The sequence below is a fragment of the Perognathus longimembris genome, chromosome 13 (assembly GCF_023159225.1).
Source record: "Perognathus longimembris pacificus isolate PPM17 chromosome 13, ASM2315922v1, whole genome shotgun sequence".
Classification (NCBI taxonomy): domain Eukaryota; kingdom Metazoa; phylum Chordata; class Mammalia; order Rodentia; family Heteromyidae; genus Perognathus; species Perognathus longimembris.
In genome coordinates this window covers 1,449,859-1,594,037 of record NC_063173.1, presented here as the reverse complement: position 1 = coordinate 1,594,037, position 144,179 = coordinate 1,449,859, and the positions used below count along the sequence as shown (strand labels likewise).

The 144,179-nt window shown below is 45.5% G+C and overlaps 2 protein-coding genes across 17 annotated transcripts; one reads left to right on the top strand and one right to left on the bottom strand.

Moving 5' to 3' along the window:
• Positions 1 to 45,847: 45,847 nt before the first annotated feature.
• On the bottom strand, positions 45,848 to 125,661 carry Emsy (EMSY transcriptional repressor, BRCA2 interacting). Of its 16 annotated transcripts, none has more exons than XM_048359485.1 (22): positions 125,507 to 125,661; positions 123,967 to 124,072; positions 117,372 to 117,471; positions 115,835 to 115,909; positions 114,504 to 114,545; positions 111,069 to 111,244; positions 109,318 to 109,470; positions 106,421 to 106,680; positions 98,658 to 98,934; positions 90,021 to 90,272; positions 86,291 to 86,440; positions 82,734 to 82,904; positions 75,620 to 75,885; positions 72,872 to 73,045; positions 69,489 to 69,687; positions 63,327 to 63,491; positions 61,606 to 61,761; positions 60,055 to 60,096; positions 56,363 to 56,514; positions 53,646 to 54,215; positions 52,072 to 52,569; positions 45,848 to 47,546 (listed from the first exon to the last, which is right to left on the bottom strand). In XM_048359485.1, the coding sequence occupies exons 2-22, from the start codon at positions 124,034 to 124,036 to the stop codon at positions 47,352 to 47,354; spliced, it is 4,143 nt and encodes a 1,380-aa protein (XP_048215442.1). In that variant the 5' UTR covers positions 124,037 to 124,072; positions 125,507 to 125,661; the 3' UTR covers positions 45,848 to 47,351. The 16 variants fall into 16 exon arrangements, with proteins under 16 accessions (XP_048215442.1, XP_048215443.1, XP_048215446.1 ...); XM_048359486.1 differs by having other exon boundaries at positions 109,318 to 109,467; XM_048359489.1 differs by having other exon boundaries at positions 75,749 to 75,885; positions 125,507 to 125,659.
• On the top strand, positions 124,464 to 126,189 carry LOC125361905 (collagen alpha-1(I) chain-like). The gene is made up of 3 exons (XM_048360520.1): positions 124,464 to 124,487; positions 124,937 to 125,383; positions 125,551 to 126,189. The coding sequence occupies exons 1-3, from the start codon at positions 124,464 to 124,466 to the stop codon at positions 126,187 to 126,189; spliced, it is 1,110 nt and encodes a 369-aa protein (XP_048216477.1).
• Positions 126,190 to 144,179: the final 17,990 nt, after the last annotated feature.

Here is a 144,179-nt window from a genome sequence, read left to right as displayed (position 1 = left end):
CCTCACGCACGTGACCCTCCCTAGAAGGCCCTGCCCGGCACCTGTAACCCAGGACACTGGCACACCTGGGGGCAGCGGGAGGGTTCCCAGGCCCTGAGGTCACTTCTGCATCTGCGGCAGCCACCCCTCCTCCCTGCCCTCCCCTAGAGGGCCTCCCCTCCCCTAGAGAACCTCCCCTCCCCTAGAGGACCTCCCCTCCCCTAGAGAACCTCCCCTCCCCTAGAGGACCTCCCCTCCCCTAGAGGGCCTCCCCTCCCCTAGAGGACCTCCCCTCCCCTAGAGGACCTCCCCTCCCCTAGAGGACCTCCCCTCCCCTAGAGGACCTCCCCTCCCTGGAGAGCCTCCCCTCCCCTAGAGGACCTCCCCTCCCCTAGAGAACCTCCCCCTCCCCTCCCCTAGAGGGCCTCCCCTCCCCTAGAGAACCTCCCCTCCCCTAGAGGGCCTCCCCTCCCCTAGAGAACCTCCCCTCCCCTAGAGGGCCTCCCCTCCCCTAGAGAACCTCCCCCTCCCCTCCCCTAGAGAACCTCCCCTCCCCTAGAGGGCCTCCCCTCCCCTAGAGAACCTCCCCTCCCCTAGAGGGCCTCCCCTCCCCTAGAGGACCTCCCCTCCCCTAGAGAACCTCCCCTCCCCTAGAGAACCTCCCCTCCCTAGAGGGCCTCCCCTCCCCTAGAGAACCTCCCCTCCCTATAGAACCTCCCCTCCCCTAGAGAACCGCTCCCCCCCCTCCCCCCACCCCCCCCCCCCCCCCCGGCCACAAGTTCTCTCTCTGCACACCGGCATCTGGTGCAGGCTGGCAGTTTGGGGCTCATAAACTCTCCTCTGCCTGAACGACCGCGTGGAGGTCTAAAGGGACGCCAGCTCTCTGCGGCTGCCTCCTGCTGACAAAGGGGCATCGACACGGGGGGGGGGGGGTGGAAGGTGGTGGGGTTGCCTGGCCCAGGACAGGCAGCCGTGGCTTGGTGGTGAATGTGTGCGTGTGTCCTTGGACGAAGTCTGGAAGAAGCCTTACGAGGCAGGGGATGAACAATAGGAAAAGCGGCCATCCGTTCCGGGCAGAAAAGAAAAAAAAAAATGGGATGACTTGGCTACTTCCTGTCTCCTGGGTTCCAGGAAGTCTTGGAGTTGGCGGAACATGTCCTTAACTACTCCTGACTAACACTTAGCAGCTGGGTAGGGCAGATTAGGACGGACTGGTGAAGAATAACCAGTCAGAAGCTGGGGCTGGATGGGAATATTTAAGAGACTGCTAGGAAGCCTTGGTAATTTCCTGTAACTGGACCATGGATGTCTGGATTACAGATGTCTGGACTATGCAGCAGGGATGGGAGACCCACTATCAATAGAAAGGGCAGGTAACGAGGGCACGCATGAAAGTTAGAAGAAAGGCAGGTATAGACCTCAGCTAGGCCTGCTTGTGGATTGTTTTGCCCTCCTGGCTCCGGTTCATTTTGAAAGGGCAAGCACAAAGTGACTCCATTTAGGCTCTGACATCAGCCCTCTTATCTGCACAGTGTTTCCCAACTGCCTCTGGGTGGACTCCGCGTCGCCAGGACTAGCTCTGGCCTGGCGGGCCTAGGGCGTCTCCTCACTGGGATGAGGTCCCACTTGGCATTTTCGTTCATTTCGTTCATTTCGTTCGCATGTCCCTTGTTGGAGGGGGAGGTGATTGACAGATCAAGTGAGAATCGATGCCAACAGACCCTTTTTATTTCCAACCGAAGCAACAAGGAGATCAATAAAAAGTGTGTGTGTGTGCGTGTGTGCGTGTATGTGTGTTGTCCGTTGTGGGCCTTGAACTCAGGGCCTGGGCGCTGTCCCTGAGCCTCTTTGTGCTCACGGCTGGCTCTCTGCCGCAGCGCCACTTCCAGGTTTTTTTGAGTGGTTAATTGGAGGTAAGAGTCTCATGGGGACTTTTCTGCCCAAGCTGACTTTGAACTGCCATCCTCAGAAATCAGCCTTTTGAGTAGCTAGGATTATAGGCCACCAGCGCCTGGCTAATAGAAATAGTTTTTAAGCAGGGCTTACTTGGAACTTATTAAGAATACAAGTTAAATCTGACAGAATTCCAAGTGTCATCTGTCCCTCTATGAGTCTGACAGTAAAGGCCACCGAGGATCGAATCTATAATAACAAAACTCAGTAGTGGTCATGATGAGAGTTCCGAAATGGCAGCTGATTGAACAATTTAGTTAATTTTTAACTGAATATAGTACTTTAAGATACTAATTGAGATTGAAACCATTGTCGGTGCTATATCCAAGACAGCTTACATACTTGGGAAACAGTCATGAGACAGTGAAAAATAGCACTTGAGTCCAGAGGTACTCATTTGAAAGACCTTGGCCTAAACAAACACTTACGTGAACTTTGGTTTAATTGTGTAAAACTTACCACGCTTAATGTTACACAAGCAATTGATGTAAGGGAATAACCCTTAGATACATTTGTAAAGACTCAAAGCTGATGTGCTTCTTTGAGGGCTGAGTTTGAAACTGCCCATTCTTTTCTTTTGGCCTGTGGAGCCAGTTAAGTCTTAGTTACCTTAAAACTGCAGGTGGTTTGGGTTTATATAGCCAGTCCTGGGGCTTGAACTCAGGGCCTGGGCACTGTTCCTGAGCTTCTTTTTTCTGTTTATGTGGTGCTGAGGAATTGAACCTAGGGCTTCATGCCTGCTAGGCAAGCACTCTACCTCCAAGCCATTTCCAGCCCATGGTTGGAGTTTAAACTGCCTGTTTTTTGTTTGTTTGTTTGTGTTTTGGCCTGTGGAGCCAGTTCAGTACTTGCAAGCGAAACAAAAAATAATAATAATTTTGGGAAATATCTATGCACTTTGGTTTGGTTGTTTAAACCTGCTCACACACACACACATACACACACTTGTGCACAAAAGTTGTAAGTCACACTTAGGTTTTAAAAATGAATATCGGCCCTTTTCTGGAACTCCAGTGACAAGAGATACTTTTGCCCATGGCATCGTAGAACCCTACGGTCAGTGCTAGGAAAACAGACACAGCACCAAAGAAAACACAACACAAAACGCAAGATGCAAAACTTTTGCCAACAGACAGAGTTTAACAGACTCTCCATGCTTAAACAAACCCTGATCAACCAGGACAGAGACCTTCCAAACACTTGGGTAAAGCTTGGAGGGAGAGAGGGGGTCGCGTGAACACCCGCCATGCGGCCAAGATGATGAACTTCTGCACTAGTCGTGATGGCAAGAAAACTGGGCAGAGCTTTGTAAGTAAGCAAGCAAGCAGACCAGCAGAGAAAGAGGAAGGGGCTCGCTCTGACAGCGCGGGTGCTCTCCGAGAGACAGACAGGGGAAGCCACCTTCCTAGAGAAGACGGCTGGGAGGCTGCGTCCCCCTCCCTCGGTGTCCGCCGCACGGGCCCGGCAGGCACAGGGCTGAAGACGGACAGAGTTCGTGTAGGGACAGAGCAAAGGACGAGCAAGGAGAGCAAACAAGCCGGGCCACGTCCCTGATCCTTTACCACTGTGCTGGCAGAAATCGCCCAGATCTCCGAGAGTAAGGCATTGTGGCTTTATGGAGTCCTTGAGGAGAAAAGGAGACATGCCCAGGGAGTGTCTCGGCTCGGGAGAGATGGATGGGACCACCCCGGAATAAGAAACAGGAGCGGGGAGCCTGGCGAGTGGAAAGAAAGGGGCAGCGGTCGCAGGCTTCCCATCTCCCCGTAGTCTCTTAGAGGGAGAGTAAAATCCTCACGTCATGTGTCCCCGGAGAACTGACTGGCCAGAGGGGCCCAGGGGATCCTTCTGGTGGCGTCCTGCCCAGAGAGAGAGAGAGAGAGAGGCAGGGACAGAGATGAGCAGAGAGCCCTTAGGGAGACGTCACTCACAGGACACAAACGGGATGGGGTGGTTGTGGGTGGCCTGAGATGGTAAAGGCGAGAGGTCCAACATAGGGTCCCTTCCTTTGGCAGTTGAAGTTCGAGGAGGGGCAGCCAGGGGGAGGATTGGAAGGGAGAGAGGGGAGAGGGCCCAGCCACTCCTGACACGGCCCTCCCCCCTCCCACACCACACGTAAGGACGGGAGGAAAGAGACGGCCATGTGGTGGTTCAGGCAGAAGAGGGTTTATTGTGAGACCCAAACTGCCGGCAGGCACCAGGTGTGGGGGTGCGCGGGCTGCACCAGGTGTGCGTGTGCAGACAGAGACTCTGCGGCGGAGAGAGGTTACACGGGAGGCTGAGGCGGCACGACTGGACCGGGTGAGGAGGCGACCTTGAACCCCCTGCCCAGGTGCACAGCTCCCTGGGCTGCGGGGCTGGGCGAGGACTTGCGGGAGGTCACGTTTTTCCCGGGTGGACCCCGCAGTTTGCGTTTGTAACCCTAGGCACAGGAGGTGGAGATCAGGTTCAAGGCTGGGCAAAAAAGGATTGAGGCTCCATGTCAATAGAGTCCAGACCAAAGCCGGCACAGTGGCACGTGCCCGCTATCCCGCGACTGCAGGAAGCATAAACAGGATGGGCAGGGCAGAAAGTGAGGCCCTGTCTCAAAAGTAACCAAGGCAGCAGGTCCTGAGTTCAAACCTTGAAACTGGGGGGGGGGGGGCAACGTGTCAGCCAATTGGTAGGGGGGAGGGGGAGTAACCAGAGCAAAAAGGACCGAGGTGTCAGCCAATTGGTAGAGGACCTGCCTAACAAGCATGAGGCCCTGAGTTCAAATCTCAGCTACCACCAAAATAAACCAACACCAAAAAAGAACACCTGCAAATTAAAAAAAAAAAATCTTTCAAGGATGCTATAGAAACACCTGGAAGATGTTCATTCCCACCTGTGTTAACTGAATCACAAGGACCGTTTTCAGTTCTTCCTATAACTTTGTTGCTGAAGTTTTATTTAATTGATACCCATCAGTCATTACTGGGAACTTAGGAGAAAGTGTTACTTTTAAAATATTTCTGATAAATGTGTTCAAAACACACTGAACTCTTTTTACCTCAAAAAACTGAACATAGGGCTGGGAATATGGCCTAGTGGCAAGAGTGCCTGCCTCCTACACTTGAAGCTCTGGGTTCGATTCCCCAGCACCACATATATGGAAAACGGCCAGAAGCGGCGCTGTGGCTCAGGTGGCAGAGTGCTAGCCTTGAGCGGGAAGAAGCCAGGGACAGTGCTCAGGCCCTGAGTCCAAGGCCCAGGACTGGCCAAAAAAAAAAACAACAACAACTGAAAATAGGTTATAAGTTATAGCGCTCTGTTTTCCAAAGTTCTGATTGCCAGGGGTGATACAAACAGTAACAAATTTATCCCAAAATATCAGCCTGCATAATTCTTCCTTTACGGAGTAGACTTCCCTGCAAAAGTAGAACTTTGCTTTTAAAGCTATGCCTGTGCTGGCCACCGGTGGTTCCCGCCCGTAATTCTAGCTCCTGGGGATTCTGAGAGCTGGAGGACCAAGGTTCTAAGCCGGCCTAAGCAGGAAAGTCTGCAAGGCCCTATCTCTACTTAACCAGCAAAACAGAAAAGGACTTTTGACTCTAACTAACTCCAATTAGCCACAAAAAGCTGGCTTGCGTGGTGGAGTGCCCGCCAGGAGCAAGAAAGCCAAGCAAGTGCGGGCTCAAGGCTGAGCCCCGAGATCCCAGGCGCACACACAAAGCGATGCCGTGGCTGGGGCTGCATCTGCGAGGTAGCATCCCCGCTCAGCCCCGAGAGCCCCAGGAAACGGTGTCCTTTGCCGGGAGCTGGTGGCTCCTGCCTGCTGCCCTGGCTGCTTGGGGGGCTGAGGTCTTCGGATGGTGGTCTGAAGCCGGCCTGGAAGAGAGTCCCTGAGATGGCCGTCTCGAGGCGTCTCACCCCGCCCCGTGGGGCGGGACAGGATGCCCCCACCCCGCCGTGCACGGCCGGCGGGAACTGCTTCCCCTCCCAGGGCCCCTATATTTAGCCCTGCGCGGTGACCCCGCGGCCCTGTCCCCTCCGTGGTGGGGGGATGGCTCAGGCCGCGTCCTGCTTGGGCCGCCCGTTTTCCCAGGCCCCCAGCATTCCTGCCGGAGGCCGCTGGGTGGGCCAGGGAGTCCGCAGCTCCGGCCCCCAGTGGCAGCCACCTGTGTGTGGGGGGGGGCCCAGCCCAGCCTGGGACCCGGGGGGGGGGGGCCTGGGAGAAAGCCCTCCAGAAATCCCAGGCTGCCGGGAGGGAGAAATCCCAGGCTGCCGGGAGGGAGTCTTGGGCCCTCTCTCCTCATCCCCCCCACCCGCCCCACCTCCACCCACCCGCCCCACCCCCTCCACCCGCCCCACCTCCATCCACCCGGTCTGGACAGCCGCCTCACAGCTACCTCCCGCCCCCCTCAGAGCAGCGATCTGGGCCTAAGGCTGGCCGCCCCGTTCGTTGCTTTACCTGTGGGGACCCCACCGGGGTGACGGCCTGTCACCCACGTCCTGGCCTCCAGGCCGTCCCAGTGTCCGAGGCTCAGGACACACCGTCGGGCCACAGCCCGGCCCCGCCGGCCCGCCTGGGCCTTGCCCTTCCAGCCTTAGGTGGGTTTCGAACCCCCGGACTGAGCACAGTCAGGGCGGCCGCCCCAGCCAGGCCGCAGGGGGACAGGAGAGGGGGTGCGGCGGCGGAGGGGGGGCACAAAGTAAGAGGCCTCAGGGGCGGGCAGGCCGCCCCGCACTTTCCACGTGTATTCATTCTACCCAGCGACAGCAATGTTTCTACTGCGATCCAGCGCGCACACGCACACACAGAGCAGGGGTGAACGACATGCATGCGCATCCTTGCACACACACGCACCCGTGACCCTCACTCTGCTTTACGCGGGTGCCGACCTCCCGAGGCTCACGCGCGGAGCCAGCTCGGGCAGGAAGCCCATCCAGCTCTCCTCCCCAGCCGGAGCCGAGCGGCCGTGCAAGCCGCCAGCAGCCGCCGCGGGGGAAACAGTCCAGGACCAGCACACACACGCACACACACGCACACACACGCACACACACACGTGCACACACCACACACGTACACGCACACACACGCACACACACGCACGCACACACGTGCACACACCACACACGTACACGCACACACACACGCACACACACGCACGCACACACGTGCACACACCACACACGTACACGCACACACACACGCACACACACGCACGCACACACGTGCACACACCACACACGTACACGCACACACACACGCACACACACGCACGCACACACGTGCACACACCACACACGTACACGCACACACACACGCACACACACGCACGCACACACGTGCACACACCACACACGTACACGCACACACACACGCACACACACGCACGCACACACGTCACACACGTACACGCACACACACGCACACACACGCACGCACACACGTGCACACACCACACACGCACACACACGCACGCACACACGTGCACACACCACACACGTACACGCACACACACGCACCACACACGCACACCACACACACGCACACACGCACATGCACACACCACACACACGCACACACCACACACATGCACACCGCACACACACCACACACCACACACGTACACGCACACACATGCACACAGATGCACACACACGCACACACACGCATGCACACCCCCCACACACCACACACATGCACACATGCACACACCACACACGCACACCCCCCCACACGCACACCCCACACGTGCACACACGTACACGCACACCACACGCACGCACATGCACATACCACACACCACACACGTGCACACACCACACACGTACATGCACACACATGCACACAGATGCACACACGCACACACACGCATGCACACCCCACACGCGCACACCCCACACATGCACACATATGCACACACGCACACCCCCCACACACCACACATGTGCACACGCACACACCATACACGTACACACATGCACACATGCACACACACGCATGCACACACATGCACACACCACATGCACACCACACATGCACACCACACACACGCACACACATGCACGCACCACACACGCACACACATGCACACACACGCACACATGAATGCACACATGTGCACACACCATACACACGCACACACACGTACACACACGCACACACGTATACCACACACATACACACATGTACACACATGTGCACACACATGCACACAGGGCTGCACACATACACACACCACACGTGCACACACACACGCACACATGTACACACACCACACACATAGAATTGACATGCACTCTACACGCCTTTCTGGTAGGTTCTAGGCTTCTGGAAGCTGCGCAGCGGGACTCGCCGGCTCATGAATGGGGGGGGGGGGAGTCGGACAGTGGCTGCTAAGATCTTGGTGTGAGCGGAGGGACGCGGGAGAGACGGGGGGGGGGGGGGGGACTGCAAGTTCTGCTTGGGACGCGTTAAAGATGGCGTCCAGGGAGCGGTGGACACCAACACGGGGCAGGGAGGCCAGGCCCGGAGCTGCGCGCGGAGGACGCCAGGGGCTGTGGCCGGGGACTGCGACTGCGGGGGGGGGGGGGGGGTGAGGGGGTGCGGGGGTCGCGGGGGGCGGGGGGCCGGGGGTCCCGCCTGCGCGGGGGAGGGGGGAGACTTAAACCCGCCCCATCACTCGCTCAGGGAGGATCTCGTCCCGTCTCCACCCACGGTCACACTGCAAACCAACCATGCCGACGCCCCCTCGCGCTCCCGCCCCCCCCACGACTCCCCTCCCTCCTGTGTGGCCGTGTGCCGGGAGTGAGGCTTGAACTCGCGGCCGCGCTCCCCGGGCCTTTCACTCCCACTCGCCCCTCCCGCGTGGCCGCTGGGATCCAGCTGCGACCGTCAGCGCTCAGCCCCCCCCTCCCCCCCCCCTCCCCCCCGCGTCCGGGGTCGCAGCCGGGACCCGCCCGCCCGAGGGCTCACCGCCACGAAGGACGCCGCGGGGTGTGGAGCCCGGCCCATCTTGATTCCGCCCATGAGCGCACAGCCTGGATTCGCACTCAGGCCCCGGGCCCGCGTCTCACACTGGTGACCTCGGGAAGTCACAGGAAGGATGGAAACTTCCAGCCTGCGACCCGGGCCCCGCCCCCCCTCCCGCAGCCTGTGACCCTGTGACCCTGTGACCCGGGCCCCGCCCCCCCCCCCCCCCCCGCAGCCTGTGACCCTGTGACCCTGTGACCCGGGCCCTGCCCCCCCTCCCGCAGCCTGTGACCCTGTGACCCTGTGACCCGGGCCCCGCTCCCCCTCCCGCAGCCTGCAACCCTGTGACCCTGTGACCCGGCCCCGCTCCCCGTCCCGCAGCCTGCGACCCTGCGACCCGGGCCCGCTCCCCCTCCCGCAGCCTGCGACCCTGTGACCCTGTGACCCGGGCCCCGCTCCCCCTCCCGCAGCCTGCGACCCTGTGACCCTGTGACCCGGGCCCGCTCCCCCTCCCGCATCCTGCGACCCTGTGACCCGGGCCCCGCTCCCCCTCCCGCAGCCTGCGACCCTGTGACCCGGGCCCGCCCCCCCTCCCGCAGCCTGCGACCCTGTGACCCGGGCCCGCTCCCCCTCCCGCAGCCTGCGACCCTGTGACCCTGTGACCCGGGCCCCCGCCCCCCCCTCCCGCAGCCTGTGACCCTGTGACCCGGGCCCGCTCCCCCTCCCCCTCCCGCAGCCTGTGACCCTGCGACCCGGGCCCGCCCCCCCTCCCGCAGCCTGCGACCCTGTGACCCGGGCCCGCTCCCCCTCCCGCAGCCTGCGACCCTGTGACCCTGTGACCCGGGCCCCGCTCCCCCTCCCGCAGCCTGTGACCCTGTGACCCTGTGACCCGGGCCCCGCTCCCCCTCCCGCAGCCTGCGACCCTGTGACCCGGGCCCGCTCCCCCTCCCGCAGCCTGCGACCCTGCGACCCGGGCCCGCCCCCCCTCCCGCAGCCTGCGACCCTGTGACCCGGGCCCGCTCCCCCTCCCGCAGCCTGCGACCCTGTGACCCTGTGACCCGGGCCCCGCCCCCCCTCCCGCAGCCTGTGACCCTGTGACCCGGGCCCGCTCCCCCCTCCCCCTCCCGCAGCCTGCGACCCTGTGACCCGGGCCCCGCTCCCCCTCCCGCAGCCTGTGACCCTGTGACCCGGGCCCCGCTCCCCCTCCTGCAGCCTGCGACCCTGTGACCCGGGCCCCGCTCCCCCTCCCGCATCCTGTGACCCTGTGACCCTGCGACCCGGGCCCGCCCCCCCTCCCGCAGCCTGCGACCCTGTGACCCGGGCCCGCTCCCCCTCCCGCAGCCTGCGACCCTGTGACCCTGTGACCCGGGCCCCGCCCCCCCTCCCGCAGCCTGTGACCCTGTGACCCGGGCCCGCTCCCCCTCCCCCTCCCGCAGCCTGCGACCCTGTGACCCGGGCCCCGCTCCCCCTCCCGCAGCCTGTGACCCTGTGACCCGGGCCCCGCTCCCCCTCCTGCAGCCTGCGACCCTGTGACCCGGGCCCCGCTCCCCCTCCCGCATCCTGTGACCCTGTGACCCTGTGACCCGGGCCCCGCTCCCCCTCCCCCTCCCGCAGCCTGTGACCCTGTGACCCGGGCCCGCTCCCCCTCCCTCAGCCTGTGACCCTGTGACCCGGGCCCGCTCCCCCTCCCGCAGCCTGTGACCCTGTGACCCGGGCCCCGCTCCCCCTCCTGCAGCCTGCGACCCTGTGACCCGGGCCCCGCTCCCCCTCCCGCAGCCTGCGACCCTGTGACCCGGGCCCCGCTCCCCCTCCTGCAGCCTGCGACCCTGTGACCCGGGCCCGCTCCCCCTCCCGCAGCCTGTGACCCTGTGACCCTGTGACCCGGGCCCCGCTCCCCCTCCCGCAGCCTGTGACCCTGTGACCCTGTGACCCGGGCCCCGCTCCCCCTCCCACAGCCTGCGACCCTGTGACCCGGGCCCCGCTCCCCCTCCCGCAGCCTGTGACCCTGTGACCCGGGCCCCGCTCCCCCTCCCGCAGCCTGTGACCCTGTGACCCTGTGACCCGGGCCCCGCTCCCCCTCCCGCAGCCTGTGACCCTGTGACCCGGGCCCCGCTCCCCTCCCGCAGCCTGTGACCCTGTGACCCGGGCCCCGCTCCCCCTCCCGCAGCCTGTGACCCTGTGACCCGGGCCCGCCCCCCCCTCCCGCAGCCTGTGACCTTGTGACCCTGTGACCCAGGCCCGCTCCCCCTCCCGCAGCCTGTGACCCTGTGACCCCGCCCCGCCCCACCTCCCGCAGCCTGCGACCCTGTGACCCTGTGACCCAGGCCCGCTCCCCCTCCCGCAGCCTGTGACCCTGTGACCCCGCCCCGCTCCCCCTCCCGCAGCCTGTGACCCTGTGACCCTGTGACCCAGGCCCGCTCCCCCTCCCGCAGCCTGCGACCCTGTGACCCGGGCCCGCTCCCCCTCCAGCAGCCTGTGACCCTGTGACCCTGTGACCCGGGCCCCGCTCCCCCCTCCCGCAGCCTGTGACCCTGTGACCCTGTGACCCGGGCCCCGCTCCCCCTCCCGCAGCCTGCGACCCTGTGACCCGGGCCCCGCTCCCCCTCCTGCAGCCTGCGACCCTGTGACCCGGGCCCGCTCCCCCTCCCGCAGCCTGTGACTCTGTGACCCTGTGACCCGGGCCCCGCTCCCCCTCCCGCAGCCTGTGACCCTGTGACCCTGTGACCCGGCCCCGCTCCCCCTCCCGCATCCTGCGACCCTGTGACCCGGGCCCCGCTCCCCCTCCCCCTCCCGCAGCCTGCGACCCTGTGACCCGGGCCCCGCTCCCCCTCCCGCAGCCTGCGACCCTGTGACCCTGTGACCCGGGCCCCGCTCCCCCTCCCGCAGCCTGTGACCCTGTGACCCTGTGACCCGGCCCGGCTCCCCCTCCCGCAGCCTGCGACCCTGTGACCCTGTGACCCGGCCCCGCTCCCCCTCCCGCAGCCTGTGACCCTGCGACCCGGGCCCGCTCCCCCTCCCGCAGCCTGTGACCCTGTGACCCGGCCCCGCTCCCCCTCCCGCAGCCTGCGACCCTGTGACCCTGTGACCCGCCCCGCTCCCCCTCCCGCAGCCTGTGACCCTGTGACCCGGCCCCGCTCCCCCTCCCGCAGCCTGTGACCCTGTGACCCTGTGACCCGGGCCCCGCTCCCCCTCCCGCAGCCTGTGACCCTGTGACCCTGTGACCCGGCCCCGCTCCCCCTCCCGCATCCTGCGACCCTGTGACCCGGGCCCCGCTCCCCCTCCCCCTCCCGCAGCCTGCGACCCTGTGACCCGGGCCCCGCTCCCCCTCCCGCAGCCTGTGACCCTGTGACCCTGTGACCCGGCCCGGCTCCCCCTCCCGCAGCCTGCGACCCTGTGACCCTGTGACCCGGCCCCGCTCCCCCTCCCGCAGCCTGTGACCCTGCGACCCGGGCCCGCTCCCCCTCCCGCAGCCTGTGACCCTGTGACCCGGCCCCCGCTCCCCCTCCCGCAGCCTGCGACCCTGTGACCCTGTGACCCCGCCCCGCTCCCCTCCCGCAGCCTGCGACCCTGTGACCCTGTGACCCGGCCCCGCTCCCCCTCCCGCAGCCTGCGACCCTGTGACCCTGTGACCCGGGCCCCGCTCCCCTCCCGCAGCCTGCGACCCTGTGACCCTGTGACCCGGCCCCGCTCCCCCTCCCGCAGCCTGTGACCCTGCGACCCGGGCCCGCTCCCCCTCCCGCAGCCTGTGACCCTGCGACCCGGGCCCGGCTCCCCCTCCCGCAGCCTGTGACCCTGTGACCCGGGCCCCGCTCCCCCTCCCGCAGCCTGTGACCCTGTGACCCGGGCCCGCCCCCCCTCCCGCAGCCTGTGACCCTGTGACCCGGGCCCGCTCCCCCTCCCGCAGCCTGTGACCCTGTGACCCTGTGACCCGGCCCCGCTCCCCCTCCCGCAGCCTGCGACCCTGTGACCCGGGCCCCGCTCCCCCTCCCGCAGCCTGTGACCCTGTGACCCGGGCCCCGCTCCCCCTCCCGCAGCCTGTGACCCTGTGACCCGGGCCCCGCTCCCCCTCCCGCAGCCTGTGACCCTGTGACCCGGGCCCCGCTCCCCCTCCCGCAGCCTGTGACCCTGTGACCCTGTGACCCGGGCCCCGCTCCCCCTCCCGCAGCCTGTGACCCTGTGACCCGGGCCCCGCTCCCCCTCCCGCAGCCTGTGACCCTGTGACCCGGGCCCCGCTCCCCCTCCCGCAGCCTGTGACCCTGTGACCCGGGCCCGCCCCCCCTCCCGCAGCCTGTGACCTTGTGACCCTGTGACCCAGGCCCGCTCCCCCTCCCGCAGCCTGTGACCCTGTGACCCCGCCCCGCCCCCCCTCCCGCAGCCTGCGACCCTGTGACCCTGTGACCCAGGCCCGCTCCCCCTCCCGCAGCCTGTGACCCTGTGACCCCGCCCCGCTCCCCCTCCCGCAGCCTGTGACCCTGTGACCCTGTGACCCAGGCCCGCTCCCCCTCCCGCAGCCTGTGACCCTGTGACCCGGCCCCGCTCCCCTTCCCGCAGCCTGCGACCCTGTGACCCGGCCCCGCTCCCCCTCCCGCAGCCTGTGACCCTGTGACCCGGGCCCCGCTCCCCCTCCCGCAGCCTGTGACCCTGTGACCCGGGCCCCGCTCCCCCTCCCGCAGCCTGCGACCCCTGTGACCCGGCCCCGCTCCCCCCTCCCGCAGCCTGCGACCCTGTGACCCGCCCCGCTCCCCCTCCCGCAGCCTGTGACCCTGTGACCCTGTGACCCAGGCCCGCTCCCCCTCCCGCAGCCTGTGACCCTGTGACCCGGCCCCGCTCCCCTTCCCGCAGCCTGCGACCCTGTGACCCGGCCCCGCTCCCCCTCCCGCAGCCTGTGACCCTGTGACCCGGGCCCCGCTCCCCCTCCCGCAGCCTGTGACCCTGTGACCCGGCCCCGCTCCCCCTCCCGCAGCCTGTGACCCTGTGACCCGGGCCCCGCTCCCCCTCCCGCAGCCTGCGACCCTGTGACCCGGCCCCGCTCCCCCTCCGCAGCCTGTGACCCTGTGACCCGGGCCCCGCTCCCCCTCCCGCAGCCTGCGACCCTGTGACCCGGCCCCGCTCCCCCTCCCGCAGCCTGTGACCCTGTGACCCGGGCCCCGCTCCCCCTCCCGCAGCCTGTGACCCTGTGACCCGGGCCCGCTCCCCCTCCCGCAGCCTGGCCCCGGTCCTGGGCCCCGAGCTCGGGGCAGAGCGGAGGGTTTGGCTCCCGAGCCTGGAAGCACAGCGGATGTGGTCTTGGCTGGGGGGCCCGCTGGGTCCCCTCCAGGGCCCTCACCCTCTCGCCCAAGGGGCTTAGTTTCTTGAGGCCTCGGCCGCCATCTGGTCCCCATGTGCGGCGTGGGGATCTGGCCTGGGTTCTGGAAGACTCCGTCCTAGCCCAGCATAATTGCTCCCAGAGGTGGGCAGGAGGGCGAGGAGGAGAGAGAGCGAGGGGGGGGGGGGAGTGTAGCCCAGAGCTGCTGCTGGGCTTTGGGGAGAGGAGGGGCAAGACAGGGAGAGCCCTGAGGCCAAAGGGGACACGTCGGGGACACGTCCCCACGGAGCAGGGCAGCCAGGCCAGGGAGACAAGGCCGGGATGGCGGCTGAAGTCACTGCGGGAAGCGGAGTCACACAGCATGGTGTCCACCGGAAGCCGACGGGGACAGAGGGACCGCTGGGAGGAGACCGAGGCAGCCGGAGAGACCCCGTCCATGGGAGACCCCGTCCATGGGGAGACCCCGTCCATGGAGAGACCCCGTCCATGGGGAGAGCCCCATGGAGAAACCCCGTCCATGGAGAGACCCCGTCTATGGAGAGACCCCGTCCATGGGGAGACCCTGTCTATGGAGAGACCCCGTCCATGGGGAGACCCCGTCTATGGAGAGACCCCGTCCATGGAGAGACCCCCATGGAAAGACCCCGTCCATGGAGAGACCCGGTCCATGGGGAGACCCCGTCCATGGGGAGACCCCGTCCATGGAGAGACCCCATCCATGGGGAGACCCCCATGGAGAGACCCCGTCCATGGAGAGACCCCCATGGAGAGACCCCGTCCATGGAGAGACCCCCATGGAAAGACCCCGTCCATGGAGAGACCCGGTCCATGGGGAGACCCCGTCCATGGGGAGACCCCGTCCATGGAGAGACCCCATCCATGGGGAGACCCCCATGGAGAGACCCCCGTCCATGGAGAGACCCTGTCTATGGAGAGACCCCGTCCATGGGGAGACCCCGTCTATGGAGAGACCCCGTCCATGGAGAGACCCCCATGGAAAGACCCCGTCCATGGAGAGGCCCTATGGAGAGACCCCGTCCATGGAGAGACCCCGTCCATGGGGAGACCCCGTCCATGGAGAGGCCCCGTCCATGGGGAGACCCCGTCCATGGAGAGGCCCCGTCCATGGAGAGGCCCCGTCCATGGAGAGACCCCCGTCCATGGAGAGGCCCCGTCCATGGAGAGACCCCGTCCATGGAGAGACCCTGTGGAGAGACCCCGTCCATGGAGAGACCCCCAGGGAGAGACCCCGTCCATGGAGAGACCCCGTCCATGGAGAGACCCCCATGGAGAGACCCCGTCCACGGGGAGGCCCCGTCCACGGGGAGACCCCGTCCATGGAGAGACCCCGTCCATGGGGAGGCCCGTCCATGGGGAGACCCCGTCCATGGAGAGACCCCGTCCATGGGGAGACCCCGTCCATGGAGAGACCCCGTCCATGGAGAGGACCCCGTCCATGGGGAGACCCCGTCCATGGGGAGACCCCGTCCATGGAGAGACCCCCATGTGGAGACCCCGTCCATGGGGAGACCCCGTCCATGGAGAGACCCCCATGGAGAGACCCCGTCCATGGGGAGACCCCGTCCATGGAGAGACCCCGTCCATGGAGAGACCCCGTCCATGGAGAGCCCTGTCCATGGAGAGACCCCCATGGAGAGACCCCGTCCATGGGGAGACCCCGTCCATGGAGAGACCCCGTCCATGGGGAGACCCCGTCCATGGGGAGACCCCGTCCATGGAGAGACCCCCATGGAGAGACCCCGTCCATGGGGAGGCCCCGTCCATGGAGAGACCCCGTCCATGGGGAGACCCCGTCCATGGGGAGACCCCGTCCATGAGAGACCCCCATGGAGAGACCCCGTCCATGGAGAGACCCCCATGGAGAGACCCCCGTCCATGGAGAGACCCCCATGGAGAGACCCCGTCCATGGGGAGACCCCGTCCATGGAGAGACCCCCGTCCATGGGGAGACCCCGTCCATGGAGAGACCCCCATGGAGAGACCCCGTCCATGGGGAGACCCCGTCCATGGGGAGGCCCCGTCCATGGAGAGACCCCATCTATGGGGAGACTCCCGAGGGAAGAGCGCAGCCACGGAGAACACGGAGAGGGGGTGGGGGCCACAGGGATGGGCAGGGGAACAGAGGACGGGGAGCCTCGGAACGAGAGGGTGAGCGTGTGGGAGCCCCCAGAGCCCCGCCGGCCCCTCGCCAGCAGCGGGCTCGGCTGTGTGTCCCGGCCGGGGCAGAGCAGCGCTGCACGGCACAGGCTGCCCGCAGCCGCCCCCCCCCCCCATCACCACACATCCGGCCCCAGCCCCTCCTTCCCTCCCCCTTCCTCCTTCCTCATTCTCTTCCTCCCTCCCTCCCTTCCTCGTCCTCTTCCTTCCTCCCCTCCTCCGCCCCTTTGTCCCTTCCCATTCGGAGTGCTTCCTGTGTGCTAGGTACTCCCGAGGGCGATCTTCCAGGGCCTCTGAGTAGGCGGGCTTTGCCCACGACAGGGACACAAGGCCCAGGGCCAGGGGTGGAGGGTGAGTGCCCGCGTACCATCCCAGCGGCCCCAGCTCTGGCCACGTGCTCTCCCAGCCCTGCTTTGGGAGCTCCCTGTCATTGACTCGGCACACAGAGCCAGCTTGGGCGCTGCGGCCTGGGGGGGGGGGGGGGGGTCAGAATCCTCTCCAGTTGCTTGTATTGGAACCCCTAGCCCGGAGTGATGGGTGTGCGCGTGCAGAGGGCTTCAAGAGCTGAGCAGATTCCATCAGCACCCTGACAGAGGAGCCCGGAGGAGTCCTGCCCAGCGTCTGCCTAGCCAGCATGAGGCAGTGAGTTCAAATCCCAGTACAGAAGGAAGGGAGGGAGGGAGGGAGGAAGGAGGAAGGGAGGAAGGAAGGGAGGGAGGGAGGGAGGGAGGAAGGAAGGAAGGAAGGAAGGAAGGAAGGAAGGAAGGAAGGAAGGAAAGAAGGGAGGGAGGAAGGAAGGGGGGAGAGGAGGGGAGAGGGAGGGGGAGAGGAGGGGGAGAGGGAGGGGAGGGAAGGAGGGAAGGGGAAGGGGAGGGAGGGAGGAAGGGGAGGGAAGGGAGAAGAGGAGGAGACGCAGCAGGGAGTCACCAGCCCTTGCCTTGTGTAGGGGCATGGTGAGAGAGTTCTGTCTATGAAGAAGGGACCCCCTCTCTCTCGACACCAAAGCCGCCAGGACCTGGCCTAGGACTGACCGTCTCCGTGTAGGAGCTAGAAGTTTACGTGGCTCGCTAGCCACCCAGATAGACTAAGGGCAGGAGAAGAATGGACCGTTCCCCAGGGCAGGGCCCCGGGAGGCCGGCGCGCGGAGGGCGGGGCGGCGGGGGGGCCTGGTCCCCTTGCTGCTCTGCCTCAGTGGGCCCGGGAGGCCCGGAGGCCGGCGAGGGAGGCCGCGGATGCGCTCCGCGGGCAGGCCTGGGGGGCTGGGGGGCCAGGCTCTGTGCCCTTCCCGGGACCCCCGCGTGTCCCTCGGCCGAGGGCCCGGAAGGACGGGCGGGCCTCACGCTGCGTGGAACAGCGGGGCGGCGGGGCCTGCGGCGGGGCGCCACAGCTCTGGCTGGCGTTGGCGGGGCTCACCCCGACCTCCCGTGGGGCGGCGGCCTGGGTGCCCGGCTGCGCCCCCTCAGCAGCCAGTCCCCCCGCCGGGTGCCCAGGTCGTCTTCACTCGGTGCTCACCACGGCTGCGTGTCACGCGGTCCATGCTCTCAAGGGGACTCTGCGGGGCGAGGGGGGGGGCTGCCCCCAGGGTGCCCAGCCGGGCCGGCCCGGACGCCCGCTGAGGGGCCCAGCTCTCTCCCGGAGGGCTCCCCAAACCCCACGGGTCCAGGCCGGGCCTGTGCGGCGAAGGCCGGAGCCCCACACCGGCTCCCCCCCCCACCCCCCCGCCCCACGATGGCCACCCCCCCCCCCCCGGGCTCTGCGGCCGTGACCGCGGCTCCGGGCACCACGCGGGCCACTCCGGGTGGGCACACAAGGCCGCCATCTGGCCAGGTGCTGCCCTCCCCACCCCCCGCCATCTCCCACCTCCGCCGCACCCCACGGGGATCGAAGGTGCTTCGGTCTGGGGTCTCCCCCACGCTAGACACGGGTAAAACCTGACAGTGAGCAGCGTCCACAGGAAGTCTGGTTCTCCCCTTTACTCCTGCCCCCCCACCCGGCACCCTGGAATCTCCACAAGGGACCCAGAAAGTCCTCAACCCCTCCACTCCAGCCGTCACTGGCCCGCCCCTCTGTGGCTCCACTGGGGATCCTCCACGCGTGGGGTGACCTCCTCCCCCGTGGGGGCCACCTGTCCAGAACCTTCCTGGAGCGGCGGCGGCGGCAGAGCAGCCAGAAGGCGTCGGGGTTCGAAGCCAGCCCCGCCAGACCCGGGCAGGAGACCCTCTCTCCAGCGAGCCGGCAAAAAAAGCACACGCACACGCACACACACTCCACCTCGCCGCCTCGGCTCTTCATCTACAGAAAAGCCACGGTGGCTTTTCCGCAGTCCACCGCGAGCAGGTGCCGCGGTGGCTGTGATCATCTCTCCCCGGCCTGTGCTGCCTGGCCGTGTTCGGTGGCTTCTCCCTCGGGGCGGGGGGGGGGGGGTCGCTGGCGCTGGGCTGGCGGATGCGTGACCCTGATCTTCACTTCCCTCTTCTCAGGGTGACCCCGGGTCTGTCTCCACCCCAGGACTCATCCTCATGACTTCATCTTAGTTTGTCTCTGGGAGGCTCTGGGTCCTGTGCTGGGGAATCGGGGATGAGGATTTCCCGTGTGAGCCCCAGTGGGTGAGGGGGGGCCCAGGACCCACACCAATTACTGTCTAGGCTGAGCCCCCCTGCTGTGATCCCAGGGCCCACTGGGGAGGACACGGAAGCACTGAGTCCCGTCCGTGAGGGGTGTACGTGCGCGTGTGCGTGTGTGCGCGCGCGTGCGTGCGTGTTAGTCCTGGGGCTTACCCTCAGGGCCTGAGTGTTGTCCTTGGGCGTTTGTGCTCCAGGCCAGTGTTCTGCCACTGAAGCCACAGCTCTGCTGCCCGCTCTGTGGTAGTTAACTGCAGGAAAGTCTTACAGACTTTGCTGCCCAGGCTGGCTGCAAACTGCCACCCTCAGATCTCAGCCTCGTGAGTAGCTAGGAGTGAGCGCCCGGCCCCACAAGGGACTTGAGCAAACGCCGGCGTCTGCGCCCTAACCCAGCGGCCCTGCTTCATTTGGTCTAGATCCTAGGACATTTTAAAATTTTTATTCATTGTCAAAGTGATGTTCCGAGGGGTTGCGGCTTCATACGTAAGGAAGCAACTTGTTACCCCCTCCCTCATTTTCCTTCCCCTTCCCCCTCCTCGCTTCCTTCCCCACTCAGAGGACATTTTGCAACCCCCCTGGCAGGTGTGCTTTGCAGGCAGGCCCTGCACTGGCGGGAAGTCTGCAGAGTGGGCCTTTGCTCTCTCGTCAGCCCCAAGCGTGGTGGGCAGAGCTGATGGTCCCGAATCCAGGCGGATAATGGAACAAGGCAGCTTTGCTCCAGGGTCCCAAGGAAGAGCCTGCGTATCGGGGCTGGAACTGGGCAGGGAGGCCCCCTCCCAGGCAGATGAGATGTGGAAATTTCCCAGTCTCCTTGCCTGGGAATTATATCCAGGAAATCCCAAATGCATCGCTCGTCACAGACAGAGAAAGGATGGAAGTTTCCAGGCCTGTGGTCCCAAGATAGAATCCGGCAGAGGAAGCCAGGGCATTGGTGACTCGCGCCGATAAACCTGGCTAGTTGGGAGGCCGAGCTGTAAAGATCACCCCGGGAAGCCAGCCCAGACAGACAGACGCACCCTGACAGACTCCCATCTCCCACTGAGCAGCAAGGCGAGCAGGGGCCAGAGCGCAGCTGAGGCTCAAGTGGCAGAGCATCCGCCCGGAGACAGGAAAACAAGCTGAGGGGGAAATGTGAGGTAGGGTTCAAGGCCCACTACACACACACACGCACGCACACACGCACGCACGCACGCACACGCACACCATGGGAGGGTTTTGTCTGTGGTGGTGGCCCCTGTCCTACAGAGAACCAAATTCCAGCCTCTGGCCTTCCAGCAGGGCGATAGGCTGTAACTTTCCTCCTCCCCTCCCCCTCCCCTCCTCCCCCCTCCCTCCTCCCTTCTTCTTCTTGTTCGGTTGGTCATGGGGCTTGAACTCAAGGCTCTTGCGCTCAAGGCCAGCGCTCTGCCACTTGGGGCCACGGCTCCGCTTCTGTAACTCAGCCTTTGCTTCCACATCTGGAAAATGGGGCTTGCAGATCTAACACAATGCCGGTGTGTGTGTGTGTGTGTGTGCGTGCGTGCGTGTGTGCGTGTGTGTGTGTCCTGGCCACCGTCCTTCACTTCATTCTCCACCTTGCCGTCCACAAGATGAGCCTGATCCTTCCTCCCAGCGCCTCCCACAGCCCCGTGGCCGTAGGTGGCCCTGGCCGGGCAGGCCGCTTGCGGCCTGGGATCTGGCGGGAGGGGCTCGGGCCGGACGGGGGGGGGGGTTCAGAGCCCCATTCACGCGCAGCCAGCAGCAGGTGCTTTCTGGGAGGCGCCCTGGGTGGAGATGAGCATCGCCGGGGGCCTGGAGCGCCACGGTCCATGCGGGCCCCACGCTGGGCACCGTTCAGTACCTGGCACAGACAGTGCCGTGAACCCAGTGTGTGAATGAATGAAGGCGTGAATGAGTGAATGCCTGAGAGCCGGCCAGACCACCGCCCTCGGAACCTTGAACTCAGCAGGTAAGGCGGCGATCGTGTCCACCCAGCGGAAGGCCCTAGAAGCGTCTAGCGTCCTCCTGCGGAGTCCCAGAGACCCAGCCTGGCGCCGCCGGGACGGGTGGCTGATGGTGGAGGAGAGGGGTCGGGACCCCGTGAGAGCAAGTTCCCCATGCGCAAGTCCTCTGAACGGCGGGGTGGCCCGCGCCGGGGTCCCCTGGTTCCGGGCCGGCCGGGGCTCAAGGCGCCGCTGTTCTGATCCTGCCTTCGTCGTCGTCGCCGTCACCGTCCGCCTCCCCGGCTCGTCCGCTGAACTCCTTGAGAGACGGGACCCACGCCAACCCGGAGCCACAGAGCCCCCCGCCCGCTCAGGACGCTCTCGTCGCTCGGTCGCACCCCGTCCCCTGGCCGGGCCCCGGGACGGGCGCAGGCTCAGGGCCTGGCAGCTCATCGGACTGCAGAAGAGCCGCAGCAGCAGGTTCTGGAAGCCCCGGGCAGGGAGGGGGGCGTGGGGGCGGGGGGGGGGAGTGCTGGGGATCCCCCTGGAGTGGATTTATTCACTCGCTGCACAAGGACGTGTGTGGTCCACAGCTCTCCGGAGCAGTCAGTCCTTCCAGACCGCACGCACTGGTCCCGGGGAAGGTTCCAGAGCGGGAGGCAGAGCTGTGGCCAGCCAGGAGAGCGCCCCTCCACGGCTGCGCCTGGAGCCGGGGCGGGAGCCTGAGGCCGGGCCTCAGAGGCCGCCTGGCCTTCGCTGGGGGAGCTGGGGGCCTCCGGGGCTCATCGGACGTCCAGGGGACCCCTGGAAAGGGTCAGGCGTCCTGGGGTGCGGGGCTGTGGGTCCTGAAGCCCCACAACGCAGCTGGCCGCAGGCCACGGGGCGCGGGGCCTTCCTGCCCAGCCCCGCAGCGCCCGGAGGAAGCCACTGTCATCGTGAGCAGAGGAAAAACAGGAAACGTCTTCTGTGACCCGGGCACGGGCCGAGTTCCGCTCCCATCTAGTTTCTAGGAAACACGCGTGTGGCCTCAGGCTAGGCTGGGGTTTCTCAGCCCAGCCTTCATGGAAATGCTGTGCTTTTCTCAGGAAAACCCGCGTCCTGTAGGGTGGAGGAGAAACAGCCACACCCCCTCTGAGCAAGGCCCGGCTCTCTGCTTAGCACCCCTCCAATGCACTCCCAGCAGGCCTCCCCGAAACCTCAAGGCCGACGGTGGCTCCCCTCCCAAGCCTCACTACACAGTAAGAAACTTGGGATCATTTGCTCATCACAGTAACAAGATGACTGTCAAAACAAGAAGGAGAATTAACTTAAGAACTTAGGAAAATTCAAGTAAAAAGATAGACTACATCGGGTAATATTAGCTAAGCAAAATCTGACATAGTTAACACCAGACAAAGCTGACTTGAAAAGAGAAACATTATAAAGGTTTTGTAAAGTGGGCCACAGAAATTTAATGAAGTTGGACACAAAGGCTCACATCTATGATCCTAGCTGTTCTAGAGGCAGATTCCAAAGATGATGGTTTGAGGTCAGCCCTGGCAAAAAGTTCATGTGACCCATCTCAGCTAATTTTTTTTTTTTTAAAGCTGGGCACAGGGGGTCACGCCTGTCATCCCAGCTCTGTGGGAAGCACAAATAGAAGGCGCATGGTCCAGCCCGGCCCAGGCGTAAGTGTAAAACCCTATTCAAATAATAATGACAGCACTAAGGGGTAGGAGCGTGGATCAAGTAGTAGGGCACTTGCCTGACAAGTGCAAAGCCCTGCGTGAAACCCCAGTACTACCTTAAAAAATTCAATTGGGGCTGGGGATATGCCTGCCTGCCTCAGATACACGAGGCCCTAGGTTCGATTCCCCAGCACCACATATACAGAAAACAGCCAGAAGTGGTGCTGTGGCTCAAGTGGCAGAGTGCTAGCCTTGAGCGGGAAGAAGCCAGGGACAGTGCTCAGGCCCTGAGTCCAAGGCCCAGGACTGGCAAAAAAAAAAAAAAAAAATTCAATTAACCAGGGCTGGGAATGTGGCTTCGTGGTAGAGTGCTTGCCTGGCATGCATGAAGCCCTGGGTTCAATTCCTCAGCACCACATACACAGAAAAAGCTGGAAGTGGCGCCGTGACTCAAGTGGTAGGATACTGGCCTCGAGCAAAAGAAGCTCAGGGACAGCACCCAGGCCCTGAGTTCAAGCCCTAGAACTGGCCATAAAGAAAAAAAATATGTAGTTAACCAGGAAGAAATAAAACTGTTTAATTGGTATCCGACAAATAATGAACACACACTCAGTATTTGACAAATCAAGTAAACAAAAAAAAATCATCACTAATACTTTAGCAATCTCAATAAGAAGTGATTTAGTAAATGGGCAGATAAGTGGAATACTAAATTCTTGGAGAGCATATCCAATTTTAAAACACATGTCAATGAACCTCCTTTGCACACTGATAATGAACTAAGCTATAGAACAAATCTCAACTCAGTTTCATACACAATTTAGTTCTCTGACAAAAGAAGCCAGCATTAGAAAAGCAATCTGTAAATGAATTGCTTTTGATTGGCACAGTAAGAGGAAAGACCCAAAGAATTACTTCAAAACCTATTCTAAAAAATCAGTAGATAAAATTCAGTACTTATCCATAACTAAAAATAAAATTCTTAGCAAGTAATATAAAGTAACTTTCTAAATTAGATACTTAACCCCTCCCCCCGATAAAAACCTGTAGCAAACATCTTATTAAAATCTGAAATTTGAAATATTCCTTCTCCCCTTGCCCCCTTGAAACAAAGTCTTCTTGTATAGATAAGGCTGGTCTTGAATTTGTAATACTCCTGCTTAGCCTCCTTGTAATTCTGGGATTACAGAAATACATCACCATATCAGATTAAAAACAATCTTTTCAAAACCAGGATTAAGGCAAGTATGACTGGTACTGCCATTTCTATCCAACATCACATTAAAAGCTACAGGAAAAAAATGAGAAGTAACACTTTGTGAACTGGAAAAAAAATCAGTTTTTCACAGATTATATGGTTTTCTACATAGAAAAGCAAGATAATCTGCAGTCAAATAATTAGAACTAATAAAAGAATTTAAGATATTTTCTCTGGTATGAAATCAATATATGAAAATGATTGTAAGGGGCTGGAGGAATTGCTCAAATGGCACAGCACCTGTCTAGTAATAAAAGGTTCTGAGCTCAGTCTCCAGTACTGGCAAAAAACATCACTACCACCACCACCACCAACAACAACGAAAAACCACTGGAAAGTGGTAGCACTATCACTTTTTCAGCTTAAAAAATGCTCTATCAATAAAAATACATAAGCCTTGGAATAAATATAACTAAAGATATATAAGATCATAAGCAAAACTTCATTGAAAGATACTAAAGAAAACCTAAATAAACAGGAATGTATACCATGTTCATGAATAGGAAGCTCTTAAATTCAAAGATGTTATTTCTCCCCAAATTGACATATGGAGTCAATGCAATCCCAGGTGAAATCCCCAAAGAACTTCTAATTGTAAGAAAAACTAAGTGTGGGTTTGTTCCATCAGGAAGAGTGAATGTTCAAAAACAAGCTCCCATTGGCCAAAAATGGAACAATTTGGGCATCAATAGAAATAATGGCAAATAGATTGGCAGACATAAAAATTAGCAAGCTCATAATAATACTTAACAAAAAAAAAACATACTGGTCACCTCTGGAGAAGTCTAGAAAAGGAATTCATTATTATGAAACCGATGAGTCACAGGAAAGACTCATTCATCCTGATATGCTATTTAAACTAAATTGCAAGGAAATAAGCTAGTGTAGTAGGTGGAAGGAAGTTGTTGTTTTCTTTAATAAAGGAACTGTAGCTAATAAATAAAGAATAATAGAATTAGAACATCACCATTTTGCATTTCCTTAGAGAATCTCTGATCTCAAGATAGGAGTAGGAAAAGTACAAAATCAGCCTGGAACATCTTCTATGACAAAAGTAAAGATATACTCAAACGATGATGGAAATTTCTTAGAAGGATCCAGAAGCCAACTTGAAGGGACTGCCACTGATGGAGCTGGAGATGTTTCCAGAATCAAAATGATTAAGGCCAGGAGTCATTGGCTCACACCTGTAATCCTCGCTACTCAGGAAGCTAAGATCTAAGGATCAAGGTTTGAAGCCAGTCTAGGCACAAAAAAGTCTGGGAGACGCTTATCTCCAGTTAACTACCAAAAAGCCAGAAGTGGAGCAGTGGCTCAAGTGGTAGAGCACCAGCCTCCAGCAAAAAATCTCAGGGACAGCACCCAGGTCCTTAGTTAAAGCCTTAGGTCCGGGAAAAAAAAAAAAGATATTAAGAGTAAGAAATGGTAATCCAGTGGACAAAATAGAAAAGTATATTAATATATTGGAATTCATATATTGATGATGAATGAGATTGTCACATCATGTCAAAGCATCTATCTCTTAACCACCAAGGGCAAGACTGGTCCTCCTTAGTAAGCAATCATCATTGCTTATTAATCATTATTAGTAAGCAAATGAGTAAAGTCACACACAAGATAAGACTTGATGAAAACAGCGAGGTGCTGGTAGCTTCTGCCTATAACCCTATCCGCTCAGGAGGCAGAGATGGGGAAGTCTGTGGTTTGAAGCCAGTGTGGCAATACTTTTTTTTTTTTTTTTGGCCAGTCCTGGGCCTTGGACTCAGGGCCTGAGCACTGTCCCTGGCTTCTTCCCGCTCAAGGCTAGCACTCTGCCACTTGAGCCACAGCGCCACTTCTGGCCGTTTTCTGTATATGTGGTGCTGGGGAATCGAACCTAGGGCCTCATGCATCCGAGGCAGGCACTCTTGCCACTAGGCTATATGCCCAGCCCCTGTGGCAATACTTTTAATATTGTATCTCAACTAATACAAAGCTAGGAGGGTGACGTGTGCCTGTCATCATGGGAAATGTAAATGAGAGGATTGTGGTTCAGGCATAAAGACAAACTCTATCCCCCAAATAACTAAAGCAAAAAAGACTAAGTGGGCTGGGAATGTGGCCTAGTGGTAGAGTGCTCGCCTCGCATGCATGAAGCCCTGGGTTCAATTCCTCAGCACCACATAGATAGAAAAAGCCGGAGGTGGTGCTGTGGCTCAAGTGGCAGAGTGCTAGCCTTGAGCAAAATGAAGCCAGGGACAGTGCTCAGGCCCTGAGTTCAAGCCCAGGACTGGCAAAAAAAAAAAAAAAGATACAACCAAGGAAACTTGGAATATTGGCTGTTTGACTACATTAGAAAACCATTCATGGGGGAGGGAGGGGATAACATTGCTCAAAAAGAAATGTACTCCTGACCTTACCTATACCCCTGTGTATATCATCTTTACAATAAAATCTTAAAAAATTTAAAAAGGAAAATAATGGAAGGAGAAAAGCTAGTGAAAACATAGCATTTTACACAAATTTAAAAAAAGAACCATTTATGTTTAGGATGTGTATTTTAAAAATAAGATGGTTCTGTTTTTCCAATCTGAAAATGTTTTTAAGACCTATTCTTAAGTGAAAAGTTAATGTTAGGACAGTATATAAAGAATGATCCCATCATCACTTACACATAAATGCACTGTGCATGTGTTGGTGGATGCTCTGGAATTTTTTCACAAGAATATGTACCAATTAAACTCTCACATTCTCTAATACAAATATTTAAGGAAATTATTCAAATTAGAAATGAACTCGTTGGTGCAGTGCTTGCCTAGTCTGTAAGGACCTGGAGTTCAATCTACCCGCTATTTGTTTGTTTTGTTTTGTTTTTGGCCAGTCCTGGGCCTTGGACTCAGGGCCTGAGCACTGTCCCTGGCTTCTCTTCTGCTCAAGGCTAGCACTCTGCCACTTGAGCCACAGCGCCCCTTCTGGCCTTTTCTGTCTATGTGGTGCTGGGGAATCGAACCCAGGGCTTCATGCATGCTAGGCGAGCTCTCTACCACTAGGCCACCTTCCCAGCCCCCAGTCTATCTATCTTTATATTAATAGCTATATAGAAAGACTACACCTATCAAGTTGCTCTCCTTTCATTCTTTTTTTCCTTCCTCTTTCCTTCTTTCTTTTGTTCTTTCTATCCTTTCTTTCTCTCTCTGCTGTTCCCTAGCTTTTTTTGCTCAAGCCCAGTGCTCTGCCCCGGAGCCACAGCTCTAGCTTTTCTGGTGCTTAATTAAAAACAAGTCTCGCGGACTGTGCCGCCTGGGCTGGCTTCCAACTGTGACCCTCGGACCTCGGCCTCCTGAGTGGCTGGGGTGACCGGCCTGGGCCCCCCGCGTCCAGGCGGGACCGGCCTGGGCCCCCCGCGTCCAGGCGGGACCGGCCTGAGCCCCCCGCGTCCAGGCGGGACCGGCCTGAGCCCCCCGCGTCCACGCTGTGCCGGGCAGCAAAGCCCCGACCCCAAGAAAGGGGGGGGATCAAAATGGGCCTTCTCGTTGGTGGCCAGGCGTGCTCTCATTCCTGACCCCCCCCCCTCGAGTCTGGTCCCGCTGACGTGTGCGCGTGCGTGTGTATGTGTGTGCGCGTGCGCGCGCGTGTGCGTGTGCGTGCGTCTGGAAAGCTGCCTGGAGCCCGTCCACGCTTCCGGTGGGGGTGGGGGGGAGACTCCGGCCACCCGGGCTTGACCTTCGCCCTCTGGTCTTTCTCCCTTCCAGGACCCGGATTTCTTCCGAGATCCAACGCCGGCGCAGCGACCTCCGCACGTTCCCCGACGCCGGGGCCTCACCTCCCAAAGCGAGGCCCGGACGGCCCGGCTCACCCCAGGCCACCCGCCGCCGCGGCGAACGCGCTGCCCCGCCCCGGGACCGCCCCGCGTCCCAGGCTTCCGCGGGGTCTGCGGGCCGAGCGCGCTCCCTCGTGGCATCGGGAGCTCCTGTGGGCCCGCGACGGCGGCTCCCGGGAAGCCGTGCCGTCCCCGCACGCGCCGGCCGCCCAAGGCCGGGGTCAGCTCCGGAAACCACCCCGCGGCCACGTGCTTTCCACGCCCCAGCCCTCTCAGAGCCCCGGCCGCTGGGGCGCCTGGGAAGGGCAGGCTGCCTTGTGGTTGGAGCACGGTCCTTTGCCCTGATTGGTAGAGATCGCGATCCTTCATTTGCATGCGGGGCCGTGATGGGTGCAAAGCGCCCGGCCACGCCCCCTCCGGCTATATAAGCAGGCTGCTCTGCGCGGTTCCGGAAGGCCCGTGCCGCGGGCCTGGTGCCGCGAGGCGCAGCCCGTGACGCGTTTCTTTGGAACGGGTTTTCCGGGCCGGCTTTTGAGCTTCACCTTCCGTAGAGTGGGCTGAGGCGATGCTGTGGAGAGGAAAGCAGGAAGCGGGAGCAGCTGCCGCCTCGTCCCGTCGGGAGAGGGAGGGGAGCGGTGGTCGGGGGGGCTGGCGTCCCCGGGCGTGGTCCGGGGCGGCAGGAAGGACAGAGGCCGCGCCGAGGAAGCTGTGGAGGTGTGGGGAGGAGACCTTGGTCCCAGACCCTAGACGAGCTCCGATGGCCGGCCGGGCCCGCAGCACCCGCGGCCGGGCCGAGCCCCCAGCACCCGCGGCCGGGCCGGGCCCCCAGCACCCGCGGCCGGGCCCTCAGCACCCGCGGCCGGGCCGAGCCCCCAGCACCCGCGGCCGGGCCGGGCCCCCAGCACCCGCGGCCGGGCCGGGCCCCCGGCTCCACACGCAGAGTTGGGCGGTTGGCAGGACCCGTGGTTCTAAGCCGGTGACAATCCCGCGAGCTGCGGCCGACTGAGGCCGCCCTGGGCCTCGGCGGCAGAGCAGCCCGGGAGCCTGCGGCCCCCCGGAGCCCCTTCCCCGCCCCCCCCCCCGTCAGGAGGCGGGAGTCAGCCAGAGCTCCGGGGAGGGCGGGCGCCGGGGCCGCGCGGCCCCTCCCGAGAGCCGCACGGAGTCGGCCCCCCAAGACCTCAGAGACGGCGGGGACCCCTCGCCCTCCCACCCGGCTCCCAAGCCCTGCCAAAGGCCCACACATGTTGGGCCCAGCCTCCCGAGGCCCCCAGAAAGAAGCCGAGCGCCCGCTGTGGGCTGCGGGGGGGGGGGGGGGGCGAGGCCGGCCGCACCCCAGGAGTCGGCTGCAGGCCGTCACGCAGCGCCACCTCCTCCCGGGGACGTCAGCGTGCTCCGAGGGCGGTGCTCCTCCCCTGTGCTCCGCGGGCGGGGGTCCTCCCCCGTGCTCCGCGGGCCGTGCTCCTCCCCCGTGTTCCTCCCCTGTGCTCCGCGGGCCGTGCTCCTCCCCTGTGCTCCTCCCCCGTGCTCCGCGGGCCGTGCTCCTCCCCTGCATGTCAGCGTGCTCCGCGGGCCGTGCTCCTCCCCTGCATGTCAGCGTGCTCCGCGGGCCGTGCTCCTCCCCTGTGCTCCGCGGGCCGTGCTCCTCCCCTGCATGTCAGCGTGCTCCGCGGGCCGTGCTCCTCCCCCGTGCTCCGCGGGCGGTGCTCCTCCCCTGCATGTCAGCGTGCTCCGCAGGCCGTGCTCCTCCCCTGCATGTCAGCGTGCTCCGCGGGCCGTGCTCCTCCCCTGCATGTCAGCGTGCTCCGCGGGCCGTGCTCCTCCCCTGTGCTCCTCCCCTGTGCTCTGCGGGCGGTGCTCCTCCCCCGTGCTCCTCCCCTATGCTCCGCAGGCGGTGCTCCTCCCCGGTGCTCCTCCCCTGTGCTCCGCGGGCTGTGCTCCTCCCGGGTGCTCCTCCCCTGTGCTCTGCGGGCGGTGTTCCTCTCCTGTGCTCCGCGGGCGGTGCTCCTCCCCTATGCTCCGCAGGTGGTGCTCCTCCCGGATGCTCCTCCCCTGTGCTCCTCCCCCGTGCTCCGAGGGCGGTGCTCCTCCCCCGTGCTCCGCAGGCAGTGATCCTCCCGGGTGCTCCTCCCCTGTGCTCCTCCCCTGTGCTCCGAGGGCGGTGCTCCTCCCCTGTGCTCCGCGGGCGGTGCTCCTCCCCTGTGCTCTGCGGGCGGTGCTCCTCCCCCGTGCTCCTCCCCTATGCTCCGCAGGCGGTGCTCCTCCCCGGTGCTCCTCCCCGAGCCGGGTGGGCGCCGTGTTCCGCGCGCGCCCGCTGCACAGTGGGACCTTGATGGACGCCGCCGCTTCCTTGCTCACGCGCACGCCGCCTCTCCTCACACCCCAGTGGCACCCACGGAGGTCACTGCACCAGGGAGGGAGGGAGGGAGGGAGGGGCAGGACGCCTGGCCGGCCAGGCCTCGGAGGGGAGGCGCCGCCCTGCCACCCCCAGCCCGGCCCGCCCCGTCCGTGCCAGCGGGTGCAGTGCGGTGACCCCTCCTGGGCGCGCGGCGGGAGATCAGCAGGCTGGCGGCTTCCGAAAGGGGCGACGGGGATCCTGGCGCGGAGGCCGGGCCTGACCAGCAGCGGGGGGACGGGGCCCCCGCAGACCCTGAAGCCTGGACACCGCTGGGGGGGGACGGGGCCTCTGCAGACCCTGAGGCCTGACCAGCAGCGGGGGGACGGGGCCCCCGCAGACCCTGAGGCCTGACCAGCAGCGGGGGGACGGGGCCCCTGCGGACCCTGAGGCCTGACCAGCAGCGGGGGGACGGGGCCCCCGCAGACCCTGAAGCCTGGACGCTAGGGGGGGGGGGACGGGGCCCCTGCAGACCCTGAGGCCTGACCAGCAGCGGGGGGGACGGGGCCCCTGCAGACCCTGAGGCCTGACCAGCAGCGGGGGGACGGGGCCCCTGCGGACCCTGAGGCCTGACCAGCAGCGGGGGGACGGGGCCCCCGCAGACCCTGAAGCCTGGACGCTAGGGGGGGGGGGACGGGGCCCCTGCAGACCCTGAGGCCTGACCAGCAGCGGGGGGACGGGGCCCCTGCAGACCCTGAGGCCTGGACGCTGGGGGGGGGGACGGGGCCCCTGCAGACCCTGAGGCCTGGACACGGGGGGGGGGGGACGGGGCCTCTGCAGACCCTGAGGCCTGGACGCTGGGGGGGGGACGGGGCCCCTGCAGACCCTGAGGCCTGGACGCTGGGCGGGGGGGACGGGGCCTCTGCAGACCCTGAGCCCTGGACGCTGGGGGGGGACGGGGCCCCTGCAGACCCTGAGGCCTGGACGCCGCTGGAGGGGGACGGGGCCCCTGCAGACCCTGAGGCCTGGACGCTGGGGGGGGGGACGGGGCCCCTGCAGACCCTGAGGCCTGGACGCTGGGGGGGGGGGGACGGGGCCCCTGCAGACCCTGAGGCCTGGACGCTGGGGGGGGGGACGGGGCCCCTGCAGACCCTGAGGCCTGGACACTGGGAGGGGGGGACGGGGCCCCTGCAGACCCTGAGGCCTGGACACTGCAGGGGGGGGGGACGGGGCCTCTGCAGACCCTGAGGCCTGGACACTGCAGGGGGGGACGGGGCCCCTGCAGACCCTGAGGCCTGGACGCCGCTGGGGGGGGGGGACGGGGCCCCTGCAGACCCTGAGGCCTGGACACTGGGAGGGGGGGACGGGGCCCCTGCAGACCCTGAGGCCTGGACACTGCAGGGGGGGGGGACGGGGCCTCTGCAGACCCTGAGGCCTGGACACTGCAGGGGGGGACGGGGCCCCTGCAGACCCTGAGGCCTGGACGCTGGGGGGGGGATGGGGCCTCTGCAGACCCTGAGGCCTGGACACTGCAGGGGGGGGACGGGGCCTCTGCAGACCCTGAGGCCTGGACACTGCAGGGGGGGGGACGGGGCCTCTGCAGACCCTGAGGCCTGGACGCTGGGGGGGGACGGGGCCCCTGCAGACCCTGAGGCCTGGACGCTGGGGGGGGGACGGGGCCTCTGCAGACCCTGAGGCCTGGACACTGCAGGGGGGGGGGACGGGGCCTCTGCAGACCCTGAGGCCTGGACGCTGGGGGGGGGGGACGGGGCCCCTGCAGACCCTGAGGCCTGGACGCTGGGGGGGGACGGGGCCCCTGCAGACCCTGAGGCCTGGACGCTGGGGGGGGGGACGGGGCCTCTGCAGACCCTGAGGCCTGGACGCTGGGTGGGGGGGACGGGGCCCCTGCAGACCCTGAGGCCTGGACGCTGGGGGGGGGACGGGGCCTCTGCAGACCCTGAGGCCTGGACGCTGGGGGGGGGACGGGGCCCCTGCAGAGCCCTGAGCGGAAGCCTTTGCTTCGTTTTCCAGAAAGCCCGAGATGGCAGCCAGCCTGGGGACCGGGACTCAGGCCCCCCATCCCAGGGTCCCTGCACCACCCGAGGCCCCCTGCCCCCCCCGCGGGAAGCCCCCCGAGGCCACCTGCCGCCCCCCGCGGGAAGCCCCCCGAGGCCCCCTGCCCCCCCCCGCGGGAAGCCCCCCGAGGCCACCTGCCCCCCCCCCCGCGGGAAGCCTCCCGAGGCCACCTGCCCCCCCCCGCGGGAAGCCCCCCGAGGCCACCTGCCGCCCCCCGCGGGAAGCCCCCCGAGGCCCCCTGCCCCCCCCCGCGGGAAGCCCCCCAGGCCACCTGCCCCCCCCGCGGGAAGCCCCCCCGCCCCCCCCCGCGGGAAGCCTCCCCGCCCCCCCCCCCCGCGGGAAGCCCCCCTCCACCGCGCGCGCAGCACGGGGCCCCAGCCAGGGCGCCTGGCGTCTGGTGGGTTGTACCAAGGGGAGGCGCAGTCTCTCGTTGCCTCAGTTTCCCTCATGGCTCCGTGCGGTGGGCCAGAGTAGTGCAGTCAGTGGCACTGATTTTCTCACAGCTGAGGGGGGGAGGGGGGGGGACGGGCCCCCAAGAGCTGCCCCTGCTCTGCAGATGGGGAAACTGAGGTTGGCCTGCGGCTGGCCGACCCCGCGGCCTCTCCCTGCTCTGAGACGCCGCCTCCCCCCATCCGTCAGCGGCCGTCAGGCGGGAGGGGCCTCGTCTGCCGCGAGGGCCTGGGGTCCGCATTCCCGGGCTGGGACGGGCGGGCGGGCTCGGGGCGCGGGGCCGGGCCGTCCGGGGCCTCGCCCCCTGGCTGGCGGGGCTGGGGGCGTGGCACCCGCAGGCTGGGCGGGGGCCGGGGGCGTGGCACCTGCACGCAGGCTGGGCGGGGCCGGGGGCGTGGCACCTGCACGCAGGCTGGGCGGGGGCCGGGGGCGTGGCACCTGCACGCAGGCTGGGCGGGGCCGGGGGCGTGGCACCCGCGGGCTGGGCGGGGCTGGGGGCGTGGCACCCGCAGGCTGGGCGGGGCCGGGGCGTGGCACCCGCAGGCTGGGCGGGGCCGGGGAGGGGCACCCGCAGGCTGGCCGGGGCCGGGGGCGGGGCACCCGCAGGCTGGGCGGGGCTGGGGGCGGGGCACCCGCAGGCTGGGCGGGGCCGGGGGCGGGGCACCCGCGGGCTGGGCGGGGCCGGGGCGTGGCACCCGCAGGCTGGGCGGGGCCGGGGGCGTGGCACCCGCACGCAGGCTGGGCGGGGCCGGGGCGTGGCACCCGCAGGCTGGGCGGGGCCGGGGGCGTGGCACCCGCAGGCTGGGCGGGGCCGGGGGCGTGGCACCCGCGGGCTGGGCGGGGCCGGGGGCGTGGCACCCGCGGGCTGGGCGGGGCCGGGGGCGTGGCACCCGCGGGCTGGGCGGGGCCGGGGGCGTGGCACCCGCAGGCTGGGCGGGGTCCTCTCGGAGCGCCGGCCCGGGGCCCTCAGCGTCCGGTCTCCAGGTGACTCTGTGTCCAAAAGCAAACAGATGCAGCCGCTCGAGCGGTCCGCCGTCCCCTTCGCTCCCGGGGAGGAGAGTGAGCCCGGGGCTTCCCTCCGGGCTTCGACGGCGCCGGCCCCGACCTGGGGTCCCCTTTCCTCCCCGCTCCCCGCGGGCGGCGTGGCCAGGCGAGGAGGGGCGCGTGGGGCCCGTGTCGCCGCCCGGGTCGCCGTCCAGTCGCGGCTGTGCCTCTCCGGTGGGAGGGAGGAGGCCGGCCACGCAGGCTCGAGCCTGTGCGCCCCCGGGAGGCTGAACCCCGAAGGCTGTGGGGCGAAGCTGCACCGGGAGGGAAAGTCCTGGGGCCGCCCACCTCCAGCGACGGTGCTGAGGGACGCGGACCAGAGCCCGAGCTCGAGCCCTAGGACGTGAGTGCGCACACTCGCGTGCACACATGCACACACACACACGCACACAACACATTGAAAAGAATGAAAGCGAGCTGTAAAGAAAACCATTTGCAACACACACCTCAGGAAAGAACACATGCTCGGGGTGAAGAAAAGGAGTTCCAAGAAACGAAAACAAAAAGATAAACAGCAAATAGGAAAACGGGGGGAAAACCTGAATTAAAAACCTTTTATTTTAAAATTTTTAATGGACAATAAAAATATAAAAATAAACTCAGCCTTAATAACTTGAAATTTATATCACAAAATCATTTGTCATCAAAGGAAATGCAAATTGAATATTGAGATTCCACTGCTTGCTTTTTAGACTCTTAATCAAAAACCCAAAAACAAGACAATGGCAAATTCTGATGAGAATGTGGAGGAAAAGGAACTTTCACTCACTGCTGGTAGAATGCTGCTATGGAAGACCGTCAGCAAATCCATATGAACATCTTTTCTATACTATCCAGCCATCACAACCTGAAAATCTGGTATACAAATGCTTATAACTTGTATGTGATTAGCTAAGCGCACAGTGTGCAGTGATTAAGGTCAATTTATTATAGATGATAGACAGCTACAAAATACACAGGAACACCTACATTAGTGTTTAATGAATTAATTGAGACTATAGACTAGCAAGTTGATAAATGGAATTAACCATCACACTAAGGGCTAATGGAATACAATGTAATGATAAAAAGAGCAAGCTATTAATTCCTAGAAGAATTATGTATCTAAACTGAAGTCCATAAATAAGGAAGAACATTTGCTAAGTGAAATAAACTAGAACAAAGAGGACAGATATGTGATTATATATAATATATAGCATATATATGTGTGATTATATAATCACACACATATACACATAGACAGACATGTTATATATAATATACTGTATATTATGCATAATATGTAATGTTTTATATAATGTATATAATATACAGTATGCACATATTATACACATGTATACAAATTTATATATAATCACATAATATATGTGTATAATCACATAAGAATATATAATCACACACATAGATGACATTCCAGATAAAGAAAAATGACAGGGCTACAAAAAGCTCGGTAGTTGACAACTTTGGGGGCATGGGAGTTGACCAGCACCAGGAGCCACAGGGGAATGTTCAGTGAGCGAACTGCCCTGTACAGTTCTGACAATTGTCCAAACCCATCAACATTCACCACACACAAGGGGAACTTCCATGCATGCAAAGTTGGAAGGTCAACCAAGTGGAAGGTGACCCAACCAAAACATCAAGGGCTCCCAGGATGCTGCGCGTGACAAAAGAAACTGTGTTCCAGATGTTGTGGGGTGGGGACGCTGGAAGGGGCAGAGGGGAAAGCCGCAGGTCTAAGCAACTTCAAAACACAGCGCTTTGATGGGAGGTGGGAGGCCAAAGACCACAGGCGAAAGGCAAACTGTCTAGCTGGCAAAGCGCTCTCACAGTAGCTTCAATTCTGAAGCACTCTAGAAGCTTCTGCCCTGAGGCTGAAGAAAAGGACGTGGTGGATGAAGGGAGTGTAGGAAGAGAACTTACCCCAAACAAAGGGGAAGGCAAGAATTGCCAGTGGTATCTCGATTACAGCCAAAGGCATCAGCTATATGAATTTTTTTTTTTTTTTTGCCCTTCCTGGGCCTTGGACTCAGGGTCTGAGCACTGTCCCTGGCTTCTTCTTGCTCAAGGCTAGCACTCTGCCACCTGAGCCACAGCGCCACTTCTGGTTCTTTCTATATATGTGGTGCTGGGGAATCGAACCCAGGGCTTCACGTATACGAGGCAAGCCCTCTACCAGTAGGCCATATTCCCAGCCCCTATATGAATTTTTATATATAATTTTACTGTTATTACTAATGTGTTTTACAGAGGGGTTATCATTCTGTAAGTCAGTAATGAGTACAGTGTCACTCCTTCCTTTGCATTCCCTCAGTTTCCCCTTCCCACAAGGTGCATAGTTCATTTCTCACATAGTGTATATTGACTACCATGACTGCGTTGGTTCACCTTTCCTCCCTCCATTTCTGTGCTACCCCTGTTGTCCCCTCTAAAAAGACATACCCCAAATCAAAACCAAAGACCACCACCAACAATAACAACAAACCAACCAACCCACGTTTCCATTTTCTGGAATTCATTGTGATAAATAGCATTTCAGATGTTCAGAGGAGTTACACCTTTGAGTTCTTCCCCAGGAATAGCCTTTAGTCTGACTGTTCAGCTACATGAATATAATACAGATAAAGAAATAACTATAAATATATGTGTACTCATGGATAAGCATATGCTCATATACTTCTAACACTTTCCTAGAAGCAGTGACACACCAGCATTTAGATCTTGGTTTCTAATACCTTTTTCTAATAAACAGAACCGAGGCTATCTGGAGACATGGCTTTAGAGCAGAGACAGAAACACACACGCATACACGCACACATACACGCATGCGCACATGCACATATACACACAATTAACACAGAAAATGAAGAAGAGTTTTACCAATAAAGAAATGAGGGCAGGAGAAAAGACAAAGGAGAGGAGCCAATCTGAACACTGCCAATGCTCAAGGCGGAAACAATTCCAGCAACAAGATGATAACATAACATTATAACTCAAAGTATAAAAAAAAAGTAAAGGGCTAGGGACGTAAGGCCCTAGATTCAGTCTCTAGTACTGGACAAAATCTCTATATATAGTTGCGGACACATAAAAAACATAGATAAATGATGGAATACAGCAAAAAATGAGACAAGACCAATTTGTCCTACAGAGTAATTCCAAATTTGTTGTGCAGGTATTCTTTCCACTCCAGAAGAGCAGACTCTCCTGCCTTGTGTGGAGTGTGCTTCCAAATGTGTGTGCTAGTCTCCCCTAAAATCCATAACCCACGTCAAACGACAAGGAAAACACCAGACATCCATCCAAAATGGGGAGAACTTTCAGAATATCTGAATGATACTCGGTCACGCTGTTCAGGCTGTGAACTATGAAGAAGAAACCGCCGCAGACAGAGAAAACGAAGGCGGTGTGAGGATTAAGGAGAAGGTGCGAGCCTGGATGGGCTCCAGGAAGGGGAAAAAAGAGTGGGAAAACCGGTACAAAACCCAGAGCAAGCATGTCCTCTAACTGACACGACTACACAAACACTCGGGGTGCCAGACGCCAGCCAAGGAGGAGACCGGCTGAGCAGGTACAGAAATGTACTGTTCTCTAAATGTAAAACTACTCTAAATTTTTTTTCTTTTTTTGGCCAGTCCTGGGGCTTGGACTCAGGGCCTGAGCACTGTCCCTGGCTTTTTTTTGCTCAAGGCTAGCACTCTGCCACTTGAGCCACAGCGCCACTTCTGGCCATTTTCTGTATATGTGGTGCTGGGGAATCGAACCCAGGGCTTCATGTATACGAGGCGAGCACTTTACCACTAGGCCATATCCCCAGCCCCTCTAAAGCTTTTTTGAAAATATGATTTTCTATTATCTTGCAAGAAGAAATTAATACAAAATGATCAACTGCTGGCCAAGATGGGAGCACGCATTGCTAGGGGTTGTGCAGCAGCAAGGGATGTCCTAGGCCTTAACGGGGGGTGGTGACACAGGTAGTTATTTGCAATTACTCTTCAAACTGTACACACACTGTCCTCTCTCTGTAATGCATTTACGAGTTTAAGACTTGAGAAGAGTGACGTGTCCCTTCCCACTGCACACCCCTGTGCGAAGCAGCCGGCCTCCCGCTCCTCCGGCCTAACTGCTGGCGAGGCAAGGCTGCGGCGGCTCCATCATTCGCGCCCTCTCCTGGCTCTGCGCCTCGCGGCACCGGGATGCTCCGTGCTTCCACTGCACTGCCCTCCGCGCTCCCCGCCGGCCCGGCTGGCCACGTGCCAGGCGCTGTGCTAGGAGCAGTGGATATCGTAGGGAAGGTGACTCATTTCTAAACAAGTTTATAGCACTTTCATGTGCGAATTGACCGACTATACACAAGGCTTCGGAGTCACCTTTTTACTTCTTCATTGTGTCCTTTCTCTTTGGTGCTAGCCCTGTGGCTTGAACTCGGGACCTAAGCACTGTCCTTGAGATTTTTTCTTTTTTTGGTCGAGGCTGGCACCCTACCACTTGATCCACAGCTCTACTTCCGGCTTCTTGGGTAGTTAATTGGAGATAAGTTTCACAAACGTTATTCCCCAGGCTGACTTTGGACCATGATCCTCAGACTTCAGCCTCCTGAGTAGCTAGGATGACAGGAGTCGGATACTGGTATCCAGCCATAGTGGCCTCTGGTGTATAAAGGTTTCTAAGCTTAGATGAAGCTCGACTTAATAAATGTTTTCTTTTGGGCTATAGTTTTGATTTTTGTGTAATTCAATGTCACAAAAGATTTATACCTATGGTTTAAGAGCTTCATAGTTTCAGCAGGTATAAATAGGCTGTTGATCCACTCTTAATTTTTGTGTGTAGTATAGTAGTCCAAATTCAGTCTTTTGCAGGTGGATATACAGTTAACATCATTTGTTAGGAGCAATTAATTTTATATACCTGATCTTGCATCCTACAAACTTGTATGGCAGTTCTTGACATTTTTTTTGTAGTTTCCAATGGAATTGTACTTGTCATTTGTAAAAACGAGTTTTACTTTTGAAAAAAAATCGAAACATGATTTCTCTTACCTTACTGAATCAGGTAGAACCTCTAGTCAAGTGTTGACTAAAAATGACACAAGCAAACAACCTTTATTTGATGCCTCTGAGTCAGAGTTCCTAAAAACTAGATCCCAGTCGTCTTCCACCCAAGATCACAAGGAAATCTCTAGCAATGGAAGACTTGGCAACGCGAATGAAAATCTCTAGCAATGGAAGACTTGGCGACGCGAATGTGCTCCGTGATTCAGCAGCAGAGCAGCATCCACGATCTTGTTAAAAATGCAGAACTTCAGCCGGCACAGGCAGTTCACACCCATAATCCTACCTTCTCAGGAGACTGAGATGGAAGGTCTCAGTTCAAAGCCAGACTGGGAGACATCACCACCAATTAACCAGCAAAATGCATCAGCGGTGAGCAAGCCCTGGTTCTGGCACAAAAAGAAAAGTGTAAAACGTAGAACTGAATGCAAATCTGCTGGAGCAGAATGTGGATTGTAACAGGACGCCCGGGTGTCTTGAAGGCACAGGCAGCGGGGGCCACCCCTCTCGTTCAGCAGCAGCTCAGCGGCCCCCACCTTAGGTTTGGGGCTGTAGTCCCGCTGTGCTCCAGGGATAGACTGAGCCTTCCTCCAGGGGCAGCCCTGGCCCCCCTCTGCCATCTCTAGGCTGCGCTCTCATTGCTGAGCTGAAAAATGATTCAAATAATGTTCTCTATAATGATTACTAAGAAGTGAAAGAGTGATGGCTGGGAAAGTATGGGAAGTCATTCTTCAATTTACCATCCCAAATGGTTAAAAACAACAACAATGTCCCGTTGCTTCATGTATTTGAACTGTAGTAATCCGGAAAAGTCGTCAATTGAACATGAGTCATTCGCTGGAGCTTCTGAATAAGATTTGAAAATCACCACCCATGGTTTTCCTGTTCTTTGAAGTGACAGAACAAATGACAGCCAGAGATGGGCACTGTCCCCTGGGCCAGAATGGATGGTACACAAACGACTCACAACAATAACATCCTCCTCTACAAACAACGTGAAATGAGGATGTTATTTCTGCAATTTGCTGGTGCTTTTCAGTTAGTAAGCAAGGTGGGTTTCTGTGCTTTTTTTTTTCTTTGAACCTGTGTAGAGGTCAAAACCAAGATGGCTTGTGAATTTTTGTACAGTTGACCAATAAACGTGTGATGCCGCCTGTCATCGTAGCTACTCGGGTGGCTGAGATCTGAGGATCAGGGTTCAAAGCCAGCCTGGGCAGAAAAGTCCATGAGACCCTTATCTCCAATTAACCACCAAAAAAGGTGGAATGGAATTGTGGTTCAAAGGGCAGAGCACTAGCGCTGAGCAAAGAGCTCAAGGACAGTGCCCATGCCCTGAATTCAAGCCCCAGGACCAGTACCAATAAATAAGCAAGCCTGTGAAGCTTTCTACATGCAACTCCTGTTTTAAGAAAGAGGATGAATGCAACTCTTAAAGCCAAACCTTCATGCGGCGAAAATGAGATGAGCCAACAGGAAGACACAGACGAGAAGGAATAACGGGGAGTCTGCAGTGTCTCAAGAAGTGACTTTGGAGATGAAGGTAGAGAAGAACTGTGAACCATTAGAGGTAAAGAAAGTGGATGAGGATGAGCCAGCCAGGCTCCTCCTGCCCCCAGCAAGATGATGATACATTGCTCTACAAGAAAATTTCAAGGGCTGGGGATATGGCCTAGTGGTAGAGTGCTCGCCTCGTATACATGAAGCCCTGGGTTCGATTCCCCAGCACCACATATATAGAAAATGGCCAGAAGTGGCGCTGTGGCTCAAGTGGCAGAGTGCTAGCCTTGAGCAAGAAGAAGCCAGGGACAGTGCTCAGGCCCTGAGTCCGAGGCCCAGGACTGGCAAAAAAAAAAAAAATCAAGACAAACCATCCTTTGGATCATGCTAGCAGCTTTGTGTAACTGCACAGATTCAGGTATCACTTTGTTAGCAGATTGGCAGTAGCTGCTCTGAGTCCATTGCTCACCAACTACCCCATACTCCACCTTTGAGTGTTCTACCCTGTCCTTTTCATATTATTATTAAGAAAACCTGGCTTTCCTAGCCTTTTTGAAGACATAATGTGACTATAGACAGGGCTGGCCCGGTGCCATACCCCACTGGACGCTATCATATCTTCATCCACACAGTAAATGTCTACTCTACTCTTCCAGTCTTGAAAAGAGCTTGAACATTTTTTAAACACTGTCCCTTCTCAGTATGGATAGACGCCTTGGACAGATGGCAGCAAGCAGGGCAGCTAGAAGAAAAGGAGTTACCGTTCAAAGCCAACTCAGGCCGAAATGGAGCTGTGACTCAAGTGTTATTCCGAGCACTAGCCTAGAGCAAAAAAGACTCAGGGACAGGACAGCACTCAGGACCTGAGTTCAAGCCCCAGGAATGAAACGAGAGAGAGAGAGAGAGAGAGAGAGAGACAGACAGACAGACAGACAGACACAGAGACACAGAGAGACAACAGTCTGGACAACATAGTGAGACCACATTTAAAGAAAGGAAAGAGAAAGAAAGAAAGAAAAAGGACAGGAAAGAAGGAAGAAAGGGAGAAAGGAAGAGAGAGGGCAAGAAAGAAGGGAAGGAAGAAAGGAAGGGAAAGAGAAACAGAAGGGAAGGAAAGAAAAACCTTAACCTCTTGACCCCTTGGCCACACTGGCTTTCCCAGCTTCACTACAGTGAATCATCTCTATTCTTGGATGCCAATTCTTTCTTCTCAATTCTCCTAACGATTCCCCCTCCCCCATTCTATCAATCGCTACGGAAACTATCTGTGCCCAAGACACTATGTCTAGCTTCCCCTCCCACCCTCCTGGGTCACGACTGCTTTATTTCTGGTCCATCTGTCTATTAGATTGGAATTCAGTATGTACCAAACGGAGCCCTTGGTATTCCTCCGCCAAATGAAGCCATCCCACCGTCTTTGCCACTGCACTGAATGGCCATTCCACCCTTCCTGCGTGCTCGCGACAGAAGTCTTGGTGTTGAGTGCGATGTCAGCAAGACAGCAGAGTAGCCAGCGAGTGCCCGGCTCCCGTTCCCCACAAAATCACCGAAGATAAGCTGCAACTTAGAATTCAAGCCCAAGGTTGACAGCAACGACCACATACGGAATCAAGTCTAAAAAGGTCACTTCAAAACCATACAGGGGACACCAAGAACTGGAGGCACAGGGACTTCAGAGTTAGTTTAAAGGGTACAGCGTTTCAGTGTGGCTTGATGTACATCTGGAGATGTACAGTGGTAATGGTTGCCACCGAATTACACTTACATAAAATAGTTAAAATGGTAACTTTCTGCTATGTGTATTCTACAATGAAAAAGGATGCTTTATGACATTTTTATTAGCCTTTGCTCTACTCCCTGACTCAGTGGCAGTCTCGAAGATGTTAGCTATATTCCCACTACGGGACCCTAGACCCTTGTTATGGAAGGAGCAGAGCGGACTTTCTTCGTAAGCTACTGTGTACACTGGCTCTAACCTGTCTCAGGGCTAGCTGAAGACTGATGATGAGAGACACTCTTCTCGTTTTGCCTAAACATCTACTTATCTAGGCCAGAAAAACAGCAGACAGTATTCTGAAACATTGTAGAACAACCTGTAGATGATGGAGGCAAGATATTTTGGCTAAGACACAAAATACACCTTTTCTTTCTTACCAAGGAAGAACAGCTGGGGAGAGAATTTTCTGAGAAATTCAAGGTACTCAAAAACATCTTTACACATTCATACACACATGCATAGGGGGGTACTGAGAAAGCCCTATCTAGAAATACCTCAAACTTGTACTTCATATTTATTAGAGGCTCAGGAGAAGTCTAAGACTGAATTAAGCCAAACAGAGGCAATGTGCAAAGAATAGGAGAGGAATTCTGGTTTGCTTGTCTACTTCTTTGTTTAGCTCCTTAAATTCAGGAAAATTTATCAAGCACCAGTTAAATACAAGGTAAGAAACAGAGATTTCAAAAGTATACATGTAAAACAATACAATCTGTGAAAAGAAATAGAAAAATTCCTAAGAAAAATGGATTACTATGATTCTTCAACAACTGATCAACCAACCAGACAACTGGACACTCAGAAATACCTAAAGAGAGTTTTAGAGACAGTAGAGTGGGCATGCTGTCCACCACAGTCTTACTTTCGATCCAAAGATGTAACAGCTTATAAGTGAAAGACTGGAAAAGATATCACATATTTTAACCAAAAGGAAGTTAGGATGGCTACTAAACAAAGTAAGACTTTAATAAGACAGAAATTGTTTCAAGAGACAAACAAGAACACTATATTCTGCTAAGTGGAATAATTCCTTAAGAAGATACAATTCTAAGTGTATATGTAGCAAATGACTGTGTGCTATATGGACACCAAAATATCTGAGTCAAATGTTGACAGAATCAAAAGGAGAAGATGTCCCATGATACTGGGCATGTCGGGACTTCAATAGCTACTTTCAGTTTGGGATAGAAGGCCTAGGTAGAACTTGAAAAGCCTCATAAACCAATTAGGTCACACACATCATAAACATATAGAACATTCTACACTACAACAGAATACCAGGACCCAAACAAACCCCTGCTGTCTGAGCCCTTTAGATCTTGTCCAGATTCACACAACAGTCAAACCCAGGCTTGTCTGGTTATAAAAACAGAAAGCCCGCTAAGCGCTCAGGTAGCATGCTCTGAAGCGTGGAAGGGGGCAGGGTGAGCCACTCCCATCTGACTGCACTGCTTCGCTTCTTTTTCAATATATAGGTCAACAAGTCTTACTCAGTAGCTTATGAACCTGCAGGCAGAGTCAGACTGTTTTTGTACAATCTTTTCTGGGAAAAGTCTCGCTTATGATGAAGCCTTCTCAGTCTACTTCTTCTTATATGGTATTTGTGACACATAATTGCACTAAGGGGGAAAAAAAAAGCAGCAGCACTGTGTGAATGCATTTAGGTCTGATGACCGGTCATGATAAACAATCCCATGCCAAAACTTTCTGTTCTTCAAAAGACAGACATATGGGTCGACATGCCCTTTTCATTTTATCTCCAAGTCCTGTACATCTCGTAACTTCTCTGGGCCCTAGTTTTCCACTTAAAAAGAATTATAATTACTAGAGTTAAAAAAAACAACCTATCACTACCAAAGCTGAACACCTAATTGTGTCTGGCGTTTTTACACGCTCATCCCAGCAGCCCTATGGGGTTAGAGATGCTTTGTGTTATGGGGAAACTAGCTTGGAGAAGGAACACCTTGTTCAAGTTCACATGAATAATAAAGAGGAACCCAGGATTCAAATCCAAACTACCTGACCACCGCCTCCACAGTACTCTTATCCCTAGATGGTTACTGTGAGAACTTTATTCTTAAAACAAAGAGCAAGTCTTTAACTATAAAACTACACAGTTTAAGAAGGTTGAGTTGAAGCTGTGGCTCAAATAAGTGCCGGCCTAGCATGCACAAGTCCTTGAGTTCAAACCTCAGCACTGGAAAAAGTTAAGCAATGTTCTTACAGAGGAAGAATTAGAACCTAATGAAAGATTTTGATGGCGAAGAATTAATTAGCAGAAACTAGATCACTTTCCTAAGTCTTCCTATACTTCAAGAATTCTCAGTTTAAGAAAAAAGAAAACGTGGGCAAAGAGCCTGAACAGACATTCTCCAAAGATACACAATAGCTAAGCTGCTCATCACCAGAATCACAACGTAGTTACCACTCTACAAAGTAGGACGACTAAAACTAAGAAGATGTGAAGACGCTGAGAAATCAGACACCTCCCCACCCCCGTACTGCTGGTAGGAATGGAAAACAGGCCGTGAGTGGAAAAGTCTTGGCAGTTCCTCAGAAAGGTTGATCAGCTCCACTCTCACCCAGCAACTCTACTAAGTGTACATTCATGAGGATTGAAAATACAAGTAAAATCTCTCCTCAGCAACATTATTCAGAATAGCCAAAGAGTGCAACAGTGCCCCTGCCTATCAACTGATGGAGTAACAACTGTGATTACGCTGGTGGTAGAATGATCACAGGGAACACCGAGGCATGCCACAATGCAGATGTCTTGTGAAGGAAGGTAGTGAGTGTGGCCACTGAGTGTAGGATTCTATTTATGGGAAATGTCCCAAATAGGCAAATGAGAAAGCACACTAGGAGCCACCTGGGGCCGGAGTGCTGCCGACGGTGGTGATTCAGGGGTAGTTCCTTTGGGGGTTGATAAAAAGGTTCTAAAACTGCTGATGGTAATGGGTTGTCTAAACTGTGAAAATACAAAAACCCACTGAACTCTTTAAATGAGTATGTACATGCTATACGAGTACCTCAAAACATCTTATCTAAAAAATAAAACACAACATGAACAATATCTGCAATACTAGGTACTTACTAAAGTTTACTATAAGCCAAATGGATTTTTCTTATTAATAGCAGTTGTTAGAATTTAATAGTTTTGTAGAATAACATCACAATCTCTGAATCTCAATCACCGAGATAAACTTAAGTTACTTTAAATTTGTGGCCCTAAATGTGAAATATTAATAGATACAAGGCTGTTTCAGAAAGAAAATGTCTGGAGAGTGATCCATACATGTTAATCACAGTTAACCCACTGACTAAAGACACCTAAGAACCATTCTTATTTTCCTCTTCATTCATCACTCACATCAGGTTCATTAGCAGCAGGAAGCCCTACTATAAGCTCCAGAAGGATCGGTGCTTAGACGGTACCTGGTACATAGGAAAGGCCTAATGAGTATTTGTTTAATAGTAAATTCCCACGCTACTAGGAATTAGAACCTCCAAAAAGAATAAAAATTTAAATCTCACTTGTTAATCTGTTTGTATAAAATCCATAAGATACAGATAACAGATCTTATTATCTATCTATCTATTGTATCTATAGCTTAAATGTAGATTATAGCAGCTTCATTTGCCATTCCAGTTGTTAAAACATAGTAAGGCTAAATTCTCAAAGGGACACAATTATATGCTATGCTGTTAGAACATGTGGAACATAACTTTATTCAAGTTTGCTCTTTATCTGATCCATGAATATCTAAAAGATACTTTATTGTATAAAAACTTACATCTGTAAATAATGGATCGACTGTAACAGAGGGCTCGACCTGGAATACACGGACAGGCTTCGGGGCCCAAACTCCTAAAATTGTATGCAAAACCTAACATGTATATTGGCATTTGTATATTTTTGGTGAGAGAGTATTCATAGTTCACTCCGATTTCCGAGAGAAATTAAAAATTACTTAACTAGAAACAGAGTCACAAAGCTTTTTTGAAAACATCAGTTTGTACAATAAATGATATCCAACAGCTCCACCTATGGGTGCGTCACCACCACTCAGCAGCAACACTGACAACCAGCGGAGCCATCTTCCGCATGCCTGTGCGGGGGGTCAGCGTCCCTCCAGTGAGAACGCACGACTCACCGCAACCCCCCAGCTTCTCTCCCCAGGAGGAGATGCAAAAGCTACGAGTCTGTTGAGGAATTCTACTTACAGTACTTCAGCACCAAAAAATTGGGCAGTTATGCTGATATAGGTATAGACAGTTCCAACATTTGTCAGTCTTAAAATGCTTATTTATAGTGAAATCTATATAAAACCGTTAAAAACTTTCTATTTACATCTTTTAAAAATGGGAAGTATAGTTTCCTTTGCCACAACTTGTCAAACTGACTCCAACTCGCCCACCCCTTGTTCCTCACTTTGTCAGACAGCAATCATAAGACCAAAACATACTGCTTAAACAGCATCCTAAAAAAGTAAAATGCTTAAAAAGCATTTAGAACTGCTAGTAAACTTTTTATACATTTCAAAGGGGCTCAAACAAAAACGTATGTTATTTTCAACGTCTCAGCCCAACATGAATGTGCAATTTCAACATTAAACAAAATGAATGAGTAATTCATTTTCCTTATATAACTTCACTGAATATTTCCTTTGGGCCAGAAAATGTTTCTTTTCCTTTGCTTCTCAATGAAACATTTTCTAGTACATTTTCTCAAAGTGGGAGTGGGAAAGGTAGAAAGAGTAGGGCAATCCTGGTTGGCAAGAAATGTATCAGAAGGAATACAGCCTGCTTTGAAATGTTTACATTAAATAAATACAAGGCAAGTGTGCTGCCTAGCACACAAAAGAACAACACAATAAATTAGCATACAATCCAGAATGTACAAACCACCCCAAAAGCACTTTTCACTGGTTAGGGATCTGATTTCTACCATCCAGCAAGGATTCTTTAATGCTAGTATTTTCCTAGATATTTATAAACTATGAACTGAGCAAATGTAAAATGTTAACCAATTCAACACTCCCAAGGATTTCCAAAAAACATACAAGGTTTTCAAAAAATTATTCCTTGACACATCATTTCAAAATACAAACTATTCACATTTTCCTTCTTCTTATGTAGTATTTTGATGGCATTTTGCTCAGTGGAAATGAGCTGACAAACATTCACAGGAAAAGTCTTTCCACAGCAAAACCAAACATTCCTATTGGCCTATGGTCCAACCGAGAAAGAATACCAGGTCAAGTTTCGGTAGATGTGCATCTTTTTCTTTTCTTTCTTTTTTCTAAAAATTTTCTAAAAGGTACATTCCCCAGTGAATTTTAGCGTGTTTAAAACGTTGCTCCCGCAACAATATCTTGTTGAAACACTGCAGTTTCAAGGTCCACAGCCTAAGTATGGGCAAAGTGCTTTTTTATAGACATCAAAATACAAGTGTCCCTGGACACTGGTAACCCAGCAGGTTTTAAAGTGCATGGCCGCGTCCCAACGCTAGGGCTGTTCCGCAGAGCTCTGCGAGGGGCTGTGCTCAGGTCCATCCTCGGTGCCACTGTCTACATCCTGCTCCATGGCTGTCTCATCCTCATCCAGCTGCTGACTGGTGAAGTTGTTCAGCTCAAGAAGCCCACTGGGCTCCACAACCACGTTGGAGCTGGAGTGGCAAGGAATAGCGTACTGAGGAATGGCCTGGAAGAGAGGATATGGGAGAGAATCTTTACGGTAAGAAAAGATAACAGAAGGATTTCCCCAGAAAGGGCATAAAAAAGAAAACAAACTTCTACTATAGTCATACTATACGGCAGGCCCTTGGCTACAGGCTTCCCATAGGATATTCTGCTACGACCGTGTGACAGCCCTATAGGAAAAGATGACAACTTTGCAAATGAGGGAACCGGGAGGGTGGCACTTACTCAACGTCACACAGCCGACGGGGTTAACACTAGGATTCGCACCCAGGTCCTCTACACCTCAAAGTGACCTTTGTACTGCTTTACCCAACTTTTTTTTTCAAATAAGAAGCCTAAAGTCTATTGCCAAACTCAGGACACAGACTTTAAAAAATACTTTCATTTAATCCCTACACATAGTCAAATTATGTCAAATTTTGCTCTGTATTATATACAAGATTATTAATTTTTAAACACTACAATATATTTTAAGCTTTTTTTGGCTGGTCCTGGGGCATGAACTCTTTAGGCTTAGGTGCTGTCCCTGACCTCTTTTTGCTCAAGACTTAGCACTCCACCACTTGAATCACAGTGCCACTTTGGGGTTTTTCTGTGATTAATTGGAGATAAGAGTCTTATGGACGTTCCTGCCCAGGCTGGCTTCAAACCACAATCCTTAGATCTCAGCCTCCTGAGTAGCTAGGACTACAGGCGTGAGACACTGGTGCCTGGCTTAAGCTCCTTTAGTAGTACAAAGGGGAGGTAATTTGGGTCACAGGATAATCATTTTTATTAAAAATGAGAGTAATTAAAGTATTCAAGTATAAGAGAGGCTAAAGTTTGCCTTTTAAAGTCAGTAAATGAACACTTTTAAAGAGTTACCAGTTCATGTCACGCCCTGTTTACAATTCTACAGTTGTCTTCTTCTGAACTTACTGTAATAATCAGATTCTTTTCCATGGCTCCAGCCTATGACAAACACACTTTACCCTACTAAGGGCTTCTGCACTAGTGGTCCCTTCTTTCTCTAATTCTTTTCCTCTAAAACCTTCCAAGGTCAGCCTGATCTGTCATTAGCATCTCTGCTCAAATACTTAAGAATCACGGACTTAGAAAAGCCTTCTTGGACCACCAAACCTTAAATGGGTTGGCCACCCACACCTCTTCTATTCTGCTGTGTTTTCTTCATTGCATTTACCATCTGTTTATTAAATTGCTCCTTATCCTTGGACTATGAGCTCCCCTGCGAGACCATAGGCAAAGCACAGATCTTGGTTATCTTATTCGCGGTTAGATGCCCAGAACTTTGACTGTAGATTGGCACATATTACATGTTCAATAAATGTGACAAAGGAGTAACTGCTTTTGTTGGCCAGTCCTAGGACTGGACTCAAGGCTTCTCAGGTGCTTTAACAGCTGAGCCACATCTCTGCCCTTTGGGCTCTGGTTACCTTTCAGATTGGGTCTCTCACCCTCCCACCATCTATGCCACCTGTATAACTAGAACTACAGGAAGGAGCTACCATGCGCGGCCAGTAATTTTAAACATTAAAAATCCCAGGCAAAACTGAATATTAGCACTTTGCTATAAATAAAACTGACCTGAATAATCTTTTACTGGGGAGAGGAAGACCTAAATTTCATTTTAACATTATAGAGAAAATTATGCAAGATGCCTAGGCATTAGTTATAGGGTGATGGAATTTTATTTTTCCCCTTCCATATAGTTGATCATTGTGAAAAAAGTATTAAACGGAGGCACAAAGACCTAGGTTTTAGTTCAGCTGTGGCTCTGATGTGCTGGGTGCCTCTCTAAGTACATTTCCACTTGTATAAATCTTAGCCTTGCACAGAATATAATACTTGGAAAACAGTATGCTCTAAAGATCTCTGCAGTTAAAAAGGTCGTTATAACACACACACACACACACACACACACACACACACCACACTTATTCTCCTGTCCTCAGTACTAAGACATGATTGTCAATAAAGAACAATGCTTTTCACTGAAAGTATCATCAAAGACACCAAATTCTATATTCAAGGAATCAAATTATAGACTTCCTTCACTCATTTCCATAGGTATTACTGAATCAATCAAATCAATACTTGAGGTCCAAGCTAAGCGTAATCAAACCTGAAAATATCTTAATATATTCATGATGAAAGTAACATGAGGTATCTTTATGAAGTACTGATATGTATCAATTACTTAGTCACATGCCATGTATGTTTTCCTATTTTCCCATTTAATTCTCTCATGAGATGGGTCTTATTGTCTCCATTTCTCAAGTGAAGAAACTGATATATAGAAGTTAGTTCAGCTGCAACTGTGCTCTGCTCTGACATAATGAGTACTGGTAAGAATCAAATTTGGGAACTTTGGTTTCAAATGCTTGGTCCTTAATCACTGCCACACAAACATGCTAAAAGTTAGGTGAGAATTCTGTCAAGAAGCCACATTAGGGGCTGGGGATATGGCCTAGTGGCAAGAGTGCTGGCCTCGTATACATGAGGCCCTGGGTTCAATTCCCCAGCACCACATATACAGAAAATGGCCAGAAGTGGCGCTGTGGCTCAAGTGGCAGAGTGCTAGCCTTGAGCAAAAAGAAGCCAGGGACAGTGCTCAGGCCCTGAGTCCAAGGCCCAGGACTGGAAAAAAAAAAAAGAAGAAAAAGAAGCCACATTAGCTGTCACCCTTGGTATGACAAAAATTACATTTTTACTCCCATTAATAAGGTGCAAAAAAGAAGTTCCAGGGGCTGGGAATATGGCCTAGTGGCAAGAGTGCTTGGCCTGTATACATGAAGCCCTGGGTTCGATTCCCCAGCACCACATATACAGAAAATGGCCACAAGTGGTGCTGTGGCTCAAGTGGCAGAGTGCTAGCCTTGAGCAAAAAGAAGCCAGGGACAGTGCTCAGTCCCTGAGTCCAAGGCCCGGGACTGGCAAAAAAAAAAAAAAAAAAAAAAAAAAAAAATGTTCCAAGTAAGTTACCCCAAATGACTGTCAATTTAATGAGTAGGGGCCAGTCTAAACCCCTTATAGCCAGAGCAAATTTTCATAAAACAATTGTTCGCATCTGCCGGACCATCACTAGGAGCTAGCTTCTGTGCTAGGTGTCAATCCTACATAAAGTAGGCACTACTAATTTGGTGAGGAAACTAAGGAAGAGCAAGGTTAAGTAAGTAGTCTTGCTCAAAGTGGTAATGGTAAAGCCAGGAAATCATTCGTTTCCCATTCTACTTCTTCAGGAAAAAAAATTTACCTATCACAACAAAAACTTTTGTTAAGAATTACATAATCGGTTGGGGATATGGCCTAGTGGCAAGAGCGCTTGCCTCGTATACATGAAGCCCTGGGTTCGATTCCCCAGCACCACATATACAGAAAATGGCCAGAAGTGGCGCTGAGGCTCAAGTGGCAGAGTGCTCGCCTTGAGCAAAAAGAAGCCAGGGACAGTGCTCAGGCCCTGAGTCCAAGGCCCAGGACTGGCAAAAAAAAAAAAAAAAAAAAAAGAATTACATATCCACTAAATTCATTTTTAATAGAGAAAAACATTTGAATAACTCAATGGCTTTTTCTTGCCTTATTTTTTTTTACTAAGTCCCTACACTTAATTATATATTTAAGTGTGCCTCAATTGGCTTAACTTGGCACCACAGCACAGAGAACGTTTACTACAAGAACTTCCAAGTTACATAATAATGAATCTATGGTAAATCCTTACATGTTAAGGTAAATCTTCAAATTCTCGATTAATTGAAAAGTGCTGCCTTAATAAACCTTCCAACTATGAAAAACCAAAATAATATGTGATTCCTAAGGGTCAGTCTAGACTCCATACATCTTCAACTTTAATGTATTATGCAAGATTACAAATAGCTTTTATAGATGGAAAATAATGTAAAGATCAGTTAGATACATTGTGAAGGATAGTTCCATTGAGTTAACTGACCTGTATGACAGTAACCATAACAAGATTATTACAATACCCACACAATGACTGAAATAAAAAACAAAGTTTAGGGTTAATCCCTAATTAGCCGTAAGAGTATTTAAGAAAATTCCTGTACAATATATTTCTCCAGACATCTTAGTTAATTGAAGTTTGTTGTAAGAACTACACATTTAGACCAAGCACCAGAACTTTTTCAAGGATACAGTACCTGAAATTAACTTAAAGAGAAGTATAATCCAGTTACACTTCAGAATTTTTGGAACAGATTTAGAACCCCAAAATGTGACTTGCTAAGTCAACACAGTGGCAAAGATGGCTTGTAACTTACAAAATGAAACTTACTCAAGTGCTTGGGCCCCTCATTGCCTCTACAGTATGCGGTGGGATAATAACCACACATGTTCTAATTCTTGCCCAGAAAGTAAATCTATCAGTATATTTGTAATAGGTATTAAACCATGTCAAGGATAATCTCTGGTTTGGTTTGGTTTTGTGCTATCTTGGTTGTGACAACCCCAAATGCACACAACCCACAAGCGCCCATCTGCCCAACATTTCTAATTTCCCCTCCAGTTCTTACCTGGATGATAATTTCTGCTGGGCTCTCTTCAGCTTTCTTTTGGCCTACATTCTGAACACGCATGAACTGGCCTGTCGTAGGCACTCCCGGTGCATCCATTTTCCTGGTTGTTAGGGGAGGGCCAACAGCAGGTGGACTTGAACAGGACTCTCTACATTTCTGTTGCTGGGGAGTGGAATTCGCCATCCCTGCCACCACGTGGGTGGAGGGTAATGATCCTGCTTCACCAGTGAGCATGCTAGTGGTAAGAGCCTTCTTTGGGGGATCCACTACCATATGCTCTACATTTGTGTCAATCTGAGCTTCCATCAAAGACATTTTCAAAATGTCTGACACTGCTGTCTTCTCAGAGGCCTGAATGGGAGACAGGCTTGTAACTGGTGATGTCAGCTTAGGCACAGAACTGCCACCAGTTATCTTTGTGACTGTGGGGGCCTGGCGCCCCTCAAAAGTTATCTTTGTAACAGAGGGTCCTTGAGTTATAACTGGTTGCTCCACCTGAAAATAAATTGGGGTTGGGTGTGTTACAGCTACATCTCTTGAAAAAAACTAATCAAACACCCCAGACAATATGGCAAAAGAAACATTTGTGCGGAACACTAGGAAGACATTGTGAAGCTTAATGTTTTAGTAAGAGGGCTGGATGGGAAGGATCTCCTTACTTTTAAGGAACTAAGGAAAAGGGGAGGGCTTGAAAGAACCTTTGTTCGGCCAGCCAAACCTTATCACATAAAAGGAAAAAAAAAAAAAAGCCACAAACAGTACAAGAAATGTATCCAATGCCTAATGTATGAAACTGTAACCTCTCTGTAATTCAGTTTGATAATTAAAAAAAATATATATATATACATATATATATAAAAAGCCACAGCAGCCTAGTTTTCCTACTGGATTTATATCCCTAAAGAGTACGCCTTCTATCTGGCTCAAACCATTTCAGATGATCAGGTTTTAAAAATAAAAAGAAGTAGAATATTTCCCCTAATATTTTGCTCCCCAAAAGATTTATACAAACATATTCTCTCTCTATATGTACTTATAATATACAATACAGATATATTTATATATATAATTCCAGAGCCAGTAATTTTTGCTAATAAAAATTTTGACTATCTACAGATATTTTTCTAGATAATCTAGATGATAAACTTATAAACCAGATGGCGATGAGGTAAACTCTTACAAAGAAGATCCTTAAAAGACTACAATATGCTTAGCATTATTCCCTCAGAAATAAAACAGTTTTCAGGCATGGAGATAAGTAATACCTAAAAGTAAAAATACTTTGGGGCTATCACTTCCATGCACTGTTGGTCAATGCTGAAGTGATTAAAAACCTGCTTGGCAAATCGAGTTCTGCGTGCTAGCTTCGGTTTCTCCTTTTCCTATAGTGGCGTGTGCATTTCCTCCCTAACATCGACCTTGTGGTGGGACACTGTTAACACGAGCACAATGAGGCTTTGGGGCTTCCTCTAGCCAGGAGAAAGTGTTCCTGGCACCAAAGGGTTGTGAGGTTCTCATTTTTTTCCGTGAACAGAGAAGTTTACTTTTGCATGCTATCAATATTCTGTTACCTGGCTTGCCGGCTGTTTCTCTGACGAGGCAGGGAGCGGGAGTGACATTTGGCTCTGGGGAGTTTGGGGTTGCACGTAGATTTTTGGTTGGTTCGGAGCCTGCTGCAGTTTGGGGAGCTGCTGGGTGGTTTTCACTGCAAGCACCTGCACTACAGTTTGCGGGGGCTGTGCCATTAAGGTCGGAAGCTGCCTGTCTCTGGCCACCCCAGGCTGCTGTGTGTGCTGGGCATCTGGCTTGGGCTGCGCTTGGTCTTGCTGGAGAGGGGTGAGTTTCTGATGCCTGATGGAAAGCTGGGGCATTTGTGGGAGCTTGTGCTGGAGCTGGTCTGCCTGCAAGTGGATGGTCTGCTTCTGTTTAGTCTGGAAGCACTGTAGAGTTTTCACTTGCAGCTGAGTCTGTTCCAGCTGAGGCTGGCTAAGTTTCTGCTGTTTAGGTGACTGTGACTGAGTCAGGGCAGATCGGTAAAACAGACCTGTCTGAGGGTCTAAAGTGTCCATCTCTTCAACCTCACCCTCCTCAGTTGCAAGTTCTTCGCTGTGTTTGGTAAAAGCAGTGTGACTGCTTAATGCCTAAGTAAAAAGAAGGCAGAAAGTGAGAACAGAATAAGAAAAACATCTCCACTGTTAACATTTCCCTTAAACTGGAAAACTTAAGAGATTCATACAGAAATTTTCAGAACAGTCTAACTATAAACAGACCAAGAAGTCCCAAGATGTTTTTACATCACAGGCTTGAAATTTGACATAAGGACTTTAAAATCTGGCCTACTCACTACCACAGGAAAAGTCCTAGAGGCCTACAACTTACATATTAGAAAAATAATAAGGTAACCTTACAAGCACAGCCCTCAAAGAGGAGATCTATTTCCCAGCTCAGCAAATAGCTCTGCAACCTGTCCACAAGAGATGCTCATCCCTCTAAAGAGAAGGTACAGCAGCCAAGCAATGAGGCGCTGGTCCAGCGCAAAGCCAAGATTCTGAGAAGCCCCCTTTAGCCATGTCCAGTGCTGCTGAGGCCAGTGACAATGTCCAAGCAGCACCCACCGGCCATCACCTCCAGCCTCCCCGAGGAGGGTGTGGCTGCCCCACCAGAGTTCGCCAGGCTCTGCCTGTGTTGCACATTCCAGTCTCACCAGGCCACAGCTTCCTAGACACCTGATCCCAGGAGGGAGGGAGACTGGGAAAGGGACAGCTAGTGTCAGTGACAGCAGCACTGGAAGGTGGCACCATCTTGAAATGTTTATAGAGTCAGTCTTGATGACTTCCAGCTGCCCTGAGTTCAATGTCAGAACTTGCCTGGTAAGGGCCAAACCTGCAAAACCAGCTAAACCTCTGCCAGCAAACCTCCCTTTGGGCTACAAAGCCCACCCTATGCCCATCCTTCCCACTGCCATATACTAACCACACCACCACTCTAAACCTTAAAACTGTGACATTCTCCCCTGTACCGTCATGACTTGACAAGTTTTCAATTCAGCATCTCTACACTGCCTTGTAGGTAGTTTGCTTATAATTAAGTTCAACTGCTACCAGTTCAGTGATAATGAATCTATGAATACTAAAGAAAGGTCATCCTTGAATCTGATACTCATAATATATACATTTTGGGTTTAAATAATACCTCTGCTGCCTGGGGCAAATTACTTAACTTCAGTGAACATAACGTTTTTTACTTAAAAAGAGAGCCGAGGGTTGGGCCTATGGCTTAGTGGTGGAGTGCTTGCCTAGCAAGAACAAAGTCCTGGGCTCAATTCCTCAGTACTAAACAGAAAAAGCTGGAAGTGGCACTGTGACTCAAGTGGTAGAGTGCTAACCTTGAGCAAAAGAAGCTCAGGGACAGTGCCCAGGCCCTGAGTTCAAGCCCCAGAACTGGAGAGAGAGGGAGAGGGAGAAGGAGAGGGAGAGGGAGAGATTGGAGAGAGTGCCAGGTGCTGGTGGCCTATACCTGTAACCCTAGCTACCCAGGGGGTGTGATCTGAGGATCACAGTTCAAAACCAGCCCAGACAGGAAAGTCTGTCTGAGACTCTTATGTTCAATTAAAAGCTGGAAGTAAAGCTCTGGCTCAAGGGGTAGAGCACTACTAGCCTGAGCAAAACAAACTCAGGGATAGTTTCTAGGCCTGAAGTTCCCTGAGTTCAAGAGAGGAGAAGAAGGGGGAGGGGGAGAGAAACAATAGACCAACCTCTTAGGATCATGTTGAGACTTAAACAAGTTAAAATAAAAGTTAAAACTCAATGCGCAATGTCTAATAAAAAATGAGCCTACCTATATATTTTTCTTTTTCTCCATTTCTCTTAATTCCAGATGTTTCTGTTTTATATTAGTTCATTCTCTTCCCCAATGAGTCTCTTTTTTAAAAAAGCCAATTTTTTTTCTTACTTGTTCATAATGTTCCCAGAATTCATATAAAAGTATGAAACAGGAAAAAAAACCTCAATAACATAACAGCACACAGCTAAACCAGCCAAATGCTATTTCATTTAAATTATTAAGTTATCTCAGTAATAAATTCTTCCATAACAAGACATACAGAAAGTGACCAAATCTTAAACTATTAGACTCATTCAGTCGGCCCTCCACGCTTTCAAAGTGTTCAAAAGTATTAGTGATTATTTTCTGGTACTAAGGTGATTCCTGTCCTCTACTCCTCACAGATGAAAGCATTCCACAAACTTTCTCACACATTTCAGAGAGGAGGGGTAGAGGGAGCTACAACCTGCTGCATGATGTGGGTGATGGCTCCCGGGGAAGAGGCGGGGATGGACTTCACCACCACCGAGGTCTGTGTTGCGGTCTGTGACTGAGCCACGTGCTGAAGCAGAGTCCGCGGAGGCTGAGAGGGCTGTTGGGGCTGGGAGCGATGGCTGACTGAAAATAGAGGAGGTGATGATATTTCTCCAGAAATCACCACGGGATCTGTATGTAACCAGTGGTCATTTTAAACAAATGTCTTTGCGTTTATATCATCTACAGAGAGAGCAGTATTGTGAACTAAGAGGCAGAAGACCAGACTCTGCCCATCTACAAGCTGTGTGACTCTAAGAAAGTCTCTTATCTTCTCCAAGACTCTGTTTCCTCATCTGTAAAATGGGAATAACAGAGCTATTATAAGGATGAGAGGAGAAACATAGACAGAAGCACTGTGAAAACTCTTATCATCAATGAGGAACAAACTACTTAAAGTCATATCCTCTTGTGAATTTCCCGCTGTCTCCAGTGACTTTTATCCCCAAAAGGTAACAAAGCAATAATATAAACTGCCGTCGACTCAGGCATGTCCTTAAGGAAAGCAAGACAATGTAAGTTTTTTAAATGTCTTGGTCCCAGTTCCAAATGCAGTCAGAACATTACAAGCATTCAATCCTCTATATGAAGTGACATTCTTTTATAGCCTTAGAGTTTTTAAAAATGGAAGAAGTCAGGGTGCTAATGCAGAAAAAAAAGAACAAGGGTCAACCTGGATCCTATCCCCTTCTGCAGCCAGACATGGTGAATTTGAAGAAGTCACCACCTATCCTTTATTATCCTCTAAAACTTAAGGGGGGGTTTCTGACTTTTTAAATGGGATAATAAAAACTTGGTATTTTTACTTAGAAGAGGCTCAAATGAATAGGTTGAAAAACAGTTCTTAAATTATAAAGTATTAAGCAAATACAAATGTAACAAAATAATAGAAAAAAATCAATTCTAGCATTCAGATGATGCAAATGGGTAACGGTGTGGTTGTAGGAAACAGCTTCACCTTTTTTTTTTTTTTTTTTTTTTTTTTTTTTTTGCCAGTCCTGGAGCTTGAACTAGGCCTGGGCACTGTCTCTTGGCTTCTATTGCTCAAGGCTAGCACTGTACCACTTGAGCCACAGCTCCACCTCTGGATTTTTGGATAGTTTATTAGAGATAAGAATCTCACAAACTTTCCTGCTTGGGCTAGGTTTGAACCACAATACTCAGATGTCAGCCTCCTGAGTAGAGAGGATTACAGATGTAAGCCACTAGACTAGTGCCTGGCCAACTTATCTCTTGCTACAAACTTTCAATGGAGTAACTACAACTATATTTCCACATGGGTCCTATCTATCATCATTACCAATAGCAAACTTTTACTTTTTAAAAACTTTAATCTTTTTCCTTTATTGTCAAAGTGTGGTAGAGAGGGGTTACAGATTCATACGTAAGGCAGTGAGTACATTTCTTGTTCAACTTGTTACCTCCTTCCTCATTCCCCCCTCCCCATTCCCCTCCCTTCTCCCCCAGGAGTTGTACAGTTGATTTATACCAAATGGTTTTGTAAGTATTGCTTTCAGAATGGTTTGTCTTTTTGTCCTTTGTCTCTCAATTTTGATATTCCTTTTCCCTTCCTCAGTTTTTTTGCCAGTCCTGGGCCTTGAACTCAGGGCCTGAGCACTGTCCCTGGCTTCTTTTTGCTCAAGGCTAGCACTCTGCCACTTGAGCCACAGCGCCACTTCTGGCCATTTTCTGTATATGTGGTGCTGGGGAATCGAACCCAGGGCCTCATATATACAAGGCAAGCACTCTTGCCGCTAGGCCATATCCCCAGCCCCCCCCCTTTTTTTTTTTCATTTTTGGCCAGTCCTGGGGCTTGGACTCAGGGCCTGAGCACTGTCCCTGGCTTCTTTTTGCTCAAAGATAGCACTCTGCCACTTGAGCCATAGCGCCACTTCTGGCCATTTTCTGTATATGTGGTGCTGGGGAATTGAACCCAGGGCCTCATGTATACAAGGCAAGCACTCTTGCACTAGGCCATATCCACAGCCCCCTTCCTCAATTCTAATACCCATATAAACAGTATCCAGGGTATTCGGATGAGAAGCAGTATAAACATAGGCTATTTTCAGATCTACAAAGCCGTATCAATGCTTATTTACTGTCAACACACTCCTTTGAATCAAAAACAGAGAAACTAAAACAAATACGTTAATTAGTTAAAAATTTTGAGATGATCATTGCTTGGGCTAGCTTTAAAATTATCCTCCTGCCTTGCTGAGTAGCTGAGATTACTGTTGTGTATCATCCCACATGGCTTGTTGTGTACTTTAAATACGATTTCAAATGGCACTGATTCCAAACATAGAAAATAGTGGAGGGTCCATGAATAAATTGGTGACTACATAAATCAATGTAAAAATGTCATTTATGTACTATATATGATGATTGAACTTTAAAACTATCCAGTGAAATATAACTTTATTAAATTAGGACATTTCTGCATCCACAATGTTCCTCTTATTATTGCTAAATATATGCCTGTGTGTGAGATGAGATTATAAACAGCCGAACCAAGATTCTTTCATAAATGTACTACAGTATTTTACTGTATTTTGTCGTATGCTCCTAATGAGTTAATGAAAATTTCTACCTCTGATCAAACTACATTGAAGAAAAGGGAGTCGAGATTTACATTAAAACAACAACTGAAGTAATACGTATGAATAGGTGAAAAAACAAATTACAGTAATACTAAAATTAAGCAAAATGGGGCTGGGAATATGACCTACTGGCAAGAGTGCTTGCTTGCCTCATATACATGAAGCCCTGGGTTCGATTCCTCAGCACCACATATATAGAAAACGGCCAGAAGTGGCGCTGTGGCTCAAGTGGCAGAGTGCTAGCCTTGAGCAAAAATAAGCCAGCGACAGTGCTCAGGCCCTGAGTTCAACCCCCAGGACTGGCAAAAAAAAAAAAAAAAGAGGGACAAAATTAAGCAAGACAACTAATGAAGTTACTTCAATAGAGGTACCATTGGTAGTAAGTGACAAATGAAAGTATTAAGTTTCTGGTGAAATTATCAGGTGATATATGGAACATTTTCACTGCCCACACTAATCTTTATAATTATTACACTAAGTTTAATTAAAAAATTTAATAAAAGATTAGTATTATGTAAAAATAATTCTCCTTTAAAATCATAAAAATTTTCTTTAGTGCAAGTCCCCAGAGTTTAGGAAACACAATTCAAATAGGCTAGAGAAAACTAATATCCACTACAGAATGATACAAAGGGCTAGAGCAGCTGGCTTGAAGTTAAAACAAATGATTGTAACGAGCAGAGATTGTGGAAGTTGACACAGAATAAATCTTTAGAAAAACAAATGAAGTGATCTTAACTGGGCCCTATAAGCATCATTAAACAGTCATTCACTTCTTTAAACAACATATTTTTATTAAGAAGAACATCAAAGGGCTCATTTCTAAAATGGGCTCCATTTATTTACTGACTAATAAGAGTATCAAAGGGCTCATTTCTGCAATAGAAATTCTCTTCCTTTCACTGAGTGGAGCTTACCTTTCCTCTACCAGATCAGAGCAGAGCGCATCCATTTTAGTGGTTCCCCCCACCAAACAATCATCTTTTATCTTCAATTATAATACAAATGGATGCACGCCACTTACCTAGAAGGGGAAAAGCAACCTCTGATCCCTCATCAGTGCGTTCTGAAAGGATAAGTAAGGGAAGAGATCATAGGTCTTCTCATCTACTTACCATTTGATAATGTAGGCTACCCCCAGGTTAAAACTCAGTTTCCCAACATACTGGCCTCTGCTTTAGTTAGCTTTCTAACTAAATCTAAAAAAATCAATCTAAAAAAAAAAAAAGATTCTAAATAGCTTTTCACAAATCTTAACTGACTTTCCCTTTGGGTACCTTTGGGTAAGTTTAACTTATTAGTCCTAATAGCACATACTAAAAGAATGCCAAAGATTCACTTTCCTCTGTAGTATTTATATCCTTTAAATGTTTGAAACTTTATGTTCTCCTTTAATCACTGCTTAAGAGAAAATCTTTCTCTACATATTGACTCATAAGTCATCTTTTTAACCTTTTAATTGTTCACATTATTACTATTAAAAATCTCAATCCAATACAGAAAGCAGTATTCCAAGTGTGGTCTTACCAGAATATGAGAAAAAGAAACTATTTTCCTTCCTACTTAACTTCTCCATGTGTTTTGCTGCCAGACCACATTCTAAACCAATACCTAACTTGCCTTCCATTTAGAATGTCTACATTTTCCCATTTAAGGTTTTCTAAATTCTTTACTTCAAAAACCGAGACTGGTCCAGGAGCCAGGGACTCATGATTGTAAACCTAGCTACTAAAAAAGCTGAGATCTTTGGATCCTGGTTTGAAGCCAGCCTGGGCAGCAAAGTCCATGAGACTCTTATCTCCAACAAACTACTCTAAATGCCAGAAGTAGAGCTGTGGCTCAAGTTGGCAGAGAGCTAGCCTTGAGTGAAAAAGCTCACAGATAGCACCCAAGCTCTTAGCTCAAGCCCCAGGACACACATGGACACGGGGATGGACAGACAGACACACACACACACACACACACACACACAACCCCAAATGCAACAAACAACAAAAATGGGGCTAGAGTCTTTCTTTTTTTTTTTTTTTGGCCAGTCCTGGGCCTTGGACTCAGGGCCTGAGCACTGTCCCTGGCTTCTTTTTGCTCAAGGATAGCACTCTGCCACTTGAGCCACAGCGCCACTTCTGGCCATTTTCTGTATATGTGGTGCTGGGGAATCGAACCCAGGGCCTCATATATACAAGGCAAGCACTCTTGCCGCTAGGCCATATCCCCAGCCCTAGAGTCTTTCTTGATTCATCTCTTCATGAAGTAAAAAATCCAGATGCTTAAAAATATTTATTCAAAGATAAAAAATACTTTATTTTCTATCACTATTGCTACACATTAGCAGATAATGCATATGGCTAGCTTGTAGTTTTATATTATTTGTAATACTTGCAACATCCTATTGATTTCTTCCCCTAATCTTTAAAAACTGGGTAAATCCCAAGGGTGGTATGAATCTGCCCTGAAATAAACAGGAAACAAACTAGAAACATAAATAACATATTTTTCCCCCCAAATAATGATCCCATAAAATACAGAAAGGTAGGTTTCCTACCTTAACACTGGGTTTTAAGAGGACACCTACCAGCAGTGATGTACTCAGCAACTAGTTCTGACTCTACCACAGCGATTGATGGGCTCTCAGGAGAGTGTCTCTTTTCCTGTGTCATCTGAATAGGCACTGCCATTTGACTCAAGTCAATAGTGGGTTGTCTTGGTTTAGACTCCAATTTTTCCTTTACTGCATTAAAAAAAAATTAGGGAAAAGTGAACTTATTATAAATAAGTACTAAAATCAGAGCTGTCCATAAGAATAATGAATCTCTAGAGGGCTACACTGGCAGTGACTAAGACAACAATGAAATGAAAACATGGCTATTCAGTGCACAATCTGAGTAACAGAACCCAGCAGCCAAGCAAGAACTCATTCACAATCACACTAAAGCCTCCCGTCGTAACCTTAAATCAAACAGTTGGTTGTTTTCCTCTGTACACGTCCCTTAAGATATTGTTTCCTTTTCCCTTCAGTGTAGTCTCCCCATGGTTCACTAAAAACAATGAATAATTATATACAGCCAATTTGTTCTCAGACACTTCTATCTAAAACAGTATGTATTAGTGACCAGTTTAATTTTAATTTATTGTTATTTAAAATCCCAGAAATCCTCAAAGAAACGTTGTAAAGTCTTCAATGATGGTTCAAGAATAAAAGTTTTTGCTATTAGGAAAAATGGACTCTGGAAAATGTCTGATAGATCAGTTTGGAGTCAAGAAGAAGTTCTGTGGATTGACTCATTTTCTATCTTTTTTTTTCCCTATAAATTCTACTATAAAATGGCTGGATTTGTCAAAGACAAGCAAGCAGTTGAGAAAATGCCTAAGACCAGAAATAATATCAACAGAAAAATTAACCTAAGATATTAAATGCTAGTATTTTTTTTTTGGATAGCATAAAGTGTAAGTTATAATAAATAGTAACCAGTAACTAAGCCTACAAAACCACCACTCCTATCACAGGCATAATGTGAAATCAAAATAATTATTTTAAATAAAGAAACCAAACCAAACCAAACAAGTACAAATATCACTTTATAAGTAGAGAGAATACTGAACTAGTAATAAAAGGATATGAAACCTCATTCTGCACTAGCCAAGTGAATAGTTATCCACAAAATGAAAAGGTTAGATGAGATCATCACTATAGTCCCTTCAATACTCTGGGGGATAATCTCTGACTTATCATAAAAGATAACTCCTAACAACGTAATAAAAATTTATCTTAGAGATTATCAAAGATATTTAGTAATTAGAAATACAGATAGGATCTTATTACATGAGTATACCTTTGCATGTTAGCTTAAATGGATAACCTACAGGAGGAAATAAATCTGAAATAAAATTAAAGCATTAGAATGTTTGTGAGAGCCACTAATGGTGTTGTATGAGGACAAAATTACTCTAATATCAAAGATGATGGCAGGGGCCCTTTGATGTACTTCCTGCTATCTTTGTGTTTAAAAGTGACAGATCTATTCCTCTAAGGCAAAAGCATTGTCCATTTTAAGGAACAGGGAAAAAAAAGACAGCTCTGCATTTCCCTTTACTAATGACTTAGGTCCATTTATTCTTCATACTCCTATGCATATCTTAAAGAACAAGTAAACAGACTGCAGCAATGACTGTAGACAAGTCCAGAGGGAGGGAAATGTGCTCAAATAGTAAAAATTATATAACAGTGGTAATATTTTAGCACAGCCCATCTCTAGAGAGAACATGCTTCATTCAATTGAGCATGTGAATTCATACCTGTTGTCTGTTGGAGTTCTAACAGAGCTTTGATTGTTGAAGTAGCTGATTGTGATTCACTGGATACATCCTGATATATTATGGTGGGGCTAGTCTCCATTGCAATCTCATGTTCTGACCAATCCTGACGCCGGGAAGCAATTACATGAACTACAGGCTGGGAATCTGTTTTATATCAGTTAAAAAAAAAAAAAAAACAACCCTATAAACAAAATGTCTCTTTAAAACATTTTTTGTTTTATCCTTGTATTTATTGTAAACTTCATGCTTTATCTTCCCAATAGGACTGTAAACTTCTCAAAGGCATATTGTCTTTCAGTCTGAATTCATTTAATTTATTCATCTATTTCACACTGTAAACCTATGTGTTACAATCTGTACTTGACACAGAGGATATAAAGAAGCTCACGGAACAATCAAATGCTCAAGAAGCACAGTCTGATTGGGGAGATGAATGTAAAAGGGCAAAGTACATTTCAATGTGATAATTGCTATGTAAATAGGTGTATATTCATATAGGTGAAAGCTTGCTTGTGGTTAGTAAAAAACAAAATGTTATAGGAATTTTATTTTTCCCAATACAACTGAAAATGTTTCTGTGTTACAGCCTGAGTATTAGGTCAATACTTATTGGATGGATGAATTACTGAAAGAAAATCCTGTCCACTGACAACTAAAAAGGATGGATGGTCTACAAGCATCAAGACAAAATGTAACATGTAGAGGTCAAAGTCTTGGATTAAAGCCAACTGATAAGTCTCTACTAGTTATTAGCAAATTCAGTCTTTGGGTTTTAGCTTTACCATCTATAAAAGGTCAACAACAAAATTACTTTTCTATCTCAGCATTTCTTAGTAAAACGAAATGATATGCAGTTATGTATATCAACAGGAATATGTTCTGAGAAATGAATGCCTTATTAGGCATCTGTCTTGGTAAGAATATCACCGAGTATACTTCTACTAATTTAGATGGTATAGCCTAATGCTCCACCTCCTCAAATTCAGTCCCTCCCCAACCAATATTCAGATTTTATTCCAGTCCATACATGCAATATGATATCTACATAAGCTGTACAAACTGTGAAGGGCAATATGATGGTTGTTGGGGCCTGAAAGTACTCAATTCTAAGATTCTTTGTTAGTTTCTAAACCAATCACACCGCTAATTCATAGGTTTTTATACTCATGCTATATACAGGTACATATGTAAAGGCTAAATGTGCATCAAACTGAGTAACAAATTAATAATCTAGTTTCCTTTCTATAAAACAAGCATGTTGGACTAGATTCTTACTTATTTCCTAAACCTCTTTATCTAAGAAAACACACAGGAAACTATAGAAGATATAAAGAAATGTTCATTATTTTCACATTTAGAATGTAATGGGGTAAACACAAAGATGTATGGCTTTATATCCTGGGGTAAACATCAAATAATTAGAGCAAATAAGACAAATACCTAAGAAAGTAAAAGATACCTTTAAATTGGGATAGCCAAAGTATCATGGAAATGAAAAGAATTCAAATAACCTCACAAAAATAAACATAATTAAAGTTCAGCCCTCTATGAGCCTTTTATTTTTAAGAGCTATAAAACTGTTCAAAAATACTGGGGCAAATGGAGTAACTTCTAAAAAAATCAAAAACAAAAACCTTCCCAAATAAAATCAACAGCGTTCTTCGTTACCATTAACAAATAATATTTCCCTCCAAAACATTGGCTAGAATATTTTCACATCACAGATGTGTAATCTCTATACAACAGGACATGATCCTATCAAACCAAATGTATGATACATGTATCAGTTTTTCTTTACTTATTCTAAAGTCATGTAGAGTTTCAGTTTAAGAGAACTAACACTGATTTTAAACCTTAGTCCTCCAAGTCTTAGCCTCTTAGCTAGGATTAAAGGTATGAGCTACTAGTGCTAGGCTATATTCTTTCATTTTTCACAATACAAATGAGCATATAACAACTCAGGAAAGTTATACAATTGTATGTTTTGCTTAACTTGGATTTATTTTTTCCTCTTCATTCTGACCAGCCAAGATTATGAGTCTTTGGGAAAAACAATCCTAGAAACTAAGTTGTGATTTAAGGTAACATTGTGACATATATTTTTCTATATTCCTCATGTCCAGTTCCCTACTCTTGATTTTGTCTTCTTATGCTGTTCCATTTTAACTATAAAATCTTGAGTTCAGTTCATCTTTAAAAACACATTTGGAAAGATAAGTTTTTTTCCTATACTGGGCTTTGAACTCTGGGCCTGGGCACTGTCTCTAAGCTTCCTTTTGTTCAAGGATAGCATTCTACCACTTGAGCTACAGCATTTCTGTTTTTATTGTGATTAATTAGAGTTAAGGGTCTCATGGACTTTCTTGCCTGGGTTGGCTTCAAACTGTGATCCTCAGATCTCAGCTTCCTAAGTAGCTAAAATTACAGATGTGAACCACCAGCACCGGGCTATGAAGAAATCTTTAATATTTAAAATTTTGAACTCAATAAGGCTGACTCATTCCCAAGTAAGAAAGGGAAAAAAAAAAGAGAAAGCGCCATTTAGGGAAGAAAGAAAGCATAGGAGTTATAGAAAACATATGACCTGAGCATCAATAAGTGACATAGGCAATGTGACCTTGAGTCAGTAGGCTTGGCTAACGAGCTATTTATTAGTATCTAGGCAATTGCCCATAGGTATACTACTTAAAAGATCCACTTATGAGGCTAAGGAAAACCTACAGAAAGGAAACACTTTAGACTCAGACAATTTAAAAAAGTACAAAACAAAACGGTCAGCATTAAATGATAGCTGGTATTACAATAATTGTCTCAGTCATAAAAAGAATAACCCTTAAGGAATATAGGCCTTACCATGTAAGTATTTAGGAGGGAAAATCCCATGATATCTACAAATGGTTAACAAGCTTAAAACAGTATACATATATATGATGGAAGGAGAACAGAGGGAACACAAACAACAAAGCAGGGTTCAGGGTGTATAGTTCAGTGGTGAGTTTAGCATGTGCAAAGCCTTGGTATTAAAAACAAACAAACAGGGGCTGGGGATATAGCCTAGTGGCAAGAGTGCCTGCCTCGGATACACGAGGCCCTAGGTTCGATTCCCCAGCACCACATATACAGAAAACGGCCAGAAGCGGCGCTGTGGCTCAAGTGGCAGAGTGCTAGCCTTGAGCGGGAAGAAGCCAGGGACAGTGCTCAGGCCCTGAGTCCAAGGCCCAGGACTGGCCAAATAAAAAACAAAACAAACAAACACTGAAGAAGACAAAATCACATCTAGGAGATACAAAGGAGTACATTTTATTTTTCTTGCAACTTTTCTGTAAATTTAAAAAGGGAAAGTACTTTCAAAAAGAAAGCAGCGATGTAATGGCAAAATAGTGTCCACATTGTTTGAAGTTATATCCTTCCCATGCTTAAAAAAAATCAGAATAATCTTTGACTAATCAAAACCTTAATTTCTTTCTTTTTAAATCACAGCATATATATTCTCAGTCTTTGCAATTGTGAACATTTCTGAAGAGCTATACAAGGAGAAGAGACAAATACAGATTATGCAATAGACATATCTAACAGATGTACCTACTTTAATTTATGAATAATTTCTGAGTTACAGAATTTTTTTTAATAAAAAGTTTTTTAAAACGGAAGAGATAAAGTCAATTCAACCAATGAAATGGCATGTTTGGGAAGTAATAATTCGCTTTTAACTTCCTTAAGAAAAGACTAGCAACTTAATAAGCTAAGAGTATCTGTATATAGATATCTCCTGATCATTTGCCTTTTCAGTATTACCTCAAAAGTTAAACATTTTACCTACTCTCTACAAAAACATTTGTGGAGAGGGAGAGAGGACAGGGAAGAAAGAGAGAGGGAGAAGAGGAGGAAGGGAATCTGGATTGTTCAAGGAACTGAAAACTTAAAAGAAAAAGCATCCATGTAGTAGAACTAAGGGTGAAATTTGTAAAAACCAAATCCGTTAAGTCCAAAAGTAATAACTGAAAAATAAGCATCACTTCATTGTAACTAGCACATATACCAATACAAATCAATACAGAAAAATAAAATAAATCGTATAAATTGAAAAATTATTAGTCTTGGTAATATCCTGGAAATACTATCTACTCTTTAGATTTTGTATTTGTTCACTGAAACAAAATCTGAGTTTCCTTTTTACTTGAGGAATCTTCAAAGACGATTTCAAATTCTACTTCTCTTGAAAAGTTTTTTCATTGTCTCCTCACTAGTGTGAACTGTCTAGACTTTGGCATTTTGTTGGTAACTGAAGTGTTTTTTCTTTCTCTTATTCTAGATTTTTAAGCTCCTAAAGGAAAAGATCTACATTTTACCCAATCTCTACAGGGTTTAGCACAAAGCTTAGCACATTGCATAAACTAAGAAATAGCAAATCAAACTAATATTCAGCAATTTGAACCAGTAAAATTGATCTGAAGATGCTCTCAGGAGTTAAAATAATGAAGAGTTTGCAAAATATGAAGAATATATACTAGAAAAGTAACAGTGCTAAATAAGTAGTCGAGCAAGGATAATAGGAAGGCAAGAAGAAGGAATGGGTAAATAAGGAAGAAACATGCGAGATTAGCATCTTAGCTGCACCATGGTGTGTAAGCATAGTCATAAACATACAGGTTGAACAACAGGCTAGGGGCTGGTGGCTCACGCCTGTAATCCTAGCTACTCAGATGAAGTCAGTCCCGGCAGGAAAGTCCTAAGACTCTTTATCTCCAATTAACTACCAAACTACCAGAAGTAAGCTGTGGCTCAAGTGGCAGAATGCTAGCCTTGAGCTTAAAAAAGCTCTGGGGGGGGCTGGGGATATAGCCTAGTGGCAAGAGTGCCTGCCTCAGATACACGAGGCCCTAGGTTCGATTCCCCAGCACCACATATACAGAAAACGGCCAGAAGCGGCGCTGTGGCTCAAGTGGCGGAGTGCTAGCCTTGAGCGGGAAGAAGCCAGGGACAGTGCTCAGGCCCGGAGTCCAAGGCCCAGGACTGGCCAAAAAAAAAAAAAAAAAAAAAAAGCTCTGGGATTAATGCCCACTCCCCAAGTTCTTACCCTAAGAGTAGCGTGCGCGCGCGCGCACACACACACACACACACACACACACACACACACAACCAATCCTACATCAAAATGCTCCAAAATCTGAAACTAAAGCATCATCATGATAATTGCATAAGTAGAAAATCCCATGCCTGACTTCATGAGATGGGTCATAGTCAAAACACAGGAAGACTAAAAATAGTGAATACAATTACCTTCAAACTAAGTACAAAAAACATACAACACATAAATAAATTCTACATTTAGACTTGGATCCCATCTCCAACGTACCATAGTATGTATATGCAAATATTACCAAATCCGAAACACATCTCCTCTCAAGCATTTCAGATAAGGGACATTCCAACCTGTATGACCTGTCAATAAGGTCCGCTACATAACTGAACAACCTGAGTGCTGGATTTGTGCAAAGTCTCAAAGCTTATAACTACAAGTTTATTTCAAAAGACTTACTGTTATTTAAAACAGTACCAAGGACAAACAGCCACTTTTTTGAATCCAGCTTCTTTATAATTGGAACAATTGTCAAGCTACTACCTGGGATACTTTTGAGACTAAAAGGAAGTGTCTAATAATGATGATAGCACAATAAACATAAACTAGGATCTGTCTCATGCAAACTGGAATGTGAATCACCTACAGTCTAACTTTGGCTACTTTGATTCTTTCTCCAGGTTTAGCAACAATCATTTCAAAGGGTGTACTCACTTTCTTGTATACTTCTTTCACTACTTATCCAAACCAAACAAGAAGACATAAAAATTGCCATCTGGAAATCAGCCATACTCAGTTTAACCTTACCTACCTAATAAAAATCATGCTCTAAAGTGCCAATTATTTGATAAATATATGACATGCAAGAAAGAATGGTAAGCTTTATCAAAAACAAGATTTCAACTTACTGATCACAATATCAAACAAAAGAAAATAAATAAAAAGACATGACAAATAAAGCACACAAGTTTGGTTTGATATACCTAAAAGAAACTTCTACTTTGGAATTAGGACACTATACCAGCAATACTCACATAAATCAGAAATAAAATGGATCTTACCTTGGGAACTTTGGGAAGACTCTGTAGAAGAGGAACTACTATCCGTGTAGCTTGGTGGTTCTTCTTTTCCTTCCTGAATAGAAGAATTACCAGCCTCGGCTACTCTGGATGCTTGCTGCAGTGTTTCTGTTACCAATTGTCTTGTTTGTTCACTAACAACTGTGGCTTGAAAGGTCACTGGTTTAGGTTTAATAAGAACCTAGAAGGAAGTCAGAGAAATAATTCGGATGAAATTTAAAGCAATATTTAAAATGCTAAACTTCTAGGTTATGAACTAGTACTTTTCTTATATGGAAAAGAATATTCTTGTACATTTATATGCGTTGGGCACAGTGCTGCTCACTGATAATGAATTCAATCTACAAATTACAGTTAGACCATGTACAAAATCTAAAGGTATGTGCCAGATTCAATAGCTACAACTCTGACAAGGCTTTGTGTTTCCTTCTCACCCACACAATGGCAAGCTTACAGTAGAGTAACAGTCACAAATTTAAGGTCACAGAACAAAAAGACACAAGGAGCCTACATTTGCAATTTTTGAACATCAATCCATGACCTCCTCTAGCTCTCAATTTTATTAATGTAATCAAAATAAAACCGTAATTTTTAGGTTTGATTAAGCCACTCATCTTCAAATTTCTTCTACTAGGAACCAAATAAAATTCCTGGCTGACAAAGGCATAAAATAAACTTATCAAGAGATAAATAATCGGGCTGGGGATATAGCCTAGTGGCAAGAGTGCCTGCCTCGGATACACGAGGCCCTAGGTTCGATTCCCCAGCACCACATATACAGAAAACGGCCAGAAGCAGCGCTGTGGCTCAAGTGGCAGAGTGCTAGCCTTGAGCGGGAAGAAGTCAGGGACAGTGCTCAGGCCCTGAGTCCAAGGCCCAGGACTGGCAAAAAAAAAAAAAAAAAAAAAAGAGAGAGATAAATAATCTTGAATGCATCAACTCCTGGTAAAAGTCAAAAATTGGGAAAATATCAAAATTGGCCACTCTATGTCAAAATTTACACTCCAAGGGCTGGGAATATGGCCTAGTGGCAAGAGTGCTTGGCTCGTATACATGAAGCCCTGGGTTCGATTCCCCAGCACCACATATACAGAAAACGTCCAGAAGTGGCGCTGTGGCTCAAGTGGCAGAGTGCTAGCCTTGAGCAAAAAAAAAAAAGAAGCCAGGGACAGTGCTCAGGCCCTGAGTCCAAGCCCCAGGACTGGCCAAAAAAAAAAAAAAATTTACACTCCAAGAGTTGATTTCAGTTTGGTACATAAAATAAAAACATTAACTTACCACAGTTGTTTTGTTTTTATTTTTACCATATGTGAGATTCCAAACCTTTTCAGACTCTATTAAGTCACACATTTCCAAAACTTCAAGATTGAAAACATAATTCATAATTATGCCTTAGATGATGAAACAAAAATTGTTACTGTTGAATTTGATAAAACAATCTGGACTTCTCAAAAACCTAATTTTTAAGATATAAAAATGATTTGGCTGTCTGAAGGGACATAGTCTAAAGACAAATTAGTCATTTATAGGCACATTAACGCCTTTTACAAAAATTCTACAATAAGATTTCTCAATCAAGGCGGATACTGCTTCCTGGGATAGGCTCAGAAATGCAGTTTGATTTATGTACTCTTTGAATTGTACGTAAATTTATCTGACATTTGGGGATGGGAAAGGGGAATCACAGGAATGATGAGACAAAGGGCAAAGGGTGAACCAATGCAAAGTGATACTCACAAGACACTAAGTTGGAAATTAACTTTCCAACTTGGGGAGGGGTAGAGAGCCAGGGGGAGGGACAGTGGGAGAAAACAAGGGTGGGGATAACAATGTTCAACAAGAACTTATACTCATTTCCCCCCTATACATCACCTTTGTAAGAAAAACATAAATAAATACTTATAAATAGTATCCAAGCCAAAGAAGCTTAACAGAGACTTCTCAAAAGAAGTAAGAGTAGCAAATAGACACATGAGGAAATGCTCAACATCCTTGGCCATTAAAAAAACTGCAAATCAAAACCAAGATTCCATCTTACCCCAGGTTAGATTGGCTAACATCAAGAATTCAAGTAACAGGGGCTGGGAATATGGCCTAGTGGCAAGAGTGCTTGCCTCCTATACATGAAGCTCTCGGTTCAATTCCCCAGCACCACATGTATGGAAAACGGCCAGAAGTGGCGCTGTGGCTCAGGTGGCAGAGTGCTAGCCTTGAGCGGGAAGAAGCCAGGGACAGTGCTCAGGCCCTGAGTCCAAGGCCCAGGACTGGCCAAAAAAAAAGAATTCAAGTAACAAATGCTGGTGGGGATGTGGGGAAAAGGGAACTCTACTGCACTGTTGGTGTGAATGTAAACTAGTATTACCATTCGGAAATATCGTTTGGAGGTTTCCCAAAAAGGAAACATAGAGAACTTCCCTATGACCCAGCCATACTACTCTTGGGCATCAACCCAGATCATTACAAGTCAGGATATGGTAAACACTTGAGCATTCACTGTACTATTTATAGTAGCCAAGTTATGGAAACAGCTCAGATGCCCTTACAACAAATGAATGGATCAATAAAATGTGGTATGTGTGTACGTATACATATACATATGTGTACACGTACACACACACACGGAATTTTACTCATCCATTAGAAAAAACAAGACTATGAAATTTTCAGGGTGGACCTAGAACAAATCATGCTGTTAGCCAAAAACAGAGACAAATGCAAGTATTTTCTCTCATATGTAGAAGCTCGATCTAACATGATACATGATACCAACACAGGGCTCTACACATTCACACACAGACTAAAAGAAGAACTGGAAGGTGTAACTTCTCTCTGAACATTTAAAACATTATTTACCAAAAAGAACTCCAGGAAGTGGGAAAAAAGGATAAATAGTACCCAGGCAATGTAAGATAATAAATATCCTGAGCCTCAAATTCCTAGGCAAATTGTTTTTAAAGTTTCCTTACCTTATATAGGTTGAAAAATAAACAGATCACTAGCATCCGGTATGTAGGATTCAAGAAAAACAAATTTCATAGGTAAAGTGCTTCTGAAGCCATGTTAGCTTATAACAAGCAAATTCTTAGAGATTCTGTAGAACTGCCATCTTTCATCAACTAGTTAACACTCAAATCCCAATAGAAATGTTCAGTAAATTTTATCCTAAGGGTCTACTTTTCCTCAATTTTGCCTATAATATTACAGAAATACGTCAATATCTTTAAAATGTACTGAATCATAACTTACAACAACAAAAATTCTACAGGTTTTGAGCACAAATTAATAATTACATAAAATTTCTACCTGGGAATTTTAAGAATTTAAAATATATAAAAACCAAGAAAATTCCATAAATTATACCATACCTGTGTTTTCCCTTGCTGCCCATAAACAATTTTTGTTGGGATGATTTTGGCTGCTGGCTGAACTGTGGAACCTATTCCTTTTGGCTGAGTTACAATCATTTTGGTGATGGGTCTTGTAGCAGTGATGATAGCAGGCTTTGCTCCTGTTGGCACTGTCTGAATAGTCTTTTCTCCCTAAATTGAAGACAATAAGCATTGAAGAAATTCATAAGCATTTGTTGTTTGAGTGAGTTTTGAGAGAATGCTGAGACAGTATTTATGCTGGCCACAAACTTACAGGCTGTGTATTACCACAATATGGTTTGACTTTTATACATTTAAATGATTTTTTAGAATGTCCTTTTACTGAAAAAGCATATAAAGACTGTAGTGGGTTAATGAGAAAAGGACTGTACCTTACAGAACAAAGTACAATATATTAAGTTATCAAAAATCCTAGATTTAATTGAAATATTAGAAACCAGGAGTTGAGCCCAAGATACTGAGTTTGAGTTTTGGTCTTGGGCAAAAAAAGAAAAGGTTATTAGAAACCACCCAACCAACTTTCTACCCAAAGAAATTATTTTTCAATGAGTAAATTTTTTTTAAATTACATTTAAGAATATTTGTTATTTTATCCAATTCATAAAATAAATCCATTAAAACAGTCTGGGAGATTATATAGTAAAATCTTAACCACAGTTGTATCTAAGATTACAGAATGTAGGTTCTAGTTCTCACATTCATCTTTATTTCTTAATATATCTAAAATGCATATTTATATAAAAAAACAATTATGCAATATACCATTAGCTGAAAGTACACATGCAAAACCAATTTCCTAAATTCTACATCTGTAAAATTATAGAAGTACACAGCAGATTGTTTATGTGGAAAAGTATGGGCAAGAGATGAAAACAACAAAGAAGTTAGCATTCTTTCTAAAATTATCTTAATGCATTTCCCATGTCTTATTAGTATGTTACTAATATTACTTTAACCTATTAACTGGATAGCTTAAACCCATTGACCTTTCACCATTTTCTGCATTTTATTTGCTATATTCTTTGTGTGTGTATATAGTCTACCATTCAAGCCACAATCTCAGTCGGCTTTAATCTTAAGGACTATGATCATTTACAGTCTTTCATGACCTCAACATCTTTTTACTTTCAAGTAACTAGATTCAAATATAATGATTTCAGTATTATCTAAAAGTTGGTTAAGAAATGTACTCACTGCCTTATGTATGAAACTATAACCCCTCTGTACATCTCTTTAACAATAAAGAAATGGAAAAAATTTATAGTTAAACCTCACAGTACTAGGAAGGAAAAGAAAAGATCTGACAATTTATATCTTTTTTCTTCCTTTTATAATTTTTAGGCATCCTATTAAATCTATGGTCTTCTGTCTAAAATGTAATTCTATGATTTCAGAGCTAAATATGATTACAAAAATCATTTTACTACCTGCTGCATTTATCTAAGGGCAAAGTAGTATCTGCCAAATATGGAATAACTTATTTAACACATGCATCTCTGGAAAGAGCTCTGATTGATTTGCCAAGAGCAGTACTTTTCAAGTGGGCACGCCTAATAGTGGAACAGCTTGATGGGCCCTGCTCCTGAGTGTGATGCAGACGACCCAAACAAAACTACAAAGTATTTGTGAAAAATCTCCCCTCAAATGTTGTGGGATTACACAGGTGTGCAAGTAGTGACTGGATACTCATGCTTCTATGTGCTTAAGATTGTTCTCTATGTTGGTCTGCTTGTTTTACCCAAGTCCAAATGTAGACAAGTGTGGAGTCTTCTATCTCTCTGAACATGGCACATACCTAGCAAGGATTCTGAATATTTGAATTTTAATACTGGCTTTACTTTTGGCTTACTAGGTAAATTCAACCTAGAAAAAAACGTATTTTTGTACATACTGAAAAAAGTTTTCATGCTGGATACCTTCTAACCTACAAAAGATTGTGATACCTACAGAACTTCTATGAGATCTAATTCAACAAAATATAACAAATCATTTCCTAGTGAAGACCTCCTGCAGAAAGGTAAGGGCATTACTAAACCTAAACACATAAATAACGAGAGTAGTAACAAGAAGAAAATCAATGACGGAAGATTTCCATGTGTACTGTTCAAAACACTTTCAAAACAGGTATCATCATCCCCAGTGCATATGAGGAATTAAGGGTTAGAGATGTTGAATAAACCATCATAGGTTAAAAAAAAACAACACTACAATATTAATACTGCAACACAAGTCTATCTAAGTCCACACTTCTTAACAAATGCCTTTAGCACTCTAAAGCAATTAGCTACTTATTTTTTTACTGACATTTATGCTCTCTTTAGAGAGCAAGAATTAACATTTCCATAAATTGATTTTGTCTTATTTTTTTTTTCAAAAGCATAACAAAGTTTATTTCACGTCAAGCATCCAGATCACTAGCCGACTGGCCAGGGCCATCTCCTTAGAGAGGGACCCCTCCCTGATCTCATGATTTTGTCTTAAACTCAAATTTTTCTTTGCCCATCCTAAGCCAAACACTAAGCAGCATTTATAGACCACAAACAGGAATAAAACTGTGTTCCAACACAAGTTGTCTTGCAGTGAAGGAGTGAAATTCTTGACCTGGACTAAGCTAAGCATCTACATTACAGTCACAAGCAATGTAACTACAAACAACTCTGAACAACATGATTTAGAAATTCCTGTGAAAATGACAATCATTGGTGGTGCTTTAACAGTTACTACCTCATAGCAGTGGAAAATCAAGCTACGCTGGCCATTGTGAGGTTCTGAGATCCTTGGGCAAATATCTGTATTGCTGGACTTTAACATCTTCAGTGGACTGCTGAGTGTGCAGTTCAAGCTTTTACTTACTCCAGCATTTAGCAATGTTGTGACAACATTTTTGCCAGGGAGGCCTTGAATGGTTGTTCCTTTTCCTGTAGTCTTTTGCACAACAATTACATTGGGCTTGGAAGTCATTGGGATTGTAGTGATTTTGGTAGTCGTTCCTTAGAGAAGGGGAAAGAAAAGGAGGCCTGAATTAAGGATTAGTGATACTTGGATATTTCTGTTTATGTTTATACAATTAACACAAGTAGTCAATGTCATCTCGAGGTAACATGAATGCTGTCATAATGAAAATGAAGGCATAGAATAGTAGGCTATTCAACCTAGACTAAGAAAATATTTGGAAGTGATTCTACAGCAGTTATTGTCTTAGAGATTGAGAACCTACTAGACACCAAACTCAGAATTAAAAAAAAATAATGTCCCATTATCCCATCAATAGTTCTTTCCTACTTAATGAATAGTTCTTTGAATAATTACATGAGACAAATAAAAATATCTACCCCATGGCCTGTATATCCTTCATGCCCAGTATTAAATCTACATGACACCAAGATGGGAAAACTCAAAAAAGAACCTAAGAGTAGCTGGTAGAGTGGCTCAAGTAGAAGAACATCTGCCTAGCAATCAGGAAAACTAGAGCTCAAATCTTAGTAGTGGGCTGGGAAGGTGGCTTAGCAGTAAAGTGCTTGCCTTGTATGCATGAAGCCTTGGGTTCGATTCCTCAGCAACATATGAACAGAAAAAGCCGGAAGTGGCGCTGTGGCTCAAGTGGCAGAATGCTAGCCTTGAGCAAAAAGAAGCCAGGGACAGTGCTCAGGCCCTGAGTCCAAGCTCCAGGACTGGCAAAAAACAAAACAAAACAAATCCAAGTACTGCCAAAAGGGAAAAAAAAAAAAAGATAAGAAGCAAATGTCAAAATTCACACACTATTCTCCAGAGAAAAAGTACGAAAGTAAGTTTTCTATATGTATGACTAAGAAAGACAAAGAGAACACACACATACCCAATGTGAATTTTGGAAATCTGCAGAATGTGAACATGCATGATAAAACTGATTTATACAATATATTTACATAGCAAAATTTGTATTTTCAACCAGTTAGGTCTACTTGTGGCTCTGTTATCTACAGACACACATATATTGCTCTCTCCTAAATATTTCCATAATCTATCTGGTAATCAAACTCATGCTCTATATTATTCTAATTATCAAATTGGAAATCTTGGTACAAAACTTTGATTCATACTATGTCTTGACTCTGTACTAGCCAACAAATGAAGGACCCTTCAGCTCATAATATCTTTTTGTTATTGACTCTTCAGTTTAGCAGAGTGGGTAGCAATTACTTTTTGATAGTTGTTCTTTTTATGTATGAACTCTTCATGTGTGAAGGCCACAAGCCTAAAATCCCAACTTCTTGGAAAGCAGAGACTGGAGGATCTTGAATTGGAGTTCAAGTAGGGCAAAGTTAGCAAGACCCTATCTCAAAGCAAAACCCAAACCAAGGGGCTGGGAACATGGCTCAGGAGGTATAGCACAGCATGAGGCCCTGGGGTCAACCTTTGGCACTGAAAAAGAAAAGTATTCACAGATTTATCAGCAATGTTTATTATCAAAGTATTTTCAGTGTCAGCTCAAAAAGCAGGTCTTTATCTACTCATACTGTTTCTTCTGTATATTTTTCTCTTTTTTTTTTTTTTTGCCAGTCCTGGGCCTTGGACTCAGGGCCTGAGCACTGTCCCTGGCTTCTTCCCGCTCAAGGCTAGCACTCTGCCACTTGAGCCACAGCACCGCTTCTGGCCGTTTTCTGCATATGTGGTGCTGGGGAATCGAACCTAGGGCCTCGTGTATCCGAGGCAGGCACTCTTGCCACTAGGCTATATCCCCAGCCCTATTTTTCTCTTTTTAAAAACTGTCTCCCTACTCAAGTTTTTCTATTATTTAAACAGCTCAGATAAGTCAAGGAGCAAAGTCAAGGTGCTCCTTGACTTTTAAGCAAGGGTTTTGTCAAAACGTGGCCCTTGGGGGCTGGGGATATAGCCTAGTGGCAAGAGTGCCTGCCTCGGACACACGAGGCCCTAGGTTCGATTCCCCAGCACCACATATACAGAAAACGGCCAGAAGCGGCGCTGTGGCTCAAGTGGCAGAGTGCTAGCCTTGAGCGGGAAGAAGCCAGGGACAGTGCTCAGGCCCTGAGTCCAAGGCCCAGGACTGGCCAAAAAAAAAAAAAAAAAAAAAAAAAAGTGGCCCTTGACCTTTTAATCCTAAAAAAAACCCCAGTAATTTATCATGTAAGAACCCAGAACATGTTTATATGGTTTAAAGCCTCCCTCATTATTACTATGTTTTTGTATGACTAAGAAAAACAAAGTGAACACACACGGGCTGGGGATATGGTCTAGTGGCAAAGAGTGCTTGCCTCGCATACATGAAGCCCTGGGTTCAATTCCCCAGCACCACATAGACAGAAAACAGCCAGAAGTGGCGCTGTGGCTCAAGAGGCAGAGTGCTAGCCTTGAGCAAAAAAGAAAGCCAGGGACAGTGCTCAGGCCCTGAGTCCAAGCCCCAGGACTGGCCAAAAAAAAAAAAAAAAAAAAGGTGAACACACACACCCCCAATGTGAATTCTGGTAATCTGCAGAATGTGAACTTGCGTGATAAAAACTGATTTATACAATGATTTACACAGGAAATCTTGTATTTTCAATTTTCCAAGTCCAATCTCTCCACGAGTGTCAAAATCATGCATGATCTGCTCCTCAATTTGGGAGTTTATAAGTTCCTCCCCCTCCAGAGTAAACATCATATACTCTAGGCTAACAAGAAATTTCTTCCTATTATGTCTTCCTATTACCTGTACCTACATCCAAAGCCCAAACTCCATTATATAGTAATTGTGTCGGAATTTAATCTTCAGGACTATCTAATACACACTACTCCTTCAGTGAAGCCAGGCCTCGAACACTTTTACCTTCATTCAGTTATTTTTGGCATTGGGTCTTGAGTTTTTCCCAAGGTGGGCTGGACCACCATCTTCCTATTTATGTTTCCCACAGAGCTGGGATGATAGATGGTACTATCTTATCCAACTATTGGTTGAGATGAGGTCTTTCTAAGTTTTTGCTCTGGTCCCAATTAAGATCCACCTGATCTCTACCTTTTGAGCAGCTGGGATTACATAGTAAATAACTAAGATTATGTATGGCCTGTTTAGCATTCTTTAGGATACAGAATGAAACTAATGTACATGTCTGTGTTAGCATAGCATTTCACAGGATATCTGGCTCATAACTTATCAGAGAACCCACTTACACAGTGCAGTTAAGAGTTAAAGACAGAGTGGGTGCAAATAACTGTGAATAACATCTGAATTATGATACAGACCGGTTCTGATTCATTCCAGGAAACTTTTTTTTTTTTTTGCCAGTCCTGGGCCTTGGACTCAGGGCCTGAGCACTGTCCCTGGCTTCTTCCCGCTCAAGGCTAGCACTCTGCCACTTGAGCCACAGCGCCGCTTCTGGCCGTTTTCTGTATATGTGGTGCTGGGGAATCGAACCTAGGGCCTCGTGTATCCGAGGCAGGCACTCTTGCCGCTAGGCTATATCCCCAGCCCCCAGGAAACTTTTTTTTAAGAGAGGCTTGTAAAACTTTGAACATTATGGCAGATTGGCTTAAAGAAGAACACAGTATTTACCACTTCAGATTTTACTGTTCATATATTCTTAAATCATCCTGCCAATCTTGGTCTCTGAGTTTTATGTTGGTTTGCTCAAAGAAGGGGCACTGAATGAAAGAAAAAGCATATAAACAATAGTTCTTTGCTTGGATAGTGTACTAAAGATTAAGAGAATCAAAACCAGGTCTTGCTATTATCATAGGTTCTCAGGATGCCCTTTGTGTCAAGATAATGAGATCACCTCTGAAGATCTAAACCTCTGCATGAAATGGGTATATTTCTTCAGCCAACACTCGAAAGCTCACAAAAATACCCAAAAAACCCAAACTTAAAAATCTAACAATTATCTCACACATATATATAAGTAGTTATATGAGTTAAAATTATAAGGAAGCCATAGCTTTCACTTGCTTATTCCAAAGAAAAGATCACTTTCCTAGAAAGTACTCGTGAAATATTAGCTTCCTTCTATTGTGAAGTTCTTAAAAAGGAAGAACCTTACAAGTAATTTATATTAATTGAAGAACTATTCACAACTACATAAGAAAAGAAAACTGATACTTATAAACAACTTAAATAAAAAATAGCTAAACAATACATTATTTGAGAAAACATTATACCACCATTAGGGGATGTGCAAATACTAGCATTTAGCATGGAAAAATAATCAACATTACTATATAAAACAAGGATAAAAATGGATAACCTAATTATAGATATATAATTATATTAAATTATATATAATTACATTCATATTAATCATAATTAAATTATGTATAAAACATTTACACAAAGGACTATAAAAAGGAAAAAATGTATTTAAAATTTAACACATTTCTATGGATAGTAAAAACTATAGGTTTATAAACAATATTTTCTTTGTACCTTTCTAAAATTCCTACACAATGACAGGATATTTTTCTTTTGTTTTTAAACTCTTCCTTTCTTAGAGGTAGATGCATAGTGCATTTTAGGGAAAACACTTCTTTGTCTGGGTGAGAAGTAACTCTCTAGTTACTGCATTTACCATCTGATTATGGACGAAGGCAGAAAACTGTCTAAAGTCTTTCAACCAGACTTCTAGTTTGCTATAAATACACAATAGGAAGTAAAGGTTTTCTAAATTAACTAATGTATAATTCATCCCAGATTGTATCATGGAATAAACAGGGTATTAATTACAAAATAAGAAAATCTTCTTATAGAGGATAATATGTAGGCATCAGTATAGAGCAACCTGAAATGAGAATGTTCTTTGGAATACAAGTAAGAGTGAAGTAGAGACAAAAATGAAACCAACAAAGATGTTTTAGCTATATGCCAAGTATATCTGATAGTGCTGGAAAAGTTTATGAACTTTTCCCATGTATACCCATACATGAAATAGCAACTATGAGTGGTTTCATCTTTAACACAAAACTAGCTAATATATAAGCATATATAAAATACATCTGAAATCAAATCTCTGCTTCTAGAAAAATGTGGTTGGCTCAACCTATAACAGCTACATCATAAATAAGGCCTCAAAATAACGTCCTCATAACATACAGACCTTCCTTTAAGCTATGTCACTAATAGATTTGTATGTAAGAAAAGGTTTTAGAAAACATTTTTCAATGAAAAACTTAACTAGCATACTATCTGAAGATATTTTGTCAAGTAACAAATTATCATTTGAGTTAAGTATATTACTTAAAATCTCTTAGAAGCTCAAATACAATGATTCTTTCCCCACTGGTTTCACTCTCTTCAATTTAGCAAACGTTGGATTTTCTCACTCTTAAGTATAGCCAAAATTAACAGCTTTAACTATAGTGCTTTTTGCCAATACTTTTCACTTTCATTCCTTAAGCTATTGGCAACATCAAATTACCGCTAATAACCTTAGTCCCTTGACTTTAAAATGTTAGAACAATTCATCTGGGGCATACAAAATGACTAGGTCTACAAAAATGGTAGACAATTAAAATCGACAAGGCTTAATTCATCAGAGATTATTTACATAATTTTAATTAAGAATAACGAATCATAACGCTAACAGATGCCATGTTAACAAACCACTTCACAGTCCACAAACCAAATACTGTAAGGATTAATGGGCTAATAAAAACCAGGTTCCAATATGCCAATAAAAAGGCAGAGGGTTAACTTCACTGAGTAAAGTATTTTTAAAAAGCAAAGGAGGTAGAGAATGAAAGGGAATGACAGTGACCAAGACATACATTACTTATGACTTCTTACTTCTGGAATTGAAACCCCTTGGTGCAGCTACTTAAAATTTTAAAATATTAAAAAAATTAAAGGCATAGTGAAAAGCAAACAAAGATATTCAAGTATCTTTATTTTTTTATTTTTTTTTTTGCCAGTCCTGGGGCTTGGTCTCAGGGTCTGAGCACTGTCCCTGGCTTCCTTTTGCTCAAGGCTAGCACTCTGCTACTTGAGCCACAGCGCCACTTCCAGCTTTTTCTGTTTATGTGGTGCTAAGGAATTGAACCCAGGGCTTCATGCATGGTAGGCAAGCGCTCTACCACTAGGCCACACTCCAAGCCCCACGTATCTTTATTTTTAATAAGCTAAAGTTAGCCTAGTAGTTGAAATAATGAAGTATAATACTGCACTTCTGTATTAGGTTAAATAAATATGTAGACTGTGTTTTTGTATATCTGAAGTCTAGCTATACCGCTTTGAACAGGCCATTTCATTTCTCTAACCCAAATCTGTCCTCATTTGTAAAGTAAGCACAATAATACCTACTACATCTCGAGTTATTATGGAGTCTGATTGGGTTTAAAAATGAAGAGATCATTTTTTGTAAATGAAAACTCTCTACATGAATATTAACCACCATCTTTAACACTATAATTTAAAGCAACTAAGTTTTCTTTTACAAGATCAAAATTATCAAAAGAACTGTCAAAAGCTCTGTATCTGAACAACTGATAGTTAAACTAAAAACTATACTTCATCACTACATTTAAGGACTGAAAAAAAATTTAATTTCTTTTCTTTCTTTTTCTTGTGCCAGTCCTGGGGCTTGAACTCAGGTGCTTTCTCTTGACTTTTTTGCTCAAGACGGATGCTCTACCACTTGCCACACCTCCACTTTCAGCTTTTTGTTAGTTAATTGGGAAGAAGATAGATTTTTATGCCTGGACTGGCTTAAAACTATGATCATCAGGTCTGAGTAGCTAGGATCACCAGCATGAGCCAGAAGTTTTAGATTTCAAAACAGCAAAACTGAAATCAAACAGAATCCTTCAGTAGTGAAATTATGTTTTTTCCTCTCATTGAATGTCTCCTATACTTCTAACATGCTTCAGACATACCTACCAGAAACTATATTACTGCTAATTATCTTGCCTCCCAAAGTGGCTAATGATTTGGGCACTACTGTAATGATGCTACCACTGGTAGTTTTTACATAGGTTGCAGCTCCAGGGGTTGCAGCCATCCGGCCTATGGAAGGGCTCACTGTTGGTCGAGTGTAGGTTGCCTGTGTGCCTACAGGAAGGAGAAAGCCAAAAGGAAAACTGGTCATTACTTATAAGAGAATGACAATTTACATAATTTAACTATATTCCCAAGTATTCTATATCATTTTAATCCCCCCCGCAAAATAGAATTTCAAGGTGTCAAGACATTAATCTACAATTTTACTGCTAGTTTTGCACACAGCAAGAACTGATGCCAAGTCAATTTGAATTAATTTTATAGATAAGGTCTTGTTGTATTATATCAAATTACTAGCCCAAGAAATGACAGAGCTAAACCTGTTCTCCTCTTCCACCAGTTTTATGCCAAAAGAAACTTAAATTTAGTCATTTGTCCTGCCAGAGCATTTCAAACATTTTGTTATATATTTCAAGATCTCTGTATCTGTGTTTTATGTTGTCTCCGTGTCAAACCTAATGTTAGCAGTCAGCAAATAAAGTATGACTTGCCTACAATTCTGTAACTTTTACTGTTTTATACCCTGCAACTTTCAAAATATATTTCCATCTTTTACTAGTTATTCCATCATTTTATTAGAGATTAAAGTTGAAAAGGGGGGCTGGGAACATGGCCTAGTGGCAAGAGAGCTTGCCTCGTATACATGAAGCCCTGGGTTCGATTCTCCAGCACCACATATCTAGAAAACGGCCAGAAGTGGCGCTGTGGCTCAAGTGGCAGAGTGCTAGCCTTGAGCAAAAAGGAAGCCAGGGACAGTGCTCAGGCCCTGAGTCCAAGCCCCAGGACTAGCCAAAAAAAAAATTAAAAAATAAATAAATAAATAAAGTTGAAAAGGCTAAGAGTTGCCAGGAATATTTCTCTGTAGCCTAAAATGTTTTCTATTCATGTAACTCAACTTTAACTTACCTGTTAACAGTATATTTCTTTATGTCTCTCAAAGGACATTACACTTTTCCCCTAACAAGACTTTTCTCTTTCCCAAACAAGAATTAAAAAATAAGTCAAGTGAACATATTGTAATTTCTCTCAAATCTACTAACTTAGAAAGACTGCGTAAACTAAGAATTACTACCCTTGGTGAAAATGAGGGGGGGGGGGAAAGGCTAGGATGAAATTTTATTTTCTTCAACTGAATTTTTTTTCATGATTATTCAGTTCAGAGGCCACTATGATAGCCATGTTCAACATCCCTCCACCTAGAAAACAAAATGCTTTTAGCAAGCTATTCACCTTTTACTAACATAACCAGTACTCAAAAAAGGAGTGAAGGAACATTAAGTCAAATTGGTTTAAATTGATTATAAAAAAACATATCTAAATGAGAAAAAAAACTCTACTGCAAGGTATATATGCCACAGGGATACAAAATTTGAAGACTGAATTACAACTGCAAAATAATCAGCCAGGCACTAGTGGCTCACTCCTGTAACCCTAGCTACTCAGGAATCTGAGATCTGAGGATTGAGATCCCGAGTGAGACTCTTATCTCCAATTAGCCACCAGAATACCAGAAGTGGTGCTGTGGCTCAAAGTGGTAGAGTGCTAGCCTTGAACAAAAGAGTTCAGGAACAGCACACAGGCACCAACCCCAAGTTCAAATCATGACTGACCAAAAAAGAAAAAAAAAATCAACTTCAACTAAGGAAAAGTTTGTTTTAATGCAGTGTTACTTTTTAATACCTTTCCCTAACATACACATACACCCATATATACATACATACATACTATTTGTGACAAATGGAAAGAAGTTTGAGGTAAGTATGACACGCTTAATGTAAGAAAAGAAGTGTTTAAGCACAAAAACGAAGTAGTTGATAACAGCTGGAAGAAAGTGGGGAATGGAGTATTGTTAAAGCATACAGAAGTCCAGTGTGTGAAGAAAAAAAGTTCTGGAGCTAGATGAAACTGATGGTTGTGTAACCATGTACATGTGCTTAATGCCAATAAAATATAATTTGAAAGTGGTCAACTTCATGTGATATACATTTTACTACAATTTCCTTTTTTTTTTTTTTGCCAGTCCTGGGCCTTGGACTCAGGGCCTGAGCATTGTCCCTGGCTTCTTTTTGCTCAAAGATAGCACTCTGCCACTTGAGCCACAGCGCCACTTCTGGCCGTTTTCTGTATATGTGGTGCTGGGGAATCAAACCCAGGGCCTCATGTATACGAGGCAAGCTCTCTTGCCACTACGCCATATCCCCAGCCCCACTACAATTTCTTTTAATGAAAGAAAGTTCAGGTTTTAGAGTCAAACAAATATGGGTTCAAATGTCATTTCTGCCTCTTATTAGCTATGTAACCTTAGGCAAACTAAAGGAAATGAAATGCAATGTTTACACAAACTTTACCCTAGTTAATAAATGAGAGCTTATAAATTTAAGGTGGGTATCATTTTATCCTTTTCACATTCTCTCATATAAATAATACTGACATTTTACCAAAAAAAAAAATCTGGCTAAAAGTGACAGACATTTAAAATAACAATAATGAGTTGGGTACTAGTGGCTCACACCTATAATCCTAGCTATTCAGGAGGCTAGGATCTGAGTATCACAGTTTGAAGCCAACTCAGGCAGGAAAATATCTGAGACTTATCTCCAATTAACAGCAAAAGAAAAGCTGGAAGTGGAGCCATGGCTCAAGTAGTAAAGCACTAGCCTTGAGCACAAAAGCTTAGGGATAGCAACCAGGCCCCGAGCTCAAGCTCTGGGACGGATGGACGGACGGACATACACACACACAGAAATAACAATCATGGCTAATCAGTTATGGCTACTGAGCACTCTACAGGTAGAGACTTTTTACATTTCTGATTTTATTTGCTATGTACAATAACTGACCTTAGGTGCTATCCCATTTAAATAGATAGATGGAAAGATTTACCAAGACTAAGTAACCTGCTATAGGTCAGGCCACAGAGTGTTACTATTTTGAATGTTCTACACTGCCATTTCCTCAAGCATACACCGTTTTCTCATCTAGGTACAAGGACATTTTGTGCTTCTCTACCCTTCCCTGTAATGTAACACTGTACTGTAAAGTAATACAAACTCCTCACCTCTTCAGTGTAAATTCCTTGCTGATCGGGACTGTTTTCATTGATTCAGTAAATCCTCACTGAGCCTATACTTATGGGCCAACTGTACATATGTATATAGGGAATAAAAAGGTATGTTTCCTTACCCTCAAGAAGTTTATGGTCTAACAAGACAAATACACAACTCACTAAGTAACTAGAAATTGCATTACATTCTACTAAGGAAAAGAACAAAAGACTTAGAGAAAGAACAACGACAACGAGAGCTATTTCCAGGGGAGGGTCAAGAAAGGTCTCTTTGAAGGGCTGATTAATCTCTATATTCCAATGACAAATATATTGCTACTACAGGGAAACTGCTTAATGAACATTAGTAAATAGACTGCTTGTAAGAACTTACCAGTAGGAGTGGTTACCAGTTTAGTCGTCATAATTGCACCATTACTGCTAACCACCATAATAGGTGAATTGCTACTGGTGGGCAGAGTTGCAGTCACTGGCTTGGGTAAAATTTTACTTGGTTGAACCTGTTGGGTGATGATTTTAACACCTTTGAAAGAAAAATAAATCTCAGTACATATTATTTTTTAATTGGTGTCCCATAAACCAACTCAAGAGGGCAGTAGTCGCACACATTTACTCAATCCTATCTAGAGATGTTTTTTTTTGTTGTTTTTTTGGGGGGCCAGTCCTGGGGCTTGGACTCAGGGCCTGAGCACTGTTCCTGGCTTCTTTTTGCTCAAGGCTAGCACTCTGCCACTTGAGCCACAGCGCCACTTCTGGCCATTTTCTGTATATGTGGTGCTGGGGAATTGAACCCAGGGCCTCATGTATACGTGCACGCTTGCCACTAGGCCATATCCCCAGCCCCTAGAGATGTTTTTTTCATATCACTGAAACCCTTTTTATTCCTTAAATTTCTATTTTGCTTAATTTCTCTCATTTCAGTAATCTGACTAAAACATTACAGTAAAAAATTCTTCAAGAAAAACAAATCTTGACCTACAGTGGTGTCATATGTGAGGTATCAAAGCAAAGTTAGCAACTGGACCTTAACTTTTACAAGCAAATAAGCAATAAGATCTACACCAAGGGCTGGGAATATGGCCTAGTGGCAAGAGTGCTTGGCTCGCATACATGAAGCCCTGGGTTCGATTCCCCAGCACCACATATATAGAAAACGGCCAGAAGTGATGCTGTGGCTCATGTGGCAGAGTGCTAGCCTTGAGCAAAAAGAAGCCAGGGACAGTGCTCAGGCCCTGAGTGCAAGGCCCAGGACTGGCAAAATAAATAAATAAAATAAAACAAAAATATAACTTGGCTGGGAATATGGCCTAGTGGCAAGAGTGCTTGCCTCACATACATGAAGCGCTAGGTTCGATTCCCCAGCACCATGTACATAGAAAATAGCCAGAAGTGGCGCTGTGGCTCAAGTGGCAGAGTCCTATCCTTGAGCAAAAAGAAGCCAGGGACAGTGCTCAGGCCCTGAGTCCAAAGCCCAGGACTTGCCAAAAGAAAAAAACAAAACAAAACAAAACAAAATATCTACACCAATATGTTGGGTAGCTTTCATGTAGTATTTCTCTGTGACCTCCTCCCTTGTTCCATTGGTTTACACCAAATGGTTTTGCAAGTATTGCTTTTGGAGTCATTTGTCTTTTTATCCTTTGTCTCTCAATTTTGATATTCCCTTTCCCTTCCCTAGTTCTAATACACGTATATACAGAATCCAGGGAACTCAGATGAGATACAGTGACAGCGCAGAGACAACCACAGAAAGGGGATACAAGAGGATCATCAACCAAAAAAAGGTACGGTTTCACAGGGCATGTTCAAAGTAATTACAACAGTGATATAGCACTCGTTTCCATAACATGGAGTTCATTTCACTTAGTATCATCTTATGTGTTCATAAGGGCATAGCTACTGGGCTCTTGTGATCCTCTGCGGTGACTACCCTAAACTTGTACTAATTATTCCCTATGAGGGAGACCAGAATTCAAAAAGGGCACATTATTGTATCACTTAAATGAAATAGACATGTAGAAAAGAACTTGAAGGCAATATGAAAAAAAGAAAATTAAAATGTTAAGGGAGTAATGTGATACTTTTTATATTTTCAAAAAAATATTATTCGTGATGCTATAATTTTACATTGACTTTCCAAATGAAAAGCTTTCATTTAGAAGAATATTCCCAATGCCAACTACACACTTAAATACAAAAATTGGCAACCAAGGACTAAAAAAAGTATAACACTTTTTCTTCACTACTATGTTCACTAAAAAAATTCATGAGATAAAATACTGTTATAAGTTGGCATTAGTAGCTCACACCTAAAAATCTACCTACCCAGGAAGCTGAGGTCTAATGATCAATGTTTGATACCAGCATAGGCAGAAAAGCCCTAGAAATTCTATTTCCAATTAGCCAGAAAAAATACTAAAGATGAAGGTGTGGCTCAAAGTGCGAAAAAGGCAAGAAAGAGCTCAAGCTCCAGTAATGAGATTAAAAAAAGGAAAAAGAGGGCTGGGGATATGGCCTAGTGGCAAGAGTGCCTGCCTCGGATACACGAGGCCCTAGGTTCGATTCCCCAGCACCACATATACAGAAAACGGCCAGAAGCGGCGCTGTGGCTCAAGTGGCAGAGTGCTAGCCTTGAGCGGGAAGAAGCCAGGGACAGTGCTCAGGCCCTGAGTCCAAGGCCCAGGACTGGCAAAAAAAGGAAAAAGAAAAAGAAAAAGGAACTAAGTTCACAATTTGTACCCTCTAAAGTGGAAATAACTGATATAATCTCTTTCAGAAAATAAAGCTCATTTTATGAAGCTATTATTACCATGATTCCAAAACCAAAGACAGAGCAAAAACTAACAAAACAAACAATGACAAAAAAAACCTACAGACCAATATCTCTTACGAATAAAACTAAACCCAGGGATGTATAAAAAAGAATTATACGCCATAACCAAAAAGGATATGCAAGGCTGGCTCAACAAAATAATAATAATTAGTAGTAGTAAATCAGTAATATGATCTAGTACATCAGTAGTCTAAGCAAGAAAAAGATGTATGACCACATTGATTGAACAGAGAAAAAACATTTAATAAAATCCAATACCCAGTTCTCCCTCTCCCTCTCTGTCAAAAGAGTAGGAATGGAGGGGCTGGGAATATGGCCTAGTGGCAGAGTGCTTGCCTTGTATACATGAAGCCCTGGGTTCAATTCCCCAGCACCACATATACAGAAAACGGCCAGAAGTGGCACTGTGGCTCACGTGGCAGAGTGCTAGCCTTGAGCAAAAAGAAGCCAGAGACAGTGCTCAGGCCCTGAGTTCAAAGCCCAAGACTGGCAAAAAAAAAAGTCATCCAAAAGAGAGTAGGAACTTCCTCAACTTGATCAAAAGTGTTTATTAAAAAACAGGGGGATGAGAATGTGGCTTAGTGGTAGAGTGCTTGCCTAGCATGCATGAAGCCCTGGGTTTGATTCCTCAGTACCACATAAACAGAAAAAGCCATAAATGGCGCTGTAGCTCAAGTGGTAGAGTGCTAGCCTTGAGCAAAAGCAGCTCAGGGACAGTGGCCAGGCCCTGAGTTCAAGCCCCAGGACTTTCAAAAAAAAGAAAAAAACAAAAACTACAGTTGGCACCACATTTAACATTAAAAAAATCAAATGCTTCCTCAACATTCAGAACAAGGCAAGGGGGGCTATTCTATCCTGTTCTAACATAGACCTGGATGTTATAGCTAGTGGAATAAGATAAATAAAAAATTAAGAAAACAGGAAAAGAAAAAGAAAGGAAGAAAGAGAGGAAAGGAAAGACTGCAAAAGAAGAAAAATGTCTCCATTTACCAATAACATTGTTGAAAAGTTGCTATATGTACACAGAAAACTTCAAATGACTCTTAGAAATATTAAGTGAATTTACCAAAGTTGAAGGATACATGTTCAGTATAATTTTACATGTCAATAACAAACCGGGGAAAGCTGGAATTAAAAATCAGAGTATCATTTGTAGTCACTGTGAGAAAATGAAATATTTAAGACTATACACGTGTCATGTTCATGGACCGGAAGCCCCAGTGACCTGGTGATCAGGAACTAGCACATCTTGCAAACATTTTCCAGTTACCTGACTCTTGCTTGATTTGGATGGTGGGCTTGATACCGGGAGGCAAAGATGGCTGCTGGGGCTGCTGCTGAGACACTGGGGGAGGCGGGGTCACTTGCTGTTGTGCTGGCGGCTGCACTGGATGCGCCTGCTGCTTAGGAGATGGCTGATGCTGTTTAGGAAACTGTGCAAGAATCTGGGTGGGGGCACTAACGAGGCTTTTGGGGGAAGGAAGTCTGGTGGATGCCATTTTGATTGCTGACGTAGATACACCTGTAGAAAAGACATGAATGGAAAGCACGGTTAAAATTATTTTGGTTGTTCTAAAATAAGCTATTCTTGTTATTTCATTATTCTAATAGATAATAAAGGCTCGGTCAATCAATAAAACTATGAACTAGGATTTACTGAGCACGTAGCAAATATCTAATGCAAGGTGTGGTATTTACATATTTCATATCCAGTCCCCACACTGCAAAGGAGGAATTACCGGTCCCTGACTCAACACAATGAACTGACTTTTCCTTGAAGAGTTATAATGAAAGAAGCAGTATCAGATAGGATAGCTCTCTATACAAAGTAAACTAGTTAATGTTTTAAAACCTCTTGAATAATAAAGTTTTAAAGTATCACTTTTTAGATTATAGCCTCTAGATTTAAATGTGGCATTGGGCAAAAAGTTATACATTCATCTTTTGAGCTACTTATCATAGCAAATTTTATATATCTCATTGCCAATAATCTATAAATTAAAATCATGTCTTGGGCTGGGAATATGGCCTAGTGGTAGAGCGCTCGCCTCGTATACATGAAGCCCTGGGTTCGATTCCCTAGCACCATATATATAGAAAACGGCCAGAAGTGGCGCTGTGGCTCAAGAGGTAGAGTGCTAGCCTTGAGCAAAAATAAGCCAGGGACAGTGCTCAGGCCCTGAGTCCAAGGCCCAGGACTGGCAAAAAAAAAAAAAAAAAAAAAAAAAAATCATGTCTTGACATTTCTTAACTAGGTCATTATATAATCAGGTAAAACGCTTTAAATGCACAAATGTAATATATGCATAGTTAAAAATGCTGATATTTCTTTCATACAATATCAATATTAACAAGCACACATAGCTAAGGATTTTAGTAACTTTCACTAAAGATGTGTAAGTTTTGTTTTTGTTGTAGTACTGAGAAGATGTATAGGTACAAAAAAATTCTCTCTCAGATTTTTCTTTTAATTGCTATTATAAAGATGATGTAGAGAGGGATTATCATTTCATAAGTCAGATAAAGAATAGCTCTCTTTTTGGACAGTGTCACCCCTTCCTTCAATTTCTCCCAGTTTTTCCCTCCCTTCCCTACCCACAAGTTGTATAGTTCATTTTCAACACAATGTTTACCGAGTACCATTGCTCTATTTATTCACCCTTTGTCTTTCCAGTTCTGTGCCCCTTTTTTACTCCTCCCAAGACAGATAAACAAACAAGACAAAAACTGAAAGAATAAACTCTCGTCTCCATTTCCTGGAATTCATTTCACTTTTATATTAATCAATTTCTAAACAGGGGACCTGTCCATGAGTTAATATTCCTAACACAAATAACCTAGATCTAGAATATAACTGACCATATTAATTTTTAAGTATTCCTGAGTGAAAAGAAATTAAAAGCCTAAGTACTGAAAATGCATTTTTTTATCTTTTCCCACATCCTCATCATGATTAATACAATGCATTACACACACACACAAATAATAATCCGTTCTAATAAAAGTGTCTCTAGAGGATGATAAAGATGGGAGATAAATCTTAAACCATCTGACGGCTTAGGGGTGGGCTTGTTGAATTTTCCCCTGTCCTACAAGTTTCTAACAATTGCTACATGCATCCATTAACACCATTTGGAGAACACTTTGAGAGGAAACAAAAGACGCTGTCAAAATCAAATGGAGGTTACTGACATTACTTATACATTTCTCCAGTCTTCACTCCACCCCTCCCTCAACACAGTACACATGTGTTCTACATTGCTTAGTCATGTTGAAGTAGTTGCTCCAACTCCTTGGACATCAACTCTTCCCTGAAAAAGGACCCTGAAAAAGGAGACTCCCTGGAAGGAGTCTCAATACAGGGAGCCATAAAGTTACAGATGATGCTACATGGCTTTCATCCTCTATTGACTCTCTAGTACTTCTTAGTGTCCTGGACTAGGATTCCGGACCATTTTATTCCGGTATTCAATTAGACTCCACTGTGTCTCCATGTACTACCCCTAATTTTCTGCCAAAACAAGAGGCAGGGACTCTAAAACCCTATTCAACTTAAAAGTAGTTGCAAGATGATAAGACATTTGCCCCACTAAAACCAAGACTGGTTTGTTTACTATCAGGGAGATGTGGGGGAAATTGCCCCCCAACTCAACTCCACCAAGGAGAAATAGTAGACAGGAAAATACTTAGGGCCGGGTGGAATATGGAAGCAAGCCATGCCACAAAATGGGCCAGATGGAATGTAGAAGTAAAGCAAAGTTGGTGAGATGTCCCTATAGGGACCTACTTCAAATCATTCTCTGAGAAAGGGAATAATTAATCAGCAAGACTCATGAAAATAAAACAATTAGCAAAATCTCTAGTAATTCCATGAAAGCCTATCCTCAATCCAGTATCAGCACAGCAGCAACAGTAACACTGTATTTCTTTGCCTAGCTGCCTGCCATTTTTGTTTAATGGCATCCTAATACACCTATGTCTCTTAAAAATTTTTTTAAAAGGAAAATTTAGGGGCTGGGGATATGGCCTAGTGGCAAGAGTGCTTGCCTCGTATACATGAGGCCCTGGGTTCGATTCCCCAGCACCACATATACACAAAATGGCCAGAAGGGGCGCTGTGGCTCAAGTGGCAGAGTTTGCTAGCCTTGAGCAAGAAGAAGCCAGGGACAGTGCTCAGGCCCTGAGTCCAAGCCCCAGGACTGGCCAAAAAAAAAAAAAAGGAAAATTTAACTATACCATGATTGAGAGATGCATTTTAAAACAAAGACACAGATGGATTAAATGTAAAATGAAGAGAAAATGATTATCAAGTAAACACGGGCCATATGAAAGTTGAGAAGCTACATTTAATATTTGAAAAGGCAGATACCAAAACACTGATGTTAACCAGAAATAATGTGGCAAGTTCATAATAGAAAGGGCATCAATCCACCAAGATAATTCGTCAATATAATACATCAATAAAACTATCCCATATATGTTTCTAGCAAAAGAGTTCAAAATACACAAAACAAATAAAGGCAGAATTTAAGCAAGAAATGTGCAAAGTCACAATAATACCAGAAATGTTAATACATCTCTCTCAGTAACTGATACAAGTAGCTAAGAAACAAAAAAAGGAAGGAGGAATGGAAGGAAGAAGGGAAAGGAGGGAGGGAAAAAGTAAAAAAAAGAGGGAGGGGGATTTAAACAAATCTATCAATCAATTTAATTTCTTGAACATTCCTGCGATCAAATGAAGTCAACGGCTATAAAGCAATTTAATAAATAGTCTAATGCTTGAGCTGGGAATGTGGCTTAGTGGTAGAGTGCTTGCCTAACATGCATGAAGCTCTGGGTTTGATTCCTCAGCAACACATAAACAGAAAAAGCCAGAAGTGGCACCGTGGCTCAAGTGGTAGAGTGCTAGCCTTGAGAGGCTTAGGAACAGAGCCCAGGCTCTGAATTCATCCCCAGCATTGGCAAAAATTTTAAAAAGTTGAATGCAGCACATACTTTATTTATTTTTCCAGTCCAGGAGCGTGGACTCAGGGCCTGAGCACTGTCCCTGGCTTCCTTTTGCTCAAGGCTAGCACTCTACCTCTTGAATCACAGCGCCACTTCCAGCTTTTTCTGTTTTCAGGGCTTCATGCATGCTAGGCAAGCATTCTACCGCTAAGCCACAGTCCACATTCCCAGCCTTAGCACAAACTCTTGATTGACAGTCTAAATTCCTTTCTCCTCTGCCCTTCCTCCTTTCTAACAAACTCTGATTGCTCAAGGAGTCACCTTCCTAGGCTCTACCTTCTTAGACCTACAGTTTTTCAAAACACTGGACTAAGCCAGCCCTAGAAGGCAATTCCTAATTGATCTAAGTCAGTCAGTGTCCTCATTACTTTTGCCAAGAACCAGATTAAGCTAGTTGCAGACAACAGAGATGAAGGGAATCTTCTGGGAGGAGTTTTGGAAATGGTTTCCCTAAAAAGCTACAGAAGATCTTTTGGATGTTTGAATAGCTGGATGTACTGCCTGGAGTATATTTATCTAACCCATGATGGGAGTTATCTAAGAAAAAAGGCTGACAACCATATGGGAAAGGATCTTTACCAGCACAGCAACAGACAAAGGCCTAATATCTGTCATCTACAGAGAACTCAAAAAACTAAGCCCCTCCAAGCCCAATAAACCAATCAGGAAATGGGCAAGGGAGCTAAAGAGAGACTTCACAAGAGAAGAGATAAAAATGGCAAAGAAACATATGAGGAAATGTTCAACATCCCTGGTAGTAAAGGAAATGCAAATAAAAACAACCCTGAGATACCACCTCACTCCAGTTAGAATGGCCTATACTCTGAACTCAGGCAACAACAAATGCTGGAGGGGGTGCGGGGAAAGAGGAACCCTTCTCCATTGTTGGTGGGAGTGCAAATTGGTACAACCACTTTGGAGAACAGTATGGAGGTTCTCAAAAAGCTCAATATAGACCTACCCTATGACCCAGCCATACCACTCCTAGGCATCTATCTTGAACAGCAGGTCCCAAGATATCAAAAAGACATTTGTACTTCCATGTTTATCGCGGCACAATTCACAATAGCCAAAATATGGAATCAACCCAGATGCCCCTCCACAGATGAACGGATCCAAAAAATATGGTACCTATACACAACGGAATACTACATCGCGATTAGGAATGGTGAAATATTGTTATTCGCAGGGAAATGGTCAGAACTCAAACAAATAATGTTGAGCGAGACAAGCCTAGAACACATAAAACAGAGGGGCATGATCTCCCTGATATATGACTGTTAACAAAGGGAGACGGAGAAGACAGTAGAGACCAGGTCTGTGAAACCAAAAACTGCTTGTCAAATGGCATTTCCCACAGGATTGGGGCAGTGACCCAACAGTATGTAACTAAAACCAAACAACTACTCAACATATAAAGGTCAAAAATTGACCTCTCAGTGGAATACAATAGCTCAAAAGCTAGGTAGTATGTTCATATAAGACTACTGTCGACATATTGTCTAATGTTGACATTACATTTAAAGCCCTAGGCGAATTTTCTTGGGCGTGGCCACGTGGCTACTGTATATGTTCTTGATACATTGTATATTGTATATATGTCTACCTGACCTAGAGAAGGGATAGAAAAACAGGGCGTAAGATATCACAAGAAATGTACACACTGCCCTACTATGTAACTGTACCCTTTTTGCACAACACCCTGTCCAAAAAATTTGTGTTCAATTAATAAATAAATTAAATTTTAAAAAAAGAAAAAAGGCTGATATGCCAAGGAAATGAAAAACGATGGCTCCATGAGCTTTTACTACATGACTTAAAGAACGTCTGGTTTTATGGAATAACAAACTTTCTTATTGTTAAAACTAGGAACTCAATTTATGCTGTTATTCAAGCAACCATTTATTGAATTTTGCAAATAAATTCAGATGTTAACAATCCAGAGACTCTCTAACAATTAATATATTGAACATTAGGATGCCTTAAAGATACAATGAATATCATTAAAGCAAGCATAGTTCACGTTTGTAGGAATTACAGCTCAGGCTACACTATTAATTTAAAGTAAATATGTGCTATGATTTAGACTTGGTTTGAGTACATCCAAAAGTTCATGGGTTGAAATTTAATCCCTCATGTGAGATACTAAACTTAATCTAATCTGTTTTAATGACTATGGTTTAGAGATGGAGTCTTTAAGAGGTAACTAGAATAAAACAAGGTCATTAAAATGAAGACTCCATGATTGAATAAGATGGAAAGATTTAGAAAAGAAACAAGTATACGCCTGTCTTTTGTTAACTGATTCTCTGAATTACCCTTGGACTCTGCCAACAAGATGGCCTTCACCAGATGCAGGCCTTTCAGAACCATAAACCAAAATAAATCTTTTTTGACAGAAAAAGCCAGAAGTGGATCTGTGGCTCAAGTGGTAGAGTGCTAGCCTTGAGCAAAAGAAGTCAGTGACAATTCCCAAACCCTGAGTTCAAGCCCCAGGACTGGCAAATAAATAAACCAAATAAATCTTTTTTCTCTTTACTTTTTAGTAAAGTCATCCAACCTCAGGTATTTCATTATAGCATTAAAAAATGAATTAATTACAATATGAAATATTTAAAAGATGTAACATGAATCCTACAGAAAGAATGAAGTTTTCAAGAAAAAGGCACCAAAAATCTTTAATAAAAGATAATATTATAAATGTAAGGGTATTATCCATATTTTGTCTTTCAGATACTGAAGAAAAAAATCATGTATAAAACAATATATAGGCTAAAAATCAGTATATTTTAATCCTAGAAAGGATTTTATTTTATGTTGCTTTGTTTTGTAAACTAGGAGAATAAAGGCTTAACATTGGCCAAACACTAGAGAAATATTTCAAGATGTTATAGTCCAGGGTGATAAAATACGGCATGTACCAAACTTACCAAAATATTCCACTCCTCTCATTTGGTAATTATGCTCATGAGTACTGGTTCTAATAAAATAAAGGGCCCTATTAAATTATATAAAATGTTTACTGAGGACTAATATAGAATATTAAAGCCTGCGAATAACCTAATTAGCCAATGTAAGAGAATAACGTTAATAAAAACTGTCCAATAAGATAATTAAGGAAAAAATATTACTGACTTTGAGTAAAGATTAAATTATATGAAATGAAAAGTACTACTGAAACTGTTTATTTCAAAGTTTTAAAAAACTTTAAAATAGCCAGGTGCTGGTAGCTTACTCCTGTAATCCTAGCTACTCAGGAGACTGAGATCTGAGGATTGCAGGTTCAAGGCCAGCCAGTACAGAAAAGTTCCTTATCTCCAATTAACCACTCAAAAGCTGGCAGTGGAGCTGTGTCTCACTCAAGTAGTAGAGAGCTGCTAGCCTTGGACACAAAGATGCTCAAGAACAGCACCCAGGCTCTTAGTTCAAGCCCCACACAGAAAGAAAAAAATAACAACCTTCAAAATAATTTTGGATGCGAAATGAAGACAAGATTGTATTCAAACTGATAGAACTGGGGAATTTTTAAGAAAGGATTTCATGAATCAGGAGAGGAAAACAAATTCCTTAGGGGCCATTCTGAATGAAAGGAGGCAAGCAGTGTTAGTGAATACAATGTTAATTGGAAGCAACATTTTACTTAAGCTGAAGAGTGCTAAAAAAGAAAATGAAAGGTCAACAAAGATTGTCCACACTTTTAGGTACCTCATGAAGCATACAAAGAAAAATGCAGGAAAGTATAAGATAAAAGAAAATTACAGAGACGGGCTACAGAAGTAATCTAATACATAAAATGAAACTGAAATCAACCTAACTAATAATGGAAAACAAGAGAATACTTAACAGATAAGGAAAAAAAAATCACATTACAGCTTCTAGTTTGATAAAGATTCAATCTGAAGAGAAAAAGAAAAATCAAATAAATAGTCATCTAAATATAAATTTTCCATATACACACAAAGGACATTTCACCTATCACATTTGTACTACTAGCAACAGATTTATAACCACATTAGAAATTCCACACGGTGGTGGTGGTGTATGTGTGGGTGTGCTTGTTTATTTCTTTTCCTGCTTTTAAGGGGGAGGGGGAAGAAGGGCACAGAAGGGGGAAGGAATAGAATCACGGTATTTAGTAGACACTATGTGGACAATAAACTATGCAACTTGTAGGCAGGGATGGCAAGAGGAAACCTGAGAAAAGGGAAGGAAGAGGTGAAATGATCCAAAAGAGAATACATGCATTACCTGAATTGTGAAAGAGTAATCCCTCTGCACGATACCTTAATAACAATAAAATTATGTATTTAAAAATTATACCTTATAAACATTAAAGTGCCTAACAGTGTATATATAATAGCCTGTTACCTTCTATCTAGATTACATATTTACAAAGGCAAGGATAAATAAAAAAACTAATTAGAAGGAAAGAAAATTACCAGGGAAGATCAGAACAGGGTATAAAGAGTTACAGATCCAAGAAAATTGAGTAGCACACTAGTTTGACATCCTCAAACTGAAGGAAGGAGAGGAGTAATCAGCGATTAAACAGCATGTTAAATCATCGTTCTGGTAGGAAAACACATGCACAAAGTCTTCTTTAAAATTCCCAGAGACCAGGCAGGCACTGGTAGCTCCTGCCTGAAATCCTGGCTATTTAGGAAGCCACAATCTGGAAGATCATGATTTGAAGCCAGCCAGGACAGAAAAATCTATGAGACTCCATCTCCAAATAACCAGCAAAAAAGATAGGCTGGAGGCATGGCTCAAGTGGTAAAGCACCAGCAATGAATAAATAGGTGGAGCAAGAGCACAAGGTTCTGAGTTCAACCACAGTACTGCACAAAATTTTAAAAAAATTATACATCAACACAGAATTAAATGGTAACTCACCACTCACCTTGTGCTACTGTTGACATGACCACAGATGGCGTGGAGGATACCACAGCTGTTACTGCAACTGTACTAGGAATGGGTGAAGGAGTAGAACTGCTGCCGCCACTGCTGCTACTACTGACCAGAGAGGACTGTGAAGCAGTTATAACAACGGGTGGCTTCTGAGTTGTGGATGCAATGACTGATGTTGGTACAAGCTTGGTGACAGCTGCATAGTTATGGGATTTGGAGAGAATGTTGGGCACGAAGGTTGAACTTGGTGATGTGGTCACTATAATAACCTAAGGAAGGAAAAGTAAGTTATTTTCATGTACATACTATACTACTAATGTATATACTTGTCTATATTAAGAAATAGTTTCTAAAACATGAAGAAAAAACAGAAATATATAATTAGAGCCATATTAGAAGTGTCTTTTACACTAGTAATCATCAATATTACTTAAAACAATAATTTTTACCAATCAAATACTTTTAAAGTCAATATTCAGGTCCTGGAACATTATAAACATTTCAATGTAATGCTTAAAGCATGTAAATTGGCATCATTTTTCTGTAAAGCAATTTGTATACTCATTGACAAATTATTTACTGAGCATCTACTATGTGCCAAACATGGTTCTAGATAGTAGGAATAGAAGAATGAACAAACGAAGTTCATACTTTCATGGAACTTATATTCTAGTAGGAGGAAACAATAAACAAATAAAGCGAATATGTCATATAGAAATAAACAGAAGCAACAATAAAGCAGGGAAAGGTAATAAAGGATAATGGCAATTCTATATTTTTAATATAAAATATTCAGTAACTATCTCTCTGTGATATTTTAGCAGAACCCAGAAGAAGGTAGGGTAAGAACCATGTTGTTACATAGAAGAGCATCCAAAGGCATAAAGAATAGAAAATACAAAGGATTAAGGCAGAAGAGTGATAGAACAGAAGACACTGTATGAAAGGAAATGTACTCATTACCTGACTCATGTAATTGTAATCCCTCTGTATATCACCTTTATAATAACAATAAAGCAAATTAATTTTTTTGAGGAAGAAGCAAATTTGGTACATTCAGGTATTAAGGATCTAATGAATTAAACTGGAATTTATAAGACAGAAGGTAGAAGACAACTGCAAAGAAAAAATGGAAGATTAGAGGGTATAACATCATGTAGTTAATACCACTAATATAATAAAAAATCTTTCTCTCTGGGATCTTCCTCTCAAAAACCTGTAACAGTGATCTAAACATGAGAAAAACATTAGTAATATTGAGGTTTCTTACATAATACTCCTCAAACTGTCAAAGTCATCAAAAACATGGTTGGGGAAACTTTTACAGTAAGAGAACTTTAAAGAAATAAAACAAATAAGTATAATGTGGTACAACCCTAAAATTTAAAAAATACTGAATGTAAAAATGAAGGAAACTTAAATAAACTGTGGGCTTTAGCTAAGGAGATAGGAAAGGCAAATTAATCCAGTATTCTGGATGGATTCTGAAACAGTAAAAAGACGATTAAGCAACAGCCAACGAAATCTGAATTAACATCTGTATATTGATATTATTCACTGATTGACACAATGTCTCATACCAAAAAAAATTAGTAGAGGGAACTCAGTATAAACTACACTAGAATTCTCTGTGTATCTGTCCATTTTTCTGTAAATCTAAAAATTGTTACAAAAAAAGACTTTTTTTTTTCTTTTCTTTTTTGCCAGTCCTGGGCCTTGGACTCAGGGCCTGAGCACTGTCCCGGGCTTCTTTTTGCTCAAGGCTAGCACTCTGCCAACTTGAGCCACAGTGCCACTTCTGGCCTTTTCTATATATGTGGTGCTGAGGAATGGAACCCAGGTCTTCATGTATACAAGGCAAGCACTCTACCACTAGGCCATATTCCCACCCAAGACTAATTTTTTTTAAAGCATAATCTATCTACTTGGTGGAGGTGCAATAGGATAGTGAAGGTAGTAACAGACAAATTAAGAACCTCTTAAAATAAACCCAATAGAGGCGATGATGAGCAAAGTGTTTGTGATAGAAGTAGCTTGAAGTGGATATATTTGGATTATACCTTAAAAATAAAATTAATAGGATTTTCTCCTAGGTTAACATGGAGAAAGAGAGGGCGTACAAGTTTAGCCAGCTGACTAGAAAGATATAGAAGATTGAGGGGTTGGGACTATGGCCTAGGTGCTTGCCTCATATACATGAAGTCCAAGGTTCCATTCCTCAGCACCACATATATCAAAAACGCCATAAGTGGTGCTGTGGCCAAAATTGGCAGAGTGCTAGCTTTGAGCAAAAAGAAGCCAGGGACAGTGCTCAGGCCCTGAGTTCAAGCCCCAGGACTGCCCCCCCTCCAAAAAAAAAAAGAAAGAAAAAAAGATATGGAAGATTTGAGGATTATACATTTCAGACTGAGAGAACATGACTGAGTGGAAGACCTGATGCTGAAGTTAGCTTAGTGCATTTAAAAACAGAAAGAAAGGCAGTGTAGCAAAAACAGAGGATAAGCTGAGGATAAACAGAGGATAAAGCAGAGCGTAGAGAAACCTTGAAAGCCAATGTGAGGAACTCAGATTTTATAAAAAAGAATAATGGCAAACCATGGGAGAATTTTTAAGGAGAAAAACAGTAAAATGTGACTTATGTTTAAAAGATCATTGTAATTGCTATAAAACGAGAGACAAGAATACAGTGGGGCCAGGCAAAAAGATATTGCGATAGGCCAGTCAAGAAATGACAGAGGTTGCTTAGTCTGGGGTACTAGCAACAAAATTAACATGTAATGAGATTCAGCTTTTCCTGAAAAGTAGAGAAAATAAAAGTATTGATGAATGTAAACAACAGAGTCAGGAGAAGAACAGAATAAAGAATTACTCCTAAGCTAATATATATTGGCTTCTTCACTCCTTTCCCTGCACACAAATCCCGTATTAGAGAAGCTATTATTATCCCCATTTACAGTGAAGACACAAAAATAGCTGATATATTGGTACTATTACAGTTCTGTTCCTATGTGAATATGATGTGATAGTGATACCCAAAATAAAACAGTACCTTGTTAATCACTTAAATTATTTGTACCTACCTAAAACAGAAAAAATAGCTTTGGAAAATTCAATTTAAGGGTAACTCTTTTTCATTTTTAAACTGGTCCTAAATAAGGCCTGAAATTAAATCAGTTGGTCAATAATCTATCTGTATCTACATCTCAAAGAAACTTTAAGTATAACATTGTTATGTATTTTCAGTGTTATAAAGAATTAAAACATGTAAGTACGTATCCATTAGTTTAAGGATTTTAATTATTTGATGAATCAAGAAAAATACAAGAATTGGCCAGAAAAACATCTAGAGTTGACCAGCATACTTATATATAAACTTGCTCAATGAACACCAATATGGTAATTAGAAAATGAACAAGAAACTATTCTACCAATGGAGAATAAGCTCTACCTGGTACTAAGACTAGAAGCTTAAGAGTCAAATTTACCTGTGGTCTTGCCATTACCACTTACTAATGGTAGGCTCCTGGGTATGCTAAAACCTCTGGGCTCAAAGTTCCTTCTATAAAATGGAGATAATAATACCTACCTCGCAAAACCATTATAATCATCATCTGATCCTTCCCGAGGCACACAGAAGATAGTTAATATTTGGTATTAGAAAATAGTTAACTTATTTTTTTTTTTAAATTTTGGGCCAGTCCTGGGGCTTGAACTCAGGACCTGGGCACTGTCCCTGAGCTTCTTTTTGCACAAGGCTAGCACTCTACCACTTGAGCCACAGCACCACTTCAGTTTTTTTCTGTTTATGTGGAACTGAGGAATCAAACCCAGGGCTTCATGCATGCTAGGCAAGCACTCTACCTCTAAGCCACATTCTCAGCCCAAAATAGTTAATTTATTAATAACTTATTCCTTCTTAAGAAATATTAAAGTGGTATCCATAAAGGCACTAGAGATCAAATCAGTTTGGACCAGTAACAAAAAATAAACAGATCGATAGGTAGATCAATAGATGTATAGATAGATAGGTAGACAGGTAGGTAGATAGGTAGATAGATGATAGATAGATAATAGTAAGGAAATAGAAGAATATGGATGGAACATAGTTGTTCTTTTAGCTGTAACTAATTATTTTCTCAGATGCCAAATTTTAAAAAGCAGATGAGAAGGAAAAATTACTGATGAAAGAAAAATCAAGCATTTAAGGCAATAAAAATATTATAGTAAGTAGACTTTAAAATTTGAGGTCTATCAGGCTAATGCCACCTAAGTTATGGCCAGCTCAGAAAGGAACTATTAGATTACATGAAATGACATTCACAGCCAGATGTGATAGTATAGACCTGTAATCTCAGCTACTCAGAGAGATCAGAAAGACTATAGTTCAATGCTAGCCAAGGCAAAAAGTCTGTAAAAACTTATCTTACAAATAAGCTGGGCATGGTGATATATGACTGTCACCTCAGTTATTTAGGAGACATAAATATGAAGATCATGATCCAGTCCAGGAATAAACATGAGGTCATGTCTAAAAATTATAGCAACAAGCAGGGCTAGGAATGTGATTCAAGAGGTTGAGCATCTGCCTAGCAAGCATGAAGTCCTGATTTCAAACCTGGGCACCACTGTAAAAAATAGCAAAGAAAAAAAATCCAATATGAAATTCAAGAACTCATCAAAAATAGTTACTTTCAACATAAGATAAGGTCAATTCACTCATATGGCACAGCTCATTATGAATTTTAAATATTGGTTTTCATAAAATACTTGCAAAAGAAAATAACATTTTTTTTCAGTATATACTTATTGCTGTATTTTAAACATGCCATCTCATTTAAACTCTCTCAATAACCTCCTAAGACTGACATTACTTTCATCTCACAGGTGAGGGAAAATATTTAGAAAAGGTCAGATAATATTAAATAAAATGATTTCCAACCCATAACTTTTGAATTATAATAATATTTCCTTGGATCTAGGACTAAATATACATGCACTGGTGGCTGGCACCTGTAGTACTAACTACTCAGAAGGCTAAACTCTTGAGGACTGAGGTTTGAAGCCAGGTGAGCAGAAAAGCTCATGAAACTCTGATCTCCCATTAACTAGCACTAAGCCTGAAGAGGAGGTGTGGCTCAAGTAGTAGAGTACCAGGCTTCAGCGAAAGATCCAGAGGAGAATGCCTGGCCCTGACACACACATACACACAGCAGAGGGGATAGGAAGTGATAGGGGTAGAAATGTGATCAAACTAAATCTTGTAGATGTTCAGTATTATCACAATGAAACTTTCTTGTCCAGGTAATATGTGATACTGAAAAAGACAATCTTCCTTGGAGGGCTAAGGATGTGGCTCAGTGGTTAGGGATTAGCACGCATTCTCTCTCTCTCTCTCTCTCTCTCACACACACACACACACACACACACTTCCTTTATTTTAATATACCATAATCCCTTATCCTCAAATGAAAAACAAAATCTGTTCATTATCACTTCTTTTTTTTTTTTTTTTTTTGCCAGTCCTGGGGCTTGAACTCAGGGCCTGAGCACTGTTCCTGGCTTCCTTTTGCTCAAGTCTAGCACTCTGCCACTTGAGCCACAGCGCCACTTCTGGCCATTTTCTGTATATGTGGTGCTGGGGAATTGAACCCAGGGCCTCATGTATACGAGGCAAGCACTCTTGCCACTAGGCCATATCCCCAGCCCCTCATTATCACTTCTAATGATGAAGAAAATAAGACTGGAAAGCAGACAAGTAGAAATAGTCAACGTATAATGAGGAAATCAGAAATGTGATACAGCAAATACAAGAGGGAAAGCAAAATAACTTGTATTAGCCCCAAAAGACTCAGAAATAGAGTAACAGAAACTTCTGAAATATCTTGCACTAAAGATGGACAAAACTAGAACTTAAGAAAATTATTTCAAAATCTGTTTAGCATTTAGAGCCTACTGTCTGTGACTTTAGCCTAAGTCATCTTAGCTACTCAGGAGGCTGATGTGGAAGGTGGCAGTTCAAGGCCACTCAACAGAAAAGTCCACTAGATTCCATCTTCAAAATTACCAGTAAAAGCCAGGCTAGAAGCATGGCTTAACTGGTGGAGCACCAGTTAAGCAAGCAAGCAAATGCAAGACCCTGAACTCAAACCCTAGTACCACCAAAAAATAAAAAAAGAAGATACACTTAGATCTTTAGCTTTCTTCCTGCATCCTAAACAAAGACTAGGAATTTACTGTCTTACAGAAAGTATTGCATCTGAAGTATCTGATGATACTCAGTATAGCTGATGCAGGCAACTTTTATACTAAAAAAACAGAGTGCAAAGTCAATACAACCAATAGTGAGGACACACAGACTTCTTCTTACATTTACTTTCAAATAGTGGCAGCCAGGTTGATCCTACTGAGAGCAGAGGAATGGATGGAAAATTCTGAGAAATCTGATCAGTCCAAGAAAAATCCTTAAGGATAGTGTCAGATGATGAAGATAGTGTATAGCTAGAAAATCCCCTAAGAAAGTTACCATTTCTCATATCCCATTTATATACACAGAGCTTTCAGCCATCATTTTGCCCATGTCATATATAAGTAGACAGCCAGACCCTTAAGGAAATTCTGAAATGAAAGTGGATAAATAGATAAAATGAACTTACAAGTGAGATAGAGAACATGAAAAACTCATGAATATTATCAGACAAATAAACGTGATGATTCTATGAAGGAGTTAGGTGTTATTTCTAAGAAAGGAAAAGAGAGACAGAGACAGAGAGTAAGGAACAGAAGGAAAAAAACAGGAAGGAAAGAGAGAGACACAGTCAAGAGAACAAGGAAGAGTTACTTAAAATTTAAAGTATGATAGTTGCCGAGCATATTAATACTTGGGAGGCTGACAGAGAATTATGAGTCTAAGACCAGTCAGATTCTAGAAGCCAGAATCCAACGGAACAATTACCTTCAAAGTTCACAAGAAAAAATGATTTCCTACCTAGGACATTGTTAACCTAGCTAACCATTAGGAAAGTGAGAGTGTATAATGTATTTGCAATCTATCACATAAGGTCTTAATTTTTTTTTTTCTTTTCATCCACCCATACAACACCAGGAAGTTACTGGAGAACATTCTCTAGTAAATGACTAAATAAACAAATACAAAGGAAGAATGATATGATGGTAAAGTGAGATCAGAGATATTTAGATGTATAATAAGCCTAGATGATCACAGTCCAAACTCATATGGAAGATTATTCTAATAATATGAAACTCACAAAAATATTGATGACTTGAATATACTCAGGGAAGAGTTTAGGAATGAATTCGTGATAGCAAACAAAAACAATTATTCTTAATTATACTTAAACAATTAAACATTCTTATATCCATCCTTTCTACTAAAAAAATACAAACAACTTTGTTACTTTGATGAAGTAGGAACTGAGCTCCTAAAGAAAAGATTTAAATTTTTTCCTAATTTTAATTTTTCCAAATGGCATTATAATTACCAAATACAGCACAAGCCTAGAACTAGATCTGCTAGCTGTGTCACCCTTGGTGAGTCATTTAGCATCGCTGAGTCTCATCTATAGAGTGCAATAAAGTTTTAAAGTTTTACGTGCAGAATTAAACAAGAGATGTGAACATTCGAGCATAATGCCAAGTGTGCTGTAAGCACTCAGAGCATGTTCCTGGAATCTGAGTCACCTGAGTCTGATAGATGAGAACAACAAGTGGCAGGCAGAGACTTCCTCCACCACCTACCTTCTGTGTGGTTGTGTTTGTTGTCTGGGTTGATGGTTTGGTAAAGGTTATTTTCACAGGAGACATGTGAGGTGGTAAGGAGTTGGCAATGCTCTGCATGATGTTGCTCATCTTGGGACTGCCACTCACAGGCACAGTGATGGTCTTTGAGACTGGGACCACAGCCTTTGGAACTTCCTTTAGGACAACTGGAGAGGAGCTGGAAGAGTTTGTTCGCCTTCGTTTTCTGGGTTTTTCATCTTCATCTGAACAGCTAACACCTGAAGACAATGACAATACTGCTATATTTACACCAAACAATGTATTTTATGTGTGATCAACTTGCGTGTGCTCAAGTCATCTTTGACCTCTCCATTTGCCTTATGTCCAGTCAGCCAATAAATCCTACCAATCCTTCTTCAGCAAAGTTGTCTCTGAATGCATTCTCTCTTTTCTTTAAGCCTATAGCTACTACTCTATTTCAGTTCTTACCCTTCTGTTGTATTTTAGCAACGTCCTCCCAGAAGACATTCATGCTTCCAGTCTTTTTACTTCAATCCTACCCTCCTACTACATCCTACCACAGATTACAAAATTTCACATTTACTCATGCCAACACACCATCAAAAAACCCTCTGGAAGTTCTTATCACCCTATGAGACAAGGCAGGATATCATTACTCATTACGTACTCATTACTCGTTATCATTCAAGGGCCCCCATCTTTTCAAGCACAAAACAATATTCTGTTGTATCGAATGCTGCCATCCCTATCATATTAGCATGCTGAGCTGATCACCCTTCCCCAAAGCCACCTCACCACGTTCTATCTACCTCGGAGTCTCTCTATCACTGTTCTTTAGGAGATACCACCTCCCATCATAGATGTCTTTATCACCCTGCCACCACCTCACTGCAGCTTTATCGCTTCTCTAAGCAAAACTAATCAACATCTCTTTCAATTTTCTTTTTTTTTTTGCCAGTCCTGGGCCTTGGACTCAGGGCCTGAGCACTGTCCCTGGCTTCTTTTTGCTCAAGGCTAGCACTCTGCCACTTGAGCTACAGCACCACTTCTGGCCATTTTCTGTATATGTGGTGCTGGGGAATCAAACCCAGGGCCTCATGTATACAAGGCGAGCACTCGGCCACTGGGCCATATTCCCGGCCCCATCTCCTACAATTTTATAAAGCACTTTGTATATCTTCTATACAACTTGCACGTGGAACATTAGTATTTGTTGGTGCATCTTCCACTGCCAACGAGCTCCCAAAGAAAATAGGACTAAGCCATTGTTCCCCTGACATAGTGCCTTCACATACAAAGGTAAACTATTTGACTTACTATACCCCAGACTAACATCTGTGATTCTGAACATAAAGCAATATATTTCTTGCTACTTAAACCTATGTATTTTATGAAAAAGCTTCTTCATGTTTGAGGTTTATTTTTGGTGTTAAAATCTGGTCAAAAGAAAAGTCTCTAGAAGTATCTTAAAAGACTAACTCAGCTAAATCCACAGGAAACACATTAATTAAGAGTTCCAGGGCTGGGGATATGGCCTAGTGGCAAGAGTGCTTGCCTCGTATACATGAGGCCCTGGGTTCAAGTCCCCAGCACCACATATACAGAAAACGGCCAGAAGTGGCACTGTGGCTCAAGTGGCAGAGTGCTAGCCTTGAGCAAAAAAAAAAAAAAAAGAAGCCAGGGACAGCGCTCAGGCCCTGAGTCCAAGCCCCAGGACTGGCAAAAAAAAAGTTCCAGATTCCTAGCTTTTTCATTTTTCTTTTTTTTTTTTTTTTTTTTTGCCAGTCCTGGGCCTTGGACTCAGGGCCTGAGCATTGTCCCTGACTTCTTTTTGCTCAAGGCTAGCACTCTGCCACTTGAGCCACAGCGACACTTCTGGCCGTTTTCTATATATGTGGTGCTGGGGAATCGAACCCTGGGCTTCATGTATACAAGGCAAGTACTCTTGCCACTAGGCCATATTCCCATCCCATCCCTGGCTTCTTTTTGCTCAAGGCTAGCACCCTACCACTTGAGCCACAGCACCCCTTCTGGCTTTTTCTGTTTATGTGGTGCTGAGGAATCGAACCCAGGGCCACTAAGCCACATTGCCAGCCCTCCTAGCTTTTTCTTCAGGCACTAAAACTTCAGTTACTTTTGTAGACATTGTAAATGAAATAAGAAACGTATGTAGGAACCTACAAAGGAAATCTCTACAGAGTAAACAATATTATACAGTATGTAGTAAGAAAATAAAACTTTTTATGCCTTCAATTAAATGAACTCTGAGCAGAGCGGACGAAGACCTAGAATTGTTCCTATTTACAGCAACCTCAGCCTGAAAAAGTCCTGTAAAAGGTATACAGCAATCAAGCTTGTAACTATACTGAGAAAATTCAAAATCAACATCAACAAAGAAGAACTAAACATCAAATTATTTCATAGGGTAAAATCAAGAAGTTTAAGGCTACAAATAAAAACTTAAGGTCAAGTATAAATATAGAAGAATAGAATGCTTCACCTAATCTAACAGTTGGATGACATTTGAAATAACTCAAGAAAATACTACAAAATTATAGGAGTAAACACTGAATAAATCTCATAGACATATTCCTTCAGTTTCTATTCACATTTCTATTCCATGACAATTGTAACAAGTAGTTAATTGATGGGTATCATTGTTCAAAGGTAGATTCCCCACACAAGACAAAAAAGAAATTATCCAACCCCAGAATTAAAATGCAAGGTATATCTAGTAACATGTGTAGAAAGGAACTCTTTAGAACCTTCATAAACTAATCACTCCTGGTAGGTAGTGGCCTGATAGTTTCCTCTAGGAAAACAAATCTAATCAGAGCCACTATACTGCAGAATTTAGCCAAGATGGCCCTGATAACGCTGAGAGCATCACTTACTTTTGACATACACAGTACTTCCACTTGGCAAGACAACTACATTGGAGGCAGGACTGGCAGGTCTTGGAGACTTAACCGTTGCTATGCTGCCACTTGGAACAGGGGTAGAGGTTGGGGTTGACGTGGTGCTTGTGTAGGAATAGCAAACCACTACTGAAGGAACGATAAAAAAGTTTGCTGTTAACTTTTACCAAAACTGTCCAGGCATACAGAAATATTATTTTTATTGCAGGCCATTTTTAATACTTTCATAAGATCAAAAGTTAAAGGCCAGTACAAGCAAATTAGGTCCATGGATTAAAAGGCATTAATAACCTTTCCTGAAAAATCATTACTGAAGCCAGTTTCCCCTAAGTTTTTAACAACTTGCCTACAGGTTACTTTGCCAAAGAAATCAAGACTAAAATAATACAGAGAAAAATTAAAATCACTTTTCATTCATGACAATAGTTGGACAAGAACACAAACTTGCTTCCTTTTTAATACTAATAGCAGCACCAAGGATGTGATGGTACATAAATCTTCCCTAATCATGGCATGGTCTAATTTGGGTACTACAGGAGAACAAAGTTAAGATTCATAAAAGCCAACTCACTAGTCATTTGCCATCCAAGTGGTGAAATAATAACGCAACAAACAAAATGGCATCAAATTTCAACTTCTTTGTCATTCAATGAAGACACAACACAGCTCAACACCAGTCAAAAAAAGTTCATCGTTACCACTTACTGGGTACATGCTATGCTCAATTCTTTCCATACATTACCACTAATTTTTACACCTCCATATCCTTACCCTAATGCCATCTGTAAACCCAAGAAGACTCGTAAATGCTAAGACTTGCTGAAAATCATAAAGCTAGGAAATAGCAAACCTAAGATTCTAACACTGACTTGCTTGACTTGGAAGTCAAACAATTTTTCATTATAAAACCAGGGTTAGTAGGTGGAAAAGACAAACGAGGAAAGACGCCTCTCCAACAACAAAGAGAACAGAAACCCAATGGAGGCTAAGTTTGCACATTGATAACTGCCTCTCTACACATGTAGCTTCCTTTGGCATAAAACAGACCCTGTCTTGAGCAAAAAGAATGCTTCACTCTATCCACTGTCAATTGCAAGGCAAGAAAACCTAATTCCACAGAATAATCTGACAATGCTTTGTTTTCATACAAAACCAACCTAAGCTACTAGAGTCTGTTGAAATATGCTTCGTAATTTAATATCACTCTTGGTGGCCTCAGAAGAATTCAAGGATTTTTAAAATGTTAATTATTAGATTAAACAATGATAAAAGCAAGTCTTTCCATGTGGTCCAGCACTCTGACCAAAGCAAAACAGAAGGGGTAGCATATACCATCAATTCCAGAAGACAAAAACAGAGGTTTATTTTCTAAAAGCTACCAGTTCACCATGTTTTTCCAGCAGCTAAATGACTTCTGTTGTGTATCCTCTAATGTCATTCATTAAGAACTATTCACCTCTATTCACTTTTAACAAGATAAAGTGATCTCAAAAATTCGTTCCAAAAAAGACTTTTTGCAATTTTTTGATGAACACAATTCACATTTTAAACAAAAGGAAAATTTAATTTTGAATGAGACTAAAAACCTAGCAGTTTCCAATTGCAGAATCAGAGTTGCTCACCATGTTTTATAACCTTTAAACATTGTATAAAAACATGAAAAATAAGATGACTTTTTCCAAAAGTTATCAGAACAGTAATCTCCCACAGAAAAACTTTCTACTCGCCTTCTTTGCTTCCTGTTTCTGCAGGCACTGGCAGGGAGGCATTGTGCTGGATCGCCGCATTGGCCACAGCGTTCGCTGTCACGGTGAAGGCAGTTTGGGGAACTAGCCGGGGCATCAGAGGCACCAAGCGACGACCCTCGATGGACCATTCTGAAGAGCTATTAGGTCCAGACATACTAAACAAAAGAGAAAACACTGCTACAAGGGTTCTCAATGGCTAAAAAAAATGAATCAAACACAGAGGACTTTTTAAGTTACAAAAAATACCCTGAATAAATAGGAGAGATTTTATTTTTTTAAGCAAGCAAGATTAAAATTACAAATAATTAAGAATTTAAGGAATGATACATACTTAGGCTCTTACACATTTTATTCTATAATCTGAATCTTATAATGACTATAATTAAAATGACAAAAAAAATTCCATATTGGCTTTGGTTTCATTAATTTAACTTGTTTCACTAATGAAAGCAATATTTCTACTAACCTTCAGGATATAATTTTGTAATTAAAGAAAATAAAAAGCATTCATAATAGTCAAAATCAGATTTCCCTTAATAATAAAGATGGAATTCACTGAGTCTTTTGCAAAACTACCTAACTGCCTGCATGGCCAGAGGTTCTTAAGGCTTTTAAACAAGGGAAATTGAGGCAGTAAACGAGGGGGGCTAAGTACTAAATGAAAATAAAGTGGTATACATTACAGCATGTATTACTAACAATGTCTTGTTATGTTTTTACACTAGCTTTTATCTTAAAAATAGAACAGATCTGAGGATGCTAAAAGGAATCTGCCACTACCTGATTTTGTTTATTTGTCCCATCTTTTACTCTAAGAGGGCTTGAAGCAATTACGCTCTTTGTAAGCAGACACCACTTGTTTCTCTACTCTAAACTTCTTGAGCAAGTTCTGCTAAGGAATCAAGCAGAGGCTGAAATATCAAAAGGTACTGGTCACTTCTCTTGCCGTGGTTTGATGATAGATTCTAGCTCAGAATTAGTGTAGAAGTTTAAAATTTACCCAGACACTAATCAATCTCTTCACTAACTCAGAAAAAACTTCTATACTTCTATTTGTTACATCATAAATTCTACAACCCAAGCTAGAATTTACAACTCTATATGCACTCATTCTTCAGATTTAGATACATCTACACAAAAGCCCTTGTTTGTGGACAGTGGAATAATGACAATGATGGTGGTGGTAACCATGATAGCCAAATTAAAGATATACTTTATGTCAAGCATTGTTCTAAACATTTTATGTGCCCTAATTTAGTTGTCTCAACAATCCTATAAAGTTGATATTATTATTAACCTCAATTTTATAGATGTGGGAACTGAGTCAAAGAGAAGTTACATAATGTACCTAAGGTTCACACAACTAATAAATGCCTCCATGTATACATCATACTACAAAATATATTTCTCAGATGACAAGTACAAAATGTAAAATTTTTTAATGGGCAGTATGTCTAACTTTTGCCTTTATAACAATGGGGCACTAACACAAACTTTCAATGAATAAAATAAATTACCACTTAGGAAGAATTTTGAAAGTTCAACTCAGAAATGTCTACCAATTCAATTGGGCTACTGTGGAAAACTACTGCACAGTTTAACACAGTCCTATCTAAGACAAGGAGAATAGGAGTTCCTGAGACCCCAATAACTCTCAAAAACTAATTACATTAAGTTCCATATTGAAACTAGTTCAGTAACAATGAATAGTATGAATGCGAAAAACAAGATTATTATAGTAAATTGTTACAGGAAAAAAATTCTAGAAGCTTGCTTCTATTTTGCTATCATCTTACTAGAACATCACTATTTATTAGGATAAACTTGCTTGGTGTGAGTTTATCACACAAATGTCTACACTTACCTGGTACATTGTTTAGTGGCAGAAATTATGGAAGACTAATAATACGGAGCAAATAAATATATGCTACTGAAAAGACAAAACTTGCAGTGCAAAAGACAGAACTGCAACTTTTAGAAAGATCCTATAAATCTTCCAAATTTCCACTCATGCAAACATGCTCAAACTTTTTGTGAGTGAAAATTAAATGTTAGCACTAGATTGAAAGTTCTTATTTGTTTAGCAATGAATATAAATATGCATTAGTTACATAAGTCATATAAACTGAATTTATGAGCTTTAAATATCTTACTGCAGGCTTTCACTAGATCATCTTAATCCAGATGTAAGCATGCCTCTCTAGTTATACTTAATATGGCAAAGAAAAGTATAAACATTTCCCTATTCTGAGAAATCTAAGATAAAACTAATGAAACTATCTTGGCTATCACATCCTTCTGTGTGCAGGGTATTAGTAAAAAATCTTTATCCTCACATCTGAAAGTGTTTGACTGACAGTGAAAGGAGTTAAGAAAGTAGAAATTCCAGTTGCTTTATTTAACTCTAGAGATAATGTTGGGCAAGAGTGGCCTAATTAAAAATATAAAGCTCTAATATGTTCATATGATTCCAATCTAAGTTGCAGTATAAAACTTAGTAAGTGGCCTAATGCCATATGAACGTGTGCATGGCTTCAAGCCATAAGCAAGACTTTCTCTTTGATCCCAGATACCCTACTCCTTTTGTTCCCCTTCCTTTGTGCCCAGTCTTCTCAGATTTCCCATCACCTTTCAACTCCATTTCTCTGGACTAAAGTGCTATTTTGAGTGGAGGAGGAAAGGGAGAGAAAAAAGGGAATGCATCAGTTCAGATGCATTCTTCTGGCTGTTTTTTAGGCTCCAAGTATGAAGCCCTCCTAAAGGCAACCTTTGGTTGGTTGGTTCTGTTGCTACTTCTGAGCGGAAGAAGGCAGTCACCAACTCCCATTTCCTTACCCTTGGGCTTAACAAATAATACATCCGGTCAAACTAAAAGCCACAATATAAAATACCAAAACAAGAGTATAGAAAGACCTGAAAAGCTTAAAATTATATACTGAAGTAAACTCTTTTCAAAAAATGAAATTCATATATTAAAGAAATCAGAAAGGAGAGTTAAAAAAAAAAAGAGAGAAAACACAGGCAGATAAAAGCCAACTCTCAATTATCCATGCTAATGGAGAGAGGAAGGAAAGGGAGAGGTCAAATAGATTAAGGAAACCCATATATAATGTAAAAACATTTTGGCAAATACTAGTAAATTCTTCCACCAAATCTTTTCCAAGACAACTAGCACAGTAAAGTAACTGAAAATTTTCCCCTCCTCTCCCTTCCCACCCTCTGACTAGAGGTACTCCCAAGCAGCGAAATGGCTAAAGGGTGGGCAGTATTAGGAAGGGGAGGAGGGGAAGAAAAGGAAAAGCAAGGGGCATGGCTAATTCATACATAGAATAATGTGCCCCTGAATAATTGAGAGCTTCAATTTGGAAATAAATACAAGAAAAAGCCTGAAATAATAATAACCTATTTGCATACCTGTAACTTGGTCTTTCACCCAAATATAAGGATAAATTCATTCTTTAAAGGGGAAAAAAGGAAAAGGAGACTAAATAAATGTTATCCTTTAAGTATGACACTGATGCATCAACTTACAACTACTTGCCCCACAACACTGTTCCAATGCTTCTAAAGTATTATTGTTTCTAAGTGCCTCACAAGGTAAACTACTAATTACTACATTATTACATAGCACATAAATTTCCTATTACCAGTTCTCAAAACAGAATTTAGACTACGTTATCATCAATTTTAGATGACTGGAGCAAATCAAAGAATAAACATATTAAAATTTGAGTGTTTCAACCATGTTAGCCTGATAAATGCTAAATATCTCTAATGGAAAATTTCCAAATTTCTACAGTATATATCTCCCACTGAAGAATTGCAAAATTCCAGGACGAACAGTTGTACTTTCAAATATGCTATTACAGGGCAGCACCCCATTTTATACGTTAAGTAAAATGAGGGACAGTGAAGCACAACATCAAGCAAATGGATCGTGGGGGCAATTCAAATTCTGCCAATTTGTTAAAATACACCGTTTTAAGTTATCACATTAGGAAATGCATTGCATTTTTTCATTTAGTTTTACTTCATAATAAAACAAAAATAAATTATGCTATACCACATTTTATTAAATATTTCTACAATCTTGTATTATCACTGAAAGAATAATGCCTGTTCCTTTCTACATTTAGGAGACACTTGCTCCACAAACACTCAATTAAGGCTTGGTCCCTACTCTCAGTCCTCTACCACCCTCCACCCTATCTGTTAAACAGTTATGATGATCTGAAAACCATTTTGTAAGATTCTTCATCATTTTATTTTGTTAGCATTATAAGGAAATTAAGAAATATTTTTGTTTCTTAAAGGCAGATAATATATTTTATGGTCTTTTTAAAAATCTTAATATATGAAAAAATTAGAACCAAATAAAAAGGTCATCATGCCTACCTATTTATAAGTCAATACACATATCAAATACTGTTACAAAGAACCGCTAAAGAGCTTTCAACTTGGTTAATGAATTTTGCTTCAAAAAAGTGAACCATATTCTAAAACTGAGTTGGTTTTTTAATTATATTGAAATTACCTTGTAACAGGATTTGACCTAAATACTTTAAGCTGACAAAATGCAAAATTCATAATCGATTGAATAAACAGTTACCACTACGGTCAAGATCCCTGATTATTATGAGATATGGTTATTAAAAGACTCAGGAATCTGCTACGCAACAGGAGACTGTTTCAAAACTACATTATACTCTATCATAAAAATCAGGGTGGTATGACTAATGGCTTACTTATGTGCAATTGTTGTTAACCGTTCATCGTTTACTGCTCTCCGAACTTCAGCACGGTGGCGTTCTGTTGAGATGCTATGAAAAAAAATAGCCATTATAGAACTCTGCCAAGCAGGCAGCTCTTTTCTATAGTTTTATTAATGCTTAAGTCAACATTTTGTTGGGGTCAGAGGGACAAAACCCTAATGCACATCATTAAATACTTCAAAGTCTTAGAAAAGGATTCATACTGATTTTGTGTAGCTAATGGAAGAACTAGTTGTAAATTAGAAATCATAGGAAGACAAATTCAATCTGATATTAAGACATTGCTTCCAAATCTCGTAAATGTTAAATAGGCTATGGACAAAGTCAGCAGAATCTTGTTACCTAAATATGAAAACAGATCATCAGTGAGCTTCTAAAATGATTGCTGAGAAGAGAACTTGGTCACTTGTGATTTTCTTCTAAGTGATCAAGTTTAAGAGTCTATTAATTTTTTGTTCAGTGAACACAATAAAACAAATAAGAGGGACAACATATTTCGTTTCCTGTAACTATGTTCAATGAAACTAGACACCAAGGTAACTATTTTTGTTACTCAATACTTTAGCTAGGTATCTTCTACATATTATGTCACTAATGGTAAAAATGAGCTTATGTTGACCTTCTGCCTATACTAAACACACATTTAAAGTTAATACTAACAATTTTTATTTCAGTACTGCAGTTTAAACTGAGGGTCTTGCACTTGCTAAAAAATATACTCTGCTACTTGAGTCATGCCTCCAGAACCTAAACAAAAAAATGTTTTAAGCTATACCCACTCTATTCATAAATACTCCGTGAAATGAGTATCTCTCTTCCTGTTGTGTTCTTTATTATTAATGCTAACAAACTAAACGTTTAAGGGTCTAAGAGCAAAAAGTATGCATAATAATCAAACAGTAAGACTGAGATTTGGCTTAGTAAACCTCTAACTTAAATAGGAAGAGCCTCAGATAATTTCAATTTAAAAAGAATAGAAAAACAGGTTTATATGTAGAAAACAAACCAGTTAAAGCAGCTTATCATATATGAAAGTTCAAGATGCGAGAATGGGTCAAGACAAATTACCAAGAAATCTCTTTAAAAACTTTTATTCTAATGCAACTGAAGGGACAAGCTATGCTTAAAACTACAAATACATCCTCGTCCTCCAATCGATGTGCTGAGGCGCCTTCCTCGCATCCCTTTCTCCCCTCCAACAAATGCCACTCTAGATCTTCATGTCCAGTGACTGCCAACTCTTCTCTCCTTCACCTATGACAAAAGTACCTTCCTTTTCCAAGTGGCCCAAAAATACCAGCCTTAAATTGCCTGATTGGATTACAGGAAAAAAAAGAGTAAGGTTGCACAATTTTCTGTAACAGAGCATAACTTAACAGGATAGGATATCTAAAACACCCAACAATCGGAACATCTCTGGTCTTTAACTTAATTTGAGAATGTAAAGTAATGAACCCCCTCAAAGTCAAACTTCTAGAGTCATATCTCCCAAACTTTTAGGATAATTTACCTAAGAACTTTTGAGAGTTCTCCAAGAAGATCTTTCTTTTCCTTGGTGAGATCCCCCTGTGCCCGAAGTGCACTGATAACTCCAGCATATGCCTCCAATTCTAGAAGAAGAAAATTATTTTATCAAGATAGGCCTTTAATATTTTAATATTATAGATATGTATAGTTAAATTTCAGGGCAAGAAATCTAAAATCAAGCAAATGCAAATATTTTACAGTCCCTTTCAAAAATTTTATCTAACAAGAGATTAAAATGTGGCTTTTATGTCATTTTGCTGTCTGGTGCCTCATATGTGATATGTTTATGTAGAAAAAACTAATAGGCATTTAACTCCCCACATTACTACTGAAGAACATTAGCTCAGATAATACCAATAATTGGGAACAGTCTCCAAATGTCTCCCCCCAAAAGAAGTTTTTATTAGAATACCTTCTCTGATTAACCCTTGAAATAATTTCTTAGGCTTGCCTAGGAATTCAAACTCTATTCCCTCTCTCTCCTGGGTGCTTGAAAGTACTGTGAGTACTGAAAAATACAGGAACAAAACATTCTGATGTCGGCACTGCCACTTCCTAGCTATGCGACCTTGGGCAAGTCCTTTCTCACTTCTGAACCTGTTTCTTTTTCTTTTTTTTTTTTGGCCAGTCCTGGGCCTTGGACTCAGGGCCACCTTGGACTCAGGGCCTGAGCACTGTCCCTGGCTTCTTCCCGCTCAAGGCTAGCACTCTGCCACTTGAGCCATAGCGCCGCTTCTGGCCGTTTTCTGTATATGTGGTGCTGGGGACTCGAACCTAGGGCCTCGTGTATCCGAGGCAGGCACTCTTGCCACTAGGCTATATCCCCAGCCCTTGAACCTGTTTCTTTATCTAAAATAGAAGTATGGTTCGGTCCTTGTTCAAATCCCAGAATCACTACCACCAAAAATAAAATAAAATAAAAGGGACAGTGCTTTCCAAGATGTAAAATCCTTGTATCCACAAAGATAACTATGGCAGCAACTGACTAGTTCGGTGGGGCATGTTGTACATATCTCTAATACCACTACTCCAGTGCTACGGCAGGAGGATGGGAAATTGGAATCCAGCCTATAAAAAATGTGTGTGTGTGCGTGTGTGTATGTGTGTGCCAAAGGCTGTAAGTGAAACATACATTCAGGAAGCCAGCCTATAAAAAATGTGTGTGCACGCGCATGCCAAAGGCAATAAATGAAACATCCATGCCTCTCAGTAGAGCCTTGATATAGTCCCTCCCACAATGACTCTAAACTTGTCGTGTGACTTGCTTTTAGGCAACAGAATATTATCGAGCTGAATGCACCCAGACACTTGCTAACAACCTGTACTTGAGCTGTTACTCTCTTAAAACCACCAAGTGGTGGAAAAGACTTAAAAGAAAGGACAGCTAGTCTTCAGCTAGGCTATCAGAGAACTCAGACAATACCAACAACACATAGAATGGAGAAAAATAGTAAAATAGTTGTTGTTTTAATTCATTTATACTATAAAACAAAGATACATGCTAAAAGTAGAATGGCAGAAAACAAATGTCCCAACTAAAGTTATCTTCATACTCAAGCTTCATGCTATATGTAATTGCTATATGCCAGTACCAGGGACAGAACACTCAATAAATGTGAACCAGACAATGAATAGATGCATGCCTGCAAACCAGTAATAAACTAGTAGTTTCACTCAGCTCATAGTAGTCACAGCCTGACTGTCAAAAGGAAGTTTAATACAATAGATTATTAACAAGACCACATTAAATAAAAATGACTGGTCCAACTAACACTGTGTGAACAACCTGCATATACAATCTATACTGAATAAAATATGGACATTTCGGGCTGGGAATATGGCCTAGTGGCAAGAGTGCTCGCCTTGTATACATGAAGCCCTGAGTTCAATTCCCCAGCACCACATATACAGAAAATGGCCAGAAGTGGCGCTGTGGCTCAAGTGGCAGAGTGCTAGCCTTGAGCAAAGAGAAGCCAGGGACAGTGCTCAGGCCCTGAGTCCAAGCCCAGGACTGGCAAAAAAATAAATAAATAAATAAATATATATATATATATATATGGACATTTCATGAAGCTTCTCTTGAAAGACAAAACGTCTGTTGCTCTAAAGTAGTGAAGAAAAAAACTTTAATTCTACGAAACATATGTCAGCTTTCATCAGACCTAGAATAAACACTACAGAATAGATAGCCAACCAAGTGTGCACTATGTTCAAAATGTCTCTGCTTCCATTTATGGAGTATTTTTTTTCAGCAAATCAATACTGAGTCCAATTACACACACTCCTGATAGCATTAGGAGTTAACTCTACAGTACAACTACAGTGAAACAAGTCATCAGACAATTATGATACAGTTTACATATAGCGATATTAGGAGAAACACTTCATCTAGGCTAGATACATAAGCTTTAATCAGAAAATGAACTGTGCTCCAGGCAGAGAGAATAAAATTATGTAAAAGGAATAGAGAATAAAAGAGCAAATAATGTTTTACATTATTCCAGCAACTTCCAAGTCAGTGACTACATTTAAGAGTTTACAATACTAAAAATAAAAATGTCTATCTGCACTATCTGGATAGTCACTAATTAAAAACAAAGCTAGAAGTACCACTGAAAATACTTATAGGTACAAAGCAAAGTTCCTACTCTGAAGACAATTAAAATCCAACAAGAGACACAATACATATACCAAGACTATAAGGTAAAGCGATAAAGATAAAAATGGAAAAGTAGTTTGTGGCTAAATTGAGAAATCCTCCGACTCCAGCTTGAAATGCTTTTACTGGACAGGACTAATAATTGTAAAAGCAATGATAGAAGTAAAGGAATAAAACACTACAGTTTGTAAAATGCTTAGGAGAATAAGGATACCATCAAAAGAAATGGAGAAGGCTGGGAAATGTTGCTTAGTGGTTAGAGCGCTTTTCTAGCATACATGAATCCCTGGGTTGAATTCATCAGTACCACATCAACAGAAAAGGCTGGAAGTGGCACTGTGGCTCAAGTGGTAAAGTGATAGCCTCAAGAAAAAGAAGCTCAGGGACAGAGCCCAAGCCCGGAGTTCAAGCCCCAGGACTGGCAAGAAAGAAAGAGAGACAGAGACAGAGACAGAGAGAGATAGACAGAGAGAGACAGAGAGACAGAGAGAGAGAAGAGAGAGAGATATCAAAAGCAGAAGATGAGGAAGGTAGTATGAGGAAAATCCTATGGGATTTATGGTGATCAAGATACTCTTTCAAATAAAATCAAACTAAATAGAGAAATATGAAGCACATTTCTGACTCAAATCTAACCAAAGTCATGGATAAAATTAGAAAATGGTAAATTTATACATACAAACTTGCGTCCCTCAACATGATTATCACAGCTATACAATCCACAGTATTCCTCCAGAAATTTACTCACTAAAGAATCATTACTTTTTCCCAACTCCCTTCATATTTGCTGACAACTGTTTTTATGGGTATCCTTAGATCCTGCCCACATACATCTTAAACTTAGTTCAATTTCTGCTATTATTTTTTGTACTATTCTACTTTAGTAGAAGTATAATGAAATAATAAATATGAACAGCCTAGCTCAGGAGAAGTCATAGAAATAGGGCAAGGGAAAGGAGGACAGAAAAAGCACTTACGTGGTACATTCAATATATCATAGATTCTCTATTCCAACTTACTGATAATTAAGCAAAATCTGCTTAGTACCTAACAATAAAATGATTGATAACTATTTTCAAAAGAACAAAGTTAGGAAGTGTTGCTGTGGTTCAAGTGATAGAGTGCTAGCTTTGAGCTGAAGAGCTCAGGGACAGCACGCAGGCCCAGAGCTCAAGCCCCACAACCAAAAAGAAAACAGAAAAAAGTTAATTCGTAAACTACTTTAAGCAGATTCCTAAATCTAGTGTCTTCTCTACATTTTGGACTAGAGGCTAGAGTTAAAAAGCAATTCAGTGGTTGACTGTTAGGATAATAAGCCATTAGGTTGGGAGAAAGTGGTTTTACAAGTACCAGCAAAAGCCAAGAACAAACTTGTAGCCCAAGTGCCTGTGGCTCACACCTCTAATTCCTCCTACTTAGGAGGCTGAAATATGAGGATCACAGTTCAAAGCTAGATAGGCAGAAAAGTCTATGAGACTCTTATCTCCAATTAACCAACAAAAAGTCAGAAGTAAAGCTGTGGCTCAAGTGGTAGAGCACTAGCGTTGGGAGAACAAAAAGCTGAAGGACAACACACAGGCCTTGAGTTCAAGCCCCAGGACTGGCAAAAGAAAAAAAAAAAGTTATCACTTGTATATTTAAATGTAATCTGACTCAAGTCCGCAGAAGTCCAGAGACCCCAATCTAATCAACTATGTATATGATTGGTCCTTCTCCAATTATTTCAGCTATAAAATAAGTAAGTCAAACTTAATAATCACAGATAGACAAGTTACATTAAATACATTTTTAATTTGATATTAATAGTTTGGATATAAGATAAAAAGAAATGATTTGAAACTACTCAATACACACTATGCGTATATTATTTTGTGTGTGTGTGTGTGTGTGTGCTAGAAAGTCAGAAATGCTCATAGTGACTAAGGAGAAATAAAAGGACAAAATCATTAGCCAGCAGATCCAGAGTAGCTATGGTTCTATCTAATACACATTATAGGAATTCCCAACCAACTAACATTTCCTTTGAATCAAAGGGCCACAAATAAATACTTGTCTACAGGTCTGAAAGCATCTGTTTTAAATGTTAGAATTTCAGATGTCAAGCATTATGATGGGCTCTATATCTAAATAATTTATGCCCACTACCAAGACACTTAATGCTCTTTTCCAAATTATTTTGTTACTTTTTTCGTTTATTGTTTTAGCCTTAGTCTACAATCATAAATAAGACAAGGTCCTTATAGTTCAAGCCAGCATTTCTCACTCATAGTTCTTCATTTGAATTAGAGAACACAGAAAATTCAAACAACTCCTTTGCTCAGTTCCAAAGGATAACTTAATTACATACATAATTAATAACATTCTAGATGCATAGGAAGTTAATTCATTATATATTATAGATACCTTAGCATTAGGCTTAATTCTCTCCCTAAATGTTGGTTGGGAAAAGCTGCTATAAAGGAAAAGAAGTACTAAACAGTCAACTATAAGTGTAAAATACTTTTGATACTAATAGTAAAATGTAATTTTAGCTGAGACCTAGAGGATCTAGCCCTAACAGAAAAGTCCAAAAGACTCCTGTCTCCAATTAATCAGCAAAATTCCAGACCAGAAGCGTGTTTCGAGTGGTAGAGTGCCAGATGTGAGTGGAAAAAGCCAAAAAAGAGCTCAAGGTCCAGAATTCATGCCCTTAAACTGGCACAAAAATGAATAAAACAAAAATAAATAAATAACCAACAACCAAAAAATAAAGCAGAATTTAGTCAGGCACAGTGGGAAGGAAGCCTTAGCTGCTTAGGAGGGAGAGATCAGAAGATGGTGGGTCCAGATCAGCCTGGGAAAGAAAAAGTTCATGAGACTCCGTCTCAACCAGTGGGTGCTCATGGCTGTCACCCTAACCTATAGGGAAGCACAGTGGCTGGGCACAGTAGTGCACACCGGTCATGCCAGAGACATGGAGAAGTGAAAATAGGAGGAGCATAGTCCAGGTCAGTCCAGGCATAAAGCAAAACTACCTCACAAAATAAATAACACAAAGAGTCGAATGGCTCAAGTAGTAGAACATCTGCCTAGCAAGAGGGAGATCCAGAATGCAAACCCTTGTACCACTGGGAAAAAAAAAAAAATAATTTAAGAAAGTAAGTAAGGGGCTGGGAATGTGGCTTAGCAGTAGAGTGAATTTAAGAAAGTAAGTAAGGGGCTGGGAATGTGGCTTAGCAGTAGAGTGAATTTAAGAAAGTAAGTAAGGGGCTGGGAATGTGGCTTAGCAGTAGAGTGCTTGCCTAGCATGCATGAAGCCCTGGGTGTGATTCCTCAGTACCACATAAACAGAAAAGGCCAGTGTGTGCTGTGGCTCAAGTGGTAGAGTGCTAACTCTGAGCAGAGAGAGAGGCTCAGGGACAGAGCCCAGGCCCTGAGTTCAGGCCCCAGAAGTGGCAAAAAAAAAACCAAAAAAACAAAAAAAAACGAAGTAAGTATCAGATGCATTACTTAGAATTTAAAAACAGCACGTAATTTCACACACTCTCTCTCTCTCACACACACACACATCCATGAAAGTTATTAGTATGCTAAAATGAGACCACAAAATTAAATACCTGGGATCAAATAGGGACTCCATGACATACTATTGGTATTACCTTGAGGTCTAAACTTTATATGCTTCAGTGAGGACTGAGATATTAAATGTAAAGGACTCAGAACAGACAAACTCTCAGGAAGTGTTAGATACTTGTAAGATTCACGTATCTCCTATGTACAGATCATGCTAGTTACTGGAAAAACAGTAAGATGGAGACTACAACTCCAAAGAATTTCTAAAGGAGCATGAAATGACATTCATACACCTATCCATGACCCAAAGAGAAAGGAGGGAAAGGAATCATACAGAAGAGTAAACTATCAACTATGAAAATCATACCCAGTTTTCGAAGAATTCGTTTGCATTCATCCCTGCTGAGATCCAAAAGGGTTGGCCACACAACAGGCATTGCTTCTGTTTGGTAGCCCCAAAGAGCTTGTCCTCCCTATCAGAGGAAAAATCAAAACATCAAAACAAAATTAGCAAAGTACATTCAAATGGCCACTCACCTGGAGAGCTAGCCACCAACTAAGAAGTAAAACCTGTAAGCTCACAATTCTTTTTAACCACCACAGGTTTAAAACACTACTTGAAACCTTACTCTTCCAGCCTGTGACTCTGGAAAACCAAAACAACACAGAAAAAAAAAAAAAAAAAAACACAGGGTTTTGAATCAGATACCTCTGGATCCTACTTCCACCTTTTCCACTTAACTGGCTGTGTGATCCTGGGTAAACTGACCTCTCTGAACCCAAGTTTCACACATCATTAAAAGAAAGGTAATAACCAGTTGGTAATGAGCACTACTGTGGCCCACAGGTAACTTTAATACACAGATGCCACCAACTGTGCAACTACAGGTGAATTACCCGACTCCTGTCCACCTCACTAACAGGTCTTGTAAGACAAAGTGCGGTTTGTAGCAGCAGAGCACTCCCCCCCCCCTCAAGTTCTGTCAGTGAAATACGAATTTAGACCCTGCAGTCGTGAACCCATCACAAACTTCGCACTGGGAATTCCCTAGCCTAGAGGACAAAAAAAGATGACACGGGGCTGGGGAGGGCTTTACACAACACCCGAGCACACCTCTGTGGACACCTTTTACGCCCGTGGTTGGCAGGAGCGGGGGCTCAAAGTGTAGCTGGGGGGGGGGGGGGGGACGGGGAAGGGGGACTCGGCTGGACCGCGCTCCCGGCGCAGAGGCTGCGAACTCCAACTTCGCCACAAGTTGACACCCCCCACCCCCACCCCCACCCCCACCCCCACCTCCACCCCCGTCCCCTCCGCTCCGCTCCGCTCCAACCCCGAGCCGGCCGGACGGGACGAGGAGGAGGAGGAGGAGGAGGACGCGGGGCAGAGCCCGGGGAGTCCGCTCTCCGGCGGCCGGCGCGCGCCTGCGGACGGACGGGGACGGGAGGGCGGCCCCGCGCCGCGGCGTCCCGGCGCGGAGCCCGGCGCGGCGCCGTCCCGGGCGCCCGGGAACGCGGGTCGCGGCGAGCGCTCTCCCCGGCGGGTGTCGGGACGCGCTCCCCCGCCGGGGCGGCCCCGCACGGCGCCCAGCCCGGTGTCACGCCCGAGCGGGCGGCCCGGCCGGCGGCGGCGGGAGCGGCGGGACCCCGGCCGGCAGCCGCGCTCGCCCCCTCCGCCCCCGAGCGGCGCGGCGCGGAGCCCCGGGCTCCCCGCGCCGGACCCCCCCGCGCCCCGCACCGGCCCGGCCGCGCTCCCCGGAGTCCGCCTCGGGGAGCCCCACCATCCCGTTAGGAAACAACGGAGGATGGGGCTGGGCGTCCCAGCCCGGGCTGCGGCCGCCCGTCCCCGCGCGCCCCGGCGCGGGCCGGCCTGCCAGCTCCCCCCGGGGCGCCGCCGGGGGCTCACCCACCTGCCTGGCCTTTCGGCGCTCATCTAAAAGGCTCCTCCGCCCAGACTAGGGGACACCAGGAATTGGGTTTGTTTGCGGTGCCTCCGAAGGGGCAAGATGGCGACAAGTGCCAGGGCGCAGGCGCCGCCGCGCGCTGCCCGTCGGGAGGTGTAGTTTGCCTTTCCCGCCTTTCAGAGCCCGGCCACCACAAGGCCTCCATTCATTCCGTCTCCCGGTTCCTCCGCCTCCCGCCGGGAACAGGCAGGCGCCGCGCGGGCTGCCGGGAGTTGTGGTCCGAACCCGGCCTCCGGCCTCGCCCGCTCCTGATTGGCTGCCGCGCGCGCGCAAGGCCCGCCGGGAGAGCGGTTCCCGGCGCGCTCACGGACCCCACGCCCCCGTCTCTAGCTTCGCGCCGCCGTCCGCCAGCCAATCGGCGGCGCCCCCCGCCACGTGTGGCGTCACACGTAGCGGCCAAGATGGCGCCGGCGGCCGCCGCGGAGGCTTCGCCGCCCGCCTCGCCCGGCTCGGGGGCCGGCACGCCGTGCCGCCGGGGCGCGCTGGAGGGTGGGGACGCGGGGCGCGGGGCTCCGGGTCTCCAGCCGCCCCAGCGGCGAGGCGAGGCGAGGCGGCCCAGGCCGCGGGAGCGGCCGGCGGAGGCGAGGCGGCCCCGCGACCGGGTAGGTCCCGCCCCGGCTCCTCTTTAGCCCCGCGGCGGCCCAGGCGCTGCTCCGGGACGGCTGGAAACCAAACCCCAGCGGGCCTCGCCCTCCGCACCGCGGGCCGGGCGTCCCCGAGGCCAGTGGGAAGGGGGGTTCCGTGCGCCGCCCGCTGTCTGCGGAGCTGGCTTCCCGAGAAGCGAGGGGGGAGGGCGCGGGATGTGCCCGGCCGGGGGGGGGCGGGCAGGGGGGGGATGCCCGTCACACACCGGGAGCGAGTGGAAACCCAGGTCCCCGACGCGCGACCGCGCTCCCGGGAGCCAGCGGAAGCGGCCGGGACCGTCCCCGCGCCCCCCGTTGGGAGGCCAAGCCCCTAATACTTGGAATTGAACTTTTTTAACTTGGTCCTCGCAGCCTTTCCCTCGAGGCGGGGGTAATTAAAAACGCGGATGTCCACACAACCTCGCAGTTGACTCAGCTCCATAATCCTAGGTCTTCCGGGCCCCCCAAAAGACTTTTCCTGTGTGCCAGGGATGTGGGAAAGATGAACTGGGAAGTAGGATGGGGGGGGGGGGTTGAGATGGAACTGCAACCCCTCTGTACTTCACTTTGACAATAAATAAAAAAATTAAATCAACAAAAGCAAAGACTCATAGAAAACGGAACCTTACAATAAGAAGTAGCATGGGAATGGTGGATAATTACTGTTAACCCCCCTCCCCCCGTTTACTAATTTACCAGGTACTGTGTAAGTATTTTCTTCATGCATACTAGCAATCCTTGCAACACCTTCATGAAGTAGAAGCTGTTATACCTAATTGCAGATGACACATGGGTGGGGGGCCTAGGTAGGAAATAAGTTTGCCTGAGATCATGTGTAAGTAAACGGCAGAGCCAGAGTTTAAATTTAATCATGTTTTACTCCAGTCAAGTCTGTACAACAGTGGTTCTCAGACCTAAGAGAAATCACCTCGGGATCCTGTTAAAATTCACGTTGATAGAGTTTGTTTGAGATAGGACCTAGATCCTGTATTCCAAGTGATAGTGCTACTGTCCACATGTCTCTGTCTCCTTTCCATTTTTTGTTTTGTTTTGTTTTTGTTTTTTCTTTATCTTTTTGGAGACAGGGTCTCACTATGGAGCCCAGGCTGGCCGGCCTCAGATTCATAATCCTCCAGCTTCAGCCCCCCCTTCCCCAAATTCTGAGATTATATATGTGTCAGTACACCCAAATTCTAACTTTCTTTAGCATTCAGAAACTACCTTCCCATGCTCTTTCATAATCCCGGATGTCCCTATCATTCTTTTAAGTATAAGACTCAAAACTACCCTCAGGGAGCTCATACTGCTTCCTTTAGGATAAAACCAGCATTCCCACCTCTCCTCCCATGTCATCTATTGCACATCTTCCTACAGAAGTTCAGAACATTGAATGATGTACATTTATTTGAAAATGCCTGACTACACAACACTCTTGTAGGAGATGTATTAGTTAGGTTTGTGCTCTGTTGTACCTAACAATGATAGCTAAAACATCCAGCGCTTACTCTATTCCACATGTTGTTAATATACATTAGTTTGTTTACTCTGTACAGAGACATTATAACAGCCCCATTTTGTGTATGGCTAAACAAAAGTACAGAGAGGTTAAATAGCTCGCCCTTAGAAATAGGCTAGTAAAGTGGTAGAGCAGTAGTTTCAAATCAAGGCACTTTGACTCCAGGAAACATGGTAAATACACTTTTAAAAAAGAAAAAGTAAGACTGCCTTAATGGACAAATGATTATAACTGCCTCTAGTCTGGGAAAATGTATGAGTGTACTATATATATGTCTAAATTTTATTCCCCTATAAACAGCTTAGTCTTAAAACATTTCATCAACATGACTACCATCTACCTTAATTCCATCTATTCTTAATACCATATTCTACCTTAATACCATCTATTTTTATATTACAATGCTATCATAGAAAAGATAAATCTCCTGAAGGTATCTGTTAAGATACCATGGTATTACACAAATAGACAAATGAAAATGAGTAAGACATAGAGATTCCTTTCTACATTAAAAAAAAAAAAAGGCCCAGGTGTGCTAGTTCACATCTATAATCCCAGCACTCAGGAGGCTGAGGCTTGAGGTCATCAGTTTGAAGTCAGCCTAGATTACATAGTGAGCTCCAAGCTAGCCTCATCTACCATGAGATCTTGTCTCAAAAATAAATACAAATAACCCCCCCAAGAAGTCAAGTGAATTAATCATTCTCATGAGAATTTCCTGGCTGGACTGGGCCTGGGCCTTTTAACAGCTGTTCTTTCCCCTGTATTACACTGCCTTTATTTTCTTACCTTTACAAAATTTCACACAAATTAACCAATGTGTACTAAAAATGATAAAAGCGAGACAAAGAAAGGTAAAATATGTAGTTGTAAGGTAAGTGGATGTGGGAAGACAAAAAAGTAAAGGAAACTAAACTAGAGATAGCTGACAGTTACAAGTCCAACGTCAGAAGCACTAGTAGTCTAGAATTGCTTTAGAAAGCATGTGAACGACTTTGCTGTTGCCTCATTAACTTCCAATAAATTCTGTAGTTTTCTGTTTCCTAACTCTGGCTTCATTGTTTTAGTGGAGTAATCCAGCCTATCTATGGAATGGGCCTTTTTACAAACCTTCCAGAGGAATGTCAGTATACCCTGTGCCCAGTACAATCATTGTCTTGCCCTTGCTCAGAGGTAGCTGTCAAAACAAAGCTCCTTATCTTAGTTCCCTTAAACTTTCCAGTGGCCCCCTTTTTCCAACAAAATAAAATCATCTGGAAAATTACACTAATTATCTATGAAACCTTTTCCTAGAGCTTGGATGCCACCTCATTATCTTAACTAAAACCTGGTATTTCCTTAAATTCACTGTTACCCCTGAAATCAATCCTAGAGTTCCTTTTCTATCTTGAGCCGGGGGTAAAAGTAAGTATTCTCCCCCTAACTTGTCACTACCCTTCCAGACCAACTCTCCCTGCACTGCAGCTTTCGCCATTAAGCATGCCCAGTAGTTCCCATTCTATCACTTGTAGGGAGAACACTTTCCACAGCTTGCTGTCATCAGCTTTCGTCACCCCATTGTCCATCTATTCTGTGCTTCCTCTCGCCAGTATGCAAGCTTTTAATAACTGCTGTGACCAGACTGTTTATTCTTCTGAACTCTTCTACTCAAATCTATAACCAAGACATTCCACATTCTAAACAAAACCTAATTTTATTCAAGATTTCTCCCTCCCAAACCTGCTCTTCAGTTTCAGTGAAATCTGCAGAATTCACAGATTCCTAATTCTCTAAGCCTATTCCCCTTCTTATTTTACTCTAAAAATCCCATTGTCGCTTATTTCAAACTCATCTTAACATTTGCCTATCCATGCAGTCACCCCTCCTGTACCACTCTTAAAACAGACCTTAACTTTGAATCAATTCCTCTTACACCTTTCTCTCTCCCTTCCTCTCTCTCCCTCACCCCCTCTCTTCCAGCAGTGGTGCTTGAACATAGGGCCAGAGTACTGTCCCCGAGTTTTTGTGCACAAAGCTAGTGCTCTACCACTTGAGCTACAACTCTACTTCTGGCTTTTTTTGTGGTTAATTGGCAGTAAGAGTCTCACAAACTTTCCTGTCCAAGATGGCTTCAAACTGTGATCCTCAGATCCCAGGCTTCTGAGTAGCTAGGATTACAAGCATGACGTACCAGCACCTGGCCGGTACCTTATTCTTTATGGTCTATTGTTTACTTTCTTTGACTTCTGTTGTATCTGGAAGCCAGGTAGTGCTTTTAACACTTCTTAGAAAACTCATCAACATCAGTTGGTTCATTAGGTACATTTCCAATACTCAGGTTATCATAGGTGACAGTGTTGCTAAATTTCTCACTTTCTTTAAACTATCACAGACAGCTTTCTCTAGAGGAATTTAGCTTCTGTTGAAGCCATTTAAGTTCTCATTAACACTAGTTCCAGCACCTCATCTTAGGTTCTATTTATTACAGCATCCCACTAGAAAACTTTTCTAATAGTAAGATTTTTCAATTATGAGAAAATGCAAATTGTAGTAGTTATACCAAAATTTAAAATTAAGTCTGACTCCAAAACACATGCCTTTTCCTTTGTATCAGCATAGTACAGTTGGCTTTTTTAGATGGATGAATATAAAATTTAAAAACCAAATGATTTTTGTGCAAAAGAAGGACTAAAAGAGGAAAAGAGTAATTGAAAACATGCTACTTGGGGTTGGGAATGTGGCCTAGTGGTAGAGTGCTTGCCTTATATACATGAAGTCCTGGGTTCAATTCCTCAGCACCACATATATAGAAAAGGCCAGAGGTGGCGCTGTGGCTCAGGTGGTAGAGTGCTAGCCTTGAGCAAGAAGAAGCCAGGGACAGTGCTCAGGCCCTGAGTCCAAGGCCCAGGACTGGCAAAAAAAAAAAAAGAAAGAAAGAAAACATGCTACTTAGAGCAGTCTACCCTCTCCATAATAACATTATTGTAAAGGCAGGGACTTTGGTTGGTTGACCACTATTTTTAAAAATTATGTTGTATAGGCATGAAAATAATTCTGAACCGTTAGATATATTTTCTCTCCTAAAGTGATTACAGTTAAACAATAAAGAATTTACATATAATTGAGTTCATTTGCTTGTAGCATAGTACTCAGTGTTGTGAAGTTGTATAGCCTGGCACTGGTGGCTCATCCCGATAATCCTAGCTCCTAGGGAGACTGAGATCCAAGGATTGAAGTTCAAAACCAGCCTGAGCAGAGAAGTTCTGAAGCCTCTTACCTCTAATTAACTAGCAAAACAAAGGCAAGTGGAGGTATGGCTCAAGTGGCAGAGCACTACCTGTGAGTAAAGGAGCCAAGCAAGTGCACAAGGCCCTGAGTTAAAGCTGTAGTACCAGCATATAAAAAACAAAACTAAAGCCAAAACCCCCTTGATTAGCTGCTAGAGATACGAAAATTAAACTCATGATGTAATACACTATACATCTAATAGAGTGATTGAACTAAAATACACTGACAATATCATGTTATAGTATGAATGTAGAACCAATGGAACTCTCATACATTGAGTATAGGCATGGAAAGTGAAACAGAACATTCATAGAGATACTTAAGAAATGCTTTGGAACAAGGAGATGGATTCTTTATATCAAAGAAAGCTTCATAGCACGAATAGCATTTAGGTTGATCCTTATTAGATTAGTAATGTCTTACCAGACAGAGTGTGGGAAAAGTATCAAGGATCTCAGTACAAAGGAATAGGAATAGCAAAGGCATGGAACTATAAAAGAATACAGAATGGGACTTGCAATGACAACCTCAACAGTAAAATGAGAAATGTTAGACTCTTGTATGTACCTGTGTGCGCGTGCACATGCACACTAGTACGAGGACTTGAATTCAAGGCCTTACACTCTCAGCTTTTACACTCCCAGGAACCACACCTCCATCTCTGAGAAGTTAGACTCTGGGATGTAGTCCTCTGCAGGGAGTGCTCATCCGAATAGCTTTTGGGGAGCTCTGCTAAATGTCAAAAGACTGATGTACACTGTTTTGTTTTGTTTTCTTTTTGTTGCCAGTCCTGGGGCGTGGACTCAGGGCCTGAGCACTGTCCCTGGCTTCTTTTTGCTCAAGGCTAGTACTCTACCTCTTGAGCCACAGCTCCACTTCCGGCTTTTTTCTATATATGTAGTGCTGAGGAATCGAACCCAGGGCTTCATGTATATGAGGCGAGCACTTTGCCACTAGGCCATATTCCCAGCGATGTACACTGTTGAATGATAACCTTACATGACTGTTGAGAGTATATCTCTGCCCTAACAGTTTCTGGGTTTATGATTTTCACTATATCTCATGGAGAGCCCCAGACTTAATAACACAAGTTATTGCCATTTGTTCAATCCATGTTAGATCCCAAGTGACAGAAATACTGTGCTCTAGGGGCTGGGGATATGGCCTAGTGGCAAGAGTGCTCACCTCCTATACATGAGCCCCTGGGTTCAATTCCCCAGCACCACATATATAGAAAATGGCCAGAAGTGGCGCTGTGGTTCAGGTGGCAGAGTGCTAGCCTTGAGCAAAAAGAAGCCAGGGACAGTGCTCAGGCCCTGAGTCTGAGTCCAAGCCCCAGGACTGGCCAAAAAAAAAAAAGAAATACTGTGCTCTAGACCCATGACTTGACACTGATTAATGACTTGATTATTTTAAAAAAAAAAAAAAACAAATAGAATTGCAAACGAAAATAGAAATAGAGACATAGTATCACACATTGAGTTTTTCCCCTAGTTCATTTTGGAACAAACAGCATTTTTTAAGGTTCACCCAAGTGCTAAGATGCCTCAGGTGAGGAGCTGATGATTATTAGTAATTATCCAAGGTGAGATCCAAGATATTTCACAAATATGGTAATAATAATCCTGTCAGAAATGGAAATCAGCTATCATGGAGGAAGGGACTATAAATCCAAACATAATATCCAACTTGTCTTCACCTCAGAGAGTTTCCAGCTGTTTATGACGTTCTGCTGTGATTTGCCAAGATAAAATGCATTTTTTAAACTGTTCCAGCCAGCTGAATGGAAAGCTTGGAGCCATACTGTCTCTCAAGAAGTGCTGAGCACTTGTGAAGTCTGCAGAGGAATAGTAGAAGGTGTCCACTTTCTTGTCAGTTCCAATTAAGATCTTTTTCTGGCAACCCCAGAATTGGTCATTAATTTCTAAGTGAGCTAGTGGAAGATTAAATGGTCAGGCTCCATCTCTCTGAGTTGAAAAGGCCCTGTTGAGATGCTGTGGGCTTCTTCATGGCCAGTAGTTCAAACCCAAGACTTCCTAAAGGCAGACGAAATTTAAATAAAAAACACTTATGGCAATCCCAGAGGGTATGTCTGTTGAGAAATGATTGTGGGCAGGAAATCAACCAAATAATGCCCACATGAGTCCGTACACATGCATATACATTCATATACATGGCCCGCAGTGAAGCATACAAGGCAATCAGTGGTAGTAGCAGTTATTATACCAGATTATAACTATATTGAAATCTTGAGAGTAAGGATTGAAGTTTTTTTGTGGCAATGTCACACCTACAGTCATACCATCCTACTTTGATGGCCCCCAATTAGGCTTTGCATCTTAATGTTCTACCCTTTACTCTGTATCCTTCCCATTCTTCCTTTACCTGGAATACCTTGACTCTCTTATCTTCCTCCATGTCTAGCTATGGAAATGTGTCAGAAATCCTCATTCTGTGTGGTCATTTCACTCTTTTGAAAACACAAATGGGAGTGCAGAATATTCTGGGAGTCCAAAAGTTCTGAATTTGTAATCTAGTTCTACTTTCAAACTCTTTAACAAGTTATATCACCTCTTTGTGCCTCAGTTTTCTCTAGATGTTTTTTGGGGGGAGAAGATTTAATGTGATAAAGTATGAGAAGCACCTAGCTCTGACACTGAATGGGATAAATTGTCAGTGAGGAAATGTTAGCTTTATTTACCTTGTTCAATGGAACTAGCTCAGTACCTCCAAAGAGTTATCTTCCTCTGCCTATACATTCTTTAATACCTTTATTAGGTTTCTTTGCCCCATTCCACCAGTCATTTATCAGTTTCCCTCCTCCATTCCATGGTGCCTTATTTATGCCTCTTTTTTCTTTTAAGCACTTCTTAGGCTGACTTGTTCTATAAAATTCATTATGTTTCCCTTTTCCATAGGCTGAAACGTGACTCAAGGGCACTATCTTTAACAACTACCAGAGGGACTAGTTTAGGAAAGACATTCTGTAAATGGTTGTCTAATTGAAATAACATTTAATCCTGCTTTCTGGGAGGCAAATGATCAGGTCTTCTCCCAAACAAGTGCTGAATGGTCTAAGTAGCAAGGAGGAAATTCCCCTGCAATTAAGTGGTTCAGAATTGATTGCTGTCCATTCAACCCAAATAAGCAGAACCTCATTTTCCAGATGTCTCTGTTTTTCCCACATCCAGCCTAGCCAGCCCAAAGGAACAGTCTCACAAGGATAACCCACATACCTTTTTTTCCCTGCTGATCTGACTGGAGACTGAAATACTTTCCTCGAAGAACGTATGAAAGAGTAAAGTTTTCCTCTATCTTCTTTCCAAAGGATAGAAAGTGAGAGAAAGAAGAAAGATTGAAACCAGAAAAACTCCACTCAAAATATGAAGAACATTTATGGTATACAGAACAGATATTCTTCTGGGTGAAAACTTCAGAGCTGAAGCCATAAAAGACTCTATAACTGAATTGGTCTTAGCAACAAAAACAAGTTTGATCTTAATTGGTGTTGTGTTTGTTTGTTGCCGGTTGTGGGGCCTGCACTCAGGGCTTGGCACTGTCCCTAAGCTTTTTCACTCAAGGCTGCAGCACCACTTCCTGTATTCTGGTGGTTAATTGGAGGTAAGAGTCTCATAGACTTTCTTGCCTGGGCTGGCTTTGATCTCAGCCTCCTGAGTAGCTAGGATTTCAGGCATGAGCACCTGGCTGATCTTAGCTTTGAGCATCTGCCTAAGTGATTCCTAGGTAGAGAACCATGCAGTGTGACCCAGGAAAGATCCAAGTTTAGGGGAAGGCATGTGTGTTTTGTGTGGTGGAAGTACAGTAGACCCAGTCGAGCAGAGGTTCTAGAGTATCAGGTTGCTAGGCGCTGGTGGCTCATGCCTGTAATCCTAGCTTCTCAGGAAGCTGAGATCTGAGGATGGTGATTCAAAGCCATCCTGGGCAGGAAAGCCCCTAAGATCTTATCTCCAGCTAACGACCAGAAAACCAAAAGTGGGTTGAGGCGAAGGGCTCGGGGACAGTGCCTTAGCCCAGAGTTCAAGCCCCACGACCCACCAAAGAAGAAAAAGTTACCAGGTTGGCTTGTCCAGAGATATATGCCTTGTTTTACCTTTTTGTTTTGGTTACTTTTTTTTTTAATTGAAAGATTTCACAAAAAGTCTGTATCTCCATCTTGCGTAGAAAAAAAGTCAGGTCAAACCACACTAAGTTCCCACCTGGATCAAGTGGTGTTTGTCCTTTCAGATGCCATATGTGTTTGGTGACTCTGGCCTCACCATACCCTTTTGTCTTCACACTTGCACTTCTTTCTCTTTAAGAGGAGAAAAGTTTCTTTAGTACCAATGTCTCTGTGCAAAGTTAAAAAAAAAAAGTGGAGGTCAGATAGTAAGCGTAGCATTTCAGAAAATGGGGAACAGCATGTTTTTATATGGAAGAAGACAAAGCCCACCCCTTGGCAGACTGCACCTTTCTCTCTAGCCCAGTTCCCTTTACTTTTGCTTGTGTTATCTGAGTGTTAGCTTTGTTAAAAGTGATGACTTCACAGGGCCACCTCGCTTTCATAAAACCTTGCAGTACTAACAGACCATCGGGAAGGAATGTGCCGGGGGTGCTAGTCTTAAAGAAGGTGTGGGAGACACGTCTGGCCTGAGCCTGTCGAAGAGAGGCCAACGCTGACTCTCAGAGCCTCGAGTAGGTGATGAATCAAGGAAACACGAAATCGAGAGGTCTCAGTAAAAGGTCTGTCCTGTTCCCAAAGGCAGTTATTGGCCAGAGTTTCTCTTCAGCCAGTAACACTATAGAGGAAATCAGCTCTCCCTCATACCCCAATTCCCATCTAGGGCCAAAGGACTGAGGTGATCCCTGCAATCAGAGTCCTGAGAATTGGCCTTCTTTCTCAAGAAGGGATACTGGATCCTTTAGGATACCACTCCCTTCCCCCATCTGTACTGCCACATCCTCACATCCTAGGACTGCATTTTACTTGTAAATAGCTACACCCTCCAACCCTTTTAGAACCTTGAATTCCTGCTCCTAACATTCTAAGCTCCCAGCAGCTGGCGAGAGAGGCTGCTGTGGGCTCCCTGGGGACCTGCTGTCTTCAGTGATGGGTGTGTGCGGCTCAGCTCTGGCAGTCTTACCTCCTCTCCTTGTGTAACTGATCCCAGTCCTCTGGCCCTGTCAGCACTTCCGTGGACACTCTGACATGTGTGAGCCCCCAGCTGGGCGGAACCCTCTGTGAAGTGTGAGTTTCTTCCCAGGCCATTGAACTGCAGAAAGTCAAATGCTTGAGACTCACTCATCTTAGAAACAGTGCTTTCACTGGGGGATCAGGTAAAAGAGATTTCCTTAAGCCTTCAGATTGATCTTCTCCATCAACTCTGCTTATTTCTGCAGAATTAACGAGGACCATGCTACACATGTCCTGTTTCAGATCAAAATTCTTCAGCAGCTTCCTATTTTCTACCAAATGAAAAAATGGAGTTGTCTACCCTGGCATGTTGGGCAGTATCACCCCAAAATGCTTTATCTGAACTTATCTTCGTATCACTACCAATAACGCATGCTCCAGGCAGAACGACATGAGGCATTGTCTGAAAGCATAGAGCTTTCTTTCCTTGTTTTTTTTTTCTAATAGCTCCAGCCCTATAACCTCTTCTACTTTGAGGTGCTTGCCACAAAGCATATTTCTTCTCAAATTCTGACTATAAGCAACTTGTTTTAATTACATAGCTATGTGAATTTTGCCAGATGGGCTCAGAACACAGTAGCCAGATGTTATTATTCTGTATTACTATGACCTGGGCAGGACCTGATAAATGCTCAGATATATTTATTTGAACTGATTATGTTCCTCCCTGCCATATTTTTTAATAGATTTGGAAAAAGCCTGGCTGGTACTTCTCATGACTAGAGACTCTTCAGCAAAGGAACAACTATTAAGTGTCATTTTGTTCAATACCACATTTGATGATAGGAATCCTGCCATCTCTGTCAGGAGGTGGTTCCAAACCACTTCCCACTGAGACAGAAAAATAATTGAGCTCTTCCAGGTAGAATTAAACACATGGGGCAAGAGAGGGATTTCAAGCAGAATGGTAAGTCTTGCTCTGCTTAGTCTGTGCTTCCCACTCGATGCTCTCAAGCTTTCTGCCATTCGCAGAGGACCAGCGCCTCACGACCATTCTGCCTCATGTCCTGAGGCCACCCCTCCTCATTCGTAGAGCAGAGGAACTTCCATACTTGAGGTCCCTATGCCACAGAGTCAAGTTCCTGAGAATTTCCCTCCCAGAAATCGGTAGGCAGAAATGTGGTCTTTTAAGACAGCCAGCTGGGGCTCCATTTTCATTGTTTTGCTAATCTGATGTAAATAACAACTCTGGAATTAAGCAGAATTCAACTCATGGTATTTTGGCATTTCCTATCTTTGTGACCTTCTCTGAACCTTAATTTTTTATTATTACTTCCCCCCCCCCCCCAATCCTGAGCACTGTCGCTGGCTTCTTTTTGCTCAAGGCTAGCACTTCACCATTTGAACCACTTCTGGCTTTTTCTGGTTATGCGGTGCTGAGGAATCAAACCCAGGGCTTCATGCATGCTAGGCAAGCACTCTACCACTAAGCCACATTCCCAGCCCCAAGCTTTAATTTTCTAATGAAACATGGAGACCATAGCACTATCTCCTTGGTTTTGATGACAAATAAGAAAGTACCTGTGTGTCCAATAGGATATCTTTGGCTCCAAGTAACAAAGCCTCAAAATGGCTAAAACACTTTCTTATATAACAAGAAGTCTAGAAGCAGAGAAGCTTCGGGATTGGTTAATTCATAAAGAGCCAGGTTCTTTTTTATCTTTATGCTCTACCAACTTCCCTCTGTAGGCTTTCTTAGGCTGGATTTCTTTGGTCGTAAGATGGCTGCCACAGAAAAATATCATCTCTTCCATGCCTTTTTAAGAGTGAGAAAACCTTTCTCTTTCACGAACATTTCTCAGTATGCCAGCTCTCATATCTTTGGCCAGATATGAATAATAAGCTTCCCTTTAGGCCAATGACTGACAGAGGAAAATAGAGTCACCATGACTAGCTTGGCTAGTCATACTGGAGATAGAATCCTTTTTCTTTACAGATGGCTATTTGAATAAAATTGGGATTGTGTAGCAGAGAAAGGGCAGGATGGTTGTTAGGAATGTTGAACATGGAGTCTGGCACATAATTAACACTTATTAGCTATTGTTATTAACCCTTACTAGTTGTATGAACTTGTTCAAATAACAAATCTCCAAAGGCCCCAGTTTCCTCAACTGTAAAAAATAGTGATAAGATTATCTGATTTGGTTATTATTAAATTAAAGGAGATGACACATTTAAAGTCTTTGGTGTTTAATAAATAATGGCTACTTATTATAATTGTACATACTTATTGCCTGATTACTTGGGCTGCAGGTCTCCAACAAAAAAAGTTCTTTTGGTTGGCTTCAGCCTGAAAAACCCAAAAGAATACTCATTAGAAACATTTCATACTTAGTGTTCTATAATTGTGGGTCTGCATATTAATGTTCCCTACTCTTATCTTGGCAGTACAGTGGTGCATGTCCAATAATTCTCCTGTTTTATTGTTTGTGCCAGTCCTGTGGCTTAAACTCCAGGCCTGGTTCCTGAGCTCTTTTGCTCAAGGCTAGGGCCCTACCACTTGAGCCACAGTGCCATCTCTGGCTTTTTGGTGCTTAATTGGAGATAAGAGTCTCATGGACTTTCCTGCCTGGGCTGGCTTTGAACTATGATCCTTGAATCTCAGCTTCCTGAGTAGCTAGTATTGCAAGCATGAGCCAGAAGCCCATGGCCAATTCTTCTGCAGTTTCAGGAACTGGTGAAACAATGCTGTGAAGTGTTCACTGACCTCGGCCCCCCGGGGGTCATTATAGGCAATCCTACCCCTCCTACTGAAGGATTCCATAGCCCAAGTCCAACAGCCACAACTGAGAGTAGATCTGTTACTGAGCTCTCAACTCAGAACAGGACGTTGATGGGTAGGAAGCACATCCTAATGTCCCTTACTCCTTCTCAGAACTCAGGGCTATCTATGGCTATATCAAGACGTGGTTGCGGGCTGGGGATATAGCCTAGTGGCAAGAGTGCCTGCCTCGGATACACGAGGCCCTAGGTTCGATTCCCCAGCACCACATATGCAGAAAACGGCCAGAAGCGGCGCTGTGGCTCAAGTGGCAGAGTGCTAGCCTTGAGCGGGAAGAAGCCAGGGACAGTGCTCAGGCGCTGAGTCCAAGGCCCAGGACTGGCCAAAAAAAAAAAAAAAAAGACGTGGTTGCCATCCCAGCTCTACCATTTAATTACCAGTAGTGTGACCTTAATCATTTATCACAATGTAAAATAGAGTGCTACTTCATCTTTCAAACTCAGACCTCCAGTTATTGTTCCTGAAAAACTATACCTTCCCTCCCACCCTTTGCCTGTATTCCTTCTAGGAGGATCAGTGCCAGTCCTCATCTCTGTAAGCCCTCCCTCCCCCTTGCCATTCAGGAGGAGGTTCAGGAAAGTTCTTCCTCCTTTCTGCAGTGCAAGTGATCCTAAAGTGTCTTGTACTTACTTCTACTATTAAAGTGATCTCCCAAGACTGTAACTTTATTCACTTCCCTGTCTTCCCCACTGGATTCTGAGACCACAATCCAGACCCCCGAGAGCAAGGTCACCTCCATCCTGATTTGCTCATTTGCTTAGCCCTCAGATGAGCAAAAAGTGATGAAGTGCCATCACTACACTGCGGTGAAGCGGGGAGCTTTGCAGTGAAGTTGCTCTGAACGTTGTGTAAGGCCCCAAAGAGCACCACGCTCTCCTTCCCTAGTCACCCCTGGAATCCCAGCCATGACAGAACAGCATGATGACTTACTTCCTGGGGAGACCATCCGAGGAAGCGGAGCATTTCAATAAACCAGTAATAGCAGCGTGGAAGACATGGGAGAGGGGAATGGAGGCCCCCAAGAGGAGGATTGGAATCAGACTTGGCAAAAGGCTGTGAATACGTTCAAAGCTGATAGATTTACGACTGGGAATTTTGTTTCCACCTGGGCTTCGCCTGTCTCCGATACAGTTAACAGGCAGGGTTGGACTTAATGCCAGAGTGATTTGGAGGAAGTGGGACACCTAGAGTTATTTACTTGGAAGGAGTTCTGAATGCCTACATTCCGTCTTCAGACACAATGGGAGCATGGTTGGCTTAATGCGCATGTTCTCGCCCTTTCCCCCCAACCACATACAATGATTAATATTTTTGTTTTTGTTTTTTTGCCAGGCCTGGGGCTTGGGACTCAGGGCCTGAGCACTGTCCCTGGCTTCTTTTTGCTCAAGGCTAGCACTCTGCCACTTGAACCACAGCGCCACTTCCGTTCTTTTCTGTTTATGTGGTGCTGAGGAATTGAACCCAGGGCTTCATGCATGCAAGGCGAGCACTCTACCGCTAAGCCACATTCCCAGCCAATGATTAATTTTTTTTAAGTAACTAAATTCCTGTGCTTCCTCAAGAAATTAGTTAGACAATTAAAAAGATGCCTAAGATAATTTTTAAATTATCTTTCTGGAGCTCAGGAAAATTTAGGCATTCCAGATGCTCATATTTGCCTGAGTTGAACCAAGTATCTCCATCCCCAATCTTAGTGTCCTATTCCTTTCTATTCAGTGCCCTAACTTTATGTAAGAGACCTGAAGTATCTATGATTTCTACTAATCTTATAATTCTGTGCCCACAGATTCAGTTTGACACTGGTTTTCAATTATATTAGTCCTATATAATAGTTTTGCTTTTTAGGTTTGAATGTGTGTGTGTGTGTGTGCATACATGCATGCGTGTGCACGTGTGTGTATGTGTGTGTGTGTGAGCTGGTCCTGGGTCTACCACCTGAGCCATGTCTCCAATCCCAAGAAATTAGCTCTGCTAAAAGGTGGCCCAGGGGCTGGGAATATGGCCTAGTGGCAAGAGTGCTTGCCTCGTATACATGAGGCCCTGGGTTCGATTCCTCAGCACCACATATACAGAAAATGGCCAGAAGTGGCGCTGTGGCTCAAGTGGCAGAGTGCTAGCCTTGAGCAGAAAGAAGCCAGGGACAGTGCTCAGGCCCTGAGTTCACGGCCTAGGACTGGCCAAAAAAAAAAAAAAAAAAAAAGGTGGCCCAGCCGTTTTCTATGCTGATTTGATCTAGTGAACATCGGTGTGTTCTTTCAGCACCAATGGAGTTGTTAGAATTCCTCTTATTCCTTAACTCACGTGACATTGAAGTTCTTCCCTAACACAGTGTCCCATTTTCCAGTCGCAATGAGATCATCACTGAATTCAAGGCCACCCAGGCCATGTTACACTTTCAGATTCCCATCTTTAAGGGTCAGTTTCCCACCACCAGCATCTCTGTATCAGCAAATGTCCCATCAGGAAAACCAGTCATTCTAGGTCTGTGCTTTTCAATATAATAGCCATTAACCACATGTGGCCATTAGCACTTAAATTATTACACGAAGTTGACAATTTAGTTCCTTGGTCACATAAGCCACATATTTCAGGATTTCACTGGCTACATATGGCTCAGAGATGCTGTATTGGACAGCACAATCAGGTCATTTTCATCATTATAGAAGTGATAAATTACCTGACAGATTTGGTTATTTAACTGATTGGTCAAATAGTTTTTAGGAGAGGGCTGGGAATATGGCTTAGTGATAAAGTGCTCGTCTCGTATACATGAAGCCCTGGGTTCGATTCCTCAGCACCACATATTTATAGAAAAAGCTGGAAGTGGCTCTGTGGCTCAAGTGGCAGCGTGCTAGCCTTGAGCAAAAAGAAGCCAGGGACAGTGCTCAGGCCCTGAGTTCAAACCCCAGGACTGGCAACAAGAAGAAAACCAAACAAACAAATAGTTTGGGAGAAACAGGGTTGGGCATATAGGAGCTAAGCAGTTTAGTTTCCTATTTCATCTTGGGTTTTTGGTGCGTACTGGGGTTTGGACTCAAGGCTGCCATCTTGCTATTGCAGGCCAGCTACTACTTGACCAATGCCCCTAGACCTGAAGTGAAGCAAAAGAAAACGACAAGGCAATTATTAACTGTAGGAGAAACTAAAATGTTTTTAAGAATGGAAATGCAATCATAAAGCCCTATTCAGTTTCACAGAATAACATTTGACCACAGTAATTATTAAACAGTTGAAATATTTCTATACTGATTAGTAAATAGTAGCTACCCAAGCTCCTGGAGAACTCTGCTTGCCACTGCTCTAGCTGCCCCTACTCCTCCATCTTAGAACTCTATAGAATTGTAAGGATCTACCCACTAAGCAAGCATTCCCTGGTAGTGCTGGGGACTCCAAGACTGCCTACGGTGACAGTGTCTGATTAGATCTGTCAGTGCCTGTGCCCATAATCAGTGTCCGTCTCTCTTGAGCTTTGCTTTAGGCTCCCCAAGCAGGCTTGCTATACCCACCTGCGTAGAATGCTTTAAGTGAACCATCCAGAGACTGTTCTAGTACCCACCATCTGACAGCCAGCCTGCCTCAGCTCACATCATCTCCTGTTCCTAAATGTTCTGACTGCCCCCAGAAGACTTAGACCTCACCGAGAGCAATAGGTTAAAGTCCTTTGTTGTTTTTTGGGGGGGGGTTCTTGTTTGGTTTTATTTTATTTTATTTTTGTTTTTTGGCCAGTCCTGGGGCTTGGACTCAGGGCCTGAGCGCTGTCCCTGGCTTCTTTTTGCTCAAGGCTAGCACTCTGCAACCTGAGCCACAGCGCCACTTCTGGCCGTTTTCTGTATATGTGGTGCTGGGGAATCGAACCCAGGGCCTCGTGTATACGAGGCAGGCACTCTTGCCACTAGGCCATATCCCCAGCCCTGGTTTTATTTTAGTCCCAGTCCTGGAGCTTAAACTCAGAGCCTGGGTGCTGTCCCTGCTTTATTGCTCAAGGCCAACTCTCTGCCACTTGAGCCACAGCTCTACTTCTAGGTTTTTGGTGGTTAATGGGAGATGAGAGTCTCACAGACTTTCCTGCCCAGGCTGGCTTTTTACTCAGCCTCCTGAGTAGCAAGGATTACAGAAGTGAGCAAATATTTTTAGTGTTAATTCTGGCCATAATAGGTAAATACCGCCTCATGGTTTCCAGGGGTTTCTGCCCATGGTCAGCTGGCCCTGTTACATGGGACCTTTGTTGAGGCTGAACATCGTGGTAGCAGGAATATGGGGGAAAGGCTATTCTCCTCATGACAGGTAGAAAGCAGAGGGAAAGGAAATGTCCAGGAACAAGGCCCCTCCCCCTCCCCCTCCCCCCAGTGACCGCTTCCTCTAGCTAGGCCATACCTAGAAAAGTTTCCACTGCCTGCCAGAAGAGTACCGACAGATGGATAGCGAGTATTCAACACACGAGCCCTTGTAAAGGACACTTCGTGTCCACATCCTAACATCATTGCATTATTTGTTTGTTTGTTTCTCAGGCTCCCATCTCTCTCAGGCCATACCTTCCTGCCTCAGCCTCCCCAGTGCTGGGATTACTGGCATGTGGCACCATGCCCAGACTAAGGAAGTCCTTCTTACAGGGGAACTTTTTACATGGGAACTGAGGGGATAAGGCCAGACTTGTGTGGATACCGGTGAGTAGCAAAGTTGAAAAAAGATGTATGATACAATGCTGAAGCAATAAAAATACAGTGTGTAGTCATAGCCCTAATAAAAAACACCCCAAGACAATTACGCTCTGAGACAAAAGCAGGAAGGGCAAGGAGAAAGGCAAACAGATAATGCGTGAGTGGGTGCTCTCTTCCCCGGACTGGTGGAGTTTCTCTTCTTATCAACCACTGTTTTATTTCCACAATAAAAAAAAAAAATGATTCTCGGTGAAGGACGGAAAGACTGAGAAGCTCTGAGCCCCCGGGGCGGCCCAGGGCGTGCCTGGGGTCCAGCGGCGGCTCTGGGGAGCCGTTCTGACGGCAGCACTCATGGCGACAGGAGGGAAGGAGGGGACGAGAGAGCGCGACGCAGGTCACCAGGCTCCAGTCCCGAGCCGTCACACCCACCAGTGTCCGTGCCCGTGCTGCATCCCAGGCAGATCTCACCCAGGCTGAGAAGGCAGGGCTGGGAGCCGACAGGTGTTTGGCTCACCTCTGTTGCTGCGCCCTGGCCGTGTGTTGTTGGCGCTTCTGCTGGGACATGGTGTGGCCCTGCTGGGG

What these genes read in the sequence shown, in the direction of transcription:
- Emsy (XM_048359485.1), bottom strand. Translation starts at nt 124,036, where the DNA reads ATGCCTGTTGTGTGGCCAACCCTTTTGGATCTCAGCAGGGATGAATGC. An exon ending in ACTGGTAACCACTCCTACTG is followed by an intron (nt 82,905 to 86,290) that starts GTAAGTTCTTAC and finishes TCCTTCCTGTAG; the next exon opens with GCACACAGGCAACCTACACT. An exon ending in GGTTGCTTTTCCCCTTCTAG is followed by an intron (nt 56,515 to 60,054) that starts GTAAGTGGCGTG and finishes CTCTATTTTCAG; the next exon opens with TCAGCCATCGCTCCCAGCCC.
- LOC125361905 (XM_048360520.1), top strand. Translation starts at nt 124,464, where the DNA reads ATGCCACCAACTGTGCAACTACAG. An exon ending in CACCAACTGTGCAACTACAG is followed by an intron (nt 124,488 to 124,936) that starts GTGAATTACCCG and finishes TCCAACCCCGAG; the next exon opens with CCGGCCGGACGGGACGAGGA. An exon ending in TCGGGGAGCCCCACCATCCC is followed by an intron (nt 125,384 to 125,550) that starts GTTAGGAAACAA and finishes TCCTCCGCCCAG; the next exon opens with ACTAGGGGACACCAGGAATT.